The sequence below is a fragment of the Beta vulgaris genome, chromosome 6 (assembly GCF_026745355.1).
Source record: "Beta vulgaris subsp. vulgaris cultivar EL10 chromosome 6, EL10.2, whole genome shotgun sequence".
Lineage (NCBI taxonomy): Eukaryota > Viridiplantae > Streptophyta > Magnoliopsida > Caryophyllales > Amaranthaceae > Beta > Beta vulgaris.
In genome coordinates this window covers 6,187,274-6,329,128 of record NC_079207.1, presented here as the reverse complement: position 1 = coordinate 6,329,128, position 141,855 = coordinate 6,187,274, and the positions used below count along the sequence as shown (strand labels likewise).

General features: G+C 35.7%; 19 protein-coding genes, 2 long non-coding RNA genes and 2 other non-coding genes across 26 annotated transcripts in view; 9 read left to right on the top strand and 14 right to left on the bottom strand.

Moving 5' to 3' along the window:
- The window catches only part of LOC104895264 (uncharacterized), a 7,068-nt gene extending 3,566 nt beyond the window's left edge, over nt 1–3,502 (top strand). The window contains exons 3-7 of the transcript XR_007275094.2: nt 1,687–1,742; nt 1,829–2,059; nt 2,234–2,525; nt 2,616–2,812; nt 2,965–3,502. This is a non-coding gene — a transcript (uncharacterized LOC104895264). The remainder of the gene's footprint in view (nt 1–1,686; nt 1,743–1,828; nt 2,060–2,233; nt 2,526–2,615; nt 2,813–2,964) is intronic.
- A 1,868-nt stretch (nt 3,503–5,370) lies between these two features.
- Nucleotides 5,371–9,719, bottom strand: LOC109133532 (F-box protein At2g17036). The gene is made up of 2 exons (XM_010681720.4): nt 7,998–9,719; nt 5,371–5,532 (listed from the first exon to the last, which is right to left on the bottom strand). Exons 1-2 carry the CDS (start codon nt 9,236–9,238, stop codon nt 5,496–5,498), a joined length of 1,278 nt encoding a protein of 425 aa, XP_010680022.3. The 5' UTR covers nt 9,239–9,719; the 3' UTR covers nt 5,371–5,495.
- A 2,843-nt stretch (nt 9,720–12,562) lies between these two features.
- LOC104895263 (uncharacterized) lies at nt 12,563–15,223 on the bottom strand. The gene is made up of 4 exons (XM_010681721.4): nt 15,012–15,223; nt 14,147–14,208; nt 13,531–13,729; nt 12,563–13,130 (listed from the first exon to the last, which is right to left on the bottom strand). Exons 1-4 carry the CDS (start codon nt 15,141–15,143, stop codon nt 12,771–12,773), a joined length of 753 nt encoding a protein of 250 aa, XP_010680023.2. The 5' UTR covers nt 15,144–15,223; the 3' UTR covers nt 12,563–12,770.
- A 4,463-nt stretch (nt 15,224–19,686) lies between these two features.
- LOC104896509 (uncharacterized) lies at nt 19,687–20,238 on the top strand. Its single transcript, XR_790455.4, has 2 exons — nt 19,687–20,028; nt 20,134–20,238. It is a non-coding gene; the product is annotated as an uncharacterized LOC104896509 (long non-coding RNA).
- Nucleotides 20,239–22,748: 2,510 nt separating this feature from the next.
- Nucleotides 22,749–24,749, top strand: LOC104895261 (peroxidase 55). The gene is made up of 3 exons (XM_010681719.4): nt 22,749–23,064; nt 23,462–23,653; nt 23,842–24,749. Exons 1-3 carry the CDS (start codon nt 22,819–22,821, stop codon nt 24,415–24,417), a joined length of 1,014 nt encoding a protein of 337 aa, XP_010680021.3. The 5' UTR covers nt 22,749–22,818; the 3' UTR covers nt 24,418–24,749.
- A 5,246-nt stretch (nt 24,750–29,995) lies between these two features.
- Nucleotides 29,996–35,147, bottom strand: LOC104895260 (protein NUCLEAR FUSION DEFECTIVE 4). Its single transcript, XM_010681718.4, has 3 exons — nt 34,548–35,147; nt 31,150–32,081; nt 29,996–30,850 (listed from the first exon to the last, which is right to left on the bottom strand). Exons 1-3 carry the CDS (start codon nt 34,881–34,883, stop codon nt 30,355–30,357), a joined length of 1,764 nt encoding a protein of 587 aa, XP_010680020.2. The 5' UTR covers nt 34,884–35,147; the 3' UTR covers nt 29,996–30,354.
- A 6,031-nt stretch (nt 35,148–41,178) lies between these two features.
- Nucleotides 41,179–41,260, top strand: TRNAS-UGA (transfer RNA serine (anticodon UGA)). Its single transcript has one exon. It is a non-coding gene; the product is annotated as a tRNA-Ser (tRNA).
- A 29-nt stretch (nt 41,261–41,289) lies between these two features.
- On the top strand, nt 41,290–47,119 carry LOC104895259 (nuclear transport factor 2B). Its single transcript, XM_010681717.4, has 2 exons — nt 41,290–41,753; nt 46,791–47,119. Exons 1-2 carry the CDS (start codon nt 41,451–41,453, stop codon nt 46,863–46,865), a joined length of 378 nt encoding a protein of 125 aa, XP_010680019.2. The 5' UTR covers nt 41,290–41,450; the 3' UTR covers nt 46,866–47,119.
- A 1,566-nt stretch (nt 47,120–48,685) lies between these two features.
- Nucleotides 48,686–49,625, top strand: LOC104895255 (uncharacterized). The gene has a single exon (XM_010681713.4). The coding sequence runs from the start codon at nt 48,929–48,931 to the stop codon at nt 49,136–49,138; it is 210 nt and encodes a 69-aa protein (XP_010680015.1). The 5' UTR covers nt 48,686–48,928; the 3' UTR covers nt 49,139–49,625.
- Nucleotides 49,626–51,582: 1,957 nt separating this feature from the next.
- On the bottom strand, nt 51,583–56,073 carry LOC125491500 (pentatricopeptide repeat-containing protein At3g26630, chloroplastic). The gene is made up of 2 exons (XM_048646096.2): nt 54,411–56,073; nt 51,583–51,826 (listed from the first exon to the last, which is right to left on the bottom strand). Exon 1 carries the CDS (start codon nt 55,922–55,924, stop codon nt 54,671–54,673), a length of 1,254 nt encoding a protein of 417 aa, XP_048502053.1. The 5' UTR covers nt 55,925–56,073; the 3' UTR covers nt 51,583–51,826; nt 54,411–54,670.
- On the bottom strand, nt 52,770–54,551 carry LOC104895257 (uncharacterized). 3 transcript variants are annotated; one of them, XM_048646097.2, is made up of 2 exons: nt 54,411–54,551; nt 52,770–53,241 (listed from the first exon to the last, which is right to left on the bottom strand). In XM_048646097.2, exon 2 carries the CDS (start codon nt 53,199–53,201, stop codon nt 52,995–52,997), a length of 207 nt encoding a protein of 68 aa, XP_048502054.1. In that variant the 5' UTR covers nt 53,202–53,241; nt 54,411–54,551; the 3' UTR covers nt 52,770–52,994. The 3 variants fall into 3 exon arrangements, with proteins under 3 accessions (XP_048502054.1, XP_048502055.1, XP_010680016.1); XM_048646098.2 differs by having other exon boundaries at nt 52,770–53,215; nt 54,411–54,550; XM_010681714.3 differs by having other exon boundaries at nt 53,387–54,411.
- Nucleotides 56,074–61,470: 5,397 nt separating the features above from the next.
- Nucleotides 61,471–65,153, bottom strand: LOC104895254 (wall-associated receptor kinase 2). Its single transcript, XM_010681711.4, has 3 exons — nt 63,778–65,153; nt 63,469–63,633; nt 61,471–62,936 (listed from the first exon to the last, which is right to left on the bottom strand). Exons 1-3 carry the CDS (start codon nt 64,724–64,726, stop codon nt 61,732–61,734), a joined length of 2,319 nt encoding a protein of 772 aa, XP_010680013.1. The 5' UTR covers nt 64,727–65,153; the 3' UTR covers nt 61,471–61,731.
- Nucleotides 65,154–76,714: 11,561 nt separating this feature from the next.
- On the top strand, nt 76,715–78,286 carry LOC125499037 (uncharacterized). The gene is made up of 2 exons (XR_007275700.1): nt 76,715–77,475; nt 78,073–78,286. It is a non-coding gene; the product is annotated as an uncharacterized LOC125499037 (long non-coding RNA).
- Nucleotides 78,287–79,522: 1,236 nt separating this feature from the next.
- Nucleotides 79,523–83,167, bottom strand: LOC104895326 (wall-associated receptor kinase 17-like). 2 transcript variants are annotated; one of them, XM_048646099.2, is made up of 2 exons: nt 81,079–83,167; nt 79,523–80,941 (listed from the first exon to the last, which is right to left on the bottom strand). In XM_048646099.2, exons 1-2 carry the CDS (start codon nt 81,086–81,088, stop codon nt 79,707–79,709), a joined length of 1,245 nt encoding a protein of 414 aa, XP_048502056.1. In that variant the 5' UTR covers nt 81,089–83,167; the 3' UTR covers nt 79,523–79,706. The 2 variants fall into 2 exon arrangements, with proteins under 2 accessions (XP_048502056.1, XP_048502057.1); XM_048646100.2 differs by having other exon boundaries at nt 81,086–83,166.
- On the bottom strand, nt 82,655–83,518 carry LOC130591732 (wall-associated receptor kinase 2-like). Its single transcript, XM_057395543.1, has one exon. The coding sequence runs from the start codon at nt 83,516–83,518 to the stop codon at nt 82,655–82,657; it is 864 nt and encodes a 287-aa protein (XP_057251526.1).
- Nucleotides 83,519–85,115: 1,597 nt separating this feature from the next.
- Nucleotides 85,116–95,664, bottom strand: LOC104895253 (wall-associated receptor kinase 2). Its single transcript, XM_010681710.4, has 3 exons — nt 94,372–95,664; nt 93,206–93,370; nt 85,116–86,569 (listed from the first exon to the last, which is right to left on the bottom strand). Exons 1-3 carry the CDS (start codon nt 95,264–95,266, stop codon nt 85,344–85,346), a joined length of 2,286 nt encoding a protein of 761 aa, XP_010680012.3. The 5' UTR covers nt 95,267–95,664; the 3' UTR covers nt 85,116–85,343.
- Nucleotides 95,665–96,345: 681 nt separating this feature from the next.
- On the bottom strand, nt 96,346–98,699 carry LOC104895325 (wall-associated receptor kinase 17; the record flags this gene model as incomplete). The annotated part of the gene is made up of 2 exons (XM_019249852.3): nt 96,346–97,691; nt 98,438–98,699. Coding segments are annotated over 2 exons (1,467 nt in total), but the record flags the coding sequence as incomplete, so codon positions are not given.
- Nucleotides 98,700–99,225: 526 nt separating this feature from the next.
- On the bottom strand, nt 99,226–100,286 carry LOC125498903 (wall-associated receptor kinase 2-like). The gene has a single exon (XM_048647227.2). The coding sequence runs from the start codon at nt 100,171–100,173 to the stop codon at nt 99,226–99,228; it is 948 nt and encodes a 315-aa protein (XP_048503184.2). The 5' UTR covers nt 100,174–100,286.
- Nucleotides 100,287–101,206: 920 nt separating this feature from the next.
- Nucleotides 101,207–105,642, bottom strand: LOC130591731 (wall-associated receptor kinase-like 8). The gene is made up of 3 exons (XM_057395538.1): nt 104,627–105,642; nt 101,391–102,053; nt 101,207–101,301 (listed from the first exon to the last, which is right to left on the bottom strand). Exons 1-3 carry the CDS (start codon nt 105,555–105,557, stop codon nt 101,207–101,209), a joined length of 1,689 nt encoding a protein of 562 aa, XP_057251521.1. The 5' UTR covers nt 105,558–105,642.
- A 7,499-nt stretch (nt 105,643–113,141) lies between these two features.
- On the bottom strand, nt 113,142–115,476 carry LOC104895252 (uncharacterized). Its single transcript, XM_010681709.4, has one exon. The coding sequence runs from the start codon at nt 113,540–113,542 to the stop codon at nt 113,327–113,329; it is 216 nt and encodes a 71-aa protein (XP_010680011.1). The 5' UTR covers nt 113,543–115,476; the 3' UTR covers nt 113,142–113,326.
- Nucleotides 115,477–115,788: 312 nt separating this feature from the next.
- Nucleotides 115,789–116,163, top strand: LOC104895250 (hypothetical protein). The gene has a single exon (XM_010681708.4). The coding sequence runs from the start codon at nt 115,789–115,791 to the stop codon at nt 115,996–115,998; it is 210 nt and encodes a 69-aa protein (XP_010680010.1). The 3' UTR covers nt 115,999–116,163.
- Nucleotides 116,164–120,475: 4,312 nt separating this feature from the next.
- LOC104895249 (hypothetical protein) lies at nt 120,476–122,752 on the bottom strand. The gene is made up of 2 exons (XM_010681707.3): nt 121,918–122,752; nt 120,476–120,753 (listed from the first exon to the last, which is right to left on the bottom strand). Exons 1-2 carry the CDS (start codon nt 122,303–122,305, stop codon nt 120,737–120,739), a joined length of 405 nt encoding a protein of 134 aa, XP_010680009.2. The 5' UTR covers nt 122,306–122,752; the 3' UTR covers nt 120,476–120,736.
- A 13,594-nt stretch (nt 122,753–136,346) lies between these two features.
- On the top strand, nt 136,347–139,852 carry LOC104895248 (hypothetical protein). Its single transcript, XM_010681706.3, has 2 exons — nt 136,347–136,546; nt 137,621–139,852. The coding sequence occupies exons 1-2, from the start codon at nt 136,535–136,537 to the stop codon at nt 139,430–139,432; spliced, it is 1,824 nt and encodes a 607-aa protein (XP_010680008.2). The 5' UTR covers nt 136,347–136,534; the 3' UTR covers nt 139,433–139,852.
- Nucleotides 139,853–141,855: the final 2,003 nt, after the last annotated feature.

Genomic DNA, 141,855 nt, shown 5'->3' with positions numbered 1-141,855 from the left:
TGTAAATGGGAAATCGCCTAATACTTTCATTCATATATCTATAAATACATTCATGCTGAGATGTTATGATTAATCCTAGAGATCTTTGAATTAGAATTTGCTTATATTTTTAAATTTTAGTTATATATGTTACTATGACACCTTCATTTACCCCAAAAACCGGGTATTGTGTCGTGTCCGACATGACACTTCAATTGGATACTTCATTTTAAACTAAAAACTTGTCTTTTTTCTACAAAATAGCCGAGTCGGATACTTAGACACCCGTATCCGAATGGACACTCTCAATCCGTGTCTGAGCAATATAAATTTTGTTGACATTAAGAGTAGTTGACTTAAGTGCATTGTGACACCCTTCTACTTTTTAATTTTCTCACTTGAAAATAAGTTAGAATACCACTTGTGGAGGAGCTGACTTGTGCATGATTCAAGTCTTACCACTAAGGAGAAGAATACTTATGTTTGGTTGATGGGGACTGTACTTGACTTAATCCGTTGTTTGGATATCCTCCACTAATTGAGGGTTGATTAGTAACTAACTTTTCTTGTATGACTTACTTATTATGACTTGGTCTACTTCTAAAAATTTCTGATTGCTTTTTTGAGAAGCTGAACAAACTAAGGACCTACCCTCGTTGATTTAGCTTATGAAATTTCTACTTTTGGTTGGTGCAATAACATGCATGGGCTACTTTTGTGGTGTGCCAAAAAAATAATCATGGTCTACTAAGTCCTTTAACAAAGGGATCTAATAGAAGAAAATGATGAAAGATAGATGTAGGTAAAAGATCATTTCACTCATTGCTTTACCACTTAACACAAGTCCCAAAGATTATGGGACATGTCTGATGTCTATTACTGGTTGATATCAGCCTTATGAGTTATGATTTTCCACCGTTTGTCTATTAAAATTTCCTTTTAGTTGATATTAAGGAGCTACAAGTATGGTGACATATAGCCTAGGAGTACCAGTTTAATCAAAGTTGACAGATTGAATTGAATATAGACATGTAGGTACTGGTATATACAAAGTGGAAGCAGACATCCTTAGGAAATAGGGACAAGGATACTAATGAATAATGAATACTAGCGTGCTACACAAATCCTTTAGTTTAGGTGTTTTCCAGATCCTCTTTTTGGTATTTGACCCATCTACTATCTCGTGCTCATGAATAGAGACATGGGAAAATGAAAGGATCAAAAAGAGGCAATAGGAGCCTCCGAATGGTTACATGGGCGAGAACGCAAGTGTCCGGAGTACAGGGCGGTAGGTTGGACAAACTTGGGGAAAGAGGACTAGACGAGTGTGTATGATCGCCAACCTTTTTTTCTCGGAACTTTTAGTCTTATTAATCATTACCCAAGATGCAATAAGGATTTTGAAGTCTCTGAATGTTGTTCAAACATGCGATAATGCAGTAGGTAGTAAAATGTTCTGCCCTTCTTGAAGGACATGAAAGATTCAAACCATGCGATTATGCAATAAGTAGTAAAATGTTCAGTTCTTTTTTTCAAGGACATGATAGATCTATAAAATGATCTAGATGATATACGTCAATCAGGAACTAGTTTGATGATATTGAGGATTTACAAACAAACTAAAATGGCAGTCAATTATTTGTTTATTGTTTCAAGAGCTCCTGCGACTTGTGGGTGTTGAAAAATCTAACCTTTTCTCTCTTCCAGGCAATAGGGACAGCAAAAGAGATTGTTAGGAAGCACTTCATCCACCATGTATTCAGGTTTTTTAACTGCATTTTTTAAGAATTTACCAGCAACTTTTGTTACTAGGTCATAACTTATATTCTAAGTGGTTCCTTTGGTGCAGAGGGAACTATTTTGAGGATGGAAATGAAGCCTATAGGTTCCTCGAGCATGAGCCATTCATTCCAAAATGCCTAAATTTTCGAGGATCCATAGATGACAGAGAGCCAGAATCGGCATTAAGGATTGGCCATAGACTGATGAAGATCATGTCTGCCATACTTGAATCTTATTCATCTGAAAACCGGGATCATCTGAATTACTTGGCTATCAGCAACAGCGAAGAATTTCGAAGGTTGACATTTCTCTACTCTGTATTGAACATAGTTAATGAGTGATGGACACTGTTGCCATTTTGTTATGTACATTAAAGTCGGAAGTCTAGTCCAACTCCTGAACTCCACGTAAATCACACTTAAGACAACTTGAACCATAAAATTAATAGCCTTTCACTGATTGTGATTTGCAGATATGTGAATATGGTTCAAAATCTCCAGAGAGTGGATCTTTTTGCTCTGTTACCTGATGAGAAGCTGGCTTTCTTCCTAAATCTTTACAATGCAATGGTCATACATGCTGTAATAATGAGAGGATATCCAAAAGGGATGATCGAGAGGAAGTCATTTGTTTCCGACATTCAGTATGTAGTTGGTGGAAGTTCATATTCTCTTAATGCAATAAGGAATGGTATACTCAGAAGCAATCAGAGGGCTCCTTATGCTTTGGTTAAGCCTTTCAGTGCTGGAGATAATCGCCTTCAGGTAAATTACTACCAGTGTCTTCTAATATCTTTTTTCTAGGATCAATCATGGATCATATGAATATAATCTATTCATGTATTCATTGTGCAGTTAGCTTTACCGATGGTGAATCCGTTGATTCACTTTGGACTCTGTGATGGTAGTAAGTCTAGTCCACCAGTTAGATTCTTCTCACCTCAAAGTGTGCAAGCGGAGCTCAGAGCTGCCGCGAGAGAGTTCTTCAGGCGCAATGTAATACAAGTGGATTTATCCAAAAGAACAGCCTGTCTCTCTTGCATCATGAAATGGTAATTCATCCTCCTCTAATCACCTTACTTTTTCTACTATATATGTAATGTTGCCAAGATAAGAATTCAAACTTTGGGCAAATTACTACGATGGGAATCTCAAACATGTTGATGCTATTAACTGAACTAACAGTCCTTGCAACATCGTGCAGGTACAGGGTAGATTTTGGGAAAGAAAAGGAAATTTTTAATTGGATTCTTAGTTATTTGGATGCAGAGAAAGCTGGTCTCTTGACTCATCTTTTGGATGATGGAGGTGTTATCAATATTGTATACCAAAATTATGACTGGTCTATAAATTCATAAACCCAATATTCCTCAAGTTATCAAGCCCGCAGTATAACATATATATCCTCCATTTCGAAATACTTGTTATTAAGTAATCGACTCGTAACATAACAACTAAATCTGAAATAGAGGTAGTACTAAAATATGTGGATTGTGGATTAGAGTAGAAGTTTTGTATGTAGAATGGTACATTTTGAAGATTGGCAATAATCTTATGCTCTAAGAGAAAAGTTTTTTTTACTAGATTTGGTTCTTCATACTCGAGGCAATGCATCTATTAAGGATATCACCACACTTTTCCTTTTTGTTTGTAATAGAAATTAGAAATAGATTTGTAATCCTATATTTAATATTTTTTGTTGTTGAAAATCCTATATTCTATATAGAAGTGAATCTTATGTATGGCTTGTAGTAGTCATGGTTTTGTCTTTCACTGTGTCACATAATGTATGAATACTCTTATGGCTTGATGTCTATTAATAAAATTCTCTCAAATTTTTTTTTAAAAAATGACACTTTACTCCGATATCTGACACTTATACATGCATTTTATCATGGAAATTTTTTGTAAAACTATCTTTTATAACCAAATTTTTTCAAAAAAATTAACTTTAAATTTATTATTTTAAAAACTACCTTATATAACAAATTTCTTTCAATATACTATCATTTGACTGTTAATGAGGTCAAACCGCCCAAAATGAGGTCACCACAAAACGCTTTTATCTCCTCCCTTCTTGTTTCTCTCATCTTTTCACTCTACCCTACTGATTTTGAAGTCTTAAGGCCACAGTCATTTAATGATTAATATTAACTATAAACATAGAATGATAGTATATTGAAAGACATATGTTATATAAGATGTTTTTTTGAAAATAATAAATTTAAAAGGTGATTTTTTGAAATTTTACCTTTTTATCATATATTAATATTTTTTTATACTTCACCCGTTCCGTTTTAAATGAAATATTGGATAAAATGACACTCTTCATTGATCAATTTTGACTCCAATATATCGTCATTATATAAAGAAAATATAGTCAAGTGAGAACTTGTTAGATTCGTCTCGATGCATACTATCATACTAAAAAAAAAAATTATATTTTTTACGTATGCACAACTAAAGATATTAATGAATAAAGAAGCGCATTAGGTTACGCAAAAAAACAAACGTTCCATTTAAAACAGAACAGAAGAAGTATAAAGTTTTGAGCTGAAATACGACATAATAGTTTAATCTTGAGTTGTGATTTATTCATTATTTAATCGTTAGTTGTTGTGCTCAACATTAACTTTGGTATAAACACAAAAGATATAAGGGTAAAAAAAGTGTATATAAGGGTATCCTCCATTGAAAGCACATCAAATTCACTACTACCCTGCTTGATTGCATTCTGAAGTACACCTTTCATCAGTGCCAATGGCGTATGTAAATGTTCCTACCTACACAGGGAAAACGTATAAGATGGTTTAAAAACTCACAAATACATATGATACTCTGTTTTGGTACCATACATACACGAAGAAACTGTTATTGTTTTTAAAACTGTCAAATGACTAGTGAGTGTAAATCTTATAACTCCAAAAGGTTTCATTCACCAAATTCCAACCAAGAACAACATCCAACTGAAACCCCAAAATCTCATTTGCATATTCATCAAGTTCTCCACTTCCTGTATACTTCAAAACTTTTTCCACCCCTCAAAAGGAAGATAGAAAAGATCAACCAAAAGCCCAAGCCTATAGGACAGATAATAAGATAAGTAATGCACCATACATAATTCAACAGCCAAAACAAACTTTCAGAAACTGAACTTTTCGGGCGTTTGGCTTACGAAGTGGTATAGGTTTGGAATAAGGAATGAAATCGGAGTGGTATGGGGTTGGAACTTAATTCCATGTGTTTGGATGTCTTAGAATGAAGTTTTTCTTTTTTATTTTATACCTAAAGGTTTGGTATGAGTCATACCCACCTCCCCCCTTGGATTTCAAAACCCCATACCTTATGGGTTTGAAAACACGATTCGAGGCAGGCAAAGGTTCAAGAAAAATGGAAACCAACAGCACTGAAGAGCAATAACAAGAGTGATCCTTCAAATCCACTCAACTCTTTTTATGTACCATGCAATTTCCACTGTAGCATGTGGGCATGTGTGTCAATATGAAGAGAAGCATCTAGACATGATTTCAATTCTCAGCAGCTTGATTGTGCCCATTCTAAAAGCAAAAACTAAGGATCTATTCTAAAAGCAAGATTCGGAAATTACTTGATTGTGCCCATTTTTGGACTTCAACACAGCAACCATGTCAATTTGCTTCAACATTTTCTCGATCTCTCTAGCTTGATTCAGAGTTTCCTTCATCTTAAGAGCTGAATTCATAAATGTAATAGCATTCATTTCTTGCGGCGCCGAGAGCTCTTTGATCTTGGCCTGCAATGAATACAATCACCCACAATTGTTTAGAGCAGGAAGGATAGAACAGGGAACGAGACAGGAAGGAGGGGACAGGTACTAATGTCAGACACATACATCCAAGCGTCGTTCTCAGTTATTGTACAATAAATTTCCATGTTTCCTCAAAAATGAAGTATCGAGATCGTATCCGTGTTGGAGTATCAAGGATTAAACACGAGTAATGCAAGAGAAATTAGATTAATAAGCTGAAAATACAGCAAAACATAAAGATATTCAAGGTTTCAAGAGGCTTGGTTCTCTCCCAATTAAACTCTTAAAAGCTCACTCAATTTTTTTTAACAATTTTCAAAATATCTCTCCCTACTATGCTCTATTTATAAAGCTTCTACCCTAACAAACTATCTCCTTAACTATCTTCTTCTTCTTCAAGCTACTATCAATATAAAGCTATTTACCAAAATACCCCTTCCCGTATATTGGTTCATTGCATGTTCACCTATTCTCTCTTTGAGTGACTCTTTTCTATCAATGTCTTCATACTTTCATTTCTCATCCTTTTCTTGCTGCTAAAAACTGCAAAGAATTATGATTCTGTCTCTGGAAAATAATTCCAAGTTTCCAACTGAACGTTCATCTTTTGTTCTTCCTCCTTTTGTTTCGTTAGTTGAAGGAACTTAATTATTAATGATGTCCAATGGTAGAGCAAATTTTTGTACACAACATGATTGATTAATTGAAGGAACTGAGCACAAAAAATGAGAAGAAACATTGCTCTAAAAGAACAAATAGAAATCAAATCAGACAATGGACATTGGACCTGAAGTTTCCTCTGATTACCAAGTTCTTACTACTAGGAAAAGATATAGATCACTGCCAATCACATTCAAAAATGAGTTTGATCACCAAAGCTAGTTCATAAATTCTAATCCATCATTAATATCAAATAGATCAACCACGTACAATCAAATCCCTAAGCAGAAAAAATGTTTGAAAAGGCAAAGAGATGATGGTTGTCCAATAACCTAAATAAGGCCCAAGCATATATGTGAAACTAGGCAGTAAGTGCACATATTCATATTTAAAAGTTGTACTTCATCTAAAGAAAATAACTGAGAACCATGAGTTATAAGCTACAGCCTACCTTGTCGCTTAATATTTGCTATGTTGCATATTTACAGCATATCCCATGGAAAGTATGGAGTTTCATGCTATCTTTTTCAGTTAAATCTAAAAATTAAAGCTACTTTAATCAGAAACCAGTGGCAAACTTTTGGCATCTTAAGTATCTTGAGGGCCCTAGGATGCTAGAGTGAACCCCAAATATGATTGCCTCGACTACACCATTAAGCTGATTACTATGATTTCCTCAGCACCTCAAGCACGACTCTTTGTACAATAAGAGTGAGATAAGGATCATAAGTATGAAATATGAATGTCTGAATGAAATATGAATGTCTGACCTTTCACAGAAGGAAATTATGATAAGCCACCAATAAACCTCAACTTGTGGAGGTATCATGTCAGGGCACCCTGTGCCGAAGTGATGCCAGACAAGTCATCCAAGCTTGGACGAGATACATCATGGAAATGTAATAATATTGGAAACCGGGAAGGATCAAGTTAACCATGAAGTGATTTTGGACATAGTAGGAATGTCTTAGTGAAGGTAAGATGCAGGAGGTGAGACTCAAATTAGCCATGTCAAGAGAAGACCCCCCCCCCCAACCCCCCGGCGCGCACACAGACGAGTTAATAAACCAGTAAGTCTCAGGGTGTAATCAAAGATCTCATCACAGGATGAAGAAGGTCAAAGAAGAATCTGGGAAAAGCAAAAGATAGACACAGGCCATCTTTACTGGCCCTTGAAATTTAGAGTTCTTCTGCCACTAACTCAATGCTGCTTTCTACACGCTAAAAGCAAGCCTACATCAACCATATGTGATCCTTTAATGCAAGAATGTAACTGGATATAATTGTTAAATTCTGGCAATCTCAAGAAAGAATGGACTTTCAGGAGGCTCAAAGCCTTCACTATTCTCAACCAAAAACATGATCTAAAAGTCCAAGTTCAACAAAAATGAGGAAGGAAACACTCATCTCAAACACTTACTATCAGTCAAACAGTTTAAAATGGTGAAAATCAGATAGATAAGAGCTCCCATTCTTCTCAACTCCAGAGCCAAAAAGTAGAAAAGCATTAGAAATTCCTCTCCAATTGATTCACTTACTCCTAAATGAAGTTGGATGTGTGCATTAGCCGATCCCCTTCATCTTGTTTTTTTCCACTAATTTGTGAGAGGACTAGAGAGGCCAAAGAAGTAAAGGAATGGCAATGAGATAGACATGAGTTGCCTGGTCAACATTTCCTAAAGCTAAGCAACTTTTGATTTGCAAGAATATGAGAAATATTTTGAAAGTATAGTATAAATCACAAGCAGATTAACCTACAGAACAATCATAAATTGTGACCATATACATACTTGATATTTGGCAAGATCCAAGTTGGGGGCGGCCAGAAAAGATCTGAATAGCCAGGGCATGATCCAATGACATTGACATTAGCAGCATCATCCATGCGCCACACTCCAATACGAAGGTCATGTTCTGCTAAGTTATGAAACAGGGCAGGTTCGTCATCAACTCCATTATAGTTCAAGAAACTTCGTTCTTTAAATAGGATACAATTCTTCCCATAGGAACTATGGAGTTCCTCCTTGGAGGCAGAAAAGGAAAATTCAATACCAAAGAAAAAAGTCCGATCACCAAGACTTTTAACCTCAACCCACTTGTTGGTATTTCCATTGAGCTCATAAACCTTCAAGTAAGCATCCTTCTCCCCACGAACATAACAACGAACAACTAAATACAAGCGTCCCAACGATTCCACTAGACGCTTGCGCCTCCCACCTCCACCCACAATAGGAGGACTAATAACACTCATCACAGTGGAGGAAGAACAAACACCTACTACAATCTTATAAACCCGTCCTCTCCTATCAATAGCTAATATCTTACCCTTAAAATCGACAAAATCATCGAAATGAAAACCCTTACCATCATGTACAATTTCCCAATCAGATTTTGTTAATGCCATTACCCCCAACAACTTGTCATCACCATCCCCTAAACGTAACCTAAGCAACCCTAATTCCCCCTCATCCGAAAGCGCCAAAACAACAAACTCATCCCCATTCTTATACAAAACCACCTTACGAACCATCCCAAAACAAGCACAGCGTTTCGTGAGCTTACCATCTGGAGTGGTAACATAACTAAGATTATAAAATCGACCTAAATCAGAAACATGGAAACTGAACAAATTTAGGGTTCTTGGAAATTTACGTGGCAAATAATAACAAGCTTTGGAAAATGGTTTACGAATACTCAGCTTTTCACGAATTGATTGATCGATAAACGTAATCCAACAAGAAGGAGTATTATCTTTAATGGAATTGGGATTGGGAGGGTGAAGAGCGTAGATTGCAGTCATTGATAAAACGGCGACGTCGCGAAATTGATTGTAATAGGGTGGACATGGTACTGCAAGAGGTAAGGGAGGAAAGATAGTGGGATTTGGGGAAGAAGATGAAGATGAAGAAGAACGCCATGATTTGCAGACACTGCGGAAGCTTAAAATGTCGAGTGAGTTTGAAGGTAAGTGTTCGAAAATTTTGGTTAAGAGTTCTTGAAGAAGGTCTGACCATGGCGGAATTTTATCCATTTTGAATTTGATGTTTCTTTCTCTCTTGTCTAGTTGTCTCTTTCTGACTTTAGGAAACTTGGTAGTTGGTACGAGGGAAATTCCAAATGTAACGGTTTCACACTCTTACGGTCTTACCGTTTCAACTTTCATGTGTAACGACTGTAACCGTTAACAATCCGACAAGGAGGTTGAGGTTTTTTTTTTTTTTTTTTTTAACATTTCATGTGACATTTATCCGTTCTTCTTTCTTATGTATTGAGAGAAATTGGATTAAACTAAGAGGGCGTTTGGTTTGAGGTTTTTAGGAAAGAGTAAGGGAAACAAATAGGTTGATTCCCTTACTTGTTGTTTGTTAGCACATTTTAATCATTCCCTTTACCCTTCCCTTTCCCCCCAAACTCCTCTACTTCCATTACCCACACACCCCAAGGTTTCACTTACCCTTTCCCTCCTCTACTCCATAGTCACTTTGACTAATGATTTACCACCACCCCAACCACTACAACAACCACCCCAACCACTAAACCACCACACCAACCACCACCCCACTACCCCTGCCACCGACACTACCTCTCTCGCCACCCTCACCACCAAAACCACGCCCACCGCCGACACAACCCCACGCCAACCACCTGCCGGAGATTCACCCACTCCAAACCAGAAAACCCACCCCCAAACCCGAAAACCACCCACATTCCCGAAAACACCACCACTGCACCTGAAAACACCACCACCACATCCAAAATTCCACCCATATTCTCGAAAACCCACTACCACCACCAAACCCGAAAACCCACCCACTACCCTAAACCGAAACCAAACGCGAAACAAGGGAAGGGGTGGGGCAACAATGTCGAAGGAAGGAGAAGGGGGTGGGGGAAGAAACAACGACGTCGAAGGAAGGAGAAGGGGGTGGGGGCAGCGACAACGACGTCGAAGGAAGGAGAAAGGGGTGGGGGCAGCGACAACGACGCCGAAGGAAGGAGAAGGGGGTGGGGGCAGCAACGCTAAAAGAAGAATGCGGTGAGGGAGGCGCCGCTGAAAGGAGAGGACGGTGGTGGGGGTGGCGGCGCCGAAAGAAGGGGTGGGGGTGGCAACAAAGTGATTTTGTTTTGAAGTAAAAGTGTGGTGGTGATGGTGGAGGGGAGAGGTGGTGATATATTAAGGTTTTTCTTAGATATCTTAAACAAACAACATAGTAAATCTAAGGGTTTGCCTTTCCATTCTCCTTGTTTCCGTTTCTTAAACCCTTACCCTTTCCCCTTTGTGAACCAAACGCCCCCTAAGAGAATTAAATTGTAAAAAAAAAAAAAAATAGACTACTGTTCTCTTCGGCATAAAACAGCTGAACTGAACTGAACTGAACTGAATTGAACTGAATTGAATTGAATTGAATTGAATTGAATTAAATTTAATGTAATAAATATATAAATAATATTTAAATAATAATAATATGAATGTTAAATAATAATTAATTATAATAATAAGTAATAATAATGAATAATAATAATAATAGTATTTTGGATATTTTTAAATGATAGTTATAAATAAATAACTAGTTATTAGGCCCGGGCTATACCCCGGGTAAGAAAAATTTCATTTATTAATATTGTACTTTGATATGATATCACTAATTACAACTTGGTCTAGTGGTTAAAACTTTAGTACATGAACTTGAGGTTGCGAGATCAAAACCTATACCATGCAATTTCTAATTTTTTTTATTGTACATGGATTACATGAACTAAAACTTCCTAGGGAGAGCGCCACGTGGCACCGCTCCTGGTTTGCGCACGCCTTTTAATATATTAGTATAGATATTAATAATAATAATTAATAATAATAATTATTTTATATTATTTGTATTAATATATTAATACTTGATGATGATTATATAATAACAATAATATCTAAGAAGTAAATTAATATTACTATTTTAATAATAAGATTTAATAATATAATAATATTTCGTAATTAAAAATAATGATTGGATTGGACTGCGAAAATTGCATCATAAACCGTTTTGACGCGACTTGATTGGTTTATGGGCTAAAAAACGTGGGTTATTTGCGCTTTGACCTAAACCATGTTCCTCCTAATAATAATACTAATAATAATGAGTAAAGCTATAATAAACAAAATAATATATAGAAATAATAATAATAATAATACTTAACAGTAATGATATAAAAATAAATAATAATAATAAGACTAATTAGTAAAATAAATTATATCGACATAATAATAATATTTAACAAAATGGTTATAAAAGAATGGAGCTGAACTGAACTGAGCTGAGCTGAACTGAACTGATTGGAGCTGAACTGAACTGAACTGAAAATAAGCTGGGAAAAACAGGCCCTAAATTGAAAATAAAACAAAGGGTACAAGACAAGACAATTCATACAATCACAAAATTGCGTTGTAGATCACTAATTTTATATAAATTAAATGTGAACTATTGATTTTCTCATATAAAAAGAATTCGCAAATTTAGTAACTAAACCACAATGATTCCTTTGAAAAGAAAAATACAATGATTCGAAGAAGGGTATATAGACATTCAATAAAAATCTCGCTAAAAGCATAAAAAAGAAAAGCTTTTTCAGTGGCTACAATAAGACTGTAGTCATAGCTATTACTTAATCTCAACCCTCCATTTTTGGTAATTCTTCTTGTCCATTGATTTCATTGACCTTTAAAACATTCACAAAAAATTGACGAAAATCAGATAAACTGTTAATTGAGAATTTATTAATGTATATTGCTAATTTTAGTTTAATTATAAATGTAATTACATGAATGGTGTAGATTTTAGATTAAAAAAAAGTCTAGAATAAATAAGTTAATTGTAGCCTTTGTAAAATTATCCATAAAAAAGACATTCAACTATTTTTAAAAAAAGAATAAAAACACTTTAAAGGTTATTTACTAGTTTAAGTTTATCATAGATATAAAATAAAGGCTATGAGAATACAACTAATTCCTATCCGATTATTTACCATCGTGCATCTGAAGTCTTCAAAGTAGAAATGATACCTTGTCTTTAAATAATTTTTTCCCTCACATAGAATTGTAGCATAGTTGGTTAGTGCATTAACATATCAAATGAGAGGTCATGTAACAGCATGATATTTGTTTATCTTGAATTTTAAATATATATATATAGAGAATAGATACTTAAAAGGTGGTATATTTTATTTTCTTAGTCTTCGGTGGTTACGGGGATAGACCCTTCATGCTTTATTTAAATTTTCTTAGTTAAAGCTAGTCATGGGAATAAACCTTAGGGGTGATTTTTGGTTAAAAATTCTAATAATAAACACCTCATAAACGTTCAAATGAGACTGAATATTAGTTTACAACTAATTGAAGTGCACGATTCTTACAGGCAAAAGAGGCTTAGCCATGTTAAGCAGCTTATATTCTCCGCATATATCTAATATCTGGGTTTGCACAAAATATGTTCTATGAACGAGATATATAACCCCAGGAAAGAGGATAAATCACTGAGAACAATGATAGAGTAGCATCATTGTTCGTTAGTGTTCTATCTATTCGTTGTTCCCGGCCTTCTCTCTCGTTGAACAGACCGAGGGACAAAGGTCAAACCACGGCTGTGGCGACGGCCAAAACTGATGGATGAAGGCACAGAGTCAGAAGTACTTAATTGGGAGATAGCAGAAGTAAGGCTTTCCAAGGTGTCCTGATCTTCTAACAGCATTGCATCTGAAGCTTCCTCCTTGTAGAGAGCTTGTTTATGCCAGTGTTTCTGTCTCTGTTTCTTGGACAGATGCGTTTTCTTATGAAACTCAAATGTAATAGGAAATTTGTGTTTGTCCACAAGATGTTGATGTCGGTCTCTGTCACTTTTGAATTTCAACCCACAAGTTTCAACCAAGCACTCGTACTGAAGACGAACAATCAACCTTACAATCAGAATGTGTCTTTTACAATAAGTGCATAGAAAGTTAGAAACAACACTGGATTATCATGGCTTTAAAAACAAAAAACACATTGACGAACAACAAATATATCTGGCTTAGGCCCTCCCATCTACCATGAACACTCAAGTTTCCACAAGTTGACATTTGCCAATATGCCATTATGACTAAAATGTTCTCCCAGCCTATGAATTCACATGGTCTATTAGCATGCTAGGAAGGAAAATATTTCCAGGGTAAACTTACCACGTTAATGTTGTCGTTATAGGATATCCATTTAGTCTCTTAAGTGTGTCCAAGAGCATCTTCACAAGTATTCTTAATATCAACAAAATATGAATTGTGGAGAATTAGTGTAGTACTTACCTCGGCATAACCCCTTGCAACTTTGGCCTTGAAGTAAGAATCATGCATTTCAGACACATGTATGCTAAGCAGTCGTTGTGTTGGATATGCCTTACGGCACACTGAACAGGATGCAGTATGGCATGCATTATAGTGATCCTCAAAGCCCTCTAATGACTTTAACCAGGAACCACAGCCAGCTATAGGACAGAATATATCCCTGCAATCACATATTCATGTTACCGCGTAAGGTAGGCTCATCTAAATAAAGTAAATATACAATGAAGAAGATTCCAGAAAGTAGAAAAATTGAGCACTTTGAAGGTGGATTGGAAATCTAACTGGTCACTGTAAGAAATTCCTAAGAGGATAAAGTAGGATATGTGATGCGCAATCATTTGAACTTCTAACCAGTTTTCGGTTGGCAAAACATGAAAGTACGGACAGCCGAATGGCATAAGAAACAGTAGAAATGAGAATTCCTCTTTACTAGTTATGAAGCATACATTGTAGCATTTGAACTACTTAACTCCATGGGAGGAATGAACTTCGATCTGCCATTGAGGGGCATTCTTAAATTAAAAATGCAAAAAATCCGAAACAGCCAATTGTTTGGTACTAGGTAATTACTAATTACCTCCCAAAATCTTCCAAGTCAAGAAGTTGTTGCTTTTCATCTACACCCAAGTCCAATGCAATCTGTGCATGAAAATTCAGTGAAACAAAATATTACAGCTCAAAACACCTAAAAACCTTTTACATAAGGAAAAACATAGTCATATTAGATCTTATCTGATTCATTTCAATATGAATTTCCTAAATATCTTATTTGCATAATTTTTACAAATATATAACTAAAGATATTAATGGTTAAAATTATATCTCGTCAAGTGTGAAAACCCAAATGTTGCAATTAGAAAAAGAACGGACGAAGTATATGATTGAAATTCTCAGTATGTCCAGCTTAGAGTAAGAGAAGAGCAATTAAATCACATAATTTTAACCATTAATATCTTTAGTTATATATTAGTATGTCCAGCTCATTATCTATATATATTGGCTAAAGTACAACCATTTGAGTTTATCTTGTAAGAGATTACCTACTTTTAAATTAAAATTAGGCAACAGTAAGCCCAATATTAAAAAGAGAATTAACACAACAGTGACTAGGTTAATTTTTTCGATGACTAGTTTAATCCATTTAGTTACTAGACCTACTTTAATATTAAAATTAGACGGTTTCTTTTACTAATTTTTGCAATTATTTAGTTACACCAAATGATGCCTAAAAATTGAGCTGAATAACAAATAATTTCCATAATCACTAAAAACCAAAACCCTAATTCAACTGATCACAAATTCCAAACAAATCATTTTAACAAACCTAATTGTAACACAGCGAAAAAAACAATAGTATTGTTGTGACAGTTGAAGCAATCAGATAAAACTTAACATACAATAAATCTTCACCACCCAAAAAAAAAAAGACAGAAGATAAAGACCTGTTTGGCAAGAAGTTGTCGCTCAACGTTGCCGGAAGTGAAAAAGGGCGAATCAGGATCGAACTTGCGACGAATAGATTCCCAGTAAGGAAAATCTGATTCTGATGTACCTTTTTCAATTTCCATCGCCATTTTTGTGGAGGAGAGAGAAAATCGTAAGATTCAAATTTTTGGGGTTATTGTTATTTACTTATTTTACCGTTTGAATTGGAATAAAATATGAATCGGGTATGTGGATCATTATCCAGTGTAGCTGAACTGCTGAAGTGATGTTTGTTATTGGGGTGGGCTAGGATCATTGGTAACTTCAATGATTGAGGCCAACATTCTGTATTTGTGGGCTGGACTTCCTTAACAAATTCCCATGCTAGCTCATATTTGCAACTTTTGGTCCTTGATAGGGGTGAAAGTTCGGTGTGCGGTTTGAATTAGAATCTAATTCAATCCGATCCGAATAAAATTTGGATTTCGATTTTTCAATCCGAATCCAAACCAATTAGGGTTTGAATCCGATCCAATCCAATCCGAAAGTTCATACTTCAGATTGGATCCGATCCAAAAATCCGATTTTTTTTAAACTCTAGTTTTTCGATGAAATAAATTGAGCACAACAGCAGCCTAGTAGATTTAGGAAATGAGGAATTATGTGCAATTAGTGTTTTAGGGGAATGATTGAAGTGATATGTGTATTGGGCTATGGAGTAGGTTTTTTTTATAATAAACAATCAGTAAAGCACTTGAACTCAATCCAGATATATAATACAAGGCATATTACTATTCGGTTATATTGGATTTTTGGATCCAATTACCCTCAATTCAATCCGATCCGAAAATCCAATTTTTCAAAAAATCTCAATCCGAATCCAATCTGAACATAGTTCGAATCCGATCCGAATTACTAATTCGGATTGAATTGGATTGGATTTTGAATTTTATCCGAATAACTTTCACCCCTAGTCCTTGATACTTGATACTTCTCCGTTTCTTTTTGTTTTATTCGTTTCAGTTCGAGTGAGAATCAATGAAAAAGTAAAAAAGTTCGAGAGGAATTCTGAAAAGTTATAGAAAAAAACTGAAAAGTGAAAGATAAATAAAAAAGTAGATTAAAATATTAAAAAATGGGTGACATGGGTGGAAACAGAAGATAAAGTAGATGAGACATGTTATCAAGAATTGAAAAAGTAATAGTGTGTAGGTTAAAAAGAAACATACCAAAAAAAAAAGTGTGTATATTAAAAAGAAACATTTTTAAAAAAAGTTTGTAGATTAAAAAGAAACAGAGTGAGTAGTCGATAGGCACCTATGAAGATATAAATATCCCCAACAAATCACGAAATTCACCATATAGCTTCAATGTTTCAAATATCTACCATATAACCATGAGTTTTTGAAAATGTTCACCAAATGCCCTTTTTCTAACGGACGTTAAATTGTCGTTAGCATTTTGCCATTATTAACCCCTAACCCTAACCCTAACCCTAACCCTTGAACCCTTAAACCCTAAACCCCTAACCCCTAATCCTAACCCCCTAATCCTAACCCCCTAATCCTAATTCAGTGCCACCTTACCCCTCCCCTGCCATCCCCCCATCCCATAGCCCCCACCCGCACCTCCTCCCCTCCACCCCTGCAGGCCCCACCCCTCCCTGTAGCACCCACCCTTTCCCACTACCCCCGCTGGTCCCTCCCACCACCCCTTCCCTTTTTTACTTGATGCACTCCTCCTCCCCTCCATCCCCATTTTCATTTCCCCCTAATCTCATCCTCTAGCAAAACCTCATTTCTCTCTCATTGAATCTGCTTCATCAATGATTTTACCCAAAACCCTAACTTCCAATCTCCTCCCGTTTTCTCTCCCCTATCGTGTTATCTCCTTCAAAGCTTGCCTCATCGAAATCGCAGGTGGGGGCTGGGGAAATCGCAGGTGGGGGCTGTGGAGGTGGAAGGGAAGGGTAAGGGTGGGCACTAGGCTGGGGTGGATGGGAGTGGGTGGGGGCTGGGCTAAACTAGACTAATGAAGGGAAGAGATGGTGGGTTAGGGTTAGGGGTTAGATTAGGGTTAGGGTTTAGGGGACTAGGGGTTTGGATTAGAGGGCTAATAATGGCAAAATTGTAAATAGCGCTAATAGCGAGTTAACTTTCGTTAGCAAAAGGGTATATGGTGAACGTTTTCAAAAACTCAAGGATATATTCACATTGAGGGTATATGTGAATTTCGTGATTTGTCGAAAATATGGTGGAAAACCGATAAAGATATACTCCCTCCGTCCCAAAATATAGTTCCCATTTCCATTTTGGGTGTCCCAAAATATAGTTCTCATTTTCATATTTACTTCCACATTTTTCGTAATTTGTCTAGAAAAATCGTGTCCCATCATTTATTTGCTTCTTGAATTTTGTTTTTTTCCTTTGTTTATTCAACCAAAATACTACAATTAATGTTCTTTCACGGTTTCACCAAGTATTCTCCATTCTCTCTCCTAAAATCATCTTTTCCCATACAACATTTATTTAAATAAACAAAAATTCTTTACTATTCTTCTTAGATTCTACTTGCATAAATTACCGTGAAAAAAGAAAAATGGAAACTTATATTTTGGAACGGAGGGAGTAATTAACAAAAAAAAATCCTCTTATATGGTCGCCATAAAGTTCTTTCTTTATTCACTTCTATAAAGTGTTATAGAGTATGCTTATGTAAAATCCATATTTTGATATCTTTCTTAGATAGTCGATCTCTTTTAAAAAATTTGTGATCTCACTTCATTAATGTTTCTTTTTATTTTTTATGAATGCATCTTATTTTCTAATCAACGTACTTAATGGGCCAATTTCCTCTAAGTTTATCCTTATTTATTGCAATTTGCAATTCTAATCTTGTTTTTGTATATTATGGTTTCGAATTCTATATCTAAGATGTCCCCAGTTGGAAAGTCTGTAAGCAAATTTCAAAGATAAGTTTAATCATCCCATTTTAAGATTTAACTGACCAAATATGTCTAACCATGAGTCTAAAATTGCTACTCTTTTGAAGAGCGGAGAAAGATATATAAATTATCTGTAAATATACATAATTTTAAGTAGAGATAGCCAACAGTGCGGGCCAATCCAGCCCATCCAACCCAGCCCACCTCGTGGGCCGTACGTGTGGGTGGGGCTCGCAAAAAGCCCGGTCCAGCCCAGCTCGAACTGTGAAATTGGTGAGTGGGCCATGGGCCAGATTTCTTGAGCCCAGCCCACTAAAGCCCGCTACTAAAACAGCCCAACCCGGACCACGAAACCGGTCCAGCCCAACCCATGAACCAGACCAGCCCAGTCCAAGTTATTATTAACCAAATTGTGTATATTTTAAATCAAATTGTATATATTTTAATCAAATTGCATATATTATAATTCAGTCAAATTTTAAAATAATGAAATTATCCATTAATGTTAATAATTGTATATATTTTTATTCATTTTAAAGATTTTATATAACAATAATGAATAATTTCAATGATTAGATAATTTAGAAAAAAATATATCATGCCGGCCCGCCAGCCCGGTCCAGCCCACTAGACCCACGAACCGCCAGAACCGCTTCTCGAACCGTGAAAATCGGTAACAGACCGGTGTGGGCCAAGACTTTTCAGCCCGCGGACCAGCCCACCCAACCCATGAATTTCACGGTCCGGTCCTGGGCCGTGAAATCTCAGCCCAGCCCGTTCCGGCCCACGGTCCGGCCCGCTCAGCCCGCACCAGTGGCCATCACTAATTTTAAGTAAGATCTAAACGAAATATATGAAATATAATTGTATAAATCTTTGTAGCTAGTATATCTAGCTACACTTACTAACACATTGTTTCTATCATTTTTGCATCATAGTTAGTATTCAGGAAAATGATATACATAGCCTTTAGGACTATGTATAAGGTGCTTAAAATGGAAATAAAATATTGAATCAAGCATTTATTATCTCAATTGATGTGAAAATGTGTTTTGAATTCTTAAATTGTTTCCATTTAAAGAAATTTATTTAATGCTTATATGTAGCCCTAAAGGCTACATATAACATTACCCTAGTATTTATTATGATTCATTGAATCAGGCCCCAAATAAAGGGTGTAATAATCATGTAAAATGAAGGCCCAGTTATGTCAAGAAGCTCATGATGGATAGTCAATGAAAGTAAACAGTCAGCAATTCATAAAGGAAGGCCCGGCTCTTAAGAATAATCAAGAGATAGCGGTTGAAAGTCAAGCAACTCCAAAGACGAAGACGTGGATGGAAGTTAATCTGATCATAAAGGCATGCAGGAAAGTGGGCAAAAGGACGTGACTATCATGGCGCCAGAAAATAGAAGGAAGTTATACGTGCCTTAGCAGTATAAATACAAGAAGGAACATCAGAAAACAACAATAAGCACATACACAACAAACGTGCAATTTACTTTCTACTAGCGTAGCTTTATCTAGATTAGCCAACCCCCTTATCGGGTTATAGTTAGCCAATAGTCTAGAATTAGAGGATGTAGTGAGTTACAAAGTTTGTTCAATCTCCAATTCGAGTCGAAATCCATGGAGGTATTCACTTTCATGTTTGTCCTTTGTCCAACCTGGTTTATCTTTATACGTGTTATAGAATCTTTCTAGAAGTTTGTGATATAAGTGAGAATATTCAACTTTAATTAACACTACAAGAATCCGTCATTTTACCAACGGCAATTTACCGACCGCATTAATATCTGTAGGTATTGTAAAAATTACCGACCGCTTAAATGACGATCAGTATTTACCTACCGCTCATAGAAAATACCGACCGTCTAGCGGTAGGTAATTGTTTCAAAACAAACCGACTAACTTTGTCACTCCAAGAAGCCCAACCCATATAAAAGCAAAACCCTATTTACTTTCTTTTCACCCGCCTCTTTACTGCTCTTCTTATTCTTTGTTTATCTCATTTCTCCATCTTTTTTTTTTTGAGGGATCTCATTTCTACATCTTACTGTTCTCTTCATCACTCCACCGTTTTTGTGTTGTATGTTTTCTCTTCTCTTTTTATTTTAATTCCTTTGCTTTTTTTTTTACCACGATTGATTAAGTTTCCAAATTTTTGAGTTTTTCTTCTTCTCTCTTTATTCAGTTATGTGGGAGGAGTTATTCACATTATCAATTTATTGTTCTTCGTTTGGGTGATTTGAGCAGCAGCGCGATTATAGAAGATAAAAGAAGCATCGAAATTATAGAAGATACAAGAAGACTCTAATGGTGAAGCATCGGAATGAGTGTGATGGGCTGTTGCCAAAAATTTTCAAGCAACAAGGTGTTCATATTTGATTTTATGTATTAGGTTTAGATCTAGATTTTAAGATTACTCCAAATTAATTGTTTTTATCAAGTTTAAGTGATTGGATCTTTGTGGTTGTTGATTCTGTATTTGTTGTATTAGTTCATTTTGTATTATAATTCTCAATACTTTTTTTCGAGTTTCATCAGGTTTAGGTTTTCCTCCGTCTTCATTTTTTTTGTTTTATAACTGCTTGTAACAATTTGTGGTGATATAGAAGTAATTATAAATATAGATCTGTATATTTTGTAGCAATGAACATATTTAATTTGTATTACTTGAGCAACTGCACATATGTTCCTTTTCCTACTTGAAATGCACCGATTTTGCTAATTTGTAGTTTGAGTTGGATTTGAAACTCAAAATCATATATTTCTACGTTTGAAATCTGTGATGTTATTCCATTCACTGGTTTCAACTTTTTTTTTTAATTATTCATAATGTAATTACCGACCGACTAGTGGTAGGTAAATTGAATTTCACCTACTGCTAGGCGGTAGGTAAATTGAATTTTACCTACTGCTAGGCGGTAGGTAATTTTACCGACCGCTAAGCAGTCGGTATTTCCAAATTACCAACCAACGGTTTACCGACCGATCAATACCGACTGTTTAGCGGTCGGTATTATAATTACCGACCGATTTCCGTTCTTTACCTACTGTTTTGTGCGGTCGTTAAAAACACGGATTCCTGTAGTGTAATAGATTAATTATTGCATTGATTATCTTATTTTGTACTCATCGCCTGAATTTATTAGGCATTATAGTTTAATTATATTAAGTTATAACAAAGTACGTTAGCAATGTTTTATCTAATTAAAACCGGTAAACCCCATGGACTAAAACTCTCGTGACATTCGGTATCTAACTATTGGGTGTGCATTGACTTGTTTGCAAAGTCATCCAACTGAATTTGCACCAACACACATTTACACACTTTAATCCATATTCTTACCTTGAGAAATTAACTCTTTTTGTGGTGCAAAGAGCCAAAGAGTAATTATTTCTTGTTAGTATATGGATCCACCCAATAGTAAACTTGATAATGATACATGAAATGGATGGTATGTTTTCCATGAGCATTGACTATCTATAGTAATGTTAGATGTGCAAGATTAATCACGTTTACTATATGCTTAATCATGGTTTACGGTTTACCTGTCAAAAAAATAAAAAGAAAGATGTGCAAGCTTACTACTTCGTGAAGAACTCTCTGAAAACCAATCAAAACAAAATTGTAAATACGAGTGCATTAATCAACATAGCAACGTAAAAGGCTATCGTACAATAAGTCATAACCAGGGTCTTTTTTTTTTTTTGACAAAGTATATATAAAATTAGAAGTGAGCATGTGCCGGGTCGGGTCTAAAAAAATTGCCTATTGGCCGGACCAGCCCAAAATTTTGTGCCCAAAACCTGCTATATCGGGCCAAAATGAACGGGTTTTTTGGGCCAAAATCGGGTCAGACCAAAAAAATAGACTGAAAAGTCATTTTTTACTTGCCCAAAGCCCGTCCAAAGCAAAAAAATCGGGCCAATCTAATCACGGGCCAAAAAATTCTGCCCAAAACCCGTCCAAAAAGCAGGTCAGACCAAAATGGTCAGCTCTATATCAAAACAAATGTTATTATATTTACTTAATAAGATTACTTTTATTTGTTATTGTGTCAATGTCAAGTTTCTTGGTACAATCCATCATCCCATCACTTGCTCAGTTGCTTGCAAAACCCATATGTCACCCTAGAGAGAAAATAACAATATACTACACCACCGATTTCCATTAAATAATATTATGAATTATTAGCATCTTACATTAAAATAGATTAAATGCTTTATGGACCATTATCGGAGATAAAAAGAAGAAGAAGAGTATGTCTTATAAACCAAATGGCACCAAGCTACCACTTACCAGTCACCATCCACCAAGTCATTAAACTTTTTTTTATCCATATGAGCCACAAAAGTGGTACAAAGTACAAAGAAGGGGAGGGGAATTCGAACCTGTGATCTATCGTTCACAGCACCTCAATCTTAAACCAAGTCTTTAAAGTTTTGTGTTGATTAGTGTTGCAAAATCCTGAATATGGATGATGATAGGATAATTATTGTTTGTGTATTAGTAAAAATTATAATAATTAAATATTAATAAAGTATCCATTGAAACGAATCAAACAAAAGCCCACATGATTATATATCTTATCATATGTTAAAAATAATTTAAAAGATTCTCTTTAATTGTGAACAACGTTTTTAAAAAAAGGCCGTATAATATAAGGTTGTCCAATTTGACCTTTCTAAAACGTATTATGGATATGGAGTGAACAAAACTGATGTAGCTGAATTTCATTGACTCTTCAGCAGCCAATGCAAAAAGACAACACCACTAAGGCTTTAAAATAAGCTAGATGCTTAAACCAAAGTGCACAAGCCACAAACATAATCCTCTTATTTATTATACTACCACTTAACAACCTTTAAAAACATGTTTTCAAGAGATTACAAATCAGAGATAAAAATGGAAGTGTGGAAAAGACTTTGCTCAATTTTGGTGATCATTGTGATCATGGTTATTGAGGGAGGAGAAGCTCAACTCTCGGAGAATTTCTATACCACTTCTTGCCCTCGTGTAGAAACTATAGTTAGACAAGCTGTAGCAAAAAAATATAGTCAAACTTTTATAACAGCTCAAGCAACACTTCGTCTGTTTTTTCATGACTGCTTTGTAGAGGTAATTATCTCCTATGCAAATGAAACATTTTTGAACTATGCTTGAGTACGTAACGAGTTTAGGGAGTGGACAATATGATTTACTCGTAGGGATATTTATTTTGGTAAAACGCACTATTATACATAGACAACTTTTTATATGTTAATTTTGGTAGACTAGCCAGTCTACCAAAATACGAAAATTGGTCACCCCTCTCTCCAAATAAGCAATAGGCCATATTATTCTAGGATTGTTAATGATCACATAGCTCATATCATTAGCTTGCATACATACCTTAAAACACTCAACTAGTCAACTAAGTAGATGCAGTAGTATTTCAAAAGAAAATTGTACTGATTTTTACCCTTTTTCATCAGTTGGTACTTATGAGTGATTATCATCCTTATTTTTGGTACAGGGATGTGATGCTTCAGTTATGATTTTCTCACCAAAGGGCGATGCAGAGAAGGATTCACCGGATGATATCTCGCTAGCAGGAGATGGATTTGACACGGTTATAAAGGCCAAGCAAGCAGTCGAAGCTGCTTGCCCTGGTGTAGTCTCTTGTGCTGACATTTTGGCTCTTGCTGCTAGAGATGCTGTAGTCTTGGTAATTTCTATCTATTCAGGAACTTAAGCATGGACAGAGTTATAATTGTTCAATCTAAATACTCAAGTATGCATGTGAGAGCATGAAAAGAATTTACCACAATACTCAGTCTAAGTAAAGGGAGCTCAACTCTTTTGAAGTGTTCAAATTCTTACTTACTGATGAAGATCAATTCCATATGTTTCCAGACAGGAGGCCCTTCATTCAGTGTAGAACTTGGACGGCGAGATGGGCTAAGGTCTAAGGCATCAGATGTCTCAGGAAACCTTCCAGAACCAACATTCAATCTCGGCCAACTATTAACCATGTTTGCGAAGCACAATCTGACCCAAACTGATCTGATCGCGCTGTCTGGAGCTCATACCATAGGCGCAGCCCACTGCTCGAAATTTTCAAATCGACTATATAATTTTTCTCCATCTAATCCCATTGATCCTTCCATGAACCCAACATATGCACAACAGTTAAAACAACAATGCCCAACAAATGTAAACCCGAACTTGGTGGTGTTCATGGATCCTCGAACCCCAACAACATTCGACAATAAGTACTATCAGGACTTGGTTGCAGGAAGAGGATTGTTTACCTCAGATCAGGAGCTCTACACTAACCCAGCTTCTCGACCAACAGTGATCAATTTTGCTAATAATCCTGGGAACTTCAACGCTGCTTTTATCATTGGAATGAAAAAGCTCGGTAGAGTTGGGGTGAAAACTGGTAATCAAGGTGAAATCAGGCGAAACTGTGCAGCCTTTAACTCATAGTAATCTGAAGTCATAAAAGGTGTAATATTCATTATATATCTTGCAATATAACTTATAAGCTAAGTTTATATGTCAATGTACTTGCATAATCATAATTTTTTTTCTTTTGACATAGTTAAGATACATACAAGAATAGGCAAGCGTGCATTTCCTGAAACTAGCTGCATGATTCTTACTGATTCTATTTCCAGAAAATTACGTCTGCTTCACCAATTGTACCAAATAAGTAAATGACAAGCTACCTAGCATAAATTGTCTTAAACAGAATTGTAAATTTGTGATAGTACCACAATTACTGAAGAAATGTAGTCCATTTCAACTTCGTGATGAAAGAGACATTCTTCAATTAGTTGCAACTTGCAATCCGCATAATATTCAAAACATATCCTAATAATAGCTCAATTTTGTAAAAGCTAGCCTTTTGTAGATAGAGTTTGTAGATGACACTTTTACGAATATAATTGTAATAAATCACAACGCATAAAAAGTACGACAACTAAAGTTATGTTTTGGACTGAACTGAATTGAAATTAATTTGTGTGATCTGAACTATACTGAACCAAAGTGAATGAAAACTGTGAGAGGAAACTAACTGAGCTAAACTGAAATGAATTTGTCTGAACTAAACTGAATTTTCATTAATTCAGTCCAAAAGAACATAGCCTAAGAGAACGTACAACAAGAATGGAATAGAGAGCTTGACAGGATGATCGAGCTGCGAGCTGCATATATATGAGATAATGGCGCTTTGGTTTATAAATGTAGATTCAGCGTTCTTTCCCATTTTCACTAATCCAATACTCAAATTAATTTCACAAGTTCATAGTTCCATTTTTTTTCCGTGACCTATTACCTAGCCGGGGCTTAGCTAGTGCAAATTATCCGGACTTAGAATATCAGATACAGAAATTGTTATTCCAAATACCTATTAAATTCGAGTTCGTTAACTTGGAATAGATTTCAAAGATGGAATTCAATTGGGTCCAATTTCAGTACATAGGAGGTCAAAGTTAGACTTGTCATTTCCACTTCTCTCTCATAATTGGAGTTAAATATTTCATTTAGAAACGAGAGATGTATGGATTTCGAATCCAATGACCTTTATGTCATGTTGGCTCTGATACCATGTCAAATGATCAACTCAATCAAAAGGTTAAGCTTATGGATTTATAATAGGGGTTAGACATTCTATCCCATAACCTGTTACATGTGCAATTGCTACCTCAATCAACAATTGTATTGTTTAGAGATCAGAGATTATGACACCCAATACATCCTATGAGCTAGGACTCCTCCGAGGCCAAGTAAAGCTAAAATCCAATGAAGTTATATACTTGAGAATTGGAGGTTGTGGCATACACTTATACTTCCCCCTTTAGAGATAGTTGCACCATTTGTATAGTGTTCACTATTCACAACTTAGACTTCGATTGTCTTTACTCTTTAGTGATTTATATTTTAGGAGAAATATAGTCATATGAGATCTTGTTAAGTTAGTCTTGATGTGTATTTTATTAATATCGACTTTTTATAATTTTTACTTATTAATAATGAAATATATTAATGTTTAAAATCATACATCGGTAAGCGTAAAAACATGAAATGGTGCAACTATCTCGAAACAACGGAAGTATAATGTTAATATCAGCATGCAATATTCTTGTCAAGTGAGGTAGACCTTTATAGAGCACTAAGACTAGTAGCACACTAGTGGTATACAAGTTGATTACAACTTTTATCATACATCAGGATGTACTGTGAGCATGATAAATCGAAACTTTTTTTTTTTTTGCTTATTGTTCATTTGAAATCTCAATATGCAAAATTCGCATATCAGGAAAAACTCCAAATACAAAAAAAATAAATTTGAGTGTTCCATGCACCTGAAATGAATACACTATACACATGAGGTCGATAGCTAAACTTCAAAAAGACTAACACACACATCCAACTTGACCATACTAGTGGTCTAGATTGGAATTTGGAACACTTAAGATCAATAGTAGTGTGGTACTAGACAGGTTGATAGCTAAACTTTAAAAAGACTAGCTAACACATGCAGCTTGACTATACTATTGGTCTAGATTGGAAAAGACACGGCAGATTCTGATATTTTTTGAGTTCAACAAAAGATGATAAACCAGAGCCGCCTATCATCTATATGTGTGTAATACGGAAACAATATTAAGCAGAACATGGTGCCAAGATATTTCTTCTTGTTGGATATTTTTTGATGAAAAATATACTCACCGTAGAATGGATATTATATAAAGACAGATATAATCTAATATTTACCGCAAAATATGGAACATAAAGACATAAATAACCGACACTTGTATTTTTAATCAGTTTGGTTGTCATTTAGAAACAAGTACAAACTAATTATACAATTAATAATAATAATTAAAAAAAACATGAAGTTGAGCAACAACCAAGCAAACAAAAAGAAAGAGAAAATCACATGTCAATAAATAAAAAAAAAAAAAAAAGCAAGGAAAGAACACGCTAATGTATGTGGGAAACCCGAGCTTCGAGAAAAAAAAACCCACAAACTTAAATTATAGAATCAATGGTGAACATACAACTCTCCTACTAACTCTCTCTCCTAAAACCCTAAAAAGATAAGATATTAAATTTGAACAATGAAGTTATGTTCTACTCGTCCTAAAACCGGAATTTATGATATTTATACTCCTATGACTAAAAGTAATCCAAACTCCAAACAATCATACACCGAATTAACAGACATGTCAAATCCTTACAAAATTACCTCTCAATTCGTTACAACTACCACCTAGGGATGGCAATGGGTCCAAGACCCTACTCAGACTCACCCAGACTTTACCTTAAAATTAGGGTATGAGTCTTAATTTTTTGGACCCTATAGTTAAGGGTAGGGTATGGGTCTTGATCCTATCGGGTAAGGGTAGGGTATGGGTCCACTCCTCAAATACCCAAACCCTACCCATAGACCCATCTAAATAAAATATATATTTTTTATTTTTTAAAGTTAAGAATATAGATATAAACATAACCTTCCAACTTCTAGCAGACTTCCTATAAATCAAAACCCTGACCCTCCCTTACTTACTAGCCGCAAATCTCACGTCTATTAGACTCACCATCTCTCTCTAGCACTACTCTCACTCTCTTGCTCTACTCTTTGTCTCTCACTCTCCATCGGCGACCAGTCAACCATCATTAGCCAAATAGCCGAGCCAGGTAAAATTCTGAATTCTCACTATATAAATAATATAATGAAATAGAAGTGTAAAACTAGTAGAAACTAATTGCAAAATTAATATATAAAATTGTGCTTAACGATTATATATACATGTGATAATGTACGCGAAACTTTTTTTGTTTTGTGTTGGACCCATTTTAGACACTAGGCCCTACCCAGACCCTATGGGTATGGGTACGGGTCCTAAAAAATTTTATCCTATGAGAATGGGTAGCGTATGGGTCTATATCCAATAATTAGGGTATAGGTATGGATCTAGCCTTACCCTATCCAGACCCTGCAGGCCTGCACATTACCATCCCTACGGTACCACCCTTTATTATCGCTACCACCATGTATCATCTCATCCCGCTTGTACAATAAGCATAAAAACTAGTCTAATAAATGGCATTCTTCTTATGAATTGAAACAATAAGCAGGATGCAGGGTAGGCAGGTGTCTTAAATCTTTGTCAAGAAAATCAGCAAAAAAATGCAGCTAAGGCAAGCAAGACATGCCAGTTTTAAAGCGGCAAGTATTTGGCTTCATCCTATTTCTGCAGTTTGTTTCTGGAACCAACTTGGCTGGACTTGGTCCATTTCAATATCAGTTTCTTCAAGGACAAAAGTTTCTTGATAAGTACAGCCTAATTTATATATGTAATTAATATGCAATTTGTGTAGATGACTAGATCCTCTTGCCAAATAAAATAAAGACATTTCAGTATCAAACTTATGTAATATAAGGCTTAAGATTATGCGTAACAGCTTTGTCATGACGGAAGCATGAAAAATTTCATACTATATATGTTACATGAATATAAAAGTAGAGGCATTTTCTGTTCTAAAAACTATTTTCAATTCTACGTATCATGTTAGATGCTTCATATTTGAGTCAGCAGTACAATTATTGCTTATACTTTATAGTTTAGGAAAAATGGATCAGAATACCCCCAACTTTGGACGGTCCGCTTTTAATACCCCCAACTTTGGATTATTTTTAAATACCCCCAACTTTGGAGGTGGTCCGCCAAAAATGCACCCATATGACTTGTAACCTGTTAGCAAGGTAAATTTTTTTTTATTCCATCCTCTACCTCTACTTCCTCCATTACAACCGCCACCTAGCCACCAGCCCACCACTACCACGACCTCCCACCAGTCCCACACTCCATCCCCACCCCAGCCACCCACCAAAATCTCCCCCATCCGAGCGACCATCTTTGAACCCCTCCTCCGCAACCCCAGCCACCACCTTTGAACCCTCCAACGCCCATCCACCACCTTCGAACCCTTCCCCTCCACGCCCAACCACCACCTTCGAACCCCTCCCCTCCACGCCCAACCACCACCTTTGAAACCCTCCCCTCCACGCCCAGCCCAACCCTTGCAGCTCCCCAGCCTCACCCTCGTAGCCTGCCCCCTCCCCAAGCAAAAAAAAATTTTAGCAAACAAAAGCTAAAACAGAGAAAGTTAAAGTAATAGGTTGGAGGATAAAGTTTAACCCACTCTAAAAATTGATATGAGCAGACTTGTGAAAGGAAGAAAAGATGGTAAAAGTAAAGAAAAACTAAAGTGAAACAAATAAGCATTATAATCCTGAAAAAGATGAAACGCAAGTAAGAAACTAGATGGCCATGAAATTGATAAATGGAAAAAATAATGAAGCAGTAAAGTGATTAAAGAAAGGACCGAAACAACATTAAGTAAAGAAACATAAAAAAAAACTGAAAAGAACAACACAACACAATTGATGAATTGAGCGCAAGAATCGAAGCGATATGTCGGAGCAAAACAGAGCAACGCGTAGAACAAAGGAACAAAAGACAGGGGTGGGGGGATGAGGAGAGAGATGAGAAGAGGGGGGGTGGGAGTTTTGATTTACCAGTTTATCCGGTCATACAGGTAAATGGTGCATTTTTGGTGGACCACCCCTAAAATTGGGGGTATTTAAAAATAATCCAAAGTTGGGGGTATTAAAAGCGGACCGCCTAAAGTTGGGGGTATTCTGATCCATTTTTCCTATAGTTTATAGTATATGCATGTATATAACGTGGTTCGGAGAGTACAAATTTTACATATCTTCTACATCACAGAATGACACAAATAGTGAAATTATCAATATCTAATGATATGCATATGGACTATCAGGAAGAGTAAGATGTTACGATTGAGAGAATAAACAGACCAGAGTTGAGAAATTCACGCCGAGTCACCTTATTGTAACTAGCCGAGCCTCCGACGACCGCATTGAACATAAAAAACCTAATAAGAACAGCCATCAGAGCCTTGTGTCCTCAAGCTTAATACGGAATTTGACAATGAGTGAAATGGAAATAAAGGAGACAGAGTAAGGTTATGAACAAAACAAGATCATACTACCATATATGGAGAAAGAATCATCTTATTCCAAATAATATAAACCTCCCGAGGGCCGAGTCTATCACACATTTGGAGGAAATATGTTATTTTACAACATCTAGCGACAAAATACTCGCTTACATTGATTCTCAAAAAAACATCGACATCTCAACCAATAAGGTGTACACTTGCTTGAGCTTTGAGCTAGAGAAGTTCAGGACAGATTGTCATCTCAGTGTACAGGTTTGTAGGTGAGCATCGTATCCCACATTATGAGACATCTAGCAGAAGGTTGTGGAAGTAAATCACAAATTGAAAACTATAGTAAATGCCTGCGCGGCTGCCTCATATGGATTAGGAACGTGATTTTCCATAGAGACTAGTATAAACAGGCTTAGTCCGATATACGAGGATCGTGGTCAGCATAATTGCAATAATGCATAATCCAGACATGATCATGGAAGTAAGAAAGAAGCATATAGCACCTTCACACTTTGGGGGTTCTTCCAAACTAACCATACCAGTCAAGAAAGAACCAATATGACGGCGCTTCTCTTCTTGTTTCTCTGCTTCTCGGTCATATATACTGCTAGCTATAAGGCTCGAGAGAACAAGTGAACCACCAGGATTTGCCAAGGTAAGGAAATTATACAACGCTCCAAAACTCTTCAAGCCAAAGAGCTCAGAGGCAGTAGCCGGACCAACAGACCAATGGGCACCATAGCCAAGCCCAATCAAAAGGGTTCCAACATACATTGCGCCAGGCAATCCCATGCCAATAAAGAAGTGTCCCACTGCCATTATGATTTGGGCCACAGCCATTGCTACTGGCCTCGGATAAGCATAATCCCTGATCACAAGCATGAAATTTAGGATTACAAATGAGCTCCAAAAGATAGCAAACCTGGCTATGTTACTCAGACTTTTCATTTCACCTCAAGTATTTGAGTTGGATAGTTCGCTCTCTCACATGAATAAGAACACTTCACAGTTCTTGGGCCAAAAAAGAGAAAATTTCATTTAAAAAAACACTGATACACACCTAGAAAAATACCTATTTGCCATTTCCTACACTTATGGTGGAGTCTAAGTAACATGGCTTCATATCATAATCAGCTAAGGTTAAGAAAATGTGAGTCAGAGTCATACCTGACAACAATCTCGGACAAGTAACCCCCTCCAACACGACCAAGGAAATTCCAAATGCTAATCATGGATACAAATATATGAGTGTTATCATAGCCTAGAGACTGGCTCATCTGACCAAGATTGTCAATCACAGTCAAACCAGATCCAGAGGCTAGCACGAACGGACAAAAGAGAAGCCAAAAGTCTGCCTTCACGAGAGCTTCTCCTAACGTGAAGTCTTCCCCCCTATGAGGACCTCTTCTTCTCTTAACCCTGACTGCTCCTTCCGCTGCAGCTTGGGCTACCCGTGCTTGCAGCTGGGCAATACGTTTTTTCCTCTCTGATCTTGGAAGCAAGTCGACATCCTTTGGTTTCTCGTCTTCAACCTCACTAAATACAAGTTCAGTATCAGATTCAGCTGCTTTTGCAGGTTCCTCTTTCTGGGGCTCTAGTAGAAGAGCTTCCTCGATTGAAGTTCGTGGTTCTTCTGTAAAAGTCATGGAGATTGGAATGGAAATAGGGGCTAACAGGACTACAAATAAGATCGAAGTGAAAATTACAATGACAGAATGACGGACATCGATCAAATCTTCCACAAGCATCACCCCCATCAGATAAGCAGCCAGCACAAGGCAAGCACTATAGACAAATGTGAAACTTGCTCCATCAGAGGGCCGAACTTGTCTGTGACCTTTGACAGGTCTTATAATGAACATTAGAGACATGACTACCATAGTTGGTCCAACAGCAATCATGAAGACAAGTGAAGCTTGGTCAGGACTGTAAATGAGGGTATAAACTTGGGTCAATATTGCTCCACTTAACCCAGCAAAGCCTTTCAAGATGCCCACAATTGGACCTCGATTTTTTGGAAAGTTTTGCACGCATGAGACAAGGGCAGCTGTATTGAAGTATGTTTCACCATTCGTTCCAATAAATATAAGAAAGCACATCTGCAAGAAGAAAAATCCAGTTACCACATGTTCAGATTTAATTTAGACACTTAATGATATGATTTTCAGAAAGTAGAACGCTCTATACTCGAGAACAAAAACTAACAAATGGATTTTTTTAGCATCTAAACAAGTTTGATACTTAAACTGAACAGATTTCATGCCTCGAAGAATTGCCCTGCAAGTGAAACTACATATGTTCCTGAAAGAGCAACAGACCATCACAGCAGAGCAGAATATAGAGCACAACTTGGGTAAATAATTTATCAAAAGCAAGGTGGTGGTGAGTTTTTGCAAATAGGATTTACATAAATGCCTAGATAATTGTTTCAAATTGCTACTTTTGACAAAAAGAGATCACTAGCATCAAACAATAATCATTTATCTTCAATTTTTTTCTGTTACTTGAAATATGTGAGACTCTACTATACATCAAAAGAAGACTAAAGCTCTAGCATGAAGTACAATCAGGATTAATTGTCCAATTTCATGACAGAGCAGGTGTTTTTGTCTTCCTTTCTTTCGAGAAGTATAGTGACTATATATGTCAACAACAGCCGACTATCCTAAACACAGGTGCACGTCAGGCACAAGTACTGAATTACGTACCAAGAGTCACACACGTAATGGTCAAAATTTCGGACATGGGAAAATGTCCTTGAATAGGACACTGATGCCGGGGGACAACATTCATGAAATATATTCAGGTTTGGAAAGACTTGCATCCACATACAGACATACAAACTTCAAGTCGATTTGCTTGCTAGTTCTTGTTGGAATTTTGATCACATGCCCATATGTGAGCACATATTGAAAGAAATACAGGGCGCCAACGAATTCAAGTGTCCAATTTCTTCTAAGTCAAATGTTGTTCAAGATACTTGGACTCTTGGAGTCTCTTGGATGTAATTGAAGTTGCCGGGTAAGGATTCCATACCCTTGTCAATATGTCAAATCCTCAACATGGGTACTTAAATCAAATGAAGAATCAAAGTTACTCAGGCTACAACTTTGACTCATTAAGAGCATGTACAATGGTTGGTGTCTCTCCAACTAGCTCTCCACACTCTCTCTCCTATTCTCTCTCTTCAAGCTACTCTCAAGAGCCATGTTTAAAAACACCAACAACAATAAAACCCTTTAAAGAGCTCTCCATTCAACTTTTCATTATTTTGTGGTCCCCATGTCAATAAATGAACCTCATTTCATATTATGATCAAAGTTATATAAATTAAGTTATTCATATAAATTAAATATAATTACAAATTAATCTTTTTCATAATTTAAGCAACGTAGAATTTTTAAAAAACAATACTATAATTATGAGTGCTAATATTTAATTTTCATAAATTTGGCATGGAAGAAATTAACCTACAACATAAAAACTAATTTTTAAATATCCAATATTAGGCTCATTTTATAGATAAAGGAAAATTATACTTGTTGGCATAATAATTATTACCATCTTTTTTTTAATTTTTATAGAAAAGATCATTAAATGGTTGCATGAAAAAAAAGAATTGAAGTAATTACAATAAAAAGTGGGTCCCACACATTGGAGAGCATCTCTCCATCAACCCAAATGGTATCCCCCAAGAGCCCTTTGGCAAAGTGTCTCCATGGAAGACACCCAAGACACACCCAAGAGCCCCATTGTTGGGTAAGAGATGACTCTCCATTTTCTCTCTCCTTGGAGAGCTAGTTGGAGAGCTAGTTGGAGAGCCCCATTGTACATACTCTAAGAAGAGTACCTACGCAATGGAAATCCACACAAGCCGTAGATACACAGCCATATCAGAGCATCTAGGAAAACAAGAATTTTCTCCTACACCAAAATACAGGATACAACATTATAGTGTAATACTATCACTCCCACACTCTGTAGCCTGTAACTTAAAAAAACATTTCATCGCACAAATACTACTCGCTCATAGCTTCTGAATTCGACATAATCAGTGACAACCCATCAAAGAAAAAAGTTTTAGCATGGCTGTTTCCATGATTATTTCACAAACACCAAAGCCACATTAAGTACAACAATTTCTTTTCAGGCTCTCCCAATACTAGCAGTATCAATACTATTTCTTGATCCACACTAGGATGTTGCTTTTTTGAATCAAATAATCATACATCACAGCGAGAAAGCAAGGGATCAAGATCAAATCCACAACATAATCCTCCACAAACTCAACTTATCAGATCATCACCACCCATCATTCTCTCAAGAAAAATGGGATTAAAAAAACCAAGTTGCACATACTCAACAAGCTTAGGTGAAAATCACAATCCACAAAATCATTCATCCATTAATCAAACACCAAAATCACCCACAAACTCTATTCAACTAACATTCATATTTCATCATAATCAAGTAAAAAAAGACAGCAACTTTCATAAACCCAAAACAATTATGAGTAATCTAAGAGTAAAATCATAAGAAACAAAAAAAAAAAATCTTCAACTCACAGCCCACAAAGGTAAAGGTGTTGCTCTACCAGTGATGATGAGCCAAACCCAACCATATCCAATCAAATTCTGAAGAGCACCAATAAGAAGAGCAGCCCACAAAGGTAAAACTTCACAAATATAACCAGTCAAAAATCCAACACTATCTCCCAAATCTTTAGCAACACCCAATCTTGCAACTTGCCTTTGATTATAGTTCAAATTGCTCTTAATTACTGGTGATATGCTACCAAACATATACCCAATTCCTGCACATGCTTGAATCCACATTGCTACCACAAAAACCAGCCATCTATTGCTGATAAATGCTTTCAATCTCTCATTCAAATCACCCATTTTCAATGGGTCTGATTTTTTTTTTTTCCAAATCAAATTTCTTGTGTTTCTTTTTTCTGGTATTAAATGGGAATTTTTTTTTTGTGGGTGTTATGAATTTAGTTTGTTTCTAACTTCGGAAAATTGAGATTTTTGCCGTTTTTCAGACATCCATCAATATCATCCGAGTAAGAGTAGTGGTGCACGAGTCATGCAAGAAAAGAATTGTATCTTTGGTGAGCTGTTTTAGTTGTAAAATTTGAAGTGATTATCTACCACTTGGATTTTTATACTAATATTTCTTTATAGCAGAGATCAGCAAGGTGGGCTCTGTTTCATTTTTAAAAATTGTATTTGCAAGAAAATGACAATCAAGTTGGACGGCCTTTCTAAATTGTTTTTGGGGTCGGGGTTTCCTTTTGTTGCGGCATGCGATTGAGATGATTTGGGTGGGGGTGGAGGTGGGTCGGAGCAAGAGCAAGCACAAACCATGTTACATCTAATGGCATTTTCGTAAATGTTATTTAATTAATATTAGAGTACGTATTAGGTATAAAATGTATATGACATATAATTTAAAAAGAATAGCATGGATATACAAAATAATATATGTCATTCTATTATTTATATCATATCATCTAAGTTTTTTTTTACCAAAAAAGAAATGTTTTGTACTGTTGTTACACCCTAACGGGGTGTTTGTTTAGGGGGATTAGGGTGTGGGAATGGGATATTATATCCCTATGGGTAGATATCCCATGTTTGTTTGAGAGAATATCTAAATTCTCATGTGAAGGGGAATGGGATTAAACCCCCTCTTATCCCACCAAAATAAGACATGGGGGGCAGGTATTAGGGAGGGGGATTATTTTTTGTTATGTTAAAAGACAAATTTATCCTTCATTAAAATATACTTCACCAATATTGCTTGCTCTTCTTTTGTTATCCTTCATTAAAATGGGTAAATTTGTAATTTAGCAATATATTCCCTACTTAATCCCACTAACATACCAAACAAGGGATTGGGATATATTTAATGAATTCCCACCTTCTAACTCTCATTCCCAATCCCATCTTCTAATCCCCAAACTCCCAATCCCTCATACCAAACGCCCCGTAAATGATGGGGTAAGGGTTAAACCCAATAATCTATCTCTATTATATACGGGAAGGGGGGGGGCTGTGGTGTCCTCTTTTGAACTGACTATTTTGCCCCCTTCCTTTTCTAAATTACTAAAGGAATCTCAAAATTAAAATCGAGACTCAAAAAAAACTACCGAAAATTAATTTACAACACTCACTCACAAATCACTTAAAAGAAGAAACTTTACAAATCACTCATACAATTAAGAAAATCATGTTGCAAATCATTCAAATAAAAAAACTTTATTAAAACTTACAATTAACATACAAAGTAAAACTAATAATCTAAACATCAATACATAAAAAAACATTTACTACAAAAATTTACTTACAAATCACGTTCTCAAGAACCATTACAATTACTCACAAAAGTTACCTATAAAACAAATTTGAGAAAAACATAAGATTTTGACGGTGATATCACACATTCATCCATCGGCATAATTTGCGAACTTCCAAATTATTTCACATTAGTTGAAATAAACAATAGAAATTAGTTACTGTTATGTAGTTAAAAAAATGGAGATGACAACAATGAGTTCAAAAGGGCTTTTATACAATCAGACTTAAATTTAATTCATTTTCATATAAAACAAATTTAGTTTTTTCTAAAAAAATGCCAATATTTAAATTTTTGCCCAAAACTTTTGCAAAAAATCCATGTCCAGAAAAAAAATTTGAAAAACAAAACAATATCAAACTTTTTGCAAACAATTTTTTGCAAAAATCCATTTTCAGAACAAAAAACTAAATTAATTTGCAAAAAGTAGCGATTTTTGTTTTTCTAAAAAAAAATTCCAATATCAAATTGTGTATGAAAAAATAAAATTTCATTTCAAATATAATTGAAGCTAAAAGTGTTAAAATTTAGAAAAGGACCAAATTTGAAATGATGGAAATTTTTAAATATCAATGTGTGCAAACAAAATTTAGAAGTTAGACAAGGAAAAAAAACTGAGGTGTATTTGTAGTGAAATATAATTTAGAAGTTAGACGAGGAAAAAAATTATTTACTTTTTCATAGTGTTTTCCTATATATAATGAAACTCTTACATATATTTGGACCTATCTCTTTCTTATATTATAGCGATTAATTATCAAGGAAAAAGGTTTATGTAAAATATCATTCAAGAATTAAAGTACAACATATCTCTATATATAAGGGAAGGGGAGTATGGTGTCCCCGAATGAAGAGACTATTTTATCCCTTTTCCTTTCTAATTACAAATCCACTTACAAACCAAAGGAGATTCAAATAAAAATACTGGAAATAAAATTATAACAATCACTCACAAGTCAACTAAAATCATAGAATTGTATAATTTACATTATACAAATCACTCAAATGATGAAACTTTACAAAAACCAAAAGATTAACTTACAAACTACAACCAATACACTACAACGTCAATACATACTCACAAAAATTGACTTGAAATCCAAGTGTTCACTTTCTTCACAATATATGAAGTAGTGTACTTAATTCAAAAATCAACTAAAAAATTATAATATTAGAAATCAGAGATAAATTCAATAAAATTTCTATTTTGTTCATAGAATTTTGACCTTGAAAAGTTAAAAAAAAAAAATGGTGAGAGACTAAACCAATTAAAATTTGTATATAAAAACAATTATACTTTGTATGTCTAATGTTCAAATTTTGACTTTTACATACGTCGAAAAAAATCGAGTTTATGTTTTGAAAAAAATCCAAGCACGCATCGCGTGCAAAAAATGCTAGTATTATACTTCATCCGTTCTCTTTTAGTTGCAACGTTTTGACTTTCACGCTTGTCAATGTACAATTTTAAATCGTTTTATCTCTAATTGTATGTAAGTAAAAATTATAAAAATTTGATATTATGAAAGCTTACATCGAAACGAATCAAACAAGACCCCACATTACTATATTTTGTTTAACATATAAATCTATAAATGTGGTCAAATAAGAGAACATGAATAGTGCAATTTGTCAAACGTTGCAACTAAAAGAGAACGGAGGAAGTATATGGGAACTCTCGAATACTTTGGTGTTCATCTTTTTTTTACCAATATACCCCTAACTACAAAAGAAAACTACACCTAGCACTCTTATTAGTTAAAAAATAAGAATAAAAAGAGAAAATACATCCATCTAATTAATAAACAGCAAAGGAGTTATCACTCACCCTTTGACTTCACACGCATATAAAGGCTAGTTTGTATTAATAATAAGTTCAAAAGTTATTAGGATAGACAGTCTTATTATAACATACAATTAGACAAAGACAAGTCTACTATAATCCAACATTATCCTTATATATCTAGCACCAACTTAACTGTCCATAATCTTATTTTTTCTTTGTTTCCCTTGCACTGTTGAACTACAACAGACAATTTTAAAAAATAATATAGCAATCTTACGAAATGTATTAAACTACTCACTAAATGGATTAAATAATGTGATTACATAATGGATTAAATTTATTACTTGATAAACTAAACAAGTCTTTATATTCCGCAAGGTGGTCTGTTTTATTACTAATATTGAGTTTGTGTCGTTGCCTAATCTATACAAATATATTAAAATGCGTTCCAATCAACGGAACTATACCATGTAACACTTCTTCTCAAGTTTCTAATTCATATGTTTACGATGTCATTTAAAACATTATTTAATTTTTTAGAGTCTCCAATATTCCAAACACTTTGCATACTTAATACTAGTCTTATAGGCACGAGAAGCGTGCAAAATGAAATAAAAATCTTTTGATATATATATTTTTTTAATAAAAAAGACAAAAAAAAATAGAGAAATTATAATTGCACTTCTTCACTCCGTGACTATATACATATATATATATATATATATATATATATATATATATATATATATATATATTATATATTTTATATATATATTATATATATTTATATATATATAAGTTGTGACTTTTTATTAATAAAAAAGCCACATTAGCTGGGATTACATATTTGCTTATAACTTTAACTCAAGCCATAAGAGCTTGATAGGAAACGAGAAGGAATCTACAATTTATGACAATATTTGTTTTTCTTTTAAAAACCTGTAATCTATTGCAATTCTTTTATACTAGCCTTATGCATGTGATGCGTTTGTGGATCATTTTGGCGATTATTATTAAATTTCATGTAAAAGTAATTTTGAAGGATGCAATATATAATCATCATAGTACTCATTAATAAATTTTCATGTTGTATAAACATTAAAGTATAAAAATTACTTGATGAAAAAGTTATTTTAATAGGAAAGTAAAGAAAATATATATATATTTAGTGTTTAGAATTTGTGATTAGATTTAGATGTAAAGTTCTACTGTCAAATCAAATGTGTGAAAGTTTTGTCTTTTGTTTGATTGATTATTTTGTTCATTATGTTAAAATTTTTCTAACTTTTGTTTTGATTGCATATTACTATGCGATGGATTTAAAAACTACACTTGATAAGATGCAATGGCATTGAATTGACATAATCGAACTTATCATTTATTAGTAATGAATATACATATACAATAATTTTAAGTAAACACCACATACACATGTTTTGGATTATATAATAGAAACGAGCTTAATATTTTTAAATAATCATTACATATTTCTCCTAAAGAGTAAAATGATCATATGATTTTCCCGAAAAAAATAAAAGGTCAAACTATACTAAATGACACACACAACACATATCGACCCATGGTAAGTAAACAAATAAAGATTATCCTTTTTGTTTTGTCGGTATTTTTATTACTTGTTGATGGATGTTGTTATTTTTATGAATAGTAAAAATTAAGGTAGAACTAAAATTTTATGTCTTTGGTTTTGTAGTTGATTTAAAAATTGATATTAACTTATTCTTAAATCATGAAATTTTCCTTTCACTATACAAATTTTTATGATAGTTTATTTTAGCAACTTTGAACTTTATTTGATATGCATATTTTAAATCAGGAAACGGCTATGATTGAAGAAAATATTAATAGACAATAATTTTTGTTGAATTAAGGGTTAAAAGGTCTTTTCATAGGGTACACCATAACTCCCTATTGGCTTATATTCCCTCATTTTTTTTAACTGGTACATTTTCCTTAAATGGTTATTTCTTTTTAATTACTACATTTTCCTTATTTGGAGTGCTTGGCCCACCATAATATAATACTATTACATGTTTTTTTTTTCACCCAAAAGCATTACTTTTTCACTTTTGCTCATTATTTTACATTAAAAAGCCAAAAAGTATCATTCAAAAAGTTTAAAAGTGACATTTTCTAAATTGTTGTGTATATAATAATGTAGCAATAAAAAAAGAAGGGCATATAATAGAGATACATACTCATTTGTTCGTATAATAGAGATACATAAAGCTTGTTCTCCCCAGCTTATTTTTAGTTAAGTTCGGCTTTGGACAATACTTTTACTCTCACATATCACTATTCATTTCATTTCAGTTCAGTTAAATTCAATTCAATTCAATTTAATTCGGTTCAGTTCAGTTCAATTATTTTATGCTGAAAAGAACTGACCCATAGTTCCAACATTTGTCTCTTTCTCATATCATGTCAAATCCATTACCCAAACAAAAAAACATCTAAAATATCTCAATCGTCCACACTTGCCATGGCAATGATTCCACTATATATAATTAATCACGTGCTAGTATCTAGGAGTCATCACAATTATTAGATAGTTGTAGATGTCAAGACATTAATAAAGACGGGAAAGCTCCGCGAAACGAAAATCCAAAGACTTGTGTCAAGTACTCAACTCATTAAGTAAAATTAGTTTACAAGTTGGGCATGTTTGGTTCAAGATTATTAGATTTCAAGAAATAAAAATTGATTAACTAATCCTTTTTTTCTTATTTGGTTAATCCAATGGGATCCCGAAAATTCAAAAGGCAAATTTTTGTCCCTATCGATTCAGTAAAAAAAATTGAATTTTTTTACTCTCCTAAGAACATGTTCTCTTCGGTGTAAAATATCTGAATTGAACTTAAACGAATAGTGATATGTGAAAATAAAAGTATTCCAGAGCTGAAAATAAGTTAGGGAAAATAGGCCCTAACTTTTGCTGAAGATTAATTAAGTTGAAGGCGTTTAATCAACTTCCTAATAAGAACCAAAACATGGTATTAAATTAAATAAACAACAATAATAACATTGTTGTCGATATGTCCGAGTGGTTAAGGAGACAGACTTGAAATCTGTTGGGCTTCGCCCGCGCAGGTTCGAACCCTGCTGTCGACGTTTTTCAATTTTTTCCTCCTCTTCAATATCAAAATTCAAACCCCAAGTACAAACGACGTCGTTCCCCACATAATCAAGTCCCTAAAACCCTTGTTTTCTCCCCTCTTCCTCATAAACCCTATAATCACCACCAAAAAAGAAAACCACAAACCTCCAAAGAAAGAAAAAAGCATCATCTAATTATTCATCAATGGAGCAAAGTGAGCAAGTAGCAAAAGCATTTGTAGACCATTACTACACAACTTTTGATACAAATCGTGCAGGTTTAAGCAATTTGTACCAAGAAAATTCCATGTTAAGTTTTGAAGGTCAAAAGTTTTTAGGTGGCCAAAACATTGTTGGTAAGCTTACTAGTCTACCCTTTGAGCAGTGTAAACATTCCATTACTACCATTGATTGCCAGCTTTCTGGCCCCAATGGTACTACTCTTATCGTATTTGTTAGCGGCAATCTTCAGCTTGCTGGTGAGCAGCATCCTCTCAAGTTCAGTCAGGTACTCTTCTTTTTTCTTTTATCTATCCTTGTGCACGGCAGCACTAAACTCGTTTTGGACCTCGTCATCTGTATGCTCGCACATGTGAGTTAGAAATAATTGTCCCGTCGTGCATTAAAGAAGTGAAGAGAGATTTTCCCGGGGTGGATCGCTATACCTATTATCCAACATATATAAGAGTCAACTTGAATTCTATTAACAAAGATTGAATATTTAGCTCAAGTTTGACTTGATTTGAGGAAAAAAATTAATTGCTGAAAAGAGCTCCTTCTGTGTTGGGTTGTGTTGTGCTTTGGGTCGGCTTAACCCAATGTAATTTTAGGGTCTGCTTCTTTTTATGATTATATATAATTTTTTAGATTTATGTTTGGGAAAAAAAAAAAGTATTGGGGAATTAAGTTTTGGTTGTTTTTGGTTACAGATTGAAAGTTTCACATGGTATCTCTTTTCTTCCTTAAAGGTGGGCTGTGGGGGGTTGATTTAAAAGAGATTTGGCAATTAGCAATTTTAGGGCCTTTTGGTATATATAGTGATTCGGGTTTCGAATTAGGAACTAGTTATTAGGCTCGGATTATGTCCCGGGTAAGAAAAAATTTCATTTTTTAATATAATACTTTATGATAATAACACTAAGGCTCCGTTTGGTAGGGTGTAAAACGTTTTCCTGGAAAATCGTTTTCCTCTATTTTCAGTTTTACATTGTTTGGTTGGCAAAGGAGTGTAAAACCATTTTCCCTTGGAGTAAAATTACACTCCTAATGATGGAAAACTATTTTCCCTTCAAAATGAAGGGAAAACTATTTTCCTTATCTCTCTTACACACTCCTCTCACAACCTCCACTTTCCCTTTCATATTTCTTTCATTTTCATTATTTTTCTTACATGGAACCAAACAACGGAAAACTAATTTTGGAATTGTGTTTTCCATTGTAAATTATTTTCCATGAAAATCATTTTACACTGAAAATGTTTTACGCCCTACCAAACGGAGCCTAAATACAACTTAGCCTAGTGGTTAAAACTTTAGTATATGTAATTGAGGTCTCGGGATCAAACCCTGTACTATGCAATTTCTTAATTTTTTAATGTACATGGATTACATGAACTAAAACTCCCTAAGGAGAGCGCCACGTGGCACAGTTTCTTATTTTCGCACGCCTTTTAATATATTTGTATGGATGAAATTAAGATAGTATAAGTTTGAAACTTGATATCTAATATTATGAGTTTTAATTTATTTGGGAATGACATTTTTTATTTTATTTGATATCTATAGGCATTGGTATGAGCCATACCCACTCGAGTTGATTATTTACAGGTTTGGGCGGGTTGCGAGCCAGACCTAACTTTAAATATTTGTCCAACGGGGTTAACATGTCTAGTCCAAGTCTGTTTATGCGGGTTTAACTATTGTCCATGGCCCGTCCTAATAAACGGGCGGCTTTTCCTCGGGGATAACGACATATTAATACTTTTATTTTTTCCAAATAACTCTAGTTAATTTGCTTTAATATTTATAGATTAAAACATAATTTTGGTTAAAATGGAAAAAAGTTGATAATCACAACGAAAGATAAAGAGAAAGTTCAAAGATTTCGTAACAAAAATGTTAGAGGAAGACAAATTATTACAAATTAAGTGGTAGAGGTAAGAATAAAGATAATTATACGTTACCCGAAACTATATTAGTGCAAATAAACTATATATTTCAAAAGAATCAACACTAACAAATTAAATTTCATAGAAAATACTAGATATTATGATAAATGGGTCCGGCGGGCTCGCCCGCGGTAAATTTGAGGTTGTCCATATCTGTCCATTAATATTAGCGGGCTGGGTTTGGCTCGCCCATTTAGATTTTTTTTCAAAGATTATTGTCCAAACCCGCAACTTTAGCAGGCCGTGTTGGGAGGGCTTAGCAGGCTGTCCCGTCTATGAACAACTCTAATACCCACCTTTCCCTTGGGTTTCTAAACCCCGTACTTTAGGTATGTTTGAGGTATTGATTTTGAATCTAGTAATTCATTAAACGAACACTAGGTATGGGTTTTGCTAATAATAAACTCATATCTCATACCAGAACCGTGTTTGGTTCATATACTAGTATGTGGTTAGATTAGGATTGAAACTAAGATGGTATAAGTTTGGAATTTGATATCTAATATTATGTGTTTAGTTTTATCTGGGAATGAATTTTTTTTTCTATGATATATAAAGGTATTGGTATGACTAATCCTCCCTTGGATTTCTAAACCCATACCTTATGGATTTGAGGTATGGATTTTAAATTTATCCATTAATTAAAGGGTAATGTTATATGTAGTCCTAAGGGCTACATATAAGCATTAAATACATTTCTTTAAATAGAAACAGTTTAAGAATTCAAGATACATTTTCACATCAATTGAGGTAATAAATACTTGATTCAATATTTTATTTCCATTTTAAGCACCTTATATATAGCCATAAGGGCTATGTATATCATTTTCCTTTATTAAATAAACGCTACATATTAATTTTGCTCATTCTAAACACATACATCATACCAGAATTATATGAACCAAACACTCCCTAGTTTAGAATTTAGATTGTCTGTAGCAATTATCCTTTTTTAAATAAAGATATTGGCTCTTCCAAATCATTTTTTTATTTTCCAATCTATGGATGCTGGAGATCTGGAAACTGGAGTGATTGTAATTGATTTAGGCTCCGTTTGGTAGGGCGTAAAACGTTTTCCCGGAAATCTGTTTTCCTTTATTTTCAGTTTTACATTGTTTGGTTGGCAAAAGAGTGTAAAATCATTTTCTCTTGGGGTAAAATTACTCTCCCAAATCCCAATGATGGAAAACCATTTTCCTTTCAAAATGAAGGGAAAACTATTTTCCTTATCTCTCTTGTACACTCTTCTCACTACCTCCTTACTTTCCCCTTCATTTTCCTTTCATTTCATCATTTTTCTTACATTGAACCAAACAACGGAAAACTAATTTTGGAATTGTGTTTTCCATTGTAAATTGTTTTCCATGAAAATCATTTTACACTGAAAATGTTTTACGGCCTACCAAACGGAGCCTTAAGACTTATCCAGATATTTTATCTATTTTTTTTTGTGTGTATGGATATTGTTTTGGAAGAATTATAAATGCATGCCGATGATGCCATTGGAGAATGATGACAAAGGAAATAAAAATTGTGTGTGTGGGGTTGATTAGGAGCTTGTCTTGGCAACCAACCGTTTGAGTCTCTTAGGGGACTCAAACAGGGGTAATTTGGTCATTTTAAGCCTTGGAAATTTCACGCGCGTGTTGTTTGGTACCAATGCTAGGTTAGATTGGTACCATTGTCCGAAAATTTTGATACCAAAGTAAGGTTGCTTGGTACCAATCCTGATAACAATGTGATACCAATACCAGGTTATAATGGTACCATTGTGTAACTTTTTGAGTGTTTGAGTCTTTTTTGGACTCAAACAGTTGGTTACCAAGCCTTTCTCGGTTGATTAGGTACTTATCGATAGAAACATAGAGTCACTTGAATGATGAGGATTTTGACATTATTGCCAAGATATAGAGTACAATTTCTTACATATACTCGGATAACTTTAGAAATAAATACACCTAAGCCAAAATTTATGTCCTTCAAATTGGATTTAGACATAGAGATTAGAGAGTGTTATGTGATCGAGGAAGAAAGAGAGACAGAGAGTATGCTAATAGGTATTTCATTCGTTTCATTTTAATCTACACACTTACACTTTTCACGTATGCCAATATAAAACTTTGAGGACATATATCTTTAGTTTTGTATTTGTAAAAATTATAAAAAGTACATATTAATAAAATATATACTAATACGAATCTAACAAGATCCCACACGACTATGTTTTTATTCACGTATAAATCACAAACGAGGGTCAAAGTGAAATATGTGAATAGAGTAAAATGTCAAAGTGTGTAGATTAATATGAAACGGAGGGAGTAAGTAATAACAACACCTCTGAACAATTTCTATTAACAACACTTTTGAGCATTTCTCAATAAACAATTTCTATTGACAACACTTTTGAGCATTTCTCAGTTACCTAGATAGAGGTGAAAGTTTGGATTAGAGTTTAATCCTATCTGATTTGAAAAAATTTGGATTTTAAATTTTCAATCCGAATCCAAATCAATTAGAGTTTGAATCCGATCTGATCCGATCCAATCCGAATTTTTATACTGTAGATTGGATCTGATCCGAAAATCTAATTTTTTAAAAATCTAATAAATTAAGCACAATAGCAGCCTAGTCGATCGAAGTGAAGAATAAAGTGCAGTTATGATTTTAGGGGAAGGGTTGATGTGCTACGCGGTCTATTAGGTTATGGACTAGACTTAAAAAAAAAATCAGTTAAAAACTTAAGCCCAATCCAGATACATAATATAAGGCATATTGTTATTTGGTTATATTGAATTTTTGAATCCGATTACCCTCAATTCAATCCGATCCAAAAATCCAAATTTTTAAAAATAATCTCAATTCGAATCCAATTCGAAGACAGTTCCAATCCGATCCAAATTACTAATTTGGATTGGATTAGATTTTGGATTTTATCCGAATAACTTTCACCCCTACCCCTATCTATATTTGAGCTTCTCTTAAGTGAGTAAATCAATAATGATAGAGCAACTGTAAAATCTTATATACCTTCCCATATAAAAACAAAATTAATTAATTTTAGAGGCTGCTTGTATTTATCAAGAAAAATGATGCTCGTTGTATACGAGCAGAGGAGCCTCCAATTATTGTGGAGGCCCGATGCGACAAATCTAAATCGGGCACTTTCTTTATAATTTACTCTGTTTACTAGTTAAAATTAGAGTAAATCAAATGCAAAAAATGTAACTTTTCTATATTATTGAAGTACAAATAGTAATTGGAGGCTCGAACTATTTGGAGCCTACAATATCGCACATGTCTAGTGCCGCCCCTGTTTGTATAAATTTCTTATCTACCATCATTTTCAGTTTGTTTAACTTTTGTTTTCCGGATGTGTAGATGTTTTATCTGCTGCCAACTCCACAGGGAAGCTTTTATGTGCAGAATGACATATTCCGGCTGAATTATGCATAAATCTACAATCTTAAGTTGAGTTTCAGGTGGAAACATCACAAATAAGTTTATGTAGTACTAGTATCTACCTACTAGATCAAAGTTGCTCTTTTTTTTTTGCTATTGTTTAGAGTTATAGCTTGATTTACAAACATAGCCAAAGAAGAAGATTGTAATGATAGTTGTTGTAAGCTATAATTATCTCTACCAAGGAGTTTTTGGACGCACTTTTTATTTCCTTAATTGCAGTTTAGTTACTCAGAGTCAGATTATAACTGTTTGTCATTTCATGCTGATTCTATTGCTGTCTGGTTGAGCAATACATTTGAGTTTATTGTTTCTAGGGAAATTTCCTCAAGTATTCCTGAGATTTGACGTAATTCTCAAATTAATTCTCACATTTGGGAAATTTTTTTAGATATCCCTGAACTTTGTATTTAGGCTCAAAATACCCTTATGATACATCGAAATTCAACTACATTAATTTCCTAAGGTACTCTTGAAACTTAAACTTTGAACTTCAAAATTCAATAAGGATATTTTAAAAATTAAGCCAAACTTCAAGGGTACCTCAGAAAATTTCCATTCCTCCTAATAAGACATAAATTACTCACATGGTTTATGGTTAGGTAAATTATTACACGTAAGAACACTTTATTCTACTTAATTTCATGTTCCAGTAATCCAGTTGGATTCAGATCCTCATGTGACATAGCTCCAGATCTTAACTATTTGATTAATATTATATGGTTGATTGATGAATCTAAAATCTAGACATTAATGCCCAATTTACATCACGTGAAGGCCATAATTTGTTACTTTATTATTGCTATGCTGGATGTATTTGATAATATGTCACACCTTCTCGGTTAATTTAAGAACTCTTCTCATGTCTCAGCAAAATTCTGACCTACTTTCCAGCTTTCCTGTTATCAAATTAAAAAATTACTACAAATCTACAACTTGTAGTTCTTGCTCATTTTTTGTCAGACAATTTTTGTCTCCAGCCATTGGAATATGGTAACATAATAACATATCCTTGATTCCTTAAGTAAGATCTCTTTGAAGGATTTGAATTTGGAAAAACTCTTTTAAATTATTTGAATCTTTACCTGTGTTATGTAGTTTGAACCAATATTAAGTTTATCTTGGCTTAATGGTCGGAACTTATGCTCATAACCTTAAAGTCATGAGTTTAAGTCTCATTAATTAGAAGCACCTTGGGTGTAGAGTTCCCTTATTCTCCCCCCTAACCTCAAGGTTAGATGACTAGCTTTGAAAATGTTGAAAGTACTTTGACCTATCAGATTAAAAAATAACAATTTCGGTTATTAATAAGGGTAAATGAGAAAGTTTGCCTCACTAAATTTAGAGGTAACTTATTTTTCTATATTGGATAATCGATGATCTACTTTGTTCAACTTACAAATTCAAAAAATTAAGAAAATTTTGAATAAAGTTTTGGAAAATAAACTTGATTAGAACAATGCCCTTGAAATCCTTACGATCTAAGAACGTAGTGAACATTTTTTTTTAATCCATATGAGCCACAAAGGAAGTACAAAGTACAAAGAAGGGGAGGGGGGATTTGAACCTGTGACCTACCGTTCACAACACATCAATCTTAACCACTAGGCCCAGACATTCTTGGTAGAAAGTAGTGAACATTTGTTGGTTTTAATTTTGCGACAAGTCTAAAGTTGACTGCTATCTTGAGTAGTCAAGTACTGAGTTTGGTACAACTTTGAAACTAAAAATCATAATGGACAAAATGAAATATCTTTAGAAAAAGGTGCATGTTGAGCTTAGATTGTCTTGGCAGCTTGTAGACAAATAAACGATATACTAGACGCAATGGATCGCATTAGCTTGATTCCCTCGTCATCTTAACTCACTTTAATTTTCTTTTTGCACTTGCCACTTTCCTTCACTAGCAATCCTTTAATTGTGTCATTGTCTTTCACCTTTTATTTAACCATTTAGATGCATATCTGATTTCATAATAGCATTACCACCACCATACCACATTACACTCATACATAGCCACATTAATTAGTAGTCACTTGTAGGTCGAAAGACGAAGAATGGGAGATTGGGGTCCGGTGTTCGTGGCGGTGGTGATGTTCATAATCCTAACGCCGGGGTTGCTCGTTCAGATCCCCGGCCGCGACAAGGCGGTGGAGTTTAGTAGCTTCCACACAAGTGGACCTGCTATACTTGTTCATGCACTTATCTATTTTGCTTTGATTTGCATCTTTTTGTTGGCTATTGGCGTTCATGTCTACATTGGCTAACCTTAGCTCATTGTTATGTCTTTGAGTCGAGATTTTCATGTAAGCTATGTACAATTGACCATTCATTTTGTGATCGTCTTGTAGCAGTATAGCATGTGAAGGGGTCTCAAGCTTATATTATGTGCGTAATTAGTACGTACAAGATGGAGCTTCCTCGGTATAGTTTATTCTTTTGGGTTGTCATTTTTCTTTGTTTTTTCTCTCCTAACCCAACTGTTTTGCGGAAGATTTCGTGTTTGTTATTGTAATTTAGAAGATTTATAATTTATTGCTTATACAAATTTTTAGTTATTGAAGAAATTCTTCGAGTATTTGTGTGCGTTCTTTTGGTCCTACGAAGCCGATCAAATACCCAATTTTTCTTTTTTATTCTCAGAAGTCAGAACTACCTCTGATTTTTGGTAGGTGTTAGAGGATTTTATTGTTATGTAATATGATTAGACAAATTTGCTTGATAAAAGGCTACCTATGAACTTAATTGTTGTTTTTTTTTGTCTTGATTTTGTTTGTAATTCATTGTATTCTTAGTTGCAGTGAAAATGTTTGGTTCCAAACCTGGATTTGCATGTCAAATGTGAAACTAGATTGAAAAAATCGTCCATTACCTACCTGTTAGGGCTTGGTAGTCATTCACTCGTTTGAAATAGGGAATCGAATTTGGGAAAATTCCCACCACTATATCAGATTTTTAGTCGATTTGCCCCCGCAAATAAGTACATGTACCCAAGTCCATGTAGAGCATGGTGCACCCTTTTCTAAACTACGTCGTTTTATTATTTTTAGAGTCTATAATTCAAAAAAAATTATTGTTATTTGTTTCCTTAAATTTTGCAAGTAAAGATTCCTTTTTCAAATTTAAATTTAAAAGATATATGTTCTTTTACCTTAAGTGTAGATGTTCAGTACTATATGTTCTTTTCATTATAACATTTGTTCTTTTATAAATATAGATTTACACGTTCTTTAATTTTAAGCCGTGTGTTCTTTTTTAAAGTGGAAAAGTTGTTGAAAAAAGTTCATGTTCTTTTCTATTAGTTGTATGTTCTTTTTGGGTGCACAATGAGCATTGTGCACCCTAGTCCATAATCCACGCTTTGCCCTTCATGTCCAAACCCCTATAAGTGAGCGGCAAAGGGAGCTTGATTTTCTCTCCTAATGTACGACTAAATGTCGTCCTGTATTTTCCTAGTATCGTCGTGTATGTTATATACATTCACACATTACCTATTCTTTCTTTTCTTTTCCTTATGCATACACATTCCCCCCTCTCCCATCACAAAAACCTTTATATATGTTCAAGTAGAAGTTATAGAAATCCGATATCATAAAATTACATGCATCTAATAAGATCCCCGTGAAAATATGTTTTTATGTAAATCAACAAGGGTTACACAAATAACCAAAATGAGACAAACAATTAGTCTGGCCATGGAGGGAGTAAATCATAGAAGTAAGTGATAAGCTAGCCACAATCCCACAACTGGCACAAATTGCATAAACACCTGAAATGGGCCAATACCTATGCACTCTTACGACTCCTGAAATTAACTGAAGTTAATTTGGGCTTCACTTCAAAATAATAATAAAAAAACCTAGTTTGGGAAAGCTTTTGTCCGTCTCCCTATGAGCTACAGCCTTGGGTTATTGCCTTTGGAAAGAGTCACACAAGCCTCACATCAAACCCATCGCTCATCTATAAGAGGTGGGTAGCTATTCAAAAAAAGAGATATGAAATAATGCCCATCTATAAGAGGTGGATATGTATTAAAAAAAAAGATATGAAATAACAATCACAATCGTTCTCAAAAGCAAATTATTCGAAAATCTACTCAACCCATGATGATCCCGAAATACAATTCAACCGACATAATTCGCAACTAACATCCAAATTTACATATATAGATTAGCATATAAAACTCCTAACAAGCAACTTTTGAGTTTTGTACCTCGGCTCGATTTATTTTGGAATAAAATTTTTTCCATGAAAATTAAGTTTCTCATCTTCCGTTGTTTGGTCGGACAAGGTATTTAAAACGAAAACTAAGGTGGAAAGAGCTTTCCATCCCTTTATAAATAGTTTCTTCCAAGTTAGAAGAAACACCCTTTTCCTCCACTCTCATTCACAACATCTCCATTTTTTCCTTCTTAGATTAATAGTTTTTCATGAAATGAAATAAAGGAAAACTAATATTCATTTGCTTTTTCCAACGGAAAATATTTTTCATGTAAAACTATTATCCATCAAAAACATTATTCATCAAACAAAACGAACCCTTCAACTATTTAGTAATTACCACTTTGCCTTTTGGATCTCATACTAGCCATATTTTTACACTTTTCTAAACTATAGAACAATGTTTTTCCTTATAGTATTTCCTTACAAAACAAAAAAAGTCATATAGTAGTATTTTACTAAATTCAACTTAATGTGTAAGTTCGAAATATCAAATTTAAATAATTTTTATTATATAGTTAGAGATTACAACAATTTAAGTTATTTAAAATATCAACCATATTCCCATCATTGTTCATGCTCTCATGAAAAGACAAACTTTACCACTAATAATCAACAAACAGCTTGCTATTTCTTACTTACATCAAGACTATATACTCCCTCCATCCCAATTTAGTTGCTACATTTTGACCGCAGGCACTATTCACGTCATAACTTTGACTATCTTTTACTCCCTATACATAAGAAAAAACATAGTCATGTTGGATCTTGTTTGATTCGTCCCAATTTGTATTTTCCAAATATATAATTTTTATAATTTTTTCATATATATAACTCAAGATATTGATGTTTGAAGTTGCATCTCGTAAACTGTTGAAAAGCAAATGTAGCAACTAAATTGGGACGGAGGGAGTAACAAATTCACATTATTTTTCCCGGCAAACTAAGTGTATAATAAGTTCCATAAGCTTCATTTCTTTAAAGAATAGATACACACCAAGAAATAGAGGAAGAAGATGGAAATATACTTGAATCATATGTGGTTCGCAACTACTCTGTTCTCTAGTCTGGTGCACAGGCTCAAGCACCAGGTGCACCAGACCGGAAAAGGAGTATATGCATTAACGCACACCAACCATAGATCTAGATACTGATAATAGAAAACGGTATATGTGAACTTTTGAAGAAAATGAAGATCAAAGCAAACAATATTTGACAACAAAAATAAAATGTGGCGTAATATTCTCAAATAAGAATACTACAGTGTGTAGAAACACTTGAATATCGTGCGTTTGTGTCGTGCATACCATATGATGGAACAAATTGTTAAACCCAGCACCTCAGGGGCTTCAGCTATCATTCAGGCAATATTTAAGCTGTAGAACAAGGAATGGCAAGTTGGCAACAAGGCTACGACATGGACTGAAACAGTGATATACTGATATACTACACCCTGAATCCTGATAGTGTCTTTCCGAACAGAGAACTTCCTCAATGCAGGACAAATTCAATATTCCATCCTCAGATAAACTTCTTTTTGGTAGGGAGTTTTGTAAAGAGTTGGGAGGTAATCTAAAAAAAAACGGATTGAAAGAGATGCAAATGCAACTCACATAGACTGCTCAAAAAAAGAAAGCAGGATGTTTACTAGTTGATATAAACTATAAAGAAAACATGTATGGAAATAGTTTTTCATAAGATAGAAGTCTCAAGATAATAGAATCTTACAGAATAGTACATCATCAATTTGATCTTTTACTTATGCAGAAATGGTGCTGAAACAGAGCAACACAATCTAACAAGAATTCCGTTTTAGAAAGAGAAAGAAAAAAAAAATTCCCACCCTTCCCTCCATATGTATACTATAAGCCATACTATTTCATTAAAACATCTGCTGCCTTCTTAAACATAGAGATGGATGTCAAGGAATACAAGGAATAACATAAGGAGCAAACCATAGATAACACCATGGAAAAGGATGGATGCAACACTGGTCTTCATATTCATGAAACCGACTGATTGTTGCTTTCCGGGTACTTGGATGATCAAACCTGGTTGGAGGAAGGCAAATAGGGCTGAAGCTATGAGCGTTGAAGCCCAGTCTCTCATCTTCCCTGTATTTTCTGCACTTTACAGTGCGCACTGATGACTACTTTGTGAGGCACCCAAAAAAAGTGAATAAGAGCAAGGCAAGGGCAGGGAAAGAAAAGGAGAGCCAGAAAATGAAAATGTAAAGCAGACCCAAAATTATTGTGCAAGTGCTCCAAGATATGAAAAGAGAATAAGATACTCACAAAGCTAAATGAAAAGGAGAATCAATTAATCAACTTTCCCTCCTAGCATTATCTCATGACTATTTGATAAGGTAGCATAATTCTTTTTAGTATTCAATGTTCACATGCAGCTTTTATGGGTGTATCTGGTTATGTTTCCAGTTTATAGCTGCCCATAATTGCAGCTTGGTTTTGATAGCTAAATCACTCTTGCTCACCCATCAATTTCATGGGCTAATATGAGGTGCTAATATAGTTTAGTGGCTATAGGAAGACAAGGGACCCTACCGCAAATAAACTTTATTCTACTTGGTTAAAGAATACTGGCATGTCCATTCCACTTAGGAAGAGTCAAATTGAGGCCTTTCTAGTGGTGTGTAAAGTAGCAAACAGGAATTTCTAGAATTCTCGATTAATAGTTAAGGATTAAGAAGAAAAAAAGCTTAGATCCTGCGCAATACGATCAATTACTCAGCGGAAAGCTAGTCTTATGTCCTCTTTTGTGTCTGAATTGGACACCTGCATCATAGATATGTTTCAAGGCAGGGATCCCAAGGAACAATATTTGCTGTCAAACTGAAATGGTGGGGAGTAGAGAAAAATTGATCACTGGAATCCAATCAGCTTGGCAGGAAGGAGGGAGTATAATACAAAATAATTAAGATATATCCAAATTCATTAATGACAATATTATACAGTAAGAGTTCTCATTAAGAAAATATTTCCGCAGAAGACAAGGAGTTTATTGACATGATTTAGTTTTCACTATACAATATAACAATTCGAGGAATCATATGTTATTGTTATATACTTGAACCTTTATGCGTCAAGTCAATAAAGAAAGTTATTCACCTAAACTACTACAGCTGAAGTAGCTTGCACTATAACCCCTATTTTGTTATTCACCAAGTCGTCCATTCTGTTGAAATTCATACAAGTACTCACTATGGTTTTTATATTTCGAGAAGCTTATATTCTATTTTCTGCAGGTAAAAGCAATTTGTATTGGACAACAGCCAAAAAAGAGGAAATAAAATGAGTATACCCCTTATTTATGATTCTCCATGCCTGGTTTCCTTCATAGATGTTAGGAACTTAGGATCTCAGCCTCAATCGCATCGTATAGTTCATGGATTCCATGCTTGCACGCTGCAGCCGCCACAATACGGGTATTTGTAATAATTCTTGACTTATCAACACTTATCAACACCTTTGTTCCTAGCTATAATCCGCCACAGTAGCTTGCAGGTTAAATCATTTAGGATGTTACTAGTGCGGTCATTGAGATGTACATGCCAACACACGTCATATCGTCCAATTGGACAATGAAATGCGCATAAAACTCATGGTCTTTGCATTTACCTTGGCACGAGCCCACAGCTCATACATACAAACATAATGCTCTACAACAGGCATGATACCACACTCTTTGGTCATGAAATCAAAGTAATTTAAACCTTCATCAACTCTATGTGTTTGAATGCAAGCACTCAATACCCCAACAAATGTGATTGCATCAGGCATCACATTTTCCTCCATCATCTCCTCAAAGAGTGCCAATGCCTCGTCTCCACACCCGTGCACACCCAAGCTCGAAATCATTGAGTTCCAAGTTGCTAAGCTCCTTCTCTCCATCATATCAAACACTTTCCTGGCCTCCTCTAAACTACCACACTTACTATACATGTCAAGGAGGGCCGTCCCAAGGTAAACACCCAATTCAAACCCATTCTTTATGGCATAATCATGGACCCAAGACCCTAACTCAAGACTCCCAAGCTCGATACACGCTCTCAGCAAGCTAACAAGAGTGAACTCATTAGGTCTAACTCCCTCCACCTGCATTTCTGAGAACAATTCAAACGCCTCTTGAGGCCTTCCATTTGCCACATACCCATTAATCATAGCAGTCCAAGAAACCACATTTCTCACAGGCATTTCATCAAACAACCTCCTAGCACAATCCAACTCCCCACACTCAATCAAACCTGATACCATCGTCGTCAAAGAAACAACATTTCTCACAGGCATTTCATCAAACACCTTGCGTGCACACTCTAAATGATCACATTTCAAGTACATATTCAAAAGGGTATTCTTAACAAACATATCTCTACCATAATACCCAGTTTTAATCGCCATAGCATGAACCTCCTTCCCCTTTTCCACGGCAGAAGTAACGGCACATGCTTTTAAAACAAAGGGAAAGGTGAATTTATCGGGTGCGACGCCGGTGCAAATCATAAGATTGTAGAGAATAAGAGACTGAGAAGATGAGCCGTTGATTGTGTGAGCTCTGATGATGAGATTCCAAGTGAAGGTTGAAGGAGAAGGGATATGATGGAAGATTGAAGTGGCGTAATTGAGATTACCATAGGAAGAATAGAGGCGGAGTAATTGGGTGGCAACAAGATGATTAGAGGTGAGATTTGAACGGATGATTTTAGCATGAATTTGGGTTAGGTGTTGTGGAGAGGTGCAGTTTTGGAGGAGAGAGAATGGTTGAAAATTAATTGGAGAAGAGAAAAGATCAGGTGAAGAAGAGAAGCATAAGGCCATGGAAAACAGCAGCAACTCAACAACTCAAAGCAGAGAGCAGGTGGTGCCCAACAGCCCAAGGAATGCGTCCGCGGGTGGATTAGGCGGGACCCCTCCTCTCCCCTGCGTTCACTCGTCTATGAATACATAGGCCGTAGATTGTAGTCCGCTAGGTGAATGGGCGCACATTTCAGTAGCAAGTATTTTTTTAAAAGAGGAATTTCATTAATGAAAGGTCAAACGACATCTACAATAGATATTAAAGAAAAAAAGATATAATTAAACAAGGTTAAATCAAATTCGTCTTCGAAGAAATTATAACGAATCAGATCGAACAATACAGCGCAACCCCCTTGTATTTGCTGAATCAAACAACTATTGATGAGGAAGTCTATCATTATGACATAGTTTGGGAAGATCATTCTTGATCGAGCCATGTTAACCGCATCCGAGATTCCAATACCTTCATGTAGACTCTTGAACGTCTACCAATAAGAACAATTTTCTCATACCTAAAAACAAAACAACCACATTCACAACTCCCATAGGGGAGAAGGAGATCTCCACAACAGAGACTAAAAACCCCATAACAGGGTTTGAAGAAATCTCATAAAGAGATACTAATTTATTCAACAAAACAAGAAAATAAATTAAAAACTGAAAATAAAAAGGAAAAGGGGGTTTACCATGGATGAAATCATTCATGCCAGCCCCTAACCGATGAAGAAGGAGTAGGGGAGGCTAGGGTTTTAGAGAGAAAAAGAGAGAATGAGAAAATGTGTACTTTTTCAGTAGCAGGTAATAGTATAGCAATAAGTAGATGGTGGACAGAGGTGTAGGATGAGCATCCTACACCAGCTCCAAAACGCAAGGCAAGAAGAATAAAACGCACCATTCAACATGCAAAAAGTAATTGATTTGACAACCAATGTACAACTCCCTTTCATCCAATGTACATGTCGAAAATTCAAAAAGTAAATGATTTGACAGTTACTGTTCACCATTTAATAACTGATTTGATGTCAGCTGCCATCGTTTCCCCACATATACTGTTCACCACTTTTCTCTTTTCCACACTCAACCTCCTTCCATGTTTAATGATTTCGTTTTTTAAATTTCATCCTCTAGTTACTAAATTTTTTTGAGGTTGCAAGAACACAAAGTGAATAAATACCATTGGCCACCCTTTTGAGAACAAAGGGAAAAATATGAAGAAATATCTGAACCTCTACTTTGAATGTCTGTTATTGTTCATTGTGTGTTATCACATTGTTCACTATATCACAAGGATTGTATTTTGGATGTCTATTATTCATTGTGTGTTATTGACGATTTTATGGGAGGATGTCATTGTACATTTTGATTTTGTTAATGAACAACCACGAAGCCAAGAATGTACAAAGAAACACAATAGAATAAAAGTAACCCAATTTCTAAAGCTGATGTCAAGTGAGTAATTTGCAATCTTTGTACACTGGTGTATTGATGTTCGTTCATTAATGAAACTCAATATGTACAATTACAGTCCTATACCTCATAGTGCTCCAGGTGCTACAAAAAAAAAACTCAATATGGGTATTAAAACAAAAGGTCAACACATAACAACATGATTGTAACCCAGTTAATGTACATGAGTGTCAACTAAGTGTACATGCAAGGTACGTGCATGTACATGCAACTGCATGTGGAGCTAATAATAAAAATAGGTACCGCAACCAACGTAAATAAGGATAAATCATAATGTACACTGATGGTCATTACTTTGATCACTGAAAATAAGGATACATTATTGTTTGATTGAATGTTCACTGGATATGACTCGATGTATAAATGTTCTAGCAAGATTGTTCAATAACTAAGCCTGAATGTACAATGTTGTTATGACTGGATGTTCAAGTTATTTTATAGAGCTAACTTTGTTCTGTGTACATTAAAGTTGCGTTAATGTTCACTGTATATGACTAAATATACATTAGCTTCACTAACATGCATGCATAACATATTCAATAGACACAACCAAAACAAAAAAAAAACTCAATACATGTATTAAAACAAAAGGTCAACACATAACAACATGATTGTAACCCAGTTAATGTACATGAATGTCAACAAAGTGTACATGCTAGGTACGTGCATGTACATGCAACTGTAGGTGAAGCTAATAATAATAAAAAAAGGTACCGCAACCAACGTAAATAAGGATAAATCACAATGTACACTGATGGTCATTACTTTGATCACTATCCCCAAATGTACACTCGTATATTATTGTACATCAAACCATATGCATTTGTACATTAAAAAAAGTTTTAAAAATGCAAAACAGAAAATAAAATCAAATATCAATATTTGGAAATTTATAATAGAAATGAATGAAAATAAGGGAGAAATAAATGAAGAACAAAATAAATGAAAGAGATAATTGAAATGGTTCTTGAAAAATAAACGAGAGAGAAGGGAGGGAATGAGTGAGTGATGAGAGAGAAAGAGCTGGCCCACTTTCATAAATACTGCCAAAAGCCTGCCAAATTTTGGCTCCCCTAAAACTATCAAAACGACGTAGTTTTGGACAAGGTGTAGGATGCTCATCCTACACCTTGGTGTAGGATCTAATTTGCAATAGTATAGTGGTATTGATATCACTTCTTATTTATCCCTTTTCATTTTTTTTAATTGCTATATTTGATAGTAATACATAATAATTAGGGCAATGTTACTCTCAAGCTTTTGAGAGAGTACTTTTTGAGCTATTTAATATAAAATAATAAAAAGGTGAAAAAGTAGTATTTTTGGGTAGAAAAAGAGAAAAATAAATTTGATTTAACCTTGTTTAGTTAAATCTTATTTTTTTTAATATTTATTGTAGATATCGTTTGACCTTAAGTTAATGAAATTTCTCTCCAAAGAAAAAAAAAAGTCAGGGATGGATCTAAGATTTTAGATTTGAGGGGCCTAACCAATATTAAACACTAGTTTTGTATCTACGCGATGTGTGTAAAAACATGTATAAAATTGAATTATTTCTTGATTACATCTAAATAGATCAGAGATTTTAAATTTTTAATCAGTTTATCCCACTAAATCAGGGACTTTAATTTTTTCTCAAAAATTTAGTTGAGAGGAAAGTAACTGTGTTGTAAATTTTCGTTGTGTTCTTTTGTTGTGCTTAATTTATCTTTTAACTTTTTTACTTTCAACTCGTTGCAAATTTATTTTACGAGATAGAGAGAAGTGCCTTATCAAATTAGAATATCACATAAGAGAATAATTGGTAGGCCCCATGTATGGTGAGTTAGCAACAATCTAATAGCATTAAAAAAACCAATCCAATGGTTAAAAAGCTCAAAATTGTAGATCATCTATTGTGGGTAAAAAAAACATAAAAACTAATGATAAATCATAAGTAAGGTGGAAGAGAGTGGAAATATTAAAATAGGATCAACCATTGTGTATGCTCTAAAAAGAGAATATTGCATCTATACAAAACAAAGTTTACCAATATATAAATTTTGTGTAGATCTTAAGACATGGAGATAGTCACTTTGATTGCAACATGGATTTTATAACTCCTAAAAAGTTTTCAAGACTAGGATCGTTGAGTAGACATAACATTTTTGAGAACCCTCGTCTTTTACATCACTGTTTGATGCAGCCTTCTACAATGGGATATCTCGATCTTTTGTAATTTTGAAATAGAACTGGATTCAATTTAAGTGATTATAAACAAAGTCTTGACATCTGTTGCAACTCCACACAAATTTCAATCAACAAATCAACCTCTTGAATTGCACAAAAAAACCCAAAAAAAAAGGTTTCCAAACTCTCACACGAAGAGAGATAAAACCAATATATGGATAGATGTAACTCAATATATGGGTAAAAAAACTCTCCATTAAAGAAAGATTAAAGTTTATTAATTAGAAACATAAATATAAAAAAAAACTAGTAACAAAAGGAGAAAAGAGGCTTACTATCGTCCAAAAAGATAGTAGTAGTCCTAGGTTGAAAATTAGGGTTTTGCGGTAGAGGAGTGAAAAAAGAGAAAAAAAAAGAAAAAGAAAAGAGGGAGGAGAATGATATAAAAGCAAGTTAGAGTTAAGAATGTATTAATTTTGGAATATGTGATAATTAGTAATTAGTAGCGAGATTGTCCTTTTTGTGCTTGGTGCTTTCCAAATAGTCAAAAATATTACTTACAACGCAAACAAATTGTATTGTCGCACTTTCCTCTGTTTTTTCCACTCCTTCACAGAAGTAATTCCACAGTCTCTCACTCCTGTAGTCAGAAGACACTACTAGAAAGTAGAAAGTAGAAAGTAGAAAGTAGAAAGTAGAAAGAGTAGAGAGACACTCCCCTCCTCCCATCTCTTCCACCTGCCATCAATTTTCTCTCTCCTCTTTTTTTTTGCGTTTCCTCATTTCTTTCACCAAATAATCACCCCCCCAAAAAGAAACAGCAAAAATCACAAAAGCAAGATCAAAAGTTAAGAAAAGAAAAGAATCGAAGAAGAATGGCAGATTGGGCACCTGTATTAGTAGGAGTAGTATTGTTCGTGTTGCTATCACCAGGACTACTAGTACAAATACCAGGATACAATCGATCTATTGAATTTGGAGGTATGAAGACTAACGGCAAAGCTATCTTCATTCACACTCTTATTTTCTTTGCTCTTTATGCTATTCTCATCCTCGCCGTTCATATTCATATCTACACCGGCTGATCTAACATCTTCCCCTTTCTTTTCAATTCAAACATTGTTGTAACACTGCTTTTTTTTATTCTCTTTGGTTGTCTAATTTCTGGTATAAAAACAAAACTGTTGAAAATGCTTAAAGATTGCCTTCTTTTTTATCTTTACTTTACACTTCTCTTATCACTTTACTTTTGGATTCCTTTTCATACTCTGCAAAAACATATTAAATTTTGATTTTGCACTAGATCTCTCGTTAATTAGCCACCCGATGTTACATATGATTTCGATTTACTTCCTTTGTACAGAAAGAATGCAACAATTGGGTATTATTTGTGAGGGAGTATAAAATATTTAAATGTTGTATTCTTTATGTTACCAAGTAAGTATAAGATTGACATATTTGTTAGGCTATGTTGCAATTTAGGGAAGATGAGATAGAGCTTACATATTGAGATAAACAGAGAGGTTATTTTCTGATTGTTCTAATTAAATTGTGTTTCATTTGAGAGATTCCCCATTAATTGTCTCATGTTATATTGCGGCATGGTACACCCAATACTAATGTTTGTTCATATGGGTGTTTTTTAATACATTTATAGAACAATTTCTTTTGGTGTTTGGAAGAGTGTTCTTTGTTCGTGCACTAATTTTAGGATTACTTACTAACAGAAGCCCTGTTTCGTATTAGGGTTAGTTTCCGAGTTTTTGGTTTAACCATTTTAAAAATCATACCTTTAGGTAGTCATACTCAATGTGATTGTATTTTCTTTTAAAATGACAATAGAAGATAAGGGACTACTTTTTCTAGTTTTCATATTTCAGTGAAATCTGAAACAAAAAACGATGATGAATGAAGGAACTTGAGACAAATAATAGTGTAGTTGCTGGTAAAAAACAATTATGGTCAAAAGACTTCAAGTTTGATCATAATTGTTGATTAATATCTAGGTTTAGGACATACAGTAACATAACATTTTCTGTTAGCTTTTAGACAGAGGAACTCAAATTAAGAACAAAAGCCCCCCAAATAGAGCTATTCACATTTCACACTGAAAGTTCACCACTTCAACTTAAAGGTAGCAGTTGGTTTACCAGTTTTAAGCATTTACGAGGATGCCGTTTCATTATCAGTGATCATATTGAATCGTTCGCACTTCGCACTGAATGCTGCCCATAATATTCCACAGTACTTGTGATAGAACTATCACCATAACTAGTTGAGGACGCAGGGTAGAGATCCTGTTGGCCTACTAAACTGGTAGTCTCCTCATAGGTTTGCTCATCAGTCTTATCCCAAGGATGGTTTATTTGCTTCTTCAAACCATCTAATTCAAGAGCGACTTCCCTCATTGTAGGCCTATTTTCGCTATTAAAATCAAGACATTTCAGTACAAGCTTACCCACTGAAAGGAGCTGTTCTTGACTTGCCTCCTCCACCAACCGGGGGTCAAGGATTTCAAGCAACCGGTGTTGTTTCATCGACGACACAAAATACTTGGCCAAACCAACTTCTTCTGGGTTTCTTTCTGGGGAGAGTACTTTTTCTTTGGTCAATAGCTCGGCAAGAACCACTCCAAAGCTGTAAACATCACTTTTGTCAGTTAACCGACCTGTATGCATAGACTCTGGATCAATATATCCAAATGTTCCTAGAAGATGATCAGTTGCTGCTAGAGTTTCATCAATGGGTGCTAGTCTTGAAGCACCAAAGTCTGCTATTTTCGCTGTGTAACTATTGTCGAGCAATATGTTAGCAGATTTAACATCTCGATGAATTATCGGTGTCAGAGCAGCTGAATGAAGATAAGCAAGTCCATCCACTGTCTCTGTTGCAATCCTGATGCAATTTTCCCAGTTTAGCCAAGAAGTGCCTTCTTTTTTGATATGTGCCAAGAGCGTACCATTAGAGATATACTCGTATACAAGGAGGGGAACTTTAGTCTCAAGACAGCATCCTAAGAGTTTAACCACATTTTTGTGGTTAGTTTGCATTAAGATAACCACTTCATTTATGAACTCCTCCATTTGAGATTTATCTTGATCTCCTACTTTCGGTTTTTTGATTGCAACTTCAAGACCATCCTTTAGTGTTCCTTTGTATACTGTGCCGAAACCACCTTTACCTAAAACCCGATCTTCACTATAATTATTAGTCGCGATTTTTAGTTCATCTGCAGAAAATGTTTTGGATGATTCTGTTGGAGAAAGCTGTTGTTTTAGTAGTAATCCTCCATTCTGGTCAAATAACTTTTCCCTAATTTTCATAAGCTTCCTTTTTCTCTTGGTGAAATATATCCAACTCACTAAAATCAGCAAGAACAAAGTTCCGAAGCTGATACCTGCATGAGTAATTTGAGGAAATATTTTACTAACATAAACCATATTACAGAATAGTACATTAGCTGGACATGAAATTTATAATCTCATAACAATAACAATAATGATATCCAAACTGGATATAGAGAAAGTATTTATTGTTTGATTTTAACAATTTAGAACAAGTCTTAGCTACATGCAGCAAAAAGCTTGTCAGTTTAATTTGTTAAAGGCGATTCTTCATGAAGATAGGAAATGTTTTATAACCTATAAAGTACAAATCAGGACACCACATTCTTTTTGGTGCTAGAGAGTGGCCAAGTGCGGTGATTCAGTAGGCATTCAATCCAAGGTCTTGAATACTACCCTCCTAAACCCTTACCAACCAAGCTGAACAATACCAAGTAATATACTTCTTCCGTTTCATATTACTCGCTACATTTTTCAATTCACGGACTCCTAGACAATTTTTGGAGAAGAAAGAGGTAGAGAGAAAAGAAAAGGGACTCATGTGCCGAAACCACCTTTACCTAAGACCAGGCCAGGGAAGCATACCTATGCTGAACGTCATAACACTCTGTGAATTATCTTTGAGACAACCTCTCCCTGTCTTTAAACCATCACCATTATGTCCTTCAGGACAAGAGCATATGAAACTACCAGGGGTATTGGCACAATTGTCCGAGCATGGATTGTTTGAACCCGCACACTCATCTATATCTGCAGCAAAAGAATTACATATACATCAAAGTGTTAATACAATGACCAGTAGGTAGTGAGGTTGAAGACATGCATCGAAAATCGTAGAAGTCGAAGTTGTGCAATTATTAGAAAACGAACAGAGTGAAAAGAGAGAAACCTGACCTGTACATCCAGGACTAAGATAAGGGTTGCCTTGGTAACCCTTGATGCAACCACAACGATATCCTTTTCTTGAGCCAATATCAAAGTCTATGCAACTGGTATTTTGTTGGCAAGCATAACTAGCCAGCTTTTGCTGAGCTTGATAACAATATTCGTCATTACCAACAACCCATTCAAGCACAATTGGTACTTTGTCTCTCGTTCTATTCATGAATGTAGGATCAGAAAGATCAGCTACATTGAAGGTGAACTTACTTAGCTCACCTAAGAAAGCATGACCGCATGGATTAAACTTCGTCACTGTGCTATGGTTAGCACTAATGGAAAATACATCCATTTGTAAAAAAGTGACTCCCTTAGGGATGGATGTTTGACAGCAACTGATCCCTGAACACGAGCCATTATACTTAATCACAGTTTCTTGGCTTGAACATGTAGCAATACATCCACTTGAATATCTGGAGTTAATATCATCCGTTATTAAAGCCATATGATCGCAACCAATGACAATGAACTTGTTTTCTGTGTCTGAAAACATAAATGGGGAGGTGATCTCCGGATGTAGTACTTGTAAACGGAGAGACAGAAGGTCTAACTTTGTAGCTTCTGCAAATAAGGGCTCATCGTGGCATTTACGAGCTATGACGTTCTTGATTCTCATTTGTCCGGTTTGAGAAATGTCTATGACCTCAAGTTTATTAGGACCCCATAATAGTTTTGGCGGGTTAAAGGTGGTGTCACAAACAATGGTATACCATCTATCAAGGGAACATGAACCTGCATCTTGGCTGATGCCAAATGGGTAAGGAATTGTTATGTTGCCACATCTGGTAGGACAGCCGGGTTTCGCGGTGGTGGAAATGGTGGTGCAAGTGGTGGTAGAAAACATTAAGAAAGTCAATAAAAGACATGGTAGGAGGATATGAAACAACTGGTGCATTTTCCACATATGTTTTTGTAAAACCTATGCAGTTAAGAACTTTGTTTGCACTTACGTTTTGACATTCTAGTACTAATTAGGTTTGGGTTGAATTTTGTACATTATGACAGTTTGATTTAAACATGAAGTTGAATATAATATCCAATGTGATACAAACTGTTATAATCATCTTTCTATTAGAGTTCAAATTGGACCTTATCAGATAGATTATTATTATATACTCATGTCTCTTTCAATTAGTCTCATAAAAGTTGTACTATATTTTTGATAAAGGAAAAACTAGGTCGTTACTAGCCTCCTAAAATCAAACAAACCTAACTAAATCACTAGACTAAGTAAAGTGATAAGTAAGGGTCAAAATCCACAGGGAATAGCAAGAAGAACACCAATGTTGCTAATTGTTGCAAGCTAAGACGAAATTTAGCAAAAGGTTTGGTTTGTTAACTAAGAACTAGATTAAGTAATCAACTAAGGTCTTAAAAAAGCTAAATGATTAGCAAGAAATTGATTGATAAAAACATTGGGAGAAGGGATAAACACCATCCAATCATGATTTAGGAATAAGAAATGCGAAGTGTAGGGGGAAGGATCAAATAACAAACCCTCACTCAATTCTCACTCTCATGAGCAATTAAGTAAGAAAATAACATAACATCAACTCTAGTCTCCTCTCTCAACTTGACTAAAGCATAAATCAACAAACATCATAATTCTAGAATGCAAGTAGATAATAGTTATGCTATTGATCGATTAAGAAACCCAAAGAACCCCTATCTTCTTATTCAAATACCAAAATCAATCATGGTTGGGTTTTCACCCCAACCCCCAACTAATTAACTACTCACTAATCATTATAGTCATCATAATAATACTAATAGAAGGAGAAAGTGAATCAAACATGAACAACTAAACAATCAACACACCAACTAAATCAAGATTAAGATAAAAACTAAAATCTAAACATGGGTTAAACTAATTTTAGACAAAACTTAAATAAACAAAAAGATAAGAGTATAAGAAGTAGAGAGAAGAGGAGATATTACTTAAACCATGAAGAAGAAATGAAGATCTTGCATAAAAACCATAATTTTTGTCATAATCCAAGCTACAAAACCATGGAAATCTACTTTCTCTCTCTAGAACCTTACTTTCTCTCACTAGATTAAGCTAAGAACTCTCTAAAAATGATTTACTGGAATTAAAGTTAATTTGTCATTAAGTGAAAAAGGTATTTATATCCCCACAAAAACGAGGCTAAAATCAGCGTTTAACATAAAAATATCGCGAAAATAACAAGGAGCGCCCGCTCCTTGTAAAACAGGAGCTCCCGCTCCTAACAAAATGAGGCGCTGGAGCGGGAGCTCTTTGGTAGCTCCTAGGTCGCTCCAAAGTTTCTGCCAACAAAAGTGGCTGCCCAGGTGGAGCGCCCGCTCCTCAATATAAAGGAGCCCCGCTCCTTGTATAATGTGCTCCAAGGAGCGCTTGCTCAATGGTAGCTCCTTGGTAGCTCCAAAGTTTCTGCCCTCCTTTGCCATCCTCAACGCATAAAGGAGCGCCCGCTCCTGTTTCCTTGAGAGCTCCCGCTCCTTTGCTCCTATGCTAGGAGCTCCAGCTCCTTGGTGGCTCCCTCCTAGCTCCAACTTTCTGGTTTGCTTTGTCATGTACAGGGACGTTCAGGAGCGCCCGCTCCTCTTTTACAAGGAGCGCCCGCTCCGTTTTCCTTTCTGCCTTTTTCCTCATTAACAAACACATCAACAATAGTTAGTGGTCAAAGGAGAGGGGAAAGAACCATGAAATTTCATCTACCTAGTTGCATTGTTAGAGGATGAAAAATGATGAAATTAAGGGAAAAGTGCATTTGGATTCAAAATTATCATGTAAATCTTGCCAAAATATGCATATGAGTGAGACCAAATTCTCACTCATCAAAATTCCCCCAAGCTTGCCAATTGCTTGTCCTCAAGCAATCAACTAGAGAAGGGATACATGTAAGAGAGGGCAAGGGATACATGATAGAGAGCTATCAAAAACCAAAGTGCTTTTTACGGTTTCGCCCAAATCGAGTAATGAGAAAATGGTCCACAATCAAAGAACAAAGAGCAAATTTTTAAGATCATTTCCTTCCAAATGTGCTCAAAGGTTAGGGTGGAGGAAAAGACTAAACAAGATTGCAATTAGGACACTTTCTTAGGCTTGTTACTAGCTCATTAGAGACACTTCTAGCTATTCTAAAGACAAGGGCTCTTCAAAGGCAAAAATATTCCAAATGCTAGTCCACTTTCCTTAAACACACAATTGAGCCTTAGACTCCACTCTACTCAAAACTTAAGAAAAAGAAACTAAGTGTGGGAGGCATCCACAAATTGACCTCTTTTATTGAACTTTCTATTCTTTTTGTGCTTTTCATTTTGCACTTTTTTTTTTCTTTTTCACGCCTTTTTTAACTGTTTTTGGCTTTTTCTTTTGTTCCCTTATTATGGGACTTCATTACACAAATATGAGACTAACTTTGCATAGAAGACTATAAGCACTTGTGGTTTTGTGCCACTTATTACAAATAACAAAAATTAAGCTTAAGTTTCTTGTAGAGTTTTATTTCGGGACACAAGGAGTGCATTCAAGGACACATGGGACCGCAAAACAGAAGCAAGAATACCCAAGCATGAGCAACTTAGTCAAAATTCAAGACTAGACGAGCAATTGAGCGTTCATTAGCTTCATTTAGTATACTCTAATGCAATCATGATTAAGCAAATCCTAGATGACTTAACCCATGCCCACATTCTTCTAGAGCAAACCTCTATTCATGCACTCTAAATTCAAAGAGAGGGAACCAAATGACTCATTCTCGAAAGTTATTCTTGGGCAAGAACCAAATTTTTTTCTTTTTTTTTTTTTTTTTTTTTTTTTTTTTTTTTTTGATTTTTTTTTTTTTATTCAAATGTTTTTCATGCAACTAGTCTATGAAAGCAATTTAAACTATTTACAAGATAGAATGGGGAGAAGCTTACCATGAAGGATTGTTGAATCATCATTAGAAGGATCAAAGAGACAATAAATTGTTAGTTTGACAAAAATAAAAATATGTACGTATCATTGTTAACAATCCATTGTCTCTTGGTGGGACAACTTTCATACAAACCAAAAAGCATAGATCACCCACCTCACTACCACTAATCTTCCTATTTCCTCAACAAGACCACTCCTTCAAAACTTGACTACCCCCCAAACTATTCACCACCACCCCTCATGCATACAAAGCCCTTAATTCAAATTCAAATCAAAACACCCCCCCAAGCTTAGCATTTGCACTAGTCCCTAGTGCATAAAACATAAACAAACAATGAGGGAAGGGGGGGAAGGGCAATGACTAGACACGGTCTAGTCCATCCGCGGGCGAGGATCGCCATAGTTGCCATAAGGAGGCATCGGATGAGGGTCCCAACCGCCGGAGTATCCGGGAGGGTACCCATAGTAAGGGGGTGGGGGAAGACCACTACTACTACTACCACCACCGTTATCGGGAGGAGGCACAAAAGGATAGTTGGGATCACCAACCGGGTTTGTGCCACCGGGTTCCCTATAATCATAAGGTGGATCACGGTGGGGGTGGTAGGGGTAGGTGGGTTGGTTGTTTTGCCAACCGGGGACCGGCCCATGTTGAGGGGGCCAATGGGGGTAGTTCATGTATGGTGCAAAATCACCGCGTTCTACATGGTAGTTGTAGATTTGGTTAGTTTGCACCATCATGCCATCATAGTCACTCCGCATGCCTTCCATCATAGAAAGCATACGATTTTGAGTGAGGGAAAGAGATGTAATGGCATGTTCAAGATCGAAGGAGGAAGAGGAAGAGGAAGGTTGTGAAGTGGAGCAACCGTGGGGAGGGGGACAACATGCTCGGCACGGGGTGGGGGATCTTCATTTTCGGGCTCACTAGCTACATCCCAAACATTTCTAGCCTCTCGGTCGATCCTAGTGGCCTCGGGGTTAGGGAGAAAACAATGGTGGTGACCCTTAACAAACCAACTCCAACGTTCCGGGTCATGGGTAGGACGGATCCATTGCATCCGTCGCAAGGCATCAAGGTCAAGGAAAGGGTTAGTATCAATGGCCTTGAGTTGCTTTAGATGCTCCCCAAAACCCTTGTTGATGGCTATCAAGGAAATCATGCCACCAATGTTTATGTCTCCCTTATAGAGTTCCCCCTTTTTGATCTCTACACATCGTTCTAAGAAGTGAAAACCCGAGTTTAGCATACCCCCTAAGCGGTCGGGGGTCTCGGTGGCCATATAAAGAACGATGAGGTCTTCCTTGGTCATTTTACTAAGCTCTTGCTTAGTAAAAACACACCCAACGAGAAGTCGATGGGTGTACCGAAGGATAGAGGAGACAATGGCCGTAGAGGAGACGGACCGAGATTGAAAGTTGGAAAGACGCGAAATGAGCCTCCAAAAGGCTTCTTGGTTGTAGTTGGGAAAGTTTTGGAGGTGAGGGTGATAAATCCTCGCCTCCGAGGGCCAACCAAAAACCCCATTCAACTCGGCTAGGGTCATTCGAAATTTAGTGTTGAAGAGTTGGAATGAAATGTCAAATTCTTCCTCCCCGTTTAGAGTTCGCTCAAGGGAGGCGAGGAACTCAAGGGTGACCCGCTCATATGTTAAGGCATGCATAGATGAAAAACGATTCCAACCTAGTCCGTTAGGCACGCTAGAAACATCTTGGCGAATGCCAAGTGCCTCTAGCGTAGGGCCATGATAGAATTTGTTGGGTTAATTTTTCGGTGTTTGAGCATGTCATAAACCTTTTTATGATTAGAATCGGGGTCAAACCGAAGGTTAGGAATATGGATAGAGTCGTTTGGGGAGGGATTGGCATTTGTGAGGTTTTTATTTTTCTTAGTGCGTGAAGTCATGTTGTGGAGTTTAAAGAGAATGCTCAACCACTATGCACACACTTAAACAATCACAAATAAACAATGCAATCTCCAAATTTCACAAAGTCAAAATCTCTATATCCACCAACAAAATTCCAACAACTCAAATGATCCTAGGGAGGTCCCAAAGGTGCTTCGTAATAACAATTCCAACAATCACAACATAAACTATGAAATAAAACTAAAAAGGAAACTACACACAAGAGCACACAAATCACAAAAACACAAAAACACAAAAAAAAATTCACAAAAATCACAAAAGTCACAAAAACCTAAGAAATAAAAAAAAAACTATCTAAAACCAGCTAATCCCACAATCACAAGCAAAAAAAAAGAAAAAGAAACTAACTATGTAGAAGTAAAATAAAAGAGAAAAACTAAAAAAAAAAAACAGAAAAATATATAAAAAGGCGAAAAATAAGAAAAGAAAAAGGAAGAGAATGATTTTACTTGAATGTAGTTGGCAAATGTACTCCAAATCTTGATATGCCCCAATTTCTTCAAGCAAAACCCAAATTGCGAGTGAAAGAAGAGTTTTGGGAGATGAGTGAGATTTTTGTGGAGAAAAAGAAAGTAGAAGATGTATTTGAAGAGAAGAGATGAAGAAAAATGGAGGAGATTGTGATTTTAATGGAGTTTGGGAGAGATTAGAAGGTAGGAGGAAGGAGAGAGAAGGGAGAAAATGTTAGGGGTTGAGATGGAAGAAAGGAAATGAGAGGAGAGAGAGACCGAAAAAAATTAGAAGGGGCGGAAAAATTAAGGGAGCGCCCGCTCCGTGTAAAACAGGAGCGCCCGCTCCTTGAAGAAAATCGGGAATTTTTTTGCCCAGATGCATAGGAGCGCCCGCTCCTTTTAAAACAGGAGCGCCCGCTCTTTTGTTGCTGCTTGGTCGCTCCTTAGGCGCTCCAACTTTTCTGCCTTGCTTCTGTTTTTGTAGATTTGCAGTTTTTTGTAAGGAGCGCCCGCTCCTGTGGAACCCGGAGCGCCAGCTCCTTTTAGAGCGCTCGCTCTTTGGGAGCTCTTGGGGCGCTCCAACTTTTCTGCCACCTTCTGTTTTTAAGAACTGCAGGGTTTTTTTTGTAAGGAGCGCCCGCTCCTACTGATTCCGGAGCGCCCGCTCCTCTTTGAGCGCTCGCTCTTTGGGAGCTCCTGGGGAGCTCCAACTTCTCTGCCTACCTTCTGTTTTCTGCAGTCCCAATTTTTTTCCAAGGAGCGCCCGCTCCCTGATTTACAGGAGCGCCCGCTCCTTATATTTTTTTTTTGCAGCGTTTTTGAACTTTTTTTCTTTCTTTTTTTTTTTTTTTTTTTTTTTTTTGGGTAAGAAATATAACACAAAAAGGTTAGTGCATAAAAACTAATAACGACATGAAGATGCTCGAAAAAGAAAGAAATAAATAGTGAAATGAAAAAGGGAAAGAATTCGGGTTGCCTCCCGTAAGCGCTTAGTTTTAAGTCATTAGCTTGACTTTACCTTGCAATCAAGTGGATGGTGGAGAGGTGAACTCCTTGAGTTCAAGGGAGAAGACTTTTCCAAGTGTGTCCCCGGCAACGGCGCCATTTTGATAAAGGAAAAACTAGGTCGTTACTAGCCTCCTAAAATCAAACAAACCTAACTAAATCACTAGACTAAGTAAAGTGATAAGTAAGGGTCAAAATCCACAGGGAATAGCAAGAAGAACACCAATGTTGCTAATTGTTGCAAGCTAAGACGAAAATTTAGCAAAAGGTTTGGTTTGTTAAGCTAAGAACTAGATTAAGTAATCAACTAAGGTCTTAAGAAAAAGCTAAATGATTAGGCAAGAAATTGATTGATAAAAACATTGGGAGAAGGGGATAAACACCATCCAATCATGATTTAGGAAATAAGAAATGCGAAGTGTAGGGGGAAGGATCAAATAACAAACCCTCACTCAATTCTCACTCTCATGAGCAATTAAGTAAGAAAATAACATGAACATCAACTCTAGTCTCCTCTCTCAACTTGACTAAAGCATAAATCAACAAACATCATAATTCTAGAATGCAAGTAGATAATAGTTATGCTATTGATCGATTAAGAAACCCAAAGAACCCCTATCTTCTTATTCAAATACCAAAATCAATCATGGTTGGGTTTTCACCCCAACCCCCAACTAATTAACTACTCACTAATCATTATAGTCATCATAATAATACTAATAGAAGGAGAAAGTGAATCAAACATGAACAACTAAACAATCAACACACCAACTAAATCAAGATTAAGAATAAAAACTAAAATCTAAACATGGGTTAAACTAATTTTAGACAAAACTTAAATAAACAAAAAGATAAGAGTATAAGAAGTAGAGAGAAGAGGAGATATTACTTAAACCATGGAAGAAGAAATGAAGATCTTGCATAAAAACCATAATTTTTGTCATAATCCAAGCTACAAAACCATGGAAATCTACTTTCTCTCTCTAGAACCTTACTTTCTCTCACTATAGATTAAGAAAACTCTCTAAAAATGATTTACTGGAATTAAAGTTAATTGTCATTAAGTGAAAAAGGTATTTATATCCCCACAAAAACGAGGCTAAAATCAGCGTTTAACATAAAAATATCGCGAAAATAACAAGGAGCGCCCGCTCCTTGTAAAACAGGAGCTCCCGCTCCTAACAAAATGAGGCGCTGGAGCGGGAGCTCTTTGGTAGCTCCTAGGTCGCTCCAAAGTTTCTGCCAACAAAAGTGGCTGCCCAGCAGGTGGGAGCGCCCGCTCCTCAATATAAAGGAGCTCCCGCTCCTTGTATTATGTGCTCCAAGGAGCGCTTGCTCAATGGTAGCTCCTTGGTAGCTCCAAAGTTTCTGCCCTCCTTTGCCATCCTCAACGCATAAAGGAGCGCCCGCTCCTGTTTCCTTGAGAGCTCCCGCTCCTTTGCTCCCCATGCTAGGAGCTCCAGCTCCTTGGTGGCTCCCTCCTAGCTCCAACTTTCTGGTTTGCTTTGTCATGTACAGGGACGTTCAGGAGCGCCCGCTCCTCTTTTACAAGGAGCGCCCGCTCCGTTTCCTTTCTGCCTTTTCCTCATAACAAACACATCAACAATAGTTAGTGGTCAAAGGGAGAAAAGAACCATGAAATTTCATCTACCATATGCATTGTTAGAGGATGAAAAATGATGAAATTAAGGGGAAAAGTGCATTTGGATCCAAAATTATCATGTAAATCTTGCCAAAATATGCATATGAGTGAGACCAAATTCTCACTCATCAATTTTCGGAGGGATTTCAGGGTACTAGTTGTTTGTTTATGTCTTTATGTTATTTTATTACTAATAAGGAGATTGATACATCTTCACTTTGAATAAACTATCCACAAAGAATAGATAATTGAAGAATAATCTACTCTATTGAGTTGGATACGTTTATCATTGTCAATCTCTAATAAATAAATAACCTACTAGGTAAATAAAGTTTTTCTCCACATATAAAGTCGAAAATATATGATGATAGATACTCTAAAGTCTTTGTCTATTAGATACCAACAGTTTCTCAACGTGATGAGGTCTATCTTTGATGAATGCACAAAAATAAGGACTAGGTTATATTTTTGCAGAGAAAACATAGTGTTGACTACCCTGTTTAGAGTAGTAGAAGATGAGAGGAAAAGGTAATTATTAGTTGATTGCACGAGTGCACGTAGCACCCCTTGACTTCGAGTGACTTGTCAAGTTGTGTACCCCTATTATTTGCATTTGATTTAGATTTGACATTGAGTGACTTACCAAGTTGTGCATATTTTCTTACAAATGATTGCAAAATGCAAACCCCTCTGGTAATTACAAATCGAGATGTTCATCAAAAGTCCCAATTTTGATCTTTGACGTACGAGGCATATTATCTTCCGGGTTACATTTTTTTTGACATCAAGTCAGGCCGCTTACATGTTTAAGAATCATATTTCCATATTTTCTTGGTTGTAAATATGTTTTTTCCACTTCAAAAAATTGTAATTAACAGTTTGATTTTTACACTATTTATTAACTTGACCATTTCTTTCTATTAATTTATAACATAAAATGCTACTCCTTCCATCTCCTACATAGAGTGTCCATTTTTTCATTTATGTTTGTTCCAAATAGATTTCTCATTTCGTTATTTGGTATGAATCCACCAATTAAAATATTATTTTGCTTTCAATTTTTATAATATTACCCTTTTTCATGTGGTCCACATTCTATCTTCTTGATAAACCATTCATAAAAAATGTACCAACTTCTATATTTAATTATGATTTAATACAAATAAGGTTATACACATGATTTTTTCTCAATACTTGGACCCAAAAGAAATGGACACTCTAATTAGGGACGGAGGGAGTATTATGCATAGAGATGGCAATGGTTTATGGACCCAATCCAAATCCGCTAAGACCCGACCCATTTATAAGGGTTCGGGTCCAAAAATTTTAGACCCAATGGGTCCGTGTCGGGTTTGGATCCCGAAGGGGTACGAGTTCACATATGCTAGACTCAGACCCGCCCCGCAGACCCATTTACATATTAGAAATTTTTTTAACCTAAACTCTAAAGTTTTATGAGTTGTGATTTTGTGAACTTGTTAGTGTTGTAACTCCATCTAAGACTTGTAACATTGTAAGTTCTAACATTTTAATATTTTATGAGTTAATTCTTAAAATTTTGTTTAGAGAATGCTTTACCCTTGGATACAAGAATCTATATATATTAGGGCGAAATTTTTTAATTACACATATTCAAAAATGTGTTGAAAACTTAAAACTAAAAAGGACCCATTTGGACTCGTGGACCCACTAGACCCAGCGGATCTGGATCTGAAAAATCTAGACCCAACGGATCTGGAGTGGGTCTGGGTCTGTGAAAAATAAATGGGTCTGGGTCTAGCGGACCCGCCCCCATTGCAATACCTAATTATGTAAATTATTAGGTCTGTCTCAATATATGTTCTTGTTAAGTTTGGTTCAATTTCCGTCATGCTTGTCATTCATCAATCAAGTATATTTATATACATCCTAAGTAAAGTCCAATTTCATCACAAACTAGAGTTGGCATATGACACCAGACCCTCGGCAAAAGGATAGATATGCAACACTAGTAGCTTCATAAAAGTAAAACTATGTGAGAACAGTCTAACAGAGTACTTGTATGCTGTTATGTACTCCCTCCGCTTTTATTTATTTGCTACATTTTTGTTTACACAAGAATTTAGGAGATGTCCATTTCATTCTTTTTTGGTGTACTTTTTGACCCATTTAGCATTAAATAAGGTGAAAAAAGGGAAAAAATAGTACTTTTTGGTGGAAGAAGAGGGAAAACAAATATAATACTATTACTTTTTGGTGGGCCAAGTCTCCTAATAAGGAAATGTAGCAAATAAAAAAAAGCAACCCTTTTTGGAAAATATAGCAAATAAATAAAAGCAGAGGGAGTATTATCATTGCGCTTTCAAGATTGTTATTTATATGTTTGTGATGATATGACTTCATATCTTTGTTTAATTTGTAAGGGAAATAACATACAATCTGACGTAGGCAGATTGGCGGAAAAGTTTGAAAAGGATTTGCGACAAAAAACCTAAACTGTTTTGCGGAAAATGGGCCAAGGGAGTCCGATGGACTATTGTGATACCTTTTCGGAAGCGGAACGGCCCAACGAGTCAAACTCACCGCTATGCTGTGATGTATAGGCTTTTTAGGCCATCCAGGTCCGTTTAAGGCCCGAAATCAGCTTTTTAATTATTTCCGAATTTAATTATTTTCTTAATTTCGTTTCAGGGTTTTGTTTAACGTATTTAAACATTATTAGGTCAATGTTTGGAGGCATTTGACTTTTAATAATATCACAGAGTTTATACTTTTTTTGGTGGATTCCGGAGTTTTTATAGATTCATCGCTTGTGAATCTGATCGTTCTTGATTCGAGATTAATGCTTGCTAATTTCCATAATTTCCGAATGCGTCACAATCTCACAGCTGGATTAAACTAACTTGATACTTGAAAGTTGACATTTATGTACAAAGTGGTACGGTCGATCTATGATGAATGCAGAAATTCATAAGGTACTACTGACTAGGTTATCTTCATGAGGAGATATATTATTTGTTGAGTGTTTCTACCTGAAGAAGCAGTAGAAGTCTAGAAGATAAGAGGAAATTAAGTAATTCGTTGATTGCACGAGTGCACGTACCACCCTGTGAGGAAAGCCATTTGCATTACATTAAGATTTGACTTTAAGTGAATTACCAACTTGCGCATATAATAAGTTCTTAACTCACCGAAAATCAAGTTTAGATCCTTAAAATTGAAGTCGCAACTAAGATCCATATCATTGGACTTTCGTTTTCTCAAATATGTGTAAGGTTATATATCATGTTAGGCATCTTTTGGCTTATTTTTTAAAAATTTATTGTCATTTGAACTTATTTGAAAGATGATAGGATTTATAGGAAATTATCTGAACTTATTTTAAATTATGTTGAATGATGTAAATTATGATTTAAAATATTGAAACTTATTCAAAATTATCTGAATTTACTGTAATTTTTTCGAAACTTACTAGAACTAATATGAACGTATTTTATTTTATCAAAACTTAATAAGATTTATCATCACTTATTAGATTTGAAACTACTTGTTCGATTTTATTTTATGTTCTTTGAATGAATGGCATCATGCTGAAGCTTTAGGATATGATAGTTTATTAAATTATACTTCGCTGTTGCAGAATAATCTGAAAACTTAGTTGGACACGTATATTAAGGAGATAAGTGTGTGATTATTACCAAATGTTACTAGCTATACCGAATACGTAGGAGATATGATAGGAGTAAGTAAGGTGTAAGAATCAAGGTTGGCCTTTTTGGTTGACGGTCCTCCTTCCACTCTTATGACAAGGAATCAAGGATTTGATTTTTGCCTTTTATGAAGTGGGATCCCCGAATTCCCCCCTATTTGTGCAAATACCTTTACAAAAGAAAAAAAAAAGAGTGTAGGAGATCCATCTACTTTGTACTTTCGAAAGATAGAAAGGGTGTTATAGAATTAATATAATCAAAGTGGGGCCATGTAGAAAATAGATATGTTCAATTTAACATGGACAAATGAAAAGAAAAGTGTTCAAACTAATATGAACAAACAAAAAAAATATTTAGACTATAATTATGAAATCACAACAAGAATCCGCGCTTTTAGCGTCTGAATTTACCGTCCGCCTCAATCAGACGCAAATTAGCGTCCGTTCTGGAAAATTAGCGTCCGTAATTGTGACGGACGCTAATTAGCGTCCGTTTTTAGAAAATTAGAATCCGTTTTTTGAGCGGACGCTAATTAGCGTCCGTTTTTCAAAAATTAGCATCCGTTTTCAGAACGGACGCTAATTAGCGTCCGTTGTTCGAAAATTAGCATCCGTTTTTGGAACGGACGCTAATTAGCGTCCGCTATCTAAAATTTAACATCTGTCGGACGGACGCTAATTAGCGGCCTAGCGAAGCTAAATAAACTCATATATCAGAATCAAAGTCGACCCTCATTCTTTGCCTCACCTGATACTCTCTCACCTCCCTTATACTCTCTCACCTCCCTTGTCCTCTCTCTCATATCTCTCCTCCATCAGACATCACATATCTCACCTTTCATTCTCTAATTCCTTTCATTTTCTCTCTCTTTATTCATTCTACCCACCCAGATTTTTCTCTCATCTTTCTCTCACATCTATTTACTCTCGTTTCTCTCCTTCTCTTTTTTTCTCTATTCTAGATCTGGAAACACAACCGCCCCTGCTTTGTCCCCATACTCCGCCGCTTCGTCCCCAGCCGCTTCGATTTGAAGGTAAGTGGGTTATTTTATTTATTTTTTTTGTTTCCGTTTCTGGTTTTTGATTTTGTTTTTTTTTTTCATTTTTCGGATTTTATTTTCATTTTTTCATTTATTTTCGTTTTTTGATTTATCTTTTTTTTCGATTTTTGATTTTCGTTTTTTGATTTTGTCCATTTTAGATATATTTTTGGGTTTGTGGGTTATAGATCTTGGTTCATTTCTTGTTTGTTTGGGTGGGTTGGTCAGATCTGGGATGTGGGTTGTTTGGGTCTGTGGGGGTGCTGGGTTGTTTGGGTTTTTTGATTTTTGATTTTTAGTTTTTAGTTTTTCGTTTTTCTCATAATGGTTTTCGTTTTCTAATTTTAAAACTTTTTATTTTCGTTTTTTTGTTTTCGTTTTTATGCGTTCGTTTTTTCATTCTTTGGTATTCAATGTTTCGTTTTTTTTGAGTCAATTTTTCTTTTTTTCCATTTTTTGGGAATCAATTTTTCTTTTTCTTTTTCCTTTTTTCTGTTTTTTTTGGAAAACATTCTGTATAAAGTTTTTAAAATCGATTTAGGGGTTATTTTTGGGAAAATATTTTGATTTTGTTCTACATGTTTGTTGCAGATAGAATATCTTCAGGGTTTGTTCCTGATTTAAAGTTGGATTTCTTCAAGATTGGAGTTGGATTTGAGCTCCAGATTATGGATTCTTGTACCTGCAATATTGAAGATGGAGTGTAATTTTTTAAGTTTGTTGTTTCAGATTGTATTATTATGGGATATTTTCCAATATATTGTATAAGTATTTTTATATTTAAATAAAAATATTTCATTTCTCATTTGTTTGTACTTGTTTAGCTTATAATTGGTTTGTATTATTGGTATTTAATTACTTTTATAATAATTAAGAGTGAATTTTGAAAAGCAAAAATGGAAAAAAGCAAAAGTTAAAAGTGAGTAAAAAAAAAAAAAAAAGAGAAAACAGACTGTCATACATCATTGAAGCAGAAAAAATAAAAAGGTCAAAGAAAAAACAAGAAACGGAAACAACATTAGCGTCTGGTTGTACAACTTTAGCATCCAAGATTAGCATCCGATTTTACAGACTAGCATCCGTCTTATAATCGGACGCTAATTAGCATCCGTCATCAGAATCGGACGCTAATTAGCGTCCGACATCAGAAGCGGACGCTAATTAGCGTCCGATTATAAGAATCGGACGCTAATTAGCGTCCGACTTTAGAATCGGACGCTAAATCTCAAAATGCAGACGCTAAATTTTTAGCGTCCGCTTGGGGGACGCTAACTGAAGAATTAGCGACCAAGGGTTTTGCGTCAGTCTTTTAGCGTCCGTTGACGGACGCTAATCTCTTTAGCGTCCGATCCCGCCTTTTTAGCATCCGATTTTGGCGGACGGAAAAGGGTGATATTCTTGTTGTGAATAGAGAGAGTAGAATCTATGTGTGATATTATTGTTAGATTTGTATTAGAATATGAAAAATAAAGATTTATTTACTTATTTATAATTGAATTAAATTCATGCAGATACCATCGAAATGAGTATTACTTGAACAGTTGGTCTTATACAAAATTGCCTACTGTTAATTCAAAATTAGGCACAATTCAAACCCGATATTAAGAATAGAATATGCCACCTTTCTCAATATAATGACTAGTTTAATCTATTTATTGACTAATTTAACATACTCAGTAATTACATTTTTTTAACCCATATATATATATATATATATATATAGTGACTAAATTAATCCAATTAGTGACTAGTTTAATCCGTTCTATAAGACTGTCGAGTTATGTTTTGAAATTGGTGCTATAGTTCAAGAATAAAAGGGAAACAAAGGAAGGAGAAGAGAAGGTATGACTAGGTTAGTGTGAGATGCCTAAAGATAATGTTGGATTAGAGTGAGATGAAATGAGCTAGTTACAAGAATGTGGCTTACATAAAATTAGACCGCCTATTCTAATAATTTGTGTAGCTTGAAAATCAGATATGGGGGAATTTAGTTTGATAAAAAAACAAGAACAATTGTCTGTCACAAGAGCAAATTCATTGATTTTAAAAATCATTAATAGTAAGTATGAATTTAAGAGCAAGAGCAACAATAAACATCAACAACCATTTCAGCAACATTGATAACAAGAAAGTACACAGCTTTGCGAATAGTAATTAACAACTCCTGCCAATTATATACTCCACAAACATGAAACACCCCTCATTATAAGCCTATGACCTATCTTCTAGCGAGGATCAATCATGGTGGAGGATGATTCATTTTGCCCCGAGTACCGAGATGAAAGTCCTGTATTACTTGCATATGAATTTGTATAAGAATTATCTGAGGGCACAGAATAAAGATCATCCTGTTGAACAACTAAGTCAGAAGTTTCCTCATTGTTTTCGCAATTAGCCCAAGGATGCTTATTGTGGTTCTTCAAACTCTCCAACTCAAGAGCTACTTCCCTCATTGTAGGCCTACTTTCACCCTTAAGATTTAGACATCTCTTCACAAGGTTAGCCACACTAACTAGCTTTTCTTCGCTCGCTTCCTTCACTAATTGAGGATCAAGGATTTCCATTAAGCAACCCTTTTTGATAGACTTCACAAAATACCCACCCAAAAAATTGAAATAATCCTCTCCCATTTTTCTTTCCGAAATCACTGCTTTTTCCTTAGTCAAAATCTCCGCAAGAACAACTCCAAAACTATAAACATCGCTTTTATCAGTTAGTTGGCCTATTTGATAGCACTCCGGATCTATATATCCGCGTGTCCCTAGAAGCTTTGTAGCTGCTTGAATTTTGGCAACCGGTGCTGGCCTTGAGGCACCAAAGTCGGCTATCTTCACAGTGTAACTCTCGTCGATTAGGATGTTTGCTGTTTTCACGTCTCTATGAAGTATGGGTGTTGAAACTGCTGAATGAAGATATGCCAATGCATCAGCAGCCTCTGCAGCTACTCTCACGCAATTTTCCCAAGTAAGCCAAGACGCGCTTCCTTTGTGGATATGTTCAGACAGAGTGCCATTGGAAATAAACTCGTATACTAGCAGGGGAATTTCAGTTTCAAGACAACATCCTATGAGTTTAACAACGTTTCGATGCTTAATTTGAGTTAAGATAACTACTTCATTTATGAATTGCTTAATTTGATTTTCATCTTGATCATCTACTTTGGATTTTTTTATCGCAACTTCACTACCATCCTTCAAAATCCCCTTGTATACCATTCCAAAACCACCTCTACCTAAGATAAAATCATCACTGTAATTTTTGGTTGCTATTCTTAACTCTTTTGCAGAAAAGATTTTGGATGACTCTATTGTTCCCCCATTTTGAGGAAGTAGTTCTTTCAATAGTAATCCTCCATTTTGCCCAAAAAATTTCTCCCTCTTTTCTTTGAGCTTCTTTCTTCGAATAGTCAGATATATCCAACTTAATAACATCAGCACAAACAAGAAAACGAAGCTCAAACCTACATCACAATATTGCCACATAACCATGATTATAATAATGTAGCATAAAACAATTCATATAATTTGTAAAAAAAACCTTATAAAGTATTTTTTGCAAAAACAAAGTAAAAAGTTAATTATTTTTGCAAGATGAAACCTGAGACCATTTTCCGATGTTGATCCTTAGCCACCACTACCAACACCTGCCGCCAGTCCCCCCACCACACTAGCCACCCTTCTCCCTATTTTCCTCACTCATTCTCTCTCTCACTTCCCATGGTTTCCACTTTCTTTTCTCGCACCTCTCCTCCTCCTCCTATGTGCTGCTGCTTCAAACTCTGAGCCCCATCCCTTCCTGATTTACCTCCCTCTTCCTTCTACTTTTTGGGTTTATTTTTGTTTGAATCTCAACTTCGAACACTTATTTTTGGAAATTTTAGCTTGAATCTCAAAGTTTTAAACCAAATAATCGAATCTTAAGGTTTGACTCTCAAAGTATCAAACCCAAAAATTCGATTTTATAGTTTTTAAGTTCGAGATCTGCTCATTTGTGGTTTTCGGTTGAGCAAAGGTTTTTGAGGTATTTTATTTTGCAAATTTTGCTATGTTTGAGATTTTCGATTTGAATCTGATTTGTGGTTTTTGTTCTTCGATTTTCGATAGTTTTCGTTCTTTGATTTTTGGTAGTTTCTGTTTCAGTTGTGGTGGTAGTGGGTTTCGTGGTGGCCGGTGGTGGGGGTTTCATGGTGTTATGGTCATGTGATGGTGTTAGGTTCAGATTTTCTGGGTTGCGGAGGGGGGAGCTGCGGGGGGAGGGGGTTGCAGAGGGGGATTCTAGGTGGCGTAGTTGCTGGTGGGGATGGGGTGTAGGTGGCCTGGTGGGGGTTGTGGTGAAGTGGGGGCTGCAGGGGTGGGTGGGGGCAGGCGACAGGAGTTAGTAGTGGTGGCTAGGCGGTGATTATGGAGGAAGAAGGAAAATTGCTAGGGTCAACGCCATAAAGATAAGGGTCAACACTGGAATATTGTTAGAGGTTTCATCTTGCAAAAATAATTAACTTTTTGATTTTGTTTTCGTTAAAAATGCTTTATAAGATTTTTTTTTCGCAAAAATGAACTTGTAAAAAGTTTTTTTTTTTTACAAATTTTTCTTCATATTTCAAACTTAGTACTATGAATTGAAGCTAATAAATTATGTCTCCGACCAATAACCGAGTAATGAAGCAAGATCATGATGGGGCTAATATGACTTTCGGTTCAATGAAATAACGTTTTTTTGTAAGTTAACCCGAGTCCTAATGGATTGGAAAAGCTCCAGCTTGATTATCATTCACTTTTAGTAAATTAAATATGGAATCATATTTATTCAAGATATGTAATTACCTAGACTCAACCCCGTAACGAATTGGGAATTGATAGTACAGCCTGTGCCATTTTTCAGACCGTCGCCATTATATCCTTTAGGACAACTGCATATATAGCTGCCACGCGTGTTAGCGCATAAATTAGAGCAAAGATGGCTAGGATCTGCACACTCATCAATATCTGCAAAATAAAAAATCTAAATATGTAACAATATGAATCTTTCAAAGTAAATTCGGAACAACTTCTCGCGGATTGTAATATGTTTAACAGTATTAGCTAATGAATGAATGGCCTTGTTTACCAAAAAAAAAAAAAGTAAAACTCAAGGCAATCAATTGTTTTGTGTAAATATATAGATTGCAGAATAATTGTTAGTGCCGAAAAAGAACTAAACCTGTACATCCAGGAGGAAGGTAAGGGTTACCCTCGTAACCACGAAGACAACTACATCTGTATCCTCCCGAACCAATATCAAAATCGGTGCAGTTAGTATTGTTTTGGCAAGCGTAAGAAGTCGAGTTCTTTTGAGCTGAACGACATGTCTCGTTGGCTCCAACAACCCAATCGAGGACTACAGGTAAATTGTTGTTGATCCTACTCAGGAATGTTGGATCTGAAAGGTCAGCAACATTGAAGGTGTACTTATCTTTGTCAGCTAAAAAAGCATAACCACATGGATTGAATTTCATGACGCTTCTATGTTTGAAAGGACTCTCTAAGCCAAGTGTGAAAGTTTTCAATCCATTTGGAATGGGTGTTTGGCAACAACCAAGACCCGAACACGAGCCGTTATGCTTAAGCACGTCATCTATTGTGGAACAAGTTGCAAGGCATCCAGTTGTAGAGAAGTCTTGGCCTAGTGTAGAGTTAAAGAACGCGACATCGTCACAACCAATGACAGTGAGCTTATTAGCAGTGCTTGAAAACATAAATGGGGAGGTTGTGAGATACATCATAACTGTATTTATTAACTTATTGGATTTCACAGCCTCCTCTGATCCGTAGCATCTTTTAGCTATGAAGTTATTAGTTCGTATATGAGTTTCCGATATTTCTAAGATCTCGAGATTGCGTGACTCACTCAGGAATGGCTTTGGAGGGTTGAAGGTGGTGTTACATCTAATGTTATACCAGTAGCCCATTGAACATTCCTCATCTAAGCCGAATCCAAAAGGGTAGGGAATGGTTACATTGCCGCATCTGGTTGCGCAACCAGGCTTCGCAATAGGATTCATGGTGGCACAAGTGATGGTTGAAAACATGGCTAAAGTCAAACAAAGCCATAAGAGAATAAGAGAGAATACTTGCACCTTGAACATATTGTACTTATTATTCTAGTATACTAATTGGAAGTTTCAGACTGTATGTTTTATAAGGATAAGCTCTGGCATGTCAGAACACTTCAAAAAAGAAGAAGATCAAATTAGACAGAGTCTAAAAAGTTTGGACTTCTTAACACAACGTGGTGTGATGGATGAATTAAGTCAAGGACTCAATTAGTAACTATATAAATTTGCGGTGCAATTAATTTCAATTCCACCATTGAAAAAACTATGTTCCATTATTTAAAAACCAAACAAATGCAAGTGGGAAATATATATTTTTCACGAAAAGCTTCATTTTCCTCCTGAATAGCACTCTAGTTGTAGAAACTGACGCCCGAATCAGCTAGAAAGGCAGAAGATCATCGAATTGCTATGGAATCGCTGAAGCGAAATCGCGATGACAAAATTTGGGATTTGGAGGCTCAAATCAGAGCGAATTTGAGTCAAAAGGGAGTTGAATCATGAGCTGATATCTAATTCTGCATCGCTACTTATAATTTGATGGTTTATTATGTGTAAAACAAGTGTTCCTTAATAAGGGACCGAGACTACCTTCACGGCTACCGAAAAGGACAAAATAAGGGAATCTTCCCTCCTGACAGACTCATCGTCATACACGTGTCAAAGAATTACCTATCCTGTCAGATGAACAATACTTCTATAAATAGCTCAATGGCTGGTACTATTTCTGCAGGTACATTGTCTCTCATACTAAAAATAGCTTATCTCTCGCTAAGCTTTCTCTCTCTGATTCTTATCGGACATTAGCTGACTTGAGCGTCGGAGGGGATTTCCTAGCATCCCCGAGGGTAGCTCACGTTTGTTCTTTTGCAGTTCACCACTTCTGGACAACCCTTGATTATTGACGGACTTCTCTAAGCTCCGACACCGTGTCTGTTAGGAAATAGGATGTTGTAGTTTAATTTGATTAATGCGGAACAGAACATCAATGAAATAATAAAGGTGAGAAAACTATAAAGATGAACAAATAAAGAACACAAGGATTTACGTGGTTCAGTCGAATTTGACCTACGTCTACAGGTGGGGGAGTAGAGCTTCTTCACTATAATAGAGAAAATAAGAGAGAATAATACAAGGAGTCCTAAATTCTAGAGGCTAAAAGTGTTTCATAAGTTGTGTCAATAATAATGAACACTAGGAAGCCCTTTTATAACATAAGGAACGTTATACAAAACCTAAAAGATAACTTTAAAACGAAAAAATATCGAAAAACGCGTGCAACGCACAAAACGACGCACCGCCCGATCGTGTCGGGCGAAATCCGCCCGATCGAGCCCGAGACGAAACAGTTTGTCAGTTCTTCGTAAAATTGTCGTAACTTTCTCGTTTCTCAACGGAATTGGGCATATGACCTATCGTTGGAAAGCTCTTTGAACAAGCTATCACCTCCAATTTGAATCACATCAAAACCATTTATATATTAAGAGATATGTGCATTCAAAGTCAGGCTTACGCCATTCACAAGATTTCAAGTCATAATTAACAATTTCCAACCGAAAAAACTAGTATATGACATATAGCATAGAGTTACTTATATAATTATCACCTTCGTTTGTGTATTACAAGTTTACAACCACCTTTATTATTATTAGTACGAACTTTCATGTGATAAAGCAACAAGAAAAATATAATAAGATCAACTTCTACCATAGCAACAGTTCATGTGAAGAGGAACAAAGTGACAGTTCAACTCAAAGGTTCTGAGTCTGTGCAACTAACGCGGATGACTCATGTCAGCCATTAGACTGATTTCCAGTGAATATTGTCCAGATAACTCCATGGAAGTTACATTGCCATTCTGATCATTTAAATCAACAGGGTAAAGATCCTGTTGTTGTCCCATTAGACTCAAGTGGGTCGTCTCCTTAGTGTTTTGCTCTCCCCAAGGATGCCTATTTTGCTTCTTTAATGCTTCTAATTCAAGAGCTACTTCTTTCATGCTAGGCCTATCTTCGCCCTTGACATTAAGGCATTCCTTTATTAAGTTAGCCATTTTAACTAGCTGCTCTTCACTTGCTTCCCTTACCAACTGAGGATCAAGGATCTCAATCAAACGATCTTCCTTTATAGCTAAGATAAAGTATGATGCCAAATTTCTCTCCGTTATTTTCCTGTCTGAGCACAAAGGTTTTTCTTTGGTTAAGAGCTCGGCAAGAACAACTCCAAAACTATAAACATCACTTTTCTCTGTTAGTTGGCTCGTATGAAAATACTCGGGATCCAAATATCCCAATGTCCCTTGTACTAATGTCGTCACTTGTGTTTGATCGATTGGAACCAACCTTGAAGCACCGAAATCAGATATCTTGGCGGTATAATTGTCATCCAATAATAAGTTGGTTGATTTAACATCTCTGTGAATTATTGGTATTGAAGCGGCAGAATGAAGATACATTAGTGCATCAGCAGCCTCTGATGCAAGCCTAATGCAATTTGCCCAAGTAAGCCATGATGTGATACCTTTGTTTTTATGGATATGCTCGAAGAGAGTGCCGCTAGAAATGTATTCATATACAAGCAGAGGAACCTCAGTCTCAAGGCAACATCCTAAGAGTTTTACCACATTTCGATGGTTAATTTGTGTCAAAATAACTACTTCATTAATGAATTGCTCAATTTGATTTTCACCAGATACTCTAGATTTTTTTATTGCAACTTCACAACCATTCCCCAAAATCCCCTTATAGACAGTACCATATCCACCTTTTCCTAAAATGCGATCTTCATGGTAATTATTTGTTGCGGCTTTCAATTCATCTGCAGAAAATATTTTGGAAGACTCCATGGTTCCTCCATATTGAGAAATTTGTTGTTTAAATAATAATCCCCCATTTTGCTCAAAGAAAATCTCCCTTGTTCTCATATTCTTCTGTCTCTTGATCATGGTAGAACATATCCAAATTACTGACACCACCAAGAACAAAAGTCCCAAGCTCACACCTAAACAACCAATTTTATGCAAAGTTTTGGTAAGCTCCACACCATATTACGTTTAAATGCATGAAATATTCTGAGGAAAACCACTAAATTTGCACTAGAAATTTCAACAATATATGCGATGATGATACAAGACTCTCAATATAAACCTTATTGTGTTTAATCGTATAAACACTCAAGTATTCTATATGCTCGCAGATTGCGTGAAAAAACAAGTATAATAATGCGGAAATGATCATTTGTAACAAAAAATTTGGAACTCACAGACCGGAAATAACAAAAAATAACAATAAAGAAGCTTGTTGAGAGACTTGATAAGGAATGTAAAAGTCAAGATAATTGCATGAATGCAACTAGGATTTCATATGTTGATCTCTTTTTTCACCAAAAAAACATAAAATAATAAAATTTAACCTGCAAGCTTGAAAATGGGACTATGGGAAGCAAACTACAATAACAATGTAATAAAATCTAACGTGTAAGAAATTCTCATGACACTTAAGACTTGATATTGAGTTATTTCTTTTAGGAAACATATATTTGATTGATGTATTGCCTTGCAATTAGAATCCTTAGTTTCCAAAACTACTTTTACTATATATTGATCATCAAGGAATGAAAAACACAACAAAACTTTAACTTAGTAACTCTTGACATGGTATTAGAGCGAACGATCCTGGCCCATTATGAAATGCAAGATGGAAGATGTTGAAGATCTGTTTGGAGCAAAAGTAAGCCTAGCAGAACTGTAATGTTCCCAAGAAGAGGCTCAGTTGACCTCATGTTGGAAGTCCAGAGAGGGCCCAACGAGGATGTTGTGACCTATCCAAATTGCAAGATTAAAGGTGGCTCACATGTGAGGGGGAGTGTTAAGAGTATCGCCCACATGTGAGTTAGGAAATAATTATCCCACATTGAAGAATTAGAGAGAGATTGACTAACATATAGGTTGGTGGGTTACTCCACCTATTACCAATTGGTTTTAGGATGGAACTCTGCCAATCTTTATGCGGTCACTCTCTCCTCCGATGTGGGCTTGTGTATCGACCCAATGAAGTTTATCATGATATCAGGCCCTTCCAACCCCCAAATTCTTCCTCAGCAATCTCTGACCCTTCAGTCCCCTCAACTCAGGCCCAAACAAAGTCCTCCCCTGCCCACACTTCCTCGCCCGTCTCTGGACCTCACGTCCCTCCTAAACCGGCCCAAATGCCTCCCTTCTCTCCTGAAACTCCTTTTCCTTCTACCCAGGCCCATCCGGCCTCTTCCTCCTGCGCCCCTTCTATTTCTCCCTCTTCGGCTCACATGGACCGCCCCCACCTGGACCTCACGTCCCCTGCAGTCCAAATGAACAATTAATTCAGCACCATTCTTTGGACTCTCCTTCCTCTCTCGCCACTTGTCCCATTATCTCCTCTGAGCCCCCTGTTTCCACTTCTGGCCCAATCGAAGTTTCTGCTGACTTAGCTCGTGGTCAACGCACTAAAACCCCCTCCATTCTTTTGCGTGATTATGTGACGAACACCATCCAAGTTGACAGTCCTTCCACTTCTACATCCGCTCCTTTGCATTCCTCAGGTAAATCCTATCCTATTGTATATTATATTAATTGTCAAAGTTTTTCAGGGAAATATAGAAAGTTTATTGCTGCTCTTATATCTCTCTCGAAGCCCAAATCCTTTAAGGAGGCTATGCAGGATGCGGGTTGGCGGAAATCTATGCTTGATGAGATTCGGGCCTTAGAGGAGAATGATATATGGACTATGGAACCTTTGCCTCCCGGCAAACGTGCTCTTGGTACTTAGTAGGTTTATAGAAACAAATTTGATTCTGCTGGTAATCTTGATCGTCAGAAGTCTCGTTTGGTGGTTCTTGGCAACCATCAAAAGGAGGGTATTGATTATATTGAGACATTTGCTCCTGTTGCCAGGATGATCACTGTTCGATAGAGGTGATCATTTTGGCCCGGCCCGGCTCGTTTTTGGGCCGGGTTTTGGGCAGAATTTTTCGGCCCGTCCGTATTTTTTTTGCTTTGGGCGGGCTTTGGGCAAGCCAAAAATGACTTTTTAGTATATTTTTTTGCCCGGCCCGTTTTGGCCCGCAAAAGCCCGCTAATTTAGACCCAAAATAGCAGGCGTTTGACACAAAAATTCGTCCCGTAATTTAGGCCCGGCCCGACCATTGGGCAAATTTTTTTGGTCGCGGCCCGACCTGGCCCATGATGATCACCTCTACTGTTCGAGCTTTTCTAGCTATTGTTGCTGCTAAAAATTGAGAACTCCATCAAATGGACGTTCACAATGCTTTCGTTCACGATGACTTAGATGAGGAGGTCTACATGAAGCTTCCTCTTGGTTTTGAATCTTCTCATCCTAACATAGTTTGTCCTCTTCGCAAATCACTTTATGGCCTCAAATAGGCCCCTCGCTGTTGGTTCGCCAAACTTGTCTCTGCTCTTTGTTTACATTCACTCAGGGCTCTATTTAGATTAACGTGTTAGTGTATGTGGACGATCTTATTGTTGCTGGGAATGATTCCGCTGCTTTGGTGGCCTTCAAGGCCTATCTCTGTGACTGTTTCAAAATGAAGGACTTGGGTCCTTTGAAGTATTTTCTTGGCATTGAAGTGGCACGTAATGCTTCTGGTCTATTTATTTGTCAACGCAAATACACCTTGGATATTATTTTTGAGGTTGGTCTCTTGGGTTCTAAGCCCGCTACTTTTCCTATTGAGCAAAATCACATACTTGCTCTTGCCACTGGCTCGTTCCTTGATGATCCCGAATCTTACAAGCGCCTTGTTGGCCGTCTTATATATGTTTCTGTGACTCGCTCGGATTTAGCATATTCTGTGCATATTCTATCACAATTCATGCAGGCTCCCCGAGTTGATCATTGGGAGGCTGCTGCTTTGCGAGTCGTTCGCTACTTGAAGGGTACTTCAGGACAGGGTATTCTTCTTCGTGTTGATTGTGATTTGACATTAGCAGGTTGGTATGACTCTGATTGGGCTGCTTGCCCTCTCACTCGTCGTTCTCTTAGCGGCTGGCTTGTCTTTTTTGGTGCTTCTCCCATTGCTTGGAAGACCAAGAAGCAAGCAACTGTGTCTCGCTCCTCGGCCGAAGACGAATATCGCTCTATGGCCGCCATTACTTGTGAGTTGAAATGGTTGAAAGGTCTTTTATTGAGTTTGGGCATTCATCATCCTATTGATATTCGTCTCTTTTGTGACAGTCAGTCCGCTCTCCATATCGCTAAGAATCCGGTTTTCCATGAGCGCACCAAGCATATCAAAGTTGAATGTCATTTTGTTCGGGATTCTATCACTGATGGTCTTATCGTTCCCTCCTATGTGCACACCACCGAGTAGCTTGCGGATATCTTCACAAAGCTCTCGGGAAGCTTCAGTTTGATACTCTTCTTGGCAAGTTGGGCATTTGTAATCCCATGCTCTAACTTGAGGGAGGGTATTGAGATATATCTTTTAGGAAACATATATTTGATTGATGTATTGCCTTGCAATTAGAATCCTTAGTTTCCAAAACTACTTGTACTATATATTGATCATCAAGGAATGAAAAACACAACACAACTTCAACCTAGCAACTCTTGAGACTTAATGATCCGTTTAGAAAACTGTAAATAAATTGTCTTAAAGAATATAATTTTTGGTAATTTTGTGAATAATGTCGCATGTAATGTCCAGATTAAAGCGCAATTATTCTCAACTTTTGAGTATTACTATAAGTTAATTTTTTTATCTTTTTTAAAAAAAAAACTTTTGATATTTTGTGTAGCTCATACAAACATTTACTAATTCACTAACTATTAAACTGTTTTTCTAACTACTATTTCTTAGAATTTTCCAAATATATTACTATCCCCGTCATTTATTATAAGCTACCAAAATACCAAATAGGTAGTACTTAATGTTATAGTGTATTTTTCTTAATGCAAAAGTGTAACATTTGTACCTTAATTATATGCACAGTACAAAATAGCAAGCATGTGTTCTATTAAAACTGCTAAAGTTATGACTTCTGAGTGCAGCTATTTAATTAATAAATGGTTCATTATAATTTAGCTATATTGTTTTCCATATCATAGAAATTAAATGAAAAATTATACTTAATTTGTGCACAATATTTATGAAAACTCAAAGCAAGTAGCCAAACCCTTTATTTAGAATATATGTAACATAATTTTTTTTAACTCGAGCTGAGTTTTAGGATAAATTGAACTAAAATATTTAAACTCGAAAAAGCTCGAGGCTCAGCTCGAGTTCGAATAAAGTGTTATGAGTCGAGCCGAGTTGAGCAACCCTATAGTTAGTCTCGGTTTGATTCATTAACATAACACCTCTATATCTTTTCTTTTAAGTTGGTAAGATGAACGATCCTACTGAATTGACACCTCACACAGGTATAATAGTATAACTAGTCAGGTTTGTAGGTCCGATTCATTGGAGGTTGGAGGACGGTAAGAGAAACCTCACATCAAATAGTCCCTAATAAGATTTGATCCCATTATCTTAAAGTCATGAGGTCAAACCTTGAAAAGAGACCAAATCTTACTTTTTTTTTCGGGCCCCATTCGGGGACTCGTGGTAACCTCTGGGCTGCCCTCGCACAGGGCCACTCACCCAAAGGTCCAACAAGCACCAACCCATTACCTTAAAGTCATGAGGTTAAACCCAACAATATTGAAATTTGCTTTTACCAAAATTCAAACCTTAGTCTCCCATGTGGAAAATAAGAAGCGATACCATTGGATCTAAGGTTCCTTGGTAATAGACTACCAATAAGTAGATGTAGTTATATCAACAGCTTGTATATAACACATTAACACTCATAAACGTATTATTCCGTGGTGGATAGATTTTTCCAAAAAGTAAATGCGATTTATTGCACTTGTCTGTTTCCACAGTTGACGGCTGTAGCAAAATAGGATTGATAGGTGTAGGGCGGCACACGGCAGGTCAGTACTCACTATGTAGTTGGAAATGTTCATTTTTGCATTAATTATGTTGCTGAAAATTGTTTTACCGTGCTTAAAGTACTCGGGAGATGTAAGAGTTAGTCGAGTAAGGTCATGTTATCTTCGCTTTATAAAAAATTAAGTTTCAGATTCAATCAAATTTAATCAGAGTTGATTAGGTTAAATTAAGTATGAAAACAACTAAAAATCAGGATACTCATATTAAATTAGTTAATTTCTATTATATGAATGAAGAAGGAGGAAGATGGTGTCCTCTTAATTTCAAAAAGACTGACGTACCCGTTAGAGGTGGGCATGGGCCGGGCCGGCACGAGCCCGCTCGAGGCCCGGCCCGTTGTCCGCTAAAGTGGGCCACGAGCCTGTCAAGTCAAGAATATTTATTTCCGGCCCGCCCCGGCACAAGCCCGCGGGCAGAACGCTCATTTCCTTTGTTTTTTAGCCAAGAACTGTTAAAAATACAAAAAAACAACATAAAACCTGAGCCAGACCCGCAAAAAGCACGAGCCCGGCCCAGGGCATGGACAATTTTTTAAAATTTCAGGTCCAGCCTGGCTCGGCCCGCCAATTACCCAAGCCCGGCCCATGCCCACCTCTAGTACCAGTAATGATTTTAAATGACCATATATATTAAATAATATTTTCTTCTTCATACTTGCCATGCACATATATTGAACAAGTTAAAAATGGAATCGAATTTGAAATTTGAATTAAATATTAAATTAACAAGACTTCTTAATAAGTTACATGTGTGAAAGACTCTGATAAAAAAATTAAATTGACAATATAACCTGATTGACACAATTAGAAGAAAAAATAAAAACTTGAATTTCATATTAATAATTATATTGATAATATATATACAAATATACTAAAAAACGTGCGTGACAATGTATACATGCTACGTGACACCTCTGTTAATCCACTAGAATTGTCCAATGTGTACATAAGTCATGTCAATTAATAAAAGTAAATTTAGCTTAAAACAAGATTTGAACTCGTAACCTCTTGCTATTATACATGACACAATTACCGTCTCAACCAACTATTAATCATGCTTTAAGTGTCCACATTATTATATCTGTACCTTTTAAATATTGAGTTTTCCTTAATATATTTTGGTGGGAATGAAAAAAATGTATATTAAGTCGGAAACACAATACCAACCTGGGGCAACACTCGGGCCCAAATACTAGTTTTAAAATCTAAACGTTGTTTATTATTCAGTGATCTCTATCATATAAACGAACTTCTTCCACTTTATTAATATTTAAAGATTGAATCTGATATACAAATTCTTTCACTTTATTTAAGCACAAGCTTTTTTATTCTTTTTATTTCCTTCTCTCAATAATATATTTGAATAATGACGAACAAACAACAACAAAAAATCAACGAATCATTAATTTAAGAAAAAACATATTTTCAAAAAATAAAAAATAATTATATATTTTGATCGAATCAAAATAATAAATAATGAGAAATAAAAACGTTAATATGACTCGTATGTGTGCAAAAAATTTCAGGTGAAAAAAATACCCCCTAATATTTCTAATAAAATGAACATCATATTAAGGAAAGAGGGACAAAAATCTGTTAATCCAAATAAGAAATTGAAGTAGCTAGTGTTAGTAAGGGAAATTACCTAAAATTAATCTCGTAACAAATTGTGGACGGTTGCTGATACAACGAGATCCGGTCTCTAGACCGTCGCCCTTATATCCTTTAGGACAAGAACAATTGTAGCTACCTTGAATGTTGGTACAAATATGAGAGCAAGGGTTGTTTGGATCTGCACACTCATTTATATCTGCAAAGTGGATTGCAATGATTAAAAGTGAGGAAAGGGAGATTAGAATTTTTTTTTTTTTTATGTTTTTGGTTAATGACATGGATGATGGATTACTAAATAGCTCCGTTTAGTAAAGTATTTTGTTATCTTGAATAATATAGATCTTAGGTGATACTTTGATTAGTAGTGTTTAAGGAGTGTACCTAATATATATTTTCGATGGTTAAAATGATTTAAATGATAAATTAAAATTTGTACTTTTCAAAATCAGATAACCGAAATTTTGGAAAATCTTTTTAAAATTTAGATAACAACTAATTTTATCAAAATAATTTATCAACTTAAATATCTAATTTTTCCAAACGGTTAAACTAATTAGGTACTTTATCAATTCCGATCCATCATCTTCTCAATTTTAGTTTATTTTCAGCTAGTATTGTCAAACAAAGCCCTTAGTTTATTTTTTGGACTGTAATAGTCTAATAGATATTTTAACAGTTTTAGTTAATTGATGTTATTTAATTTCTCTTGTTCAACAAAAAGAAAAAAGACATGCACATGTATAGCTGCATAGAGTTGCCTGGTTTTACTCTCTTCGATTTTTATTAGTTTACTCATTTCTTTTGCACAAAGTTTTAAGAGAAATAATACCGTGGGACATAGAAGGAAAGAGAAACTATTATTTTATGTTAAAGTTGAATGTATGTGTGATGAAAAGTTAGTGGTCCTATTCCAAAAATAGAAACAAAAGAAATGAGTAAACTAATAAGGAACATTCCAAAAAGAAATACGGGTAAACTAATAAAGAACGGATGTGGTATAAGATAACACAATTATGAACAAGAAATCTAGTAAGTTGTAATAGAGTATGAATCTATTCCTGGGGCCTCAACCATCAGGAATGGATTCATACTCTATCATGTCCTTTGACATGGTATCAAGAGCCAGCGTGACAAAGAGGTCACGCGTGTTGGTTGAGGCCCCAGGTTTAGATTCACTATGAAGTTGTAAGAACTAACCTGTACATCCAGGGATAAGATAAGGATTACCCTCATAACCAATATTGCAACTGCAACGATATCCAGAGGCACCGTCAAAATCGGTACACTTGGTATTATCCTGGCAAGCATATGTGGTCAAGTTTTTCATAGCTTCAACACACGTTTGATTATCCATAATAAACCATTCAAGCAAGATAGGGACATCTTTTTTTGTTCTGTTTTTGAAGGTAGGATCAGAAAGGTCATTGACGTTGAATATGAACTTATCTTGCTCAGCTAAGAAAGTATAGCTATATGGATTGAAGTCGGATATATTGGTGTGATTGCTAAAACTGCTAGCATCTGCGTAGAAGTTTTTCAAACCTTTTGGGATTGATGTTTGGCAGCAACCGATCCCTGAACACTCCCCATTAACTATGTCTTCTGGCTGAGAACACTTAGACATGCACCCAGCTGTGAAGGTACGCCCCCAAGTACCATAAATATAAGCATAATCATCACAACCAATGAGGGTCAACTTGTTTGCTGTTTCTGAAATAATATATGGAAAATAGTTGAGATTTATGGCTGCTTTACTGTATGTTAGTAACTCACCATCTTGAAAGTAATTACGTCCCACAGAGTTTGTAATACGCATCTCGCCGGTTATGTTTAAATCCATGACCATAAGGTTACCGCCTGCTAAAAAGGGTTTCGGCGGGTTGAAGGAGGTATTGCAAGTTATGCTGTAATATCTACTAAGGTAACAACCCTTGTTTTCAGTGATTATACCAAATGGGTAGGGAATAGTTAGGTTACCACAACTAGATGGACAACCCGGTTTCGCAATGGGGATGGAGGCTAAAATGGTGAATGGAAGAAGAATGGCTAAACTCAACCATAGCCAAGAGAAGAGGAAACAAAAGGCTCTCATCTTTTAGTTTTTTTTTTTTGTTTTGTTTTGTTTATGGCTCATGTTTTTGTTGATATTATTTATTACCATAATATAAGATCCAATAATTGACTTGAGTCAACCAAGTCTATTGGCGTCAACTCCCCTCAAAGAAAAAAATATATTGGTGTTAACTCTCAACCATTCAACTTTTTGGCACATTGTACAATCACCGTATTCTTTAAGCTTTGAGTTTGACATTTCTAACTTGTCATGAGGATCACATACATTAACTGAGGCTGACCTATGGCTTGGGAAATTGATTATAGTAGTACGCTAGTGATGGGACAATGTATTTTACTGTCCCGTCTATTTAAAGGAAATTAAGGACTACATATACGCGTTAAATATATTAACAAATATGATGGATTTCTTTATAGATTCAGAACGAAACTAAGCCAAGAATCCATGGTTTTTTTTAGTGAAAAGCCACCACTTGACTGAATCTGGAAATTGATCCAACTTTTTTGGCATTCACCATCATTGACCCCCCCCCCCCATTTTTTTCTTCAGATTCCCCCTAATGTGCTTATCTTGTGTGGGCAATAATCCGTGGACAATGAAAAAGAAATCTATGATTCGAAACTGTAAATTTCATCCCAAAGTTGATGTATGAATTGAAATATAAATACAAAATTCTAATAGGACATGAAATTTGAGTTCATAGTATGCAAAATTTCAATTTGTGCATTCTTGCATGGAAGAGTTGAGAAAAAAAAGGTTCGATAGGGGGATTATTTGTGAACCCCCATGGAGGATTGAAAAAGTTTTTTTTCCCCTTTTTTGTTAATGGCAAGAAGGTTAGGTAATTAAAATTTTCAAATAGTTGTTTTGGATGTTGAAAACATAATTCATTTGTCAAGAGGCTTTGATGCGGGAAAATAAAGTAAGGGAGCAGGAAGGGGTGAAAGATAATAAGATATAATGAAAATTTGAGTCTGTTTTAAGAAAGAGGCTATATTAGTTGGACTTTATCCTAACTTGTTAGTACGAATAGGAAGAGGAAGTGAAATCAATCTAATTGAGATAGATGCAAATACTTTCTTCGTAATAACAAACTAGAGAGGGCAAATCATAAGACTTCGACAACAATAAAATGAAAGATCAGCAACAAATATCAACAAGAAACAAATTAGTTCGAAGGTGGTTTCTAGTAATTTTTTTCTTTTTACTTTGGAAAGAAGAATTGCATGCTAGAAGTATCAACGAGGGCGATTCATTTCAGTAATTATATCCATTTGCACCGAGTATTGTCCAGAAAATTCCCCAGTACTTGGATTACCATTTGAAGACACCGGGTACAGATCATGTTGCCCCATTAAACCAGTTGTCTCCTCGTAGTTTTGCTCGCCCCAAGGATGCCTGCTTTGCTTCTTTAATCCCTCTAATTCAAGAGCCACTTCCTTCATGGTAGGCCTATCTTCGCCTCGAACATTTAGGCATTTCCTTACAAGATTGGCCATTGTAGCTAGCTGCACTTCACTAGCTTCCCTCACTAGCTGAGGATCAAGGATTTCCATTAGGCGATCTTCTTTCATCGACAAGACAAAGTATGTTGCCAAGTTTCTCTCTTCCATTTTTCTTTGTGAGGAAAGAGGTATTTCTTTGGTTAAAAGCTCTGCAAGGACAACTCCGAAGCTATAAACATCACTTTTCTCTGTCAACTGGCTTGTATGGAAGTACTCTGGATCCAGATATCCCAACGTACCTTGAACTAATGTTGTCACTTGTGTTTGATCAATCGGTACTAACCTTGAGGCACCAAAATCAGCTATTTTGGCAGTATAAGCTTCGTCTAGTAGTATGTTGGTGGATTTAACATCTCTATGAATTATTGGTATTGATGCGGCTGAATGGAGATATGAAAGTGCATCAGCAGCCTCCGTGGCAAGCCTTACGCAATTTGCCCAAGTAAGCCAAGATGTCATACCTTTATATCTATGGATATGTTCGTAGAGAGTACCATTTGAGATAACTTCATATACGAGCAAAGGAACCTCAGTTTCAAGACAACATCCTAGAAGTTTCACCACATTTCGATGATTGATTTGCGTCAAAATAACTACTTCATTAATGAATTGCTCAACCTGAGTTTGATCAGCCACTTTAGATTTCTTGATTGCAACTTCACGACCGTCCTTTAAAAGACCCTTGTATACTGTACCATAACCACCTTTCCCTAGAATACGATCTTCACGATAATTATTTGTTGCGGCTTTTAATTCAGCAGCAGAAAATAATTTCGATGACTCCATAGTTCCTCCATTTGGAGAAAGTTGTTGTGTCATTAGTATTCCTCCATTCTGCTCAAAGAATTTCCCCCGTATTTTCATAAGTTTCCTTTTTTTGATGATGAAATATATCCAACTCACCACAATTACCAACAACAAGAATCCAAAGCTCATACCTACACAAGCATTTTTTGGCAAATTTGGTGAACTTTCGTTTATAATTTATGTTTCAGAGCTAGATAACACCCTATAGTGATAACTCAAGTACGACAGTCTGACAGAGGTTTCGTAGCTTATTCAACAATTGTCCATATAATACTTCTCCACAATCTCTGAGACACACCATTGACAATCAATAATATCTTTAATTTCATCATGTACTAACAAAAATCCCATGTCAAACAATGAAAATTTATTGTTGAACTTTTGACTCTGAAAACAGATAATGAGCCAACTATGGGAAACGGAGGACGCAAACGCCCTAAACTATACCTGCTAGACAACTAGTTGATCTTTTCCTCCGAAACAAGTCAAAAGTCATGTTTAGGATAGGAAAATTATAGTAGTAAACATGCCAAAAAAAAAAAATTAACTCAAAGCTTAGGGCCCGTTTGTTATCGTTTTTTGTTTTCAGTTTTCAGATTTTTTGAAAACTAAAAACCAGAAAGAAATCATAAAAAGTGGTTTTCACTTTTTAGTTGTCAGTTTTCAAAATCATCATGTTCCCAATAAATTTGACTAATTTTTATTCATTATAGGACATATATCATATGACTTTGAAAATCAAAAAACCAAAAAACAGAAAACCACAGTAATATCGAACGGGCCCTTAATTGTTCAACCGTATTAAGAAAGTAAAGAAAAACGGCTAATCCTGTAATCCATCTATGTAAATGATACAAGAATTTTCAGGGGATTATACCTAAACTGAACCTTGTTACAAACTCTGAACGATCAGTAGAACAATGGGTGCCATTCTTCAGACCATCACCACGATATCCTTTAGGGCAAGAGCATTTGTAACTGCCAGGGGTGTTGCTACATATATGAGAGCAAGGGTTGTTTGGCCCAGTACACTCATCAACATCTGCAAGAGGACATATAATCTGAGAGATGATCTCGCAATAGTACTTATTGAGAAAAAGAAAGCTGTCAAAAGCACAATTATATTGCACAGTTGATGAAAAATTAAATATATGAAATCAAGAAATCGCTTTACTATTGATTTGGAGTCTTTAATTATTAGATCATTATTACAGAGTATGATGTAACACAATAATCTCTTCGTGATTTATTAATTGCAAGATTAGTAAGACTTTTTCTTTTAGATGCAGTTTCTAACTCTTTTCTTTTGGGTAACTGTAGTAGTCAAGTCTCACCCACGACATGTACAGGGTCGTCTCGTATAATTTAGGATCCTGTGTTCAATGAAATTATAAGAATTGAAAATTTTTAGTGAAGAGGAAGAGAAGAAAGAGTAATTAATGGGTTTCTTTTGGAGAATAGAAAGTGACTAAGCAAAACGTTAGTTAACATTAACCTTTTTTAAATTCGCATCCAATGTTACACTTGATAAATTGGAAAAATTACATGAAATTAGAATTAATTTTTTTTATTTACTTTGAGCGAACAACTAATAGAACTGGGCCCTCATATTTGGGGTCCTGTGCAATTGTTCACCCTGCACTTGGCCTTAGTTGCCCCTGCATGTTAACATGTTGGGGAATGAATAAGCGAGAAAGACTGACCTGTACATCCAGGACTAAGATAAGAATTACCCTGATAACCAGGAAGACAACTACAACGGTACCCTGATTCAGAGCCAGCATCAATATTGGTGCAATTGGTATTCTCCTGGCAAGCATAACCAGACGTGGACTGCGTCTGTTGAGCTTGGTGACAGGTCTGATTAACACCAACAAACCAATCGAGCACCACCGGAACACTGGCAATCGTTCTATCAATAAACGCGGAGTGGTTAGAAAGGTCAGCAACATTGAACGTGAACTTGTTTTCCTCAGCTAAGAAAGCAGCGCCACACGTATTAAAGTCAGACACATTGGTATGGTTGTGTAAACTTTCTAGTGATGTCAAGAATAATTTGACGCCCTTTGGGATGGCTGTTTGGCAGCAACCAATCCCCGAACACGAACCATTATACTTAATCACATCCTCTAAGCTGGTACATGTTGCAATGCAACCACTGGTATGTCCATCAGTATCTCCGACCAAAGCTAGATCATCACAACCAATGACAGTGAACTTATTTGCTGTGTCAGAAAACACAAGTGGCAAAGTGTTGACACTTATGTGTGCTGCAATCGTAGATTGACTAGATTCCACAACCTGACCTCCTTGGTAGCATCTGGTGGCCATAAAATTGACTATTCGCATCTCGCCACTATCGGAGATGTCCATGATTTCCAAGTTAGTCCTGCCTATGAAGGGTTTTGGCGGTTCATAGGAAGTGTTGCAATTTATGTTATATGGCTGATTTAAGGAACAAGCTCCGTCTAGGCCGATGCCAAATGGGTACGGAATTGTTACGTCTCCACACTTATCTAGGCAACCGGGTTTCGCAATAGAGGAGGCGGACACAGTGGTGATGACTGAAAGCATGGACAACATAGTAAACCAGAGCCATGAGGGAAGAGACATTTTTTGGTAGAGCTTTTGGCTTTAGCTTGTGGCCAATGTCGTCAACACAGAGAGATGAAGTACTATCCCATATAATTACTAACCACTAATACAACTTAACTGACAGAATGTATGATTGAGATTGAAGTAATTATTTAATAAAGTCTGGCATAAGCTTGAGAGTTGAGACTAAAGACTTTTTAGCACGATGCATGTATGCGGGTCATTCCAATATTTTTTGCGGTCAACCATCATGATCATGTCATCACCAGAGATGAAGAACTATTCCACAGGGAGAGAGTATCTCAATATATCCATAATCCATATGACCATAGTCCATATTCATGCTACAAATCCATGATGGTCAACCCTCCATGTGTGTCAAAGTTAATTCGCATTTGATATTTTGATACTAAAATAAGGAAAATCTCCTTATTAGTGACCATCACCATAGTAATAAAATGGCATCTTCAAAAATTGTAATTTTCTTTAGAAATTTGAAAATCTCCACTCCCACTTATAGACCACCTCTAATATGATAGTGGATGATGATAGTGATATTTTAGAAAATCATAAGTTAGGGGATGGAAAAATATTACGATGGACAAGGACATAATATTTTTTTCAATTTTTTCACCAAATACCTCCGACAAATCGTAAAATTCATCATATACCCTTAATATTTTAGATATTCACCATATACCCCTGAGTTTTCAGAACTATACTGCACCAAATACCCTTTTTAGTAACGAATGTTAAGTCACCGTTAGAGTAATTTACAATAATATACTACTGATTGGAGCCTCATGAATAAGCACCTATGACATGTAGGTTTGGACTTTGGAGTTCCTTCATTGGTTATATAGTTATCACTTAGTCCGTTTTCAAGTATCAGTTTAACGTTAATGGTCTATGATTTTGGTAGCTGAAACGGACGTGATGATGACAGATGACTGACCTTGCTGCATTGCAAGCTTAACACCAACATGATGGAAAATTTATTGTGTCTTATTCACCCTTATAATATTTTAAGAGGCTAGTGGAGTAGTGGTTCTCAAGTTTGATACTTTCTAACCAATAACAGTGTCCTTTGCTTATGGTATGAGACAATTTCTTCATATTCATAAGATTGAGCTGACAATGTAGCCTCTGAATTAAAGTAGTGACTGAAGTTCTATGTGTTAACTTCTGTAATATTAGCCAATACATAGGTTTTAATATATGCTGGAAAGACTGACCTGTGCATCCAGGACTAAGATATGGATTACCCTGATAGCCCGGGAGACAATCGCAACGGTACCCTGATATGGAACCGCCATCAAAGTCCGTGCAGTTGGTATTATCCTGGCAAGCATAACCGGACCTGGATGATGTCTGCCGAGCTTGATGGCATGTCTCATTAACACCAACAAACCATTCGAGCACCACCGGAACACTGTCCATTGTCCTATCTACCAATGCAGTTTGGTTAGCAAGGTCAGCAGCGTTGAAGGTGAACTTGCTTTCCTCGGCTAAGAAAGCAGCGCTACATAGATTAAAGTCGGACACATTGGTGTGGTTATTTAAGCTAGTTAATGCTGTCGCGATTATGGTTAGTCCCTTCGGGATGGCAGTTTGGCAGCAACCAATTCCGGAACACGAATTATTATAGTCATGCACATCCTCAAGGGTGGTACACGTAGCAATACAGCCACTTATATGACTTTCATTATCTCCGGTGACAGCCAGATCGTCACAACCAATTACGGTGAACTTATTTGCAGTGTCTGAAAACACTAATGGCAAGGGGTTGAGATCTATTAGCGCTGCTGTGTTGGATTTCGAGGCTACCACCTCCCCTTGCTGGTAGCATCTTGTAGCCAATATGTTCCTAATTCGCATCTGGCCGGTAATTGATATATCTATGATCTCCAGGTTATTATCATTACTTACTAAGAATGGTTTTGGGGGTTCAAAGGAAGCTTTGCAATCTATGATATAGGGCTTATCAAGGGAACACGCTCCGTCTAAGCCGATGCCAAATGGGTAGGGAATGTTGATGTTTCCGCACCTGCTTTCGCAACCGGGCTTTGTAATGGAGGTGGTTGCTAGTGTTGTGATTGAATATATGGCCACAATAGTCAGCCAAAGCCATGGGAGAAAAGAGGGAAAAACTATCATCTGTGGCATTTGTTGATGGTTGTTTATGGCTTATGCCTAGATCACTCTAACAAAGCAATTAAGTACTTTTAAATCACCTCATTGAAGTAATTAGTTGACGATGTCTATGGTTTAGAGTTAAGAGTTGGGACTTTCAAATACCCCTTCCTACAGTCTTACAAAAATCCCCCCCTCAAGTAAATCCCGTTCATCTTACAAAAAAATAGCCTAATTTTAAATTAAAATTAGATGGTCTCTTATATGACCGACTCAATTTGCACATAGGTCAAGTTTTTTTTGTTTCTGTCTCTTTGCTTTCTTTAATTCCACAGTCTCCATCAACATCTTACTTATTTTAAAATAGATGATGTATCATAGTATTAAATAGTAAAGCACTAAAGCTCATATAATACACAAAAGTTTACATATTATAGATTCGTACATGAGACGAGGTTACAATATACTTCCTCCATTCTTTTTATATTATAATAATTACTATTTTGGGTAGTTTCGCATCTATTGCAACAATTAAAATTTTGGTATAAAAAACAATTTTAATTGACAATATTGCCCTTACTTTATCTTATTAAAACTATAATTAATAACTCACCTTGTCTTATAAAATTGCTTTTATTTTCTAAGGATGATTTATCTCCTACTCAAGTTAATTAAAGAGTTACTTTTATGCTAAATTACTCATTTGTTCCAAATCCATAAAAAATTGTGTCCAAACACATCGTTGTAATAGAAAAAGAATGGAGGTAGTACTGGTTCGTGAGTAAATGGCACCATTTACGTACATTTACGTTTCCACACCTAGTGGGGCAACCGGGTTTCGAGGTGGAGGTATTCAGAGACACTGGTGACTAAAAGCATGGCCAACATAGTCAGCCATAGCCATGAGCAAAGAGTTCGCATCTCAGAAACTTTTTGGTAGAGTTTTTGGCTATAGCTTATGGGCAATGTCAACCTAGAGATATATGATGAACTATTACTTATAAATAATTAATAACCACTTAATAATAGTTCAACAGACGGAAATTGTATGATTGAGACTGAAGTAATTCTTTAATCAAGTCCCTGGAATTAATAAGCTTGAAAGTTGAGGTTAAAGACATTTTAGCACGATGTGAGTCACCCTCAATATTTTTTTGTGCCCAACCATCATGACCAGGTCAACCAGAGAGATCAAGAGCTATTCTTAAATGTTATATCCATACATTACTATTAATATTATATCCAACAAATCCATAATGATCAACCCCTCCTCATAATGATCAACAAATCCATAATGTAATCTCATCTTCAAATATGTACTTTTCTTTGAAAAAAAAAAGTATTTCCTACTTAAAAACGACGTACCTCTAAAGTGGTAATGGCTAAAGTCACAAATTTGAAGATGGATAAACATTGCAATTAATGGATATTGACATAACAATTTCTATACCGTATGAATCATTATCATTACCACCACTTAGTACCATATATACGAAATAACGAAATGGGATGCTAATACTATGAACCATTATGAAAAGATCATCTACTCGCGTAACCATAAAAAAGATTGACCATCTATTCCCACTATGGGTGCTTTTTCAGGTAATTTTGGAGTATTTATTTGCATTTAGGTCCATACATATATCTTCTTGGATTAGCGATATTTTGGTTGATTTTGGTGTTCTAGTTAATTGTTTAATTCAAATGTACCAGAAGAATTATATATCCATCTATACGAGGAGACTGATGAAGAACGTGGACTCGGTCACTGGAGTATTACTTGAGAAGGACTAATACGAGAATGACAAAATCCTGTTAAAGCACATAGGTCAAGGTCATAGGCGCAAGGAGGAAAAAAATCTGGGAAATATTATAAGATTATAGAAGAATAGGTATTCATGCTCCTGCTTAAGCAACAACGACATGTTAAAATTAAATAGTCTCTTTTCAAGTATCAGTTTATCGATTATTGGTCTATGATTTTAGTAGTCGAAATGGACAACGTGATGATGACAGATAGATGACTGACTTTGCTACATTGCTAGCTTAATTAACATCAACATGATGGAAAAGTTAAAGATATAGTGTCATAAAAATTAATGCCAAGTTTCCCTGTGTCTTCTTCACCCATATAATATTTATGAGGCTAATATATGGTTCTCGAATTTGATACTTTCTAACCAACAATGTCCTTTTGTTATGGTATGATCAGACAATTTCTTCATATTTATAAGACTGAGCTGACTATGTTACTTCTGAAAATAGTGACTAAAATTTATGTGTAAACTTTCATAATTTTAGCCAATAACATGTTTTAATATATGCTGGAAAGACTGACCTGTACATCCAGGACTAAGATATGGATTACCCTGATAGCCAGGAAGACAATTGCAACGATACCCTGATGTGGAACCACCATCGAAGTCCGTGCAGTTGGTATTATCCTGGCAAGCATAACCGGACCTGGATGGCCTCTGCTGAGCTTGATGACACGTCTCATTAGCACCAACAAACCAATCGAGCACCACCGGAACACTGTCCATTGTCCTATCTACCAATGCTGTTTGGTTAGCAATGTCAGCAGCGTTGAAGGTGAACTTGCTTTCCTCGGCTAAAAAAGCAGCGCTACATGAATTAAAGTCGGACACATTGGTGTGGTTATTTAAGCTGTTTAATGCTGTCGCAATTATTGTTAGTCCCTTTGGGATGGCGGTTTGGCAGCAACCAATTCCGGAACACGAATTATCATAGTTAAGCACATCCACAAGGGTGGTACACGTAGCAATACAGCCACTCACATGACCTTCACCATCTGCGGTCACAGCGAGATCGTCACAACCAATGACGGTGAACTTGTTTGCAGTGTCTGAAAACACTAATGGTAAGGGGTTGAGATTTATTACGGCTGTTGTGTTGGATTGCGAGGCTACCACCTCCCCTTGCTCGTAACATCTTGTAGCCAAAAAGTTCCTAATTCGCATCTGGCCGGTAATTGATATGTCTATGATCTCCAGGTTATTGTTATTGCTTACTAAGAATGGTTTTGGGGGTTCAAAGGAAGCTCTGCAATCTATGATATAGGGATTATCAAGGGAACAGGCTCCGTCTAAGCCGATGCCAAATGGGTAGGGAATGTTGATGTTTCCGCACCTGCTTTCGCAACCGGGCCTTGTAATGGAGGTGGTGGCTAGTGTTGTGATTGAAAACGTGGCCACAATAGTCAACCAAAGCCATGGGAGAAAAGAGGGAAAAACTTTCATTTTTAGCATTTTTTGATGTTTGTTTATGGCTTATGCCTAGATTACTCTAACAAAGCAATTAAGTACTTTTAAATCACCTCAAACAACAGGAGATATTGAAGTAATTAGTTGACGATGTCTATGGTTTAGAGTTAAGAGTTGGGACTTTCAAATTAAGTTGGCGTAATATACGCGGTTAAATGATGCATAAACATAAAACATAGTTTTTTAATCCATATGAGCTACGAAGGCAGTATAAAGAAAGAGATGAGGATTCAAACGATTTAAACCTGTGACATATCATGCACAGCACGCACCTCAATCTTAATCAATAGGCCAAGATATATATCTTTGATATAAATATAAAACATAGTGGGACTATTTGGTTTTATAAGGTCATGGATAATTATACTAATGATTGGAGTTGACTTTTGTTGGTATTAGTATGCTGCATGATTCATGAATATTGATTTCATTAATGTTCTTTTAATAATTCACCGTTATTTCAAGTAATTTATTTTCTCCACTTGAGAGTTCATCTGTATGATTGGACGTCATTATAATTTTTCTTCTTCACCTCAACCTAAAAGAAAGAAAAATGGAACTATAGTGAAATGCAATAATTTTCGAATGATGGTCTAATTTAGTAAAATAAGAGTTATCTCAGTGTATATTGCACATATATACTTGTTAGGAATATAAAAGATAAGATTGTAAAAGATAGAATGAGGGAGTGGTTCGTTATTTGAAGAAAAATTCAGGCCAAGGCATATTATTTCGTTCTGATAGTGATCTCCGCCTTGAGGGATGGTGTGATTCGGATTGGGCCAGTTGTCCTATTACTCGGAGATCACTGAGTGGTGGTTTGTACTGTTGGGATATTCCCCAATTTCCTGGAAAACTAAGAAGCAGCCTACAGTTTCTCGATCGTCTGCAGAGGCAGAATATCGTTCGATGGCTGCTATTGTGTGTGAATTAAAGTGGTTGAAGCAACTTGATAGAGGAAGAACTAGGTCGTTACTAATTTTCCTAATGTCAAATAATAACCTAACTATCCACCTAAACTACTTAAGTGGTAAGCAAGGGTCGAACCACAAGGATCGGAGGGTCTCACTAAGATAGAATCGCTAAGAGTAAGCTAAATCGAAGAAATGGTCAAGTTTGTGTTGAACTAAGTGTTTAATACTATTGGAATCAAATTAGGAAAAACACTAGGAATGGGAAATCGTCACAATCACAAATTCACATCCAAAAAAACAAATAAAGATAAGAGGGTTGACATGTATTGGGAATATGCAAAGGGAATAAGCAGACCTAAACACCTCTAAAATCGTTGTTAGGGAGTTTAAAGTCCTAATTATGGCAACAAAACCTATGTTTCGAGGCGTTATCACCTAACTAGGCCAAGTTAGGAATGAAGCCAAACCCAAGTTTATACCAATTAACAAGTGAGTGCAACAATAAATCAATCAATCATGAAGGTCATCCACATAAAAGTAAACCTTTAAATGGGCAACAAAGGATCAAAAGGTGATGGAGCTCACATCAACTTAGTCACCAATCGACACCAAAAATTGAAATTACACAAATCTCAAGCATAACCAACCCAATAAACTCTACTCATGCAAATAGGATGGAAACAATGATTGGGATACTCCCAATCCTAGTTGATTAACTACTCACTATCCATTACACTACTAGACATTCTAATCATGGAGAAAATAGCAATAAATCACCAATCTAGAAATAGTAAAAACTCAACAAAAATCAATAATTTAAAACAATCTAATAAATAAACAAGAAGAAACAATGAGGAAAAGAAGAGTCTAATCTATATTAATAATTAAACATGAAGGTTAAACTATGAAAATATGAAGCTAACAAAGTAGAAATGCATAAAAATAATGAGAAAGAAAGAAAGGATTGAGAGGATTATAAGGAAACAAGAAAGTTCAAAGAAATTGTCACTTTTTCATTGATTTCCAATCTCCAAATTACACCTCTTGAGCCAAGTTTTCTCTCTCCTCCACTAATAAACAAGATTAGGGTTCTAAAAATCTGGCTCCCCTTCTAAAAAGGGGGAGAGAAGTATTTATACCTCTCTCAATTACCGCCGTCGTAAAACAAAAGAAACTCGAAAAATAACCCAACGGCCAGGCGCCCGGGCGGGCGAGACAGGGCCCGGGCGGGCGACCACAGAGAGCCCGGGCGGTGCAGGGTAGTCAGGCCCGGGCTACCTTCTCGGACGTGCGCCATTTTTCACAGAGGAGGCAGAAAGTTTTGGGGCTAATGAGCCCGGGCGGGCTACCACATAGCCCGGCGGGCGCCCAGCTCGGGCGAGCCCTCTCGAGCTCGGACGGGCGTCTTTGCTCGGGCGGTGTTTCAGCTTCCCGGGCGAGCTTCTTCCTCTTTGCTTCCCTTTCTTTGTTCCCCTCTAAACTTATAGGAGCTTGAACTCCTACACACCAAAGATCAAATAGAAAAATGGGGGAGGGGATGCAAATACACATACACATACTAAGAGAGAATTACATAGATAAAGAGGTGAAATTAGAGAGGAGATAAACTAAAATGCAACATAAAACATATAAAATGGCCTAAAAAACTACCCTAAGAGTGAGATAAATCTCACTCATCACAACTACTAGGTGATCTTGGAGTTCAACATCCTGCAGGGATGCGATTATATTGTGATAGTCAATCTGCCTTATATATTGCCAAGAATCCGGTGTTTCATGAACGTACTAAACACATTGAGGCAGATTGCCATTTTGTTCGCGATGCTGTGACTGATGGTCTTGTGAGTCCGTCCTATGTTCCTACGAAGTATCAGTTGGCAGACATTTTTACCAAAGCACTTGGTAGGACTCAGTTTGAATTTTTATTGTCTAAGTTGGGCGTTCGTGATTTGCACGCTCCGACTTGAGGGAGGGTGTTAGGAATATAAAAGATAAGATTGTAAAAGATAGAATGAGGGATAGGTTGTTATCCTTAATAGGTTATATATATATATATTGAAGTGATGAATGAGAAGGGAGGAAGAGAAATTGACCTAAACTTAACAATACTTCAGGTTCCAATATTTCATGTTTATCATGAATTGTTACTTTTTTGACTGAAAGTTCATATTTTTTGGTGTTTGGTGCATTCAGAACATGAAAAGTGCAATGGCGTTTCTAGATGGAAAACAGGACGCACAATTAGAATTACAACTATTAATATTTTTGATTTAATGTAATTATGTTATCCTAATTACATATATATATATATATATGTGCAATTTAGCTAGGTTTGTTAAGAATTAAAACTTTTATTATTTTTTTTCTCAAATTTTCTAAATTTTGATTTTTACCACCTTTCAAAATCACAACTAGTATTTGGCCCCGGGCGTTTGCCCTAGGTTGGTATTGTATTTCCGAACTTGATATGAAATTTTTTTCCATTCCCACTAAAATATATTAAGGAAAACTCAACATTTAAAAGATACAAATATAATAATGTTGACACTTAAAGCATGATTAAAAGTTGGTTGAGATGGTAATTGTGTCATGTTATAATAGCATGAGGTCACGGGTTCAAATCTTGTTGCAAGTCATTTTTACTTTTGTTAATCGATATAGCTTTAACTATTCACTGTTGCCTAATTAAGGTTGAGGACTTGAGGTGGTGGAGTAGTGGTGTCGCTTCCCATCTGTTTATTCGTGAGGTATATATCGGGATCAACTCATAGGACTCATTTGAGTAATTTCTCATATCCCCCTCAAGTGAGTCCCCTTCATTTTACCAAAAAAAAAATGCCTAATTTTAAATAAAAATTAGATGGTCTTTTATATGACTGACTCAATCTGCACATAGGTCACAAATTTTTTTGTTTCTATCTCTTTGCTTTATTTAATTCCACAGTCTACATCACCATCTTACTGATTTTAGAATAGATGATGTATGGTAGTATTAAATGGTAAATCACTAAAGCTCCTATAATACACAAAAGTTTACATATTATAGATTCGTATATGAGACGAGGTTACAATATACTTCCTCCGTTCTTTTTATACTACAATAATTACTATTTTGGGTAGTTTCACATCTATTGCAACAATTTCAATTTTTGTATTACTTTATTTTATTAAAACCATCATTAATTACTCACTTTGCCTTAAGGATGATTTCTCTCCTATTCTAGTTAATTAAAAAGTTATATTTATGCTAAACTACTCATTTGTTCCAAATTCTTAAAAATCTTGTTCAAACACATTGTTGTAATAGAAAAAGAACAGAGGTAGTATTAGTTCGACTAAATTTTAATTTGATTGGGTCACCTTTAGTTTTTTACTACTTATAACCTTTAATTTTGGATGATTTTTGGGACATTTTTGGACTTCTCCGGGCCTGGTCATATATTCTCCTGAAACATTCCTAGGAAAGTCAATGCATGTGACTTGTAATGTTGCGCGGGCGCTTGGCACCATTTGTGTTGTTTCGAAAAGCCTCTGAACACCCCATTTATTCATTTCTCGTGAAACCCAAAATTACCTCGCAATGAACGTAAAGAATTCCATATATATATTGGTTTCAAGCCACATGACTCCTTTCCAATGACCTCCCATATCCCTAGGAGGTATCCCTGATGTTCGAAGCTCGAGCCTGGAAAAGTCCGAAAGCGTGTATTATAACCTTCAATTTTGGCTGTTTTTGAGACATTTTTTTTACTTCTCCGGGCCTGGTCATATTTCTCCCAAAAGATTCCTAGGAGTGCCGAGGTGACTTGTAACGTTGTGCGGGTCCTTGGCACAATTTGCATTGCCTCGAAAAGCCTCTAACACCCTATTTGTTCATTTCTCGTGAAACCTAAATTGCCTCAAGATGAACGTAAAGACATCCACATATTCTTTCCAAGCCACATGACTCCTTTCCAATGACCTACCATGTCCCTAGAAGGAATCTGTGGCGTTCAGAGCTCGGATGCCGAGAAAGTCCGAAAACGTGTATTATAACCTTCAATTTTGGCTATTTTGGGACATTTTCGGACCTGGTCATATTTTCGCCCGAAACGTTCCTAAGAAGGCCGACGTGACTTGCAACGTTGCACGGGGTACATGACACCATTTGTGTTGCCTCGAAAAGCCTCTAAGCCATTTGTTCATTTCTCGTGTAACCCAAATTTGCCTCGAAATAAACGTAAAGGCATTCGCATATTGCTTCCAAGGCACATAAATACTTTCCAATGACCTCCCCGTCTCCCTACGAGGCATCATATGGCGTTCGGAGCTCAAACCCCGGGATATTCCGAAAACGTGTATTATAACCTTCAATTTTAGCTGTTTTTGGGACATGTTTGGATTTCTCCGGACCTGGTCATATTTTCTCCCGAAACGTTCTTAAGAAAGCCGATGTGAATTGTAAGTTTGCGCGGGATCTTGGCACCATTTGTGTTGCCTCGAAAAACCTCTGAACACCTCATTTGTTCATTTCTCATGAAACTCAATATTTAAGATTAATTAACTACTGTTGCATAAAAATATGTTGTAGTTTTATTTATTACCAACAAAAGATGTATATAATAGGGTATAGACTATAGAGTTAGCTAAGAGATTTTTAGTTGGAAAAATATCATTTTGTGACTGATGATCATTGATGCAAGAAACTCGCTGGTCTTTGAAGGAAATTTTATCCTCTCGAGTTTTGGAATCAGGAAACATGATCTTCATGAGAGTTACCATGCTAAATAGATTTTTAGATTTTTTTTTAATGTTTATTGATTTACACATCCTTATTTCCACTTCTGTAGTACTATAAGTAAGCTAGGATTTCTTTTTTCATAATGTCAAGTGATGGCCTCCAAGTTTAATTTTGTCAATAAGGTTGATTCTCAGATGGCTTCTTATTGTATTATATCTTTTTTTCTAGATGGTAATTTAAGTTTTTATTATAGACACTTAAAGCATGATTAAAAGTTGATTGAGATGGTAATTGCGTCATGTTATAATAGCAAAAGGTTACGGGTTCAAATCTTGTTGCAAACTAATTTTACTTTTGTTAATCGACATGACTTCTGTACACATTAGACAATTCTAGTGGAGTAACAGAGGTGACACGTGACGTGTATACATTGTCACACATGCCTTTTATATATTTGTGTAGATATTCAAGATAACCACCTTATAAGTTGTATTTTTTTAAAAAATAACAACCTGATATTACTTAAATATCTTTGAGTACATACCAATTGACAGATTTCGTCCAAAATATCGATTTTAAAGAAGGGTTAAAACTTTTATACATTCTAGTGAATAAAGGTGGAGGTGATAGAATCATTCTTAAACCCTTCTTGAGTATGATTCCCCGATAAAATCTGTCTACTAATAGGTATATAAAAGGATTTTGGTCATATAATATGGTTATTTAAAAAAAAAAAATGAACATATGAGGTGGTTATTTTAAAAAACTAAATTTTATATAAGATGTTTAAATTCAAATAAATCCTTATTATAACAATAGTTTTCACTAATTAAGAAAAACTATAATTTAGGTCCGGACTACGCAGCAGATAATTATATTTTTGGAGATTTCACCAATTACCCAAGTTTTCTAATTACCAATTACCCTCGCAGTTTTCAAAATTTCACCAAATACGCATTTTCAATTTTCTGGTAATACATCCATTTGCCCCTGATGTCAACCATCCGTTAACAGTCCCTTAAACCAAAAGTTAATTCACCCACCAAATTTACCACCACCACCATACTTCCATCACCTTTCACTTTAACCACCTCACCACCCACCCAAAACCTTCCTTCCTCTTTCTCGACCTCCTACTTTGCACCACCACCTAGCGACTTCCACTCTTCGGCCACACCTTCCGGCAAACAATCCTCTTCAGAACCTCTCTTCCTCGTTGGCTCTCCCTTTCTCTCTTTGTCCTCCTTCAATCGTGTGTTCACAATTACACCCAAATCACTCCATCGTCAAGCGCAAACTCTAACGGCCCGTTTGGTAGTTGGTAATAAATGGTGGTAATGGGAATGAACTTGTGTGTAAATTTGTGAAAAATATCATTGTCCATTACCATGGTAATGCTAATTTATCCTAAAGTGTCCACTTTCCTTCTTGATTTCTCATCCAATACCACCTTGTAGGGTGGTAATGAGTGGTAATAAAATTGCTTCCCCTTGGAGACAAAAACACAAGTTTAGGGGTGAGATTGCTTGCCCATGGAGAAAAAATACCTCCCCATGGAGATTTTAAGGGTGCTTCCCTAATAAAATTACACTTAAAATTCATTCACATTACAACAATTTATTAACGACTACCAAACGGGCCGTAAAAGTTGGAAATTCAAGTTCTAAAAAAACCAAATTCCTAGCAGTTCTGTTGACACCCGGACTACTGTTTCAGCTAAATTCCAGCTATCTAGTAACCCATTCTCATTTCTAAACTCAAAAAATATAAAAGTTTTTATTCCAAGAATAACACTTTTGATTATAGATTTTGATTGTCATAGATCTTAGTCATACCAAGAACTAATGATGCAGCAAATTGGTGCCAAACATGTGTCAATGCACTCCTATAAGCAAAGCAACCAGACGTAAACATAGTTATATAACAACAAGCAAGAGTTCAGAACCATGTTTCACTATTCTCATTAGATGCAGAAAACTTTACAACTCTGTATCAAGTAGCTGAAAAAGAGGAAATAACAGTTGGGTAAGAGAGAAAAAGAGACAAGAATACAAAAAAGAAAGAAACTCAAAGCTGTTGCCCGCTGATAATTAAACTTCCAGGAGCTTTTATCTCAAGTATTATTGACCAGTACGTATGTGTATGCCTATGGCAATAGTCAAGATAACCAGGATACAAAAATAAATAACAGCATGAATCAAAATAGAGATACCACTGGTGTACATATTTCCAAACTCCACTATCCTTGTTCTTGCAGGCAGTTGAAAAAGAAGCCCTGGCGACAACAGTATAAATAACGCCACTGCCACCACTACCGGTCCCCAATCTACCATCATCTTTCTCAATGTTATGAAATGTTTAAATCGGAGAAGCACTTGTCGCGCTCTGAGTTCTCCGGAAAGTGCAAGGAGAAGTAAAGAATTTCGCGGGAATAAGTAGAGCAAATGAGGGGGATTTTCTTGGTGAAGAAGGATCAGAGTGAAAGGAAGGAAGACAAGCTTACGAATTAAGAAAAAGAGAGGCAAAGAAGAGAGTGGGGTTAATTAAAAAGTTAAGGAGGGAAGGGATCAGGAAAGGTATAGATGTTTTAAAACACTTATAGTGGATTTGCTTTACTGGGATCAAGCAACTGCTTTTTCAATTTACACTTCACAAATATACTTAACATATTATGGTCTTATTGTCTGTGTTCTCTTTTCTTTTTGGGTGCTTTGCTTTGCTTTAGTTTTTCATCGACGAAAAAAGCAGCATGCAATGTGTAAAGTTATGGAGTTTAGACTTGGAAGATGTGGGTGAAGCTTTTCTCTTTTTCTTTTGAATTGTTTTCTCCTGTTTTCTTAGTTGGGTACTTAGCTGATTAATGAAAAGCTATTTTGTCTCAGAAGATTAATAAAGGTATATATGATTAGATACAGCAAAGATCCTTTCACATTTTATGTGCTACTTATGAGAATTGAGCATAGAATCATACACACTTTGACACTTTGTGAAAGGTGGGAAAGTATAATAATCTCAAGGGGAAATAATAGAACCTAGAAATGACACAATTTCTTTCATGTATGTTCTTCATCTCAAGTAATTTCCTTTTTATTATTACTTTGATTGGTGCCGTCCTACAAGTAATATGTTCTTGCTCATACAAATTAGGGGCCTTATGCAAGCTCACTACACATAGAAAAGGCTAGATATCTAAATCTATAAGTTAACGACAATAATGTTACACGAGCTTGAACAAGTAGGAGGTCATTGACTAATTCACGTGGCATCAGATTTTTCGACATGACCTTTTCTTTTACTACCATATATGAAAGTAATAAAATTTTATTTGTCCTTCGTGTCAAAGAGGGGTACAAGTTACAACTTCAAACACATTAGCAATATTTTAGGCGTACATGAAACTAGAAGAATCCCCCCCAAAAAAGAACATATTCATATAGTATCAGATAGTGACCTCATTTACTTCCATTGTGGCATGTGCACTAGATAATTTAGCTTTCATTTGAGTACTTTATCCTACCCATCAGCAAGCAATATCATCTTGCACACATGATGCATGGAATATAAGAGAAAATTTCCATGTCATGCGAACAATAACTTGAGCATGGCCTTTACATTAATCCACATGTTCAATAATCACAACATGAATGTTGGTAAATAAAAGTCACAGGAACAATAAACATATAAAAAATGAAAATCAGCAACTAATTGTGAATATAAAAAATTAGAAGTAAAAAGCCTGCTTTCTTCTCAACCAAGGACCCCAGCATGAGAAAACATAATGGACATTAAGGCTCCGTTTGGCAGTGTGTAAAATATTTTCAGTGTAAAATGATTTTCATGGAAAACAATTTACAATGGAAAACACAATTCTAAAATTTGTTTTTCGTTGTTTGGTTTGATGTAAGAAAAATGAAAGAAAATGAAAGGAAAATTAAGGAGGTAGTGAAACGAGTGTACAAGAGAGATAAGGAAAATAGTTTTCCCTTCATCTTGAAAGGAAAATGGTTTTCCATCATTGGGAGTAATTTTACCAAGGAAAAATGGTTTTATACTCTTTTGTCAACCAAACAATGTAAAATTGAAAATAGAGGAAAACTGTTTTCCGAAAAAACGTTTTACGCCCTATCAAACGGAGCCTAAATGGAAAAAAAGAAGGAAAACACCAGTCCTCACAGTTACAGAAAGAAAAGCATGAAGATGCTCTAGATAATGACCTGACTGTATTTCTTAAAAACGCTAACTTCAGACAAAGGCAATATCTGAACGTTTAAACCTTCACATGAGGTCATCCAACCATCAAGTAAGCATAGAATCAACCATGTCCCAATCAAGTTTTCGACCTCGTGATGTTTCCTTCCACAATTGGGTCACCTCCTCTTTTGTCTGAACATTAAGCTGTACTTGTCTGTCTTCCTCTCTCTATCTCACTAGTTACTATCTCCTAATCCAGAAATTATGCTGTATATAAAGCAGGCCCTGTTTATCTCCAAAGTATCACACCAATCACCATCAATAAAACATCACTAGAAACTATCACAGAAAAGCAGGGCTAACAGCAAGCCAGACAGAGACACAAAGGGAAATGGCGGATTGGGGGCCGGTAGTGATGGCGTTGGTTCTGTTTATTCTGTTGACACCCGGACTGCTGTTTCAGCTACCTGGAAAGAACAGAGTGGTGGAATTCGGAAACCTGCAGACTAGCGGAATGTCGATACTAGTCCACACAGTCATCTATTTCTGCCTCATTACAATTTTCCTAATCGCCGTTGGTGTCCATATTTACACCAACTAATTCTGGCTCCTCTGCTGAGAATTTCATGTTCTGCCAGCCCCTATGTTGATTTTGTTTTGATTGGTTTTATTGGTCTGTTATCCATTGTTTTAGAGGAGTTTGATGACACTCCTATATCATGTAATGTAAAACTTCCGATTTGATAATATGAACTTTTCTCTTCTACTTCTGAGCAGCTATACCAGTAACAATCTCATAGTTGCTGAAAAGCATAAATTATACAGCTATTATTGCTCAACCCCAACCCCATTCCTTAAGAATGTAAGAGCTAGTAAATCACAATTGTACAGAAGAACAAAAATATTTGCACTCTGTAGAAGGATGCAAAATCCATCAGATCTAAATCAAAATCTAGCTATTACATGAAGTTTGTGTTAACAAATAGCATCCAAGCTAATTCATTAGCATATGTTATGCAACCATATTTGTATAGCAGCTTAAGTATGTGCATCAAACATTAGTGTAGCAATGGAGGCATAATCAATCTAGAATGAATTAGAAACTCAACTACTTCAGACTCTTTTGTTAGAGTAACACCACCTTCACCCCAAAATAAATGATCGGATCTAGCCCACGATACAACTCCAATGGGGTGTTGGTTTGGAAACAATGAAGTCTTGGGATTGGGAAACGAGAGATGGACGTTCTACATACCAAACCAGGTAATAACAATACTATAGTAACATTTATCAGATTGTTGTAGGCTCTCTAGCAAAACTATGTTTAAGTTTTAATATTATGCCGGTTTCACCTGGAAAAAAAATCCCGCTTCTCATCTCACCCTCTGATTCTCATGCATTCCATCATACCAAAACTCATAAGGTTTAGGTGACAACAAAAGGCAATAATGGTCATATTCCACCCATAATGGATACGATAAAGAATTTTTTTGAAGTGAAATTAGGTCATAGAGGAAGTGTTACTATAGCAATCACCGTGTGTGGTAGCTATTTAGTATTTGTAAACACCGATGTGAGATAATTTGCAATAATTAGTATAAACTTCTTACATTTCAAAGATGTTTGCGCACTTTTCTTTTGAGTTCTACCAATTCGTTAACACATTTCTAATCTAAGAATAAGAAGACCATTACCCTTTTGCTCTTCAATTAAAATTACCGACTATCTCCAATCACATCTACTTTCTCTATCCTCTAAAAAAAATAACTCACTATCTCTGATCGCATTTACTTTTTCTCTCTCGTTTCAAGAAGCAATGCTCGAGACTCTAATCACATCTACCTTTTCTGCTTAACTAAAAAAAGGCCCACCAGCCACCACTTCACTCTCCTAAAGCCATTGAGGTGTGAAAACCTTTCTCAACAGAGGGAGTATCAGAATTTAGATGTATTCCAAACTTATGGCGATTTCATCATGAAGATTCCAAATTCAGAGTCTTAAGTAAGAAAGAGCAAAAAAACAACTCAGAAGAAAATATCTTTACAGGCATTGCACTGAAGTTGAAGAGGTCAAACCGCAACCACTTAACACATAAAAGTAATCAAGTCAAATCCTTAGAGAGGAAACACACAATACACAAAGATAAAATAAAAGGCTGAAATTGCTGAAGTTGAACCAATGTAATTCCATATTTCCATTGACCAATATATCTATGTATCATTCATTTCTCCAAAAAAAAAGGAACCACCAAACTACTGGTTCTTGAGAAATATAAACTTAAAAAGCAAATGGCACTTTGGGGACTATCGCTGGTCGTGGTGGTGGCATTTGTATTAAGCATAGTATTATCACCAGGACCACAGTTGCAGCTACCTGGTAAGAGGAATCGGTAGAATTCTTCAACAAGAAGAACGACTTTATCTTATGTTGGTTCTGTCTCTCGTTCTTCTCATCATTTTATCATTGTAGTCCCCCATGACCAGTACACCTAACATCTACGATATTTACTGTTATATTGTAATATGTATATGCTGATTCATATGCAGACCCCTTCCCCGTCTGTCTGATCATCTGCTGCTTGCCTTGGAGCTAATTCATTCAGGATCCATATGTTGGTTCATATGCAGACCCGTTCCCCATCTGTCTGATCATCTGCTGCTACCTGGTAAGAGGGATTGGTGGAGTTCTTCAACAAGAAGAACAACTTTATCTTATGTTAGTTCCGTCTCTCACTCTTATCTTTTTATCATTGTAGTCCACTGTGACCAGTATACCTAACATCTATGATAATTACTGTTCTATTGTAATATGTACATGTTGATTCATATGCAGACCCCTCCCCTATCTGTCTGATCATTTGCTGCTGGCCTTGGTAATCACTCCCTTAGATCTGGTAATACAAAGGTTAAGCTGCTATCTTGTTCACGAGGGTAAGGGCAAGTTAAATGGTACTTTTGGCTCGCCCGTTGATTGTGGTGGTCGCTGGCTCGCCGCTCTGCTAGTATTTTTCAGCCTGCATCTTCTGGGCCTTTCATTAATTGTTCCACCTTCTTTTGCCATTTTTCTTGTTTATTGAGTTAGTGGAGTAGGTGGTAAACTTTAAATGTCACGTGGACTTTAAATCTAATCCCATACTCATCTTATCCTTTCTTCTTCTTTTGTAAGGGAAAATAAGGAAAATGATACTGCATCCTAGTTAACGAATACACAAAGTTGCGTAATTTAGAATGAATTAGGGATCCTGTATCCCACATGGTGCCTCATCCTATTTATTACCTAACTACCTAAAAGTACTAGCAAACCAAGTAACTACCAAAACAAACACCCCAACTAACCGCAAATCGTCCAACTAGTGAATTCCTTGCCCATACCACATACAAAACATACCATGAATTAGATAACACTGATACAAAGTCATGATAAACTAAAAGAGTCCTACAGCATAGAAGTCCTCTGATTTTATGAGGATAACAGATAAACAGCATTCATAACAATATTTTCGAGAAGTCTCTACTGTGTCTTGTAAATTGAGTTTCTTAATATCAATCAGGTACCTTCTGCTACTTGTGTTGTATTTATGTTTTACTTGTAAGCCTCCTTTGGCAGAGTTGTCTGTTTCCTAAGAATGGTTACCAAGAGATGCTGTATACAGGACTAAAAGGTTTCCTGACGAAGCTAAATCTAGAAGTTACTAGTTTCCATTTTTGGAAAATTTCTGCATACCAGAATTTATGGTTCAAAAGGAGAGCTACCAACCTTAAGCTGGCTAACAACACCCAAGCTAAAATAAACTAAAAGGAACACAAGCAAACGAAGGAAGCCCAAGGAACAGACATATGGGCAGTCAGTATGATATCCTATGAAAAAGGTAGGAAGTCGAGAACCGACTCTATACAGGAACTTCCAGGCCTAGGTTTACAGTAAATAGTTTTAGCTATGACCAACAGTATAGATTTTAGCTGATGGAAGGAATAGGTACAGCACTCTTCCGATCTCCAGCTCAGCACGAGATATGCGATCAAAATTGACATCAAATTTATTTTATCATGTCCCCCAACCATACTTTCTGTTCTTAAGAAAGCTACACAGATCCGCTTCTGCATATGAGAAAACTTTCTGCAGGTTTACCACACTAAATGTTACTAAGCTCAGGTTATTTTTTTTATCTTATTTTCGCTGAGCTATTTACGTCCTGTCCTAAACATGGTTGCTAAAAATGCCAGAGGCGGCAGTACCCATATTAGGTTTTCCTGTGAAGATAAAAGTTTCAATTTTACCTTTGGAGAACCACTTCATGCATTACAGATTAAATGGCTAACAAAGGCTTTACTCAGGGTTTGCTGATGGCAAAACAATAATGCTTAAACACTTCTCATGTGGGCCTGCACCAAACAAAGGAGGCAGAAACAATAGAGATCAATGGTACGTCCTAATCAGCAGAAATAAAAGATCTCATCTCTCTGTATCTCTATGGATAAAAGTAAACATGCAAACGTTTGTGATAGGAGCTCACAATTCTAGAGATGCACAAATAACTTTTGACTTGAAAATTTAGAACCCACTTCTGCTTTCAGAACAATAAGGCTACCACCACTGGAAGGGGGGGGGGGGGGGGGGCTTAACCCAAAAAAAAATTGCAGGCAAACGAAAGGTTTATTTAAGAGCGATTTGGGTAAAGTCTCAAACACTTGCAGAATAGCAGGCTAAGCTTCATTCCAAATTGTCTAGGCACATAATGCAGATGCAAGGTATCTGTAAAGTTCACTCTGTCTAAAAGATCTTCAGCTGACTGAGTTCATAAGTGATTTCACCGACTTCTATACCAGAGGAAGTGATGCAGAGGTACAAGGATGATGTTGATGACACAAGAGGTCTCTACGCTCTCAGCACAGTCAGCAGGAAAGAAGCTAGAGATAAGTCTAAATGACAACATTGTCCGAACAGACACTGGCTCCAGACCAGAAGAGGAAACATAAGTATTTTTGGATCTGACTTCCGATCTAGAAGAAGGACCATTTAGCAAGATTATTCAGAATCTACCAATTATCCCAAATCCAGAATTAATTGAACAGGAAAGCTTAAACAATAGCCTGGAAATTACTGCCAGCATTAAACAGAACATAAAAAGTTGGCTGGCACAATTGTTTTTGACATGCTACATAACCGAATGAGCAATTATCACATACACTCAGCAAGAATATGAGAATCCAGAAGCCGTTCATAAAATTTATGAAGGAGAAAAACAATCTTACAACACTAACATGTGGAAAATACAGCAATTGTAATTCAGCAACCCAAAATTCTCTCTACAGTTGACCAGCCATGTAATCCTCAATTCCTCATAAGCGTTTCCAAGCTGAAAATAATGCAATCCAAAATACCATCAATGAATGCACTGCTGTTATCCAAAATATAATAAAGTAACAACAATTGAGTTCATAAAGAACAAACTAGACATTGACAAGCTCGACTAGTATATGTTTTACCCCTTCAAAAAGCTTCATAAATTCAGAACCCAAATCTCACTTCTCTAATTGATTTCAAACCTACACAAACTTGCATAAATGCATTAGCAGTTGCTGTTCCTCTTTTTTTTATATTAGCAGTTGCAGTTCCATGAGATCAAGAGAAAAAGTCAGCTTATTTTACACATTAATAAGGAAACGTACTATCAGAAAGACACCATGATTACTTATATTACTCAAACTCAAAAGTGACACTAACCATACAAAAATTATTAAAGGAGACAGTCTAATTTTAATATAAAAGTAGACCGAGTAACTAAATCAATTAAACTAGTTACTGAAAGAAATTCACTTAGTCACTATTGAGCTAATTCTCTTTTTAATATTGGGATTACCATTACCTAATTTTAATTTAAAGTAGGCGGTCTCTAACAAGAGAAACTCCTAATCATATAGGCAAGAGGAGAAAAGAGGGGAGAGGAAAAAGTAACTTTTTTCTCGCTTACACTTGACCATTTTAAACTTTCTAAAGATAAAGAAGCCATCTTCCTAAATCTTAACTGCAACCAAATAGCTACATAGATCAAAAAGTACATAAGAGATCAAAATTCACACCAACCTCGCTGATATATACTTCTCCCAAAGTTTCTTTTGACTATTGACGCTATTCATTTTTTACTTCACTTTAACCACCGTCTTCCATTAATACATAACGAAAAACATAGTTATGTTGGATCCCGTTAGATTTTTCTCAATATATAAAACAATTATTATATGTCAAAGTTGCGTCTTGTCAAACATGCCAAGTCAAATTAACAACTAAAAGAAAACCCTTTTATAAATAATAATCGCTACATTTCCCTATGAAGAAAGTTAGACATGAATCACCACATGTACATTTTCAAGTAATTTTTCCCTCTTACATAGAAGTACATAGTACTTTTTCACCTGGTATTCACTCGTCTCTCCTAAATTAGTGCAACATCACAGTTACTAAAAGAAAATCCAGTCTTACAAAAAAAAAAACTTAAATTGAAGAGAAAAAGAATTCTAACCAGGAACATCTTGAGGAAATAAAGCCCAGGTAAGAAAAGATTGTCCAAAATCAGACAAACTCGAAAGAAATCCAGCAAAATAGAAGATCAAAACCAATCCAATTATCCAGGGCATCAATATAAATCCAATCAAAAACGCCACAGATCCAAATACCATCAATGTCAGCGAAATCCCCAAAAATAAGCAAGCAAAAGACGCCGGAGACATCTGCGTTGTATAATACGGCGTCGTATTACGGCGAATTGATGAGGATGATGATGGAATTTCCGGCGAAAATCTCGCCGGAAAACGGTGAGTTACCGGTGTAGGCCACCGGAGTATGTGAATTATCATTGAAAATAGATCATATAAAACCCTAATTTGTGGATCATTTTCGTTTCTCAACATTTTTGAATTTTTAGTCGGGATGATTTAAATCGATTATCTGGTTAGCTATTATAGAGTGATGCTGATGAGTTTGTTTGGGTTTGAGAATGATGGCGGCAAAAGGATAAGGATTATTATTTGTAGTTTCTGTTAAGAAGTGAAAAATAGGCAGAGTATTTTCAGTTTTCACCGTTAAAGATAACAGTATCAGTATGGGCGGTTTTGTTTTTTCTTTTAAAAAATATTCTGGATATGGAGAATGCATGCAGGTGTCCAGGACAATGAATGTTAACAAATGTAATAAAATATTAGTTTGGATTTTTTTTTTTTTAAATTGGGATTATTATTCTAGAGTAATTGTGAGATACTAACAAGAGCTGGCTTAATGTGGTAAGCAGCTTGATGCTGCTTAATGGAGGTCTCAAGTTCGAGTTTCCATTAAATCTTGTTGGGAGACTCACCCACCTAAAACAAGCGTGTGATCCGGGTCGATCCGGATGTAGTTGGAGCTAAGTTTTGGAGAGTCTGGTGTAAAAAAAAATCACCAAAAAAAAGGAGTATATGAGAGATGATATTATCTCATTGGAGCACCATCCCTAATTTTAGGGTATTCGAATCGTCATTGCTATATTGCTGGAGAATTTCAAATTTGTGGTGATCATCTTTGGGCCTAATGTCTTCTAAGATGCAAAGTATGTACGTGAGTATATAAGGGATGACATGCACAAAATAAAACAAAGTCACAATAGAACAAAACATGTGCGCGAATATAAGGCCGACATACAAATGAATATCAAATTCAACCCAATAGACATAAAACCAAATTAAAAGAACGTCTTTGAATTTGAATTATGACAGCCAAATTCAAGATTTCCAAATTATATTCATCTAATAAACAATGTTATGTTTAACCAATAAATACGAACATTTTGAATTTTGAATAATGGCACCAAATTTAACACTATTTTTGTAATTTTTTATAATATTCATAAAATAATATTATGTTCATCCAATATACAGTGTTAAGTTAACCAAAAAGAAACATAAAAAAAGCATCTTAAATTTTGAATGATGAGACCTAAATTTAATGTTCTTTTACCTTCTTCAAAATATTCATTTTAGAACAAACTTTTTTATAGATTAATGTTCATTTAATTGAATTAATTGTTGTTTTGAAGTTTAATTATATCCATTTGAATAAACTGATATCCATTAAAATTACAAAATGTTAAAAAAAATTTAGTTATGAACACCCTTCTTTTTATAGGGGCGTGTCTCGTGTATACTTTTTAATTTACAATATGCTACCCTACCCTTTTTATTGAACAAAGGTCATATTGTTGAAACCCATTAAATGTCCACTTGTCAGTGTTCCACATTGGAGAAAGATGGGAGAATAAACCACTTTATAAGATTAGAAGTTACTCCTCCTATCACCAATTAGTTTTAGGATGAAACCTCCTAGCTTGTGAGTAGGCTAAACTCTCCTCCTCCTTATTAGGTTACCCAGGCCCATTTTCATATAATCTAAAAATTAACATGGTATCAGAGCCCGAGTTGCGGGTCTCGTCTAAACTGTGTATTTTATCGCTACTGGATAAGGATTTGTCTCGACAGGATGTCCACCCCCTAAGAGGATTATTTTTTATTACCTTTTCAGTTAGCTCTAAATTCTAAAGACACTCACAAGTGAGGGGGTGTTGAAACGCATTAAATGTCCACTTGTGAGTGTCCTACATTGAAGAAAGAGGAGAGAATAAACCACTTTATAAGATTAGGAATTACTCGTCCTATCACCAATTGGTTTTAGGATGGAACCTCTTAACTTGTAAGTGGGCTAAACTCTCCTACGCCCTATTAGGCTACCTAGGCTCATTTTCATATAATCTAAAAATTAACACATATCACAAACAACCTTGGTATTAACAAGCACACTAGTCATTAAGTAATTTTAGTAAAAACAAAATCAGCTATTTTTCTAAAGTGATTCTTAATTCTATTGCTGCCACAATGAAATATCAAGAAATTAATGGTACGATTCTGATTCTTTTGGACTTGGAAGACATGTAATCTAGAAGATTAAGAAAAATCTTACCCCAAAGGGGACAACTATACATATATTTTGCCTGTAATCAACATTATTTCCTAATCATTGTGGTAAATTAGCTTAAAGATTAATTAAATCAACTCATTATTTTTCCACTTACAAAAGACATTTACCTTTCTGCACTGTTCTGTGTTCTGACAGCAATGCTGGAATATCTAAAAGTTCTTTAAGAAAAAAAGTTAGCAAGAAATAATTAATCTAAAGTCAGTATGTATATAGTTGCTTGTTTGATTAAGCATATGTTTGTCGAAGTGGACCAACCTTCAATCAAAAGTACAAAGAATAAAGAAGCCTCCATCTTTGTAGGATGATTCATCTAAATCTGATATAGTAGTAGTACAGAAAATGCAGCACCAGTCCCCTGTGTATTATTGAGTTATTTCAAAATCACATTATTATAGTACTATATTTTACTATGAGACTAGGATTCTGTAAATCTCCTACGTTTTTAAAGAATTGCATAGGAATAATCCTCCCTTATCCGAAGTTTTGATCAGTTAATACTTAATAACATGATTAAGAATATGATCATGGACCAGAAATAGATGTACAATGAAAATAGATCTGAATAGATTATGGATAAGAAGATGATTAGTTTTTGAAGATTCTTTTCTTAAGAAAATAAGTCCTTTATGCCAAGGTGAAATGAAGTTGTAAGGAAAAATACATATATATGCGGCTTTGCTACAACTTTTACCGTGAGCATGGTACAATTAAAGTTATTTTATTGCTCGTGCTCCTTTGGAGGACTCCAAATGAGCAGAATTTGCACGAGGAGAGCTCCAAATGAGCAAATAATAGCCTTAGCTGTGCACTCTGGCTTTGCACCTTCAATATCATAATATGCATCTGCTCTTAAGCTCTAACAAGGTAGTAAATGTTGTGTTGTAGTAAAAATCGAAAAATTCTAAATAGCATGATGTTAGGTGCTGTTCTGTTCTGTTCTGTTCTGTGCCATAATCAAAGAGTATTATTGATTTAGAAGCAGGAAAAAATCTTTCTTAGATTAATTCTTCCTTGTGTTACTGCAAAAGAAACATTATATTGTCCTGTTTCTTGTAGCAATCAACATCATGCCATAGAAAAAAAGTCAAAAAAGGCCTAATCATTTTGGTGAAATTCTTTTCATGATTAAGATAACTCAGTTAAGCCTACTTAATCTTGAATATAATACTGTTCTTACAGCAATGCTGGACTCTTGAAGCTAAAAATACCTCATAGGATTCATCTTAATCTGATAAACTTATATATGGATATACAAATGTCCAACATCAGACCACTATATATATAAAACAAGTTTCTTTGCAACAATATACTTATATACTCCATTCCATCAGAAAGGCAAGTATACAACACTTCAGCTCAAAAAAATTTGTGTAGCTTGAATACACTTCCTAGCTTCATGAAGGTCAAGCTGATGCCATCTTTGTACCGAGCTACAAAATCTTCATCTAATACTTCGGTTAGTTACCTCATTAACCAGGACCAAAAACCTTTATCAGTCCCAACACTTTCATATGTTGTCCCTGACACTAAAATTGATTCTGTCAATCATATGGACAGCTATTTGGGTGCTGTTGCTGATGAAACAGTTAACATGAAGGCCTCGAATTATATATCTTCTGTAAAAGCACGCTTTAGGCATGAACTCAGTTGCTCCGAACATTGATATCATGCATGTTAATCTTGTATTGTGTAGGAGTCATCATGGTACCTTGTATAAAAGCTGAGATTATGGTAATTACTCGTTGTCTATCATAATTCTTGTACGCCATACCATGGATATAGATGCTTAAAACAGGCAGTTACAGAGGAAGGCAAATACATATACATGAATATATAAGCTCTTTTCTATTGCACAGATTAATCCTTGCTTATAATTAGCATTAAGTAGAAATCCCAGTACAAGTGTAGAACTACATAAGCTAATTTATAACTCTGTCCAACGAAACAGCGCCTTTTCGATGATTAATCCATTACAGTTTTGAGCTACTTCAAATTGAAAATCAAAATTTCTTCAGGAACAGGCTTGTGATTTCCCGAAATTGAGATTCTTTTTTTGTTCCAAATGTGTGTTTGTTTACTATAAGGTGGATTATACACCTACGAAGCACAATCTGTTTGTTCTTTTCGGCATCTGGTTCTATACTTCAATTATTGCTATTCCTCCAGGGTCCCAAGAAGGGTTAATAAGTAACTTGTGAGGCAGTCCAAAAGTATGAGTGAGGCCATAAATGAAAATTGTTTTCAAGCATATTCTGTTATAGAAAATTCATATAAGTATGAATGTATGATGGATAACAAATTAACACGTACTACATCCTAATACAATAGATGGAGCATCATTAACTTTCGTATCTTGTGCACTATTATTATGGGAATTCTTCTGTACTCAGCTTTCTGAAATTATTCTGCAGCCTTAAGCAACTAAAAGTGATATACCATGATGATATTTATGAGACTCCTATAAATCTTACCTAAACATCCTTTTCTATATCAAGGCTCTTTTAGATTAAAGATCATGTGCCTGAACAATATGAATCATTTTGATCCATTTGTAAGTTGCTCTTTATTCTTTGTGTTGACAGACAAGAACAATTGGGTCAATGCACATATGTGACATACATTAGACCGGGTTAATATAGGGCCGCTTTTGACTGCAGCCCTTGAGCTTTTTTCCTTTCGTGTCTATTGTGTTACCGGTCATCAATTTGCATACATGGCCTGGCTCGATCTAGTCCATTGATAAGGTGACACACTAATGACCTGACCATCCATCGACTAAGTCTACGAATGATCAAGTAGATCTTTGAAGAGCATTAGATGCTTAACCACCCATAAGAAATACACAGAATCAGAATGAAATAAGATATTTACAAGAGCATCTAGATGAATGAAGTTTATATGAATTCCAAGGTATACAAGAAATTCTTATCTTCTTCAAAAAGTCCACTAAACGTTCTTCAGTGCCTAGTTAATGTAAAAGTATATCTGAATGAAGTCAACTTAATTACTCTAAAGGATCAAATTTATAATTGTAATATCCTTAAAAATTCGTATCACAGAGTGATTTTTGGGAATCTTGGGGTCCTATGAGGGAGCATTTTGAAGGTTGTGGGACTTATATAGGGGCATTTTTGGTTCAATTAATGTTCTAACATGCTACTTTTTGTATATCACAGTTATAAAGTTGAACTTCCTGGACCATTTTGCTAATATATGAAAACAAAAAAAGACTCATTGACCCTTGTAAATAGCTTATGGCCCCTTGCAAAATATACCAATTTCACCAAATCTTACAAATTGGAAATAAAATAATATTTCTTCCATGTCAGATCATGACATGAATCATAGAACATAAGGCCACTATCTTTGGAAGATGCCTTTTTATGTTCACAGTTTGAAAGATTCCAACTCTTCCCCTACCTTAGTCAGCTTGGAAATGGAGAATAGGTTTTTGTAGCCACTAAACATATGCTTTTTTTAATGGTGAAATACAAGGGATCCACCATCGATAACAGTGACTATTCTCCTCACCCCGGTGCTCCACTTAAGGTTAAAGAGTTGTCCAAGGATCTCGTACCATTCTCAAAGATTGGAAATCGAAACCCCAACTAGTTACTAGGGAAGATGAGTAACTATTACACCAAGACCAACTTGCATTGGTTATTTGGTTCACTAAACATATTCTAATGGCATTTACAAATAGATGTTCTTCAAAAGAATCTCATCTTACATATCTTCTTTGGTCCCTACTATAAACATTGTTAATTTTGTATCATAAAGAAGGAATAGATTATCTGTATTATTGTTCCTGATTAACTGATATCTGTACTGTTCCTGATTTACTGAACCTACAAAGTTGGAACAAATTGGGATTTTATGCCTTATATCCCATAAATTTATTAGCACGCGTGTTAAAATCTACAGGATAATGCTACTAAAAATCATGCAATCTATGATATGATTCTATTCCCTGTCCAAAATGTATAATGATTATGATTCAAAATAAACAGTCAAGTAGCTAGGCGAAAAAGACTAGATTATGGATGAACATGAACTCAGGTTGGCCCATAATATCAACCTGACAGCGAATAAATGTTCACTTTTCACTTGTGTTTATCTGAAATTATAGATTTGTACACGCATATCTCTCATGACTCAGTCATTTAGAAGTAATTAATAAGTTAATTAGACACCTTATTCGGTTAAATCTTAATCTTCCACTTTTGTAAGAGCATTCAAGATTCTCCAAATTGTTTAAACAATAAAGTTCCTGATAACAGGTAGATCAATTTTGATTAAGTAATGAACTTTTAGCCACCCTGATGATTAAGCAATTCCATAGTGAATCCATCATTTTCATACTTATGAAGGAATATATTTCATTTTTATCTTTAAACAACTTTATAGTCCACTAAAAGATGCACCCAAAAAAAACCACTACTTAAAGAGCTTCTTATTAGTGAGGAAGTATTAGTAAACCAACAGAGTTAAACACACAAGTATTAGTACCTTTCTTTCATAGACAACAAAGATAGCAGAGCAGACATGGGGGTGGTGAGGAAATCCTACTTCAGATCAGCGGAACCTTCATCAAAGGTCGAATATGTGAGGCCAAATCAGACGTTTCCTACTGCAGCTTTGATCGATTATGTTGTCAACAGAGATGCAAAACCTCTAGTGACAGGCAGAGTTTCGTTTATCACAGGAGACAGTTTTAAACTTAATTCTGTTGAAGACTCAGGTAACTACTTAGGAGCACCAGCCGATGATTTTGTCGATCTTAAGGCTACTAATTACATTCTCCAAAGGAGACTCAGCCTTCAATATGATTCTGATTAATATTAATAGTGGAGCTCTTAACATGTAGCTTGAAAGTTGTCATAATTTTCTGCTTTCTGGCTTATCATGTGTACTAGTTTTATGACTTTGTTTTTACTTTTAGGAGTTGGAATCTCTATGCAAGTTTTCTTTGTTAAACTGGCTGAAACTTGCAAGTGTAATGAACCATATATATATATATATATATATAAGTCTTCTCTTTACTTATATCATGACCTGAAATTTTCTAGTCTCCTAAGATTTTTCATGCAAACATTGCACATTGTGACGATACAATTCTCTCATACTCCCCGATATACAGAAGATGCTTTTGGCTTAAAGCAAATTACCATGTTTCATTATTGATTGGTTGAAAAGGGTTTGATTGCACCACAAATGAGGTGGCAAGATTAGAAAGGGATGGGATACAAGATAGCTAGCACATACAATCTCAACGCGATCTAAAGTGCTCACAAGTGACAAGCAATGTTCATCATCAAGGATAAGTTTTCTTAGGGCCTGTTCTCCCCCGGCTTATTTTCAATTCAGTTCAATTAAGTTCATTTTGGATCAATTCAGTTTAGTTCAGTTCAGCTCTGGACGATACTTTTACTCTCACATATCACTATTCATTTCAGTTCACTTCAATTCAGTTCAATTCAATTCAGTTGTTTTATGCTGAAAAGAATAGGCTCTTATTTACTTTGACTTCAATGGTGAACAATACAGGACGATTGAATTTAATCAGCCATATAGTACTATGACTTCCTCCCATGAGACCGATTGCAGCCAGCACAAGCAAAGCTAAGAGGCACTACATCGAAATGACACTGGCTAAAATTGATAATTTTAGTGGTAATAGTTGTCTGTTATACACATATTGCAGCAGAAAACGTATAGCTATTTCCATTCACTATTGTTTAAAAAGTTGATGAATAGAACTATAGAAGTTAATACAACTATATCGCTATAATACATCGGAGTAAATAGAGCCATATGCTAGACTTTTCTGCACCACAATAGGAGCAGTATTTTGAAGTTGTCTTCGGGTAAGGGGTCCCGCATTCGTCACAAAATCTTGCGGGCCTAGGTGGCTGTGAAAGAACGAGAGAAAAAAAAACAACGGTTAAGAAAGGCATTATAAAAAATTAATTAACAACAAAAACAAAACTCACCATTATATATCAATTAGGGCTATTTTAAAATAAAATAATAAAAAATTAATTAACAACAAAAACAAAATTCACCACTATATGACTTCCTCCAATTTCATATAAATGCAAAGACTGTCCACCACTTTCATTAGCTACGAGCCTACGAGGGTACTTGACCTCTGTTTCTAATTTAACATATTAATTAGGGCTTTTTTAAAATAAAATTATAAAAAAATTAATTAACAACAAAAATAAAACTCACCATTATGTGACATCCTCCAATTTCAGAAAAATGGAGAGACTGCCCACTAGGGGTGATAATGAGCCTGATAAGCTCGCGAGCAGCTCGGGCTCAGCTCGATCACAGCTCGGCTCGTTGAAGCTCGACTCGAACTCGGGCTCGGCTCGAGACTTAAACGAGCCGAGCCGAGCCCAGCTAGACAAAGCTCGGCTCGTAAAGCTCGTGAACAACTCAATTATTATTTTATACTAAAAAAAAATTTAAAAAAATATTTTACATTAAAAAAATTTAATACAAATTTATATTTTTTCAAATTATATATTTTAATTTGTGATTCAACTTCACCTCTACACCACTAGGCACTAAAGTCCCACATTGGGTAAGAAAACAAGGATCAACCTTATTTTCTATATAAATAGCTACTAAACCTTACTTCAACTTAAAGTTTAATTTTGTATCTCCTTGGTTGGAAAACAAAAACTATACTATATTTTCTTCATAGAAGGAATGAAGTATATTTTTAAATATATGATTATTAATTAATACTTAAAATATTTGATAATTGTTTATTTAAATGCACTTCAGAGTGTTATTTGTACAAATATGATTTTTTACTATATACATGAAGTCCCACACTGAAATTTTAGTGAAGTTAAGAGTAAAATCAAGTTATAAAAGCATATGTAGTGAAGTTAAGAGTAAAATCAAGTTATAAAAGCATATGTAAGGTGAATTTTTTCTTTAACAAAACATGGAGTCCCACATTGAAATTTTAACAATGCTAGGAGGGATTCCAAGCTATAAAAGCATATGTAGGATAAGTTTGTTTATCTTAAACAAAACATAAAATCCCACATTGAAATCTTAGCAATACTAAGAGGGAAACCAAGTTATAAAAGCATATGATGGGTGAGTGAACAATCTATATGATTGGGCCTACTGCCTAAGTATTGCTTTAATATTGATGTGGGCCTACACAGTTGGGCTTTGAGCCGAGTCGAGCTCACTAGTCGTGCCTAAACGAGCTCACTAGTTGAGCCTAAACGAGCTCACGAGCAGAGCCTAAATGAGCTCACGAGCCGAGCTCGAGCTGCAAATTCTAATCACGAGCTCGAGCCGAGCTCGGCTCCCCCAAGCTCAGCGAGCTCACAAGCCGAGCCGAGCCAATGAAAAGGTAAACGAGCTCGAGCCGAGCCCAGTACTATTCGGGCTCGGCTCGCTCGATAAGCACCCGTACTGCCCACCACTTTCATTAGCTACGAGGGTAGTAGACCTCTGATTCAAATTTAACATATTAATTAGGGCTATTTTAAAATAAAAGTATAAAATAATTAATTAACAACAAAAATAAAACTCACTGTGACTTCCTCGCATTTCAGATAAATGCGAAGCTACGAGGGTACTTGACTATTGATTCCAAAGATATTATTAGTAATCAAAAGTTCCTATTTTACATTAAAATTACAAAAAAGGTCTGACAGATACTCATTGATCATGCCGTGCGCATCCGCAAGAGGTAACAATGTTGGTGATGGCGCTGTGTATGGTAACGGCGGTGAGAGTAGCTCTGAAAAGGTAGCCACGGTGGCGATGGCGCAGAATAACGAAACGGTGGTAGCTCTGAAAAACTTATACGCGGTGGCCCTGGCGCTGAATAAGGTATCGGCGGCAGGGATAGCTCTGAAAAACTTATACGCGGTGGCCCTGGCGCTGAATAAGGTAACAACGGTAGAGTTAATGGTAGAAGAGGTAACTGCGGTGGCGTATCATCGACATTATGAGTGGGATCATCTTGATTAAAAATGATTTTTTTATGGGTTTTTAATTGTGTGAAAAAATGAACAATTTAGTATATGATGTAGACGAGATACGATCTTAAGTTTTGTGTAAATTTTGCGTATTCACCTTATAAAACTTTACTACTTAAGTAAGATGGCATTCGTTGAATGTTACTCCTTCTGTGGTTTTTTTTTTTAAATCACCCCAATTACCATGTAAATGTACCATTAATACTGTTGATTTTATGTTGCTGTAAAATGAGATTTTTCAATATCATTTTATTTACATACGTACTCTGTTCTTTTTCTATTGCAATAATCACCATTTTGGGTGATTTTATCTATTTAGATCACTCCACTTTTAGTTAAAATAAGCTATAATTGACAATATTGCCTTGGGATTTGTTAAACATCCCCCAAATTACTTAAAATCGCTCCAACTCCCTTCTAAAAGTACTATTATATCCTTACTATATTTTTTTAAAAAATTTTACTCCAATTTAACTCCTCTAAGAATTCAGCCATGGTACACCCGGGTACCACTCTCGGCTCCGAACAAGTTGGATCTGGCGCGCAAGCGGGTTCACCCGTGGGTCGGTCCGATTTTTGACAACTCTACTAACAGAGATCTAACATATGTTAGCCAAAGGTTATTTTTTGTATTTTTTTTAGAAACTCGTGGGTATATGGTGATTCTGAAAAAAGTAGGGGTATCTGGTGAATAAAAAAATTGTCAGGGTATATGGTGAAAAAAATGAATTTTCTTTGCATAATCATCTTCAGCTTCCTAGGTCTTCAATTACAAGGAAATTTTGTTTACAAATAACTAATAATATGTATCACTTTTTGAAAATAACTACCTAGTAAATATCAATATACATGAATTTGTTTTAATGAGGAACACCACCTTTTGTTCGGAACATTCAAAATATAAGATTTTAATCGACGATTTTTGAAGTATATTTGAGAAAAAGGAAAAAAACTCGGATTATTTAGAATTTACGTGCAAATAAAAGGCGACAGTAATAAAACAAAAAATAAGTTTTTAAATAGTTATTTTCAAATAGTGAAATTGTTTTCATAGTTAAGATGTAACATTACATTTTTGATAATTTTATTGTAGAATGGGCTTTTTATGAACTTTTCTTCGCTAATCAATCTCTTAGTTAGAAAATATTGCTTGATTAACTACAAAACTAATTTCAATTTCCATGAAATTCTGTTTACAAATAGTATATTAGTACTGTGTAAACGAACTTTAGGTCTTAATTCTAATATTTATTGTCAATATTTAAAAATAACAATCTATGTTGACTTGTTTGAATGAACGAGGACCACTATGTTTGTTCGAAAATTTCAAATTAAAATTATTTTGGAGGATTAGTTCAATTGAGAATTGGGGAAAAAAATCGGACTATTTGGTAAATTACCTGCAAAAAATAATGGTAACATTACAAAAAAAAAAATTATTAGATACTCCCTCTGTTTTTTTTTATCTTTCTCACTTAGAATCTTGGCACTATTCATACCTAGAGAGAATCTTCTAATTGTTTCACAATTTATAAGAAAAAAACATAGTCATGTGGGGTCTTATTTGATTCGTCTCAATTAGTACATTGTTAATATTCAATCGTTATAATTTTTTTACTAATATATAACGAAAGATATTTAAGCTCAAAGAGGTGCATTGGGAGACGCGCATAGCAAAGTGAGAATGATAAAAAAAAACAGATGGAGTATTTATTTCAAAAAGTAAAATGAATTTTGTTATTAATATCATTACATTTTTCGATAATTTTATTGTAATACAATGGCCTTTATTGTGACCTTGTGATCACTAAATTAATCTCTTAATTAGAAAATTACTTAGATAGGACAATAGCTTATTATATATAAGAGATAATCCTATCTCTATATTATAGGAGAAATACATACACTAAGGATATAAGAGATAATTCTTCCTATATTGGCTATATATTATATACCACCGCCTTGTAACTTTTTCATTCACCAACATACACACACTTTCATCTCTCTTATTTCTAAAAAATGTTCTAACCCTCAAGATTCATTCAACCTTATTTCTCTTTGTTCCTTTCTAGTTGCTAACATACTATTATAGGAGTATTACTTAACAGTCAAATAATAGGCCAAATGTAAAAACCATATGATAGGTCAAGTGTACAAATGGTCATATGATAGGCCAAATTAAAGTTGGCCATATAACAGGCCCAAATAGCCATATAGCAGGCATCAACCATATAACAGGCTAAATATGAAAACAGCCATATAACAGGCCCAATCAGCCATATGACAGGCAAAAGTTTAAGGCTACTAACAACCAACCATCGTGGAGATCAGGAAAACAACAAAAGATTATACAATAGATCAAAAGGAAGCATACATATAAAGGAAATGCAACATTTTATTATGAATTACTGGCATGGCGGCCAACTACAAGCAAAAATGTAGGCAGCCATCAAAAAAGGCACTTGAAAAATTCGTAACAATAATTGCAATTTAAGTATATTGAAGTTACATGCCGTAATGGGTCGAATTCAAAGTTAGAATGATATTCTGATTACAAAGAGCTAGCAGCTATTTGAAGCAACTGGACAACCTGGAGATGATCGTCACAAACTTCAGGAGAGAGGCACTTTTTCATCTGAGACGACAGGGAGGACGTTGGCAATCACTTCCTCAGCACAAATGAAGGGTCCACCTTCAAGAGGATGTGTATGTGTGCCATCTGCAAAAGAAACTTCCAATTGCTCCCAGTCGAAGGACGGATAGGTATGGCAAACGCATCTCTTCGCGGCCACCCGTTATACCTCTATCCTAGAAGACCGACGAACTCCTCGGACCTTTTAAAATCTGCTAAAGCAAGTTGGCCGACATCAGACTTTGGTTTCTCAACAGCAACAATCGCTTCCTTCTTAGCAGATTCTAGGGCCAGTTGCAGCTCAACTTTTTTGCTCTCGGCCTCCTCCAGCTTCTTGGCTTTAAGGCGGAGGTCTACCAACTCAATGTCAGTTTGACCCTTGCCGCCTTCTCAACGTCTAAATCCAGTTGCAGCTTGTTGGCACGAGCCTCAGCAACATCAAACTTGGCCCGGTAATCGTTGTTGGATCTTTCATAGCTCTCGACCAGATTTTGGTAGTTGACGTATTGCTCTATAAGTTCGGCCGCAGAATGTTGACCTCCACAAAAAGAGCAAATATATTTAGTTATTCTCTTTTGGAAAATTTGTCAGAATTCCACCTTTTATAATCACTTTTTTGTGAGAAACCAGCTTTTAAAAAAAAATTGGTTATTTAGCCACCTTTTTGGTTCTTTTTTTTGTTGGAAGCCACCACTTGCCGGAAGCCGACATTGACCTTGATTTTCCGGCATTGACCATCAGATTTTCGCTATTTTTTTTTTCCAGATTTTCGCCATTTCTTCCATCTGAGATGTCGGGGGATGTGAGGGAGGAGATGGGCTTAGAGCTAGGAGGGTGGGGATGGTCGTGGGGGGTGTTTGCTGGCAGGTTACGAGGGAGGAGGGGAGTTGCCAGGGGATGCGAGAGGGAGGGTGGGTTGCCGGGGATGCGAGCGGGGAGGGGGGAGAAAGATAAAGGGGGAAGAATGGCAAAAATCTGAAGGTCAACGCCGGAAAATTGAAGTTAATGCCGGATTTCGACAAGTGGTGGCTTCCAACAAAAAAAAGAACAAAAAAGGTGGCTAATTAACCAAATTTTTTTAAAAGGTGGTTTCTCACAAAAAAGTGATTATAAGAGGTGGTTTCTCACAAAAAAGTGATTATAAGAGGTGGTTTCTAACAAATTTTTCTTCTCTTTTAAATATTGAGCTTACCATTACTTAATTTTAATTTAAAAAGTAGACGATCTCCTACCGGAGAAATTCTTGAAACTTTGTTGTATGTGTTTGTTTTTTTTTTTTTTTTAAGTGAGCGTTTATTTGAAGCGGTGAAGACTGAAGACTAAAAGTTCCTTAATCAGTAAGTTAGGACCATTTAAGCGCTATAAAAATGAAATACCATTACAATGCACAAGAGAGAAAGTCTTAAATCAACGAAAAACAAAAGAAGAGGAGATAGTCAAAATTACATAATTCAAAGACATTTCTTCATACTTCTCTAACATTAATGGAGTCCAAGGTAATGATCTGAAGTTCTACATTAGTTTTAACTAATTCATATTAATTTCCGGTCAAATATTGGATGATGATCATAATTCTCTAATCAATTCAGAATAATCTGTTTTTTTTCATTTTCTGCCTGTTGTATGATATAGTTTTGAAAATTTAGTTTCAATATTTGTTATATTAGTGTTTGGGGAAGTTAAAGGGAATTATTCAAATTGATTGTTTATTTTTGTTGCTAAGTGATGATTTTTATGTCTAACCTCCATTCATAAACAGTGCAGTAATTGTTGATTAAGGTCAACTTTTACATACTTGATCATAAATTTGCACCATTTTACAGGAGAAAAATTAGTCATAAGATCTTGTGTGGCTTTACTCTTTAGATTATGAATCAAGCTAAATCGCGAATTGTTTGGTAACGACTAACGAACTATATTTTCATTCTTTTTACTTCTTTCGTTTCGTTTTAAATGCAACAAAAGAGTATTTTTTGTGAGATATAAAATATTTTTTTGTTGCATTTGAAACGAAATGAATGAAGTATTTTTTTACTTTTTGTTTATTTCATACAACAATTGCTAAAAAAAGGTGGACATCCAAATAGTAATTTTTGTACATACAAAAAAGTTACGTTTGCACATCCCAAAAATTATGTTTGTACATATAATCGATTTTGTATTTTGTACATCCAAACTTTATTATGGTTTTGCATATCCAAAAAGTATATTTGTACATTTAATATCTATTTTGTACATTTGTAGTTACTTTTTCACATCCAAAAAGTATGTAACTACATCAAAAATCATGTTTGCACATCATCCATTCTATAATTTATGTCTTGAACATCCAAAAAAAACATATTCGTGCATCCAATATTTGCACATCCATGATTTTGTTGTTGAACATTTGAATAATATATTTGTCATCTAAAGTTAAAACAATGTTTTATTTACCAAAAAATGGAGAAACCCTGCTTGGTAACCCTGTATTCTTTTGTTGTTTTTTTTATATGTTCTAATCCTTGGTGAAGTATATATACGTAATGCAACTCCTAAATAGTGTTGTTCTTGTTATTGTTTTTTCTTAGGGAATATGTGCCATATGCTTAAATGCATTGAATGCAGGTGAAGGCCAAGCATTGTTTACAGCAGAGTGCTCTCACACCTTCCATTTCAGCTGCATTTCCTCCAATGTTCAATATGGCAATCACATCTGCCCAACTTGTCGCTCCACTTGGAGAAACCTCCCATCCCTATTCACTCCTACTCAGAACTACATTCCCACTCCCCCTCCTTCCCTTCTTTCCTTCGCAGACGATGAGCCTCTCCCTGAGCCCTCTCCTGCAGCACCCACCACCAGCTCGTCCTCGATCCCAACAAACTTTCAAAATGCTGACATCATGACTGTAAAGGCCTTGCCTGAATACCCTACACTAAGCAATCAAGATCAATCCAGCTCTTTTCCTGTTCTCATTAGAATCCAAGCCCCTCCCCTATCTCCAGAAGCTTCTGACAGGCCTAATGATCGGGCGCCACTAGATCTCATTGCAGTTCTTGATGTAAGTGGCAGTATGCATGGTGACAAAATCAGGCTCCTCAAGCAGGCAGTTGAGTTTGTTGTGGACAACCTGGGCCCTACAGATCGATTGTCTGTCATCACATTTGCATCCTCTGCACAGCGAGTGACCCCACTCCGGAGGATGACTGATGCAGGTAGAACTGACACTATCCGCGCTGTCAACTCTGTTCGGGCCAATGGTTCCACTAATATCATTGCAGGACTAAAAAGGGCTGTTGAGGTCCTGGAGCAGAGGAGACAAAAGAACCCAGTCTCAAGTATCATTCTTCTTTCAGATGGTCATGATAATCTAAATGGACAAGGCCCTGATTTCCTACGCTCCCTCCATTACCTGCCACCTTGCCTTCGTGCCAATGATCTACCTATGAATGCTTCACAAACCTCTGCAGTTCCTGTACACACATTTGGTTTTGGTTCTGATCACGATGCCACTGCCTTACACGCAATAGCGGATGGTTCAGGCGGGACTTTCTCATATATAGAGTCAATTGAGATTATTCAGGATGCCTTTGCTCGGTGCATAGGCGGACTATTGAGTGTTGTGGCACAAGAAGTGGAAATACAATTGAGATCTGGAACTACAGGGGTTGGAATCCAGTCCATCCCCTCAGGAAGGTATCGCAACAGTATTGATGTTAGTGGGCTACATGGCACAATATATATAGGGGATGTGTACGCAGAAGAGGAGAAACACTTCCTGGTATACCTCTCTATCCCACCTGCTGCTGATGGGACCTTGGCTACACAATTGTTAGAGGTTAAGTGTTCCTACAAGGACCCACTTTCTGACCAAAACATCATGTCTGACATTGTAAATGTTGAAATTCGTCGGCCAACGGCTGAGGAACTATCCGAGGAGGACAGGCAGGTGTGCCTAGAGGTGGATAGAGAGAGGAACCGCATCTCAATAGCACAAGGGATCATTGAGGCACAGACTATGGCAGAGCGAGGAGAGTTACGTGAAGCTCAATTATTGCTTGAACAGCGGAGGGAGGCATTGATGCAATCAGCCTCAGCACAGGCACGGGATTCCCTCTGTGAAAGATTGGCAGGCGAGGTGACAGAGATACAAGAGAGGATGACGAGTAGGTCAGAGTATGAAGCAGGAGGAAGAGCTTATGCATTATCAAGGAGGAGCGCACATATGTATCAGAGAGCTTCGACTCAAGCTGTCAGCATACCTCTATCAGGTAGGTTAAGATCTAGTGCATTAGGATCTTCCCTTGCTGCTGCTCCTGATGAGATGCATTATCAAACTTCTTTCATGAGTACAATGGTGCAGAAATCACAGCAATTACGCAAGTCAAGAGATCAAGCTTAGTTATCTACTGAAAGTAGTATACAAGCAAGCCATGGGGGTGGGCTTGTTCTGTGCTACCTAATTTGGAACATAAGTTTTCACATAGTACTTGCGAGTTTATGGAGTGGGAGTTTATGATCTTTTCTCTTTTGAAAATAAATTTTAGTAAAAGAAAAACATTATATGTGGTTTGAATTAGGGTAAAGGTCTTGAAAGTGATTAATTGTTTGATCTAGTGTATATAATCTGACTTTTTGTGAAGAACACTGCTACTATTATTATACCATACTAAAATTTGTTAAATGGTACTCTTGTACATCAGCTATATATTCTTTTAGGCTGGAATCAGCAAATATATGTAACTGCATTCAATTTAATTTCACAAAAATCTATTATCTATATTACATTGCTAGCTTCCTGCTGCGGCCTAGCAGCACGTCACTTGTATTGCTCTCCCACAACCCCGTTTTCACGGTTTAGGCTGCTCCCATTTCGCTCGCCGCTACTAAGTGTTGTCTGCCTCTTTTAGTATTTAGCTAAGTCTTATGTATGCTTGGTTGTACTTGTAACATTTTCACTGCTAAATGCTAATTACAACTTACAAGCATATCAAGAGTCTAATATCGACATCCTTTCTAACAAATTCAGCTTTCATAATTAAAACAAGGTGTTAGCCATGACCTTTACTTTAAAATTCATTGACAAGCTGTTGTGAACACATCATATTTCTAATATAGTTGTCGCAATTACTGTAAATGTTGTAATACCTGTTCTCAAACTATTGAAGTTATTAATTCTTCTCAAAAAAATTAAAATGACCAAATTCATACAAATTTTAGAAGGGGATAAGATCTTTCACCTCTAACCTTTTCGAAACTACGAGGAAAGAACAACGAAAATTGATTTTTAATAATCCAAACGATTGTTGGTATATGATAAATAATACATCAAAAATTATTAAAAAAGACGGTCTAATTTTAATATAAAAGTAAACCTAGTCACTAAATAAATTAAACTAGTCATCGAAATAAATTAACCTAGTCATTATTGGGCTAATTATCTTTTAAATATTGGGCTTATCATTGCCTAATTTTAATTTAAAAGTAGGCGGACTCGTACAAGACAAACTCATAATACATACTCAATTATTTGCTCCTAACATCATCAAATATTGAGGTATATACGCTAAATAATATTCTAGTGATCTAAAAGGAATCTAAGAAAATATTCTAACTAAATTAATAATCTAAGAAAATATTCTAACTAAATTAATGTTTATATATTTGTTTGGATATTTCAAATTTAAATTGATGAGAAGTGTTATCATCTCTCTCTCCTTCTCTCCCAATAATTATTTTATGTTCATTAAATTTGTCGGGTTGATGTTAAAGTTAATTTTGGACATTTATGATAAAGTCATTAGTGTGTAGTGAGCAGTGACCATTTCTAAAACAACAAAATTATTTTTGATATTAAAATAATTACTAGCATTTTTATATAACATTTTAATATCCTCAAAACCAATATTACAATAATAATTTGCATTAGAATATATTCTTAGCCTCCTCCTCGAATCACCAGAATATTATTTAGCTCGAATACCTCAATAGTTACTGATGCTGGAAGTAAATAATCAAATAAATCAAAGTATTATTTAACACTTATGAACAATAATTAGTCAATTTTCCAAATAACCAAAAACAACATGATATCTTAGGTCAAATCTCAGGACAATTAGCACTTGTTAAATCTACTTAAGGACTTCTACATGGCACATGCTTTTTTTTCCCTCAACATTTGAAGCTGGTCAAATTTCATAAATAACACGTGAACTCTCCCTATTTCCAACTAACATGCAAAACTTGACTTGGAATATTAGGTTTGGATTAGAGTTACCATGCATGCATCATTTCAATTTTCAACCCCTTCGTAATACTATAAAACGCCTTTAAGACTCAAGATTCACTAAGCAATAAGCCCTGCCTCAGAACCTCCCTTAAATCTAGTGTTTAAGAAAATCTTGCCACCAAAGAAACATCAGCACCAAAAATGCCTTATGCTACACCCAATTTCTTTCATACCATTGTCATTTTCCTTGCTCTCTCGCTCATTGCCTCCACATCACGCCAAGTCGCAGCCCGCAATTTGCTAGAAATGAACTTACCTGATCAGTCACCACAGCTCGGACTGCCAACTTTGGAAACACCCTCTCTCCACAAACATCCAACACGGATGACATTCCCAGCGTTTCAGGAACCGCTTCTTCCACCACACTTCTTCCCAATTCTTCCTTTCCCTAGTTTGCCAACCATCCCTTCATTCCCCACACCAACTGGGCCATCCATCCCTTCATTTCCCACACCTACTGGGCCATCCATCCCTTCATTCCCGGCAATCCCTGGTATCCCAAGCAGCGTACCACCCGCCTTTCCCAATCCACCAGC

Bases quoted from the DNA above. Each gene is read 5' to 3' on its own strand.
- LOC109133532 (XM_010681720.4), bottom strand. From the start codon at position 9,238: ATGGATAAAATTCCGCCATGGTCAGACCTTCTTCAAGAACTCTTAACC. The intron at 5,533-7,997 runs GTATGTATATGG...TATTCATTGCAG, and splicing joins TGGATCTTGCCAAATATCAA to GCCAAGATCAAAGAGCTCTC.
- LOC104895263 (XM_010681721.4), bottom strand. From the start codon at position 15,143: ATGGCGATGGAAATTGAAAAAGGTACATCAGAATCAGATTTTCCTTAC. The intron at 13,730-14,146 runs GTAATTAGTAAT...ATGTGATTGCAG, and splicing joins GACTTGGAAGATTTTGGGAG to GGATATATTCTGTCCTATAG. The intron at 13,131-13,530 runs GTAAGTACTACA...GTTCGTCTTCAG, and splicing joins TTGCAAGGGGTTATGCCGAG to TACGAGTGCTTGGTTGAAAC.
- LOC104895261 (XM_010681719.4), top strand. From the start codon at position 22,819: ATGTTTTCAAGAGATTACAAATCAGAGATAAAAATGGAAGTGTGGAAA. The intron at 23,065-23,461 runs GTAATTATCTCC...TTTTTGGTACAG, and splicing joins TTCATGACTGCTTTGTAGAG to GGATGTGATGCTTCAGTTAT. The intron at 23,654-23,841 runs GTAATTTCTATC...ATATGTTTCCAG, and splicing joins CTAGAGATGCTGTAGTCTTG to ACAGGAGGCCCTTCATTCAG.
- LOC104895260 (XM_010681718.4), bottom strand. From the start codon at position 34,883: ATGGGTGATTTGAATGAGAGATTGAAAGCATTTATCAGCAATAGATGG. The intron at 32,082-34,547 runs GTGAGTTGAAGA...TTCTTCTTGCAG, and splicing joins CACCTTTACCTTTGTGGGCT to ATGTGCTTTCTTATATTTAT. The intron at 30,851-31,149 runs GTATGACTCTGA...GCTTGTGATCAG, and splicing joins TTGTCCGAGATTGTTGTCAG to GGATTATGCTTATCCGAGGC.
- LOC104895259 (XM_010681717.4), top strand. From the start codon at position 41,451: ATGGAGCAAAGTGAGCAAGTAGCAAAAGCATTTGTAGACCATTACTAC. The intron at 41,754-46,790 runs GTACTCTTCTTT...CCGGATGTGTAG, and splicing joins ATCCTCTCAAGTTCAGTCAG to ATGTTTTATCTGCTGCCAAC.
- LOC104895255 (XM_010681713.4), top strand. From the start codon at position 48,929: ATGGGAGATTGGGGTCCGGTGTTCGTGGCGGTGGTGATGTTCATAATC.
- LOC104895257 (XM_048646097.2), bottom strand. From the start codon at position 53,201: ATGAGAGACTGGGCTTCAACGCTCATAGCTTCAGCCCTATTTGCCTTC.
- LOC125491500 (XM_048646096.2), bottom strand. From the start codon at position 55,924: ATGGCCTTATGCTTCTCTTCTTCACCTGATCTTTTCTCTTCTCCAATT.
- LOC104895254 (XM_010681711.4), bottom strand. From the start codon at position 64,726: ATGTGGAAAATGCACCAGTTGTTTCATATCCTCCTACCATGTCTTTTA. The intron at 63,634-63,777 runs GTCAGGTTTCTC...CTTTTGCTGCAG, and splicing joins TCTTAGTCCTGGATGTACAG to ATATAGATGAGTGTGCGGGT. The intron at 62,937-63,468 runs GTATGCTTCCCT...TTACTCATGCAG, and splicing joins TGTTATGACGTTCAGCATAG to GTATCAGCTTCGGAACTTTG.
- LOC130591732 (XM_057395543.1), bottom strand. From the start codon at position 83,518: ATGAATCCTATTGCGAAGCCTGGTTGCGCAACCAGATGCGGCAATGTA.
- LOC104895253 (XM_010681710.4), bottom strand. From the start codon at position 95,266: ATGAGAGCCTTTTGTTTCCTCTTCTCTTGGCTATGGTTGAGTTTAGCC. The intron at 93,371-94,371 runs GTTAGTTCTTAC...TCCACTTTGCAG, and splicing joins TCTTATCCCTGGATGTACAG to ATATAAATGAGTGTGCAGAT. The intron at 86,570-93,205 runs GTAATTTCCCTT...TTGGTTGTTTAG, and splicing joins TGTTACGAGATTAATTTTAG to GTGTGAGCTTGGGACTTTTG.
- LOC125498903 (XM_048647227.2), bottom strand. From the start codon at position 100,173: ATGTCTCTTCCCTCATGGCTCTGGTTTACTATGTTGTCCATGCTTTCA.
- LOC130591731 (XM_057395538.1), bottom strand. From the start codon at position 105,557: ATGCTAAAAATGAAAGTTTTTCCCTCTTTTCTCCCATGGCTTTGGTTG. The intron at 102,054-104,626 runs GTCAGTCTTTCC...TGGAGATCATAG, and splicing joins TCTTAGTCCTGGATGTACAG to ATATATCAATTACCGGCCAG. The intron at 101,302-101,390 runs GTCAGTCTTTCC...ACTTTAATTCAG, and splicing joins TCTTAGTCCTGGATGCACAG to AGGCTACATTGTCAGCTCAA.
- LOC104895252 (XM_010681709.4), bottom strand. From the start codon at position 113,542: ATGATGGTAGATTGGGGACCGGTAGTGGTGGCAGTGGCGTTATTTATA.
- LOC104895250 (XM_010681708.4), top strand. From the start codon at position 115,789: ATGGCGGATTGGGGGCCGGTAGTGATGGCGTTGGTTCTGTTTATTCTG.
- LOC104895249 (XM_010681707.3), bottom strand. From the start codon at position 122,305: ATGTTGAGAAACGAAAATGATCCACAAATTAGGGTTTTATATGATCTA.